Source organism: Chlorocebus sabaeus, chromosome 15 (assembly GCF_047675955.1).
Source record: "Chlorocebus sabaeus isolate Y175 chromosome 15, mChlSab1.0.hap1, whole genome shotgun sequence".
NCBI classification, from domain to species: domain Eukaryota; kingdom Metazoa; phylum Chordata; class Mammalia; order Primates; family Cercopithecidae; genus Chlorocebus; species Chlorocebus sabaeus.
In genome coordinates this window covers 19,899,496-20,043,674 of record NC_132918.1, presented here as the reverse complement: position 1 = coordinate 20,043,674, position 144,179 = coordinate 19,899,496, and the positions used below count along the sequence as shown (strand labels likewise).

General features: G+C 40.3%; 5 protein-coding genes and 1 non-coding gene across 13 annotated transcripts; 3 read left to right on the top strand and 3 right to left on the bottom strand.

The window, feature by feature from the left end:
* Window positions 1–35,909: 35,909 nt before the first annotated feature.
* Window positions 35,910–40,026, bottom strand: ACTRT3 (actin related protein T3). Its single transcript, XM_007972152.3, has 2 exons — window positions 38,029–40,026; window positions 35,910–36,937 (listed from the first exon to the last, which is right to left on the bottom strand). The coding sequence occupies exons 1-2, from the start codon at window positions 38,415–38,417 to the stop codon at window positions 36,019–36,021; spliced, it is 1,308 nt and encodes a 435-aa protein (XP_007970343.3). The 5' UTR covers window positions 38,418–40,026; the 3' UTR covers window positions 35,910–36,018.
* Window positions 39,503–39,575, top strand: TRNAV-AAC (transfer RNA valine (anticodon AAC)). Its single transcript has one exon. It is a non-coding gene; the product is annotated as a tRNA-Val (tRNA).
* Window positions 40,027–40,197: 171 nt separating the features above from the next.
* MYNN (myoneurin) lies at window positions 40,198–55,784 on the top strand. 2 transcript variants are annotated; one of them, XM_007972153.3, is made up of 8 exons: window positions 40,198–40,701; window positions 41,507–41,803; window positions 46,075–46,868; window positions 47,939–48,098; window positions 49,798–49,976; window positions 50,794–50,877; window positions 51,948–52,034; window positions 53,696–55,784. In XM_007972153.3, the coding sequence occupies exons 1-8, from the start codon at window positions 40,577–40,579 to the stop codon at window positions 53,956–53,958; spliced, it is 1,989 nt and encodes a 662-aa protein (XP_007970344.3). In that variant the 5' UTR covers window positions 40,198–40,576; the 3' UTR covers window positions 53,959–55,784. The 2 variants fall into 2 exon arrangements, with proteins under 2 accessions (XP_007970344.3, XP_007970345.3); XM_007972154.3 differs by lacking the exon at window positions 50,794–50,877.
* Window positions 55,785–60,271: 4,487 nt separating this feature from the next.
* Window positions 60,272–78,999, bottom strand: LRRC34 (leucine rich repeat containing 34). Of its 6 annotated transcripts, none has more exons than XM_007972135.3 (11): window positions 78,450–78,989; window positions 74,686–74,803; window positions 73,637–73,758; window positions 73,477–73,541; window positions 72,878–72,961; window positions 70,431–70,559; window positions 68,076–68,171; window positions 64,042–64,196; window positions 63,509–63,664; window positions 62,783–62,909; window positions 60,272–61,095 (listed from the first exon to the last, which is right to left on the bottom strand). In XM_007972135.3, exons 1-11 carry the CDS (start codon window positions 78,586–78,588, stop codon window positions 60,892–60,894), a joined length of 1,395 nt encoding a protein of 464 aa, XP_007970326.3. In that variant the 5' UTR covers window positions 78,589–78,989; the 3' UTR covers window positions 60,272–60,891. The 6 variants fall into 6 exon arrangements, with proteins under 6 accessions (XP_007970326.3, XP_007970331.3, XP_072879575.1 ...); XM_007972140.3 differs by having other exon boundaries at window positions 78,561–78,981; XM_073023474.1 differs by having other exon boundaries at window positions 78,610–78,977.
* LRRIQ4 (leucine rich repeats and IQ motif containing 4) lies at window positions 78,910–104,131 on the top strand. 2 transcript variants are annotated; one of them, XM_073023472.1, is made up of 6 exons: window positions 78,910–79,095; window positions 88,177–89,227; window positions 94,665–94,838; window positions 96,399–96,537; window positions 98,949–99,145; window positions 103,837–104,131. In XM_073023472.1, exons 2-6 carry the CDS (start codon window positions 88,208–88,210, stop codon window positions 103,987–103,989), a joined length of 1,683 nt encoding a protein of 560 aa, XP_072879573.1. In that variant the 5' UTR covers window positions 78,910–79,095; window positions 88,177–88,207; the 3' UTR covers window positions 103,990–104,131. The 2 variants fall into 2 exon arrangements, with proteins under 2 accessions (XP_072879573.1, XP_007970333.3); XM_007972142.3 differs by lacking the exon at window positions 78,910–79,095 and having other exon boundaries at window positions 88,153–89,227; window positions 103,837–104,075.
* A 1,983-nt stretch (window positions 104,132–106,114) lies between these two features.
* On the bottom strand, window positions 106,115–136,560 carry LRRC31 (leucine rich repeat containing 31). Its single transcript, XM_007972145.3, has 9 exons — window positions 136,273–136,560; window positions 127,812–127,955; window positions 126,852–127,019; window positions 122,824–122,991; window positions 122,456–122,623; window positions 120,947–121,114; window positions 118,084–118,251; window positions 114,392–114,559; window positions 106,115–106,592 (listed from the first exon to the last, which is right to left on the bottom strand). Exons 1-9 carry the CDS (start codon window positions 136,445–136,447, stop codon window positions 106,261–106,263), a joined length of 1,659 nt encoding a protein of 552 aa, XP_007970336.3. The 5' UTR covers window positions 136,448–136,560; the 3' UTR covers window positions 106,115–106,260.
* Between the last annotated feature and the right edge of the window lie 7,619 nt (window positions 136,561–144,179).

Below are 144,179 nucleotides of genomic sequence, written 5' to 3'. Positions count from 1 at the left end.
ACAGAAGTAGGCTTCAGAAGGTCAGTAATAACAAACTTCCCTGAGCTAAAGAAGGATGTTTGAATCCATCGCAAGGAAGCTAAAAACTTGAAAAAAGATTAGACAAATGGCTAACTAGAATAAAGAGTGTAGAAAAGACCTTAAATGACCTGATGGAGCTGAAAACCATGGCATGAAAACTACATGATGCACACACAAGCTTCAGTAGCCGATTCAACCAAGTGGAAGAAAGAGTATCAGTGACTGAAGATCAAAAGAATGAAATGAAGCAAGAAGACAAGTTTAGAGGGAAAAAAGGTAAAAAGGAATGAACAAAGTCTCCAAGAAATATGGGGCTATGTGAAAAGACCAAATCTACATTTGATTGGTGTACCTGAAAGTGACAGGGAGAATGGAACCAAGCTGGAAAACACTCTTCATGATATTATCCAGAACTTCCCCAACCTAGCAAGACAGGCCAACATTCAAATTCAGGAAATACAGAGAATGCCACAAAGCTACTCCTTGAGAAGAGCAACCCCAAGACATATAATTGTCAGATTCACCAAGGTTGAAATGAAGGAAAAAATGCTAAAGGCAGCCAGAGAGAAAGGTCGGGTTACCCACAAAGGGAAGCCCATCAGACTAACAGTGGATCTCTCAGCAGAAACTCTACAAGCCAGAAGAGAGTGGGGGCCAATAGTCAACATTCTTAAAGAAAAGAATTTTCAACCCAGAATTTCATATCCAACCAAACTAAGCTTCATAAGTGAAGGAGAAATAAAATCCTTTACAGACTAACAAATGCTTAGAGATTTTGTCACCACCAGGCCTGCCTTACAAGAGCTCCTGAAGGAAGCACTAAACATGGAAAGGAACAACCGGTACCAGCCACTGCAAAAACATGCCAAATTGTAAAGACCATCAATGCTAGGAAGAAACTGCATCAACTAACGGGCAAAATAACCAACTAACATCATAATGACAGGATCAAATTCACACATAATAATATTAACCTTAAATGTAAATGGGCTAAATGACCCAATTAAAAGACAGACTGGCAAATTGGATAAAGAGTCAAGACCCATCAGTGTGCTATATTCAGGAGACCCATCTCATGTGCAGAGATACACATAGGCTCAAAATAAAGGGATGGAGGAATATCTACCAAGCAAATGGAAAACAAAAAAAAGCAGGGGTTGCAATCCTAGTCTCTTATAAAACAGACTTCAAACCAACAAAGATCAAAAGAGACAAAGAAGGCCATTACATAACGGTAAAGGGACCAATTCAACAAGAAGAGCTAACTATCCTAAATATATATGCACCCTATACAGGAGTACTCAGATACATAAAGTAAGTCCTTAGAGACCTACAAAGAGACTTAGACTCCCACACAATAATAGTGGGAGACTTTAACACCCCACTGTCAATATTAGACAGATAAACGAGACAGAAGGTTAACAAGGGTATCCAGGACTTGAACTCAGCTCTGCACCAAGCAGACCTAATAGACATCTACAGAACTCTCCACCCCAAATCAACAGAATATATATTCTTCTCAGCACCGCATCGCACTTATTGCAAAATTGACCACATAGTTGGAAGTAAAGCACTCCTCAGCAAATGTAACAGAACAGAAATCACAACAAACTGTCTCTCAGACCACAGTGCATTCAAATTAGAATTTAGGATTAAGAAACTCACGGAAAACTGCACAACAACATGGAAACTGAATAACCTGCTCCCGAATGACTACTGGGTAAATAATGAAATGAAGGCAGAAATAAAGATGTTCTTTGAAACCAATGAGAACAAAGATGCAACATACCAGAATCTCTGGGACACGTTTAAAGCAGTGTGTAGAAGGAAATTTATAGCACTAAATGCCCACAAGAGAAAGCAAGAAAGATCTAAAATCGACACCCTAACATCACAATTAAAAGAACTAGAGAAGCAAGAGCAAACAAATTCAAAAGCTAGCAGAAGGCAAGAAATAACTAAGATCAAAGCAGAACTGAAGGTGACAGAGACACAAAAAAACCTTTCAAAAAATCAATGAATCCAGGAGTGGGTTTTTTGAAAAGATCAACAAAATTGATAGACCGTTAGCAAGACTAATAATGAAGAAAAGAGAGAAGAATCAAATAGACGCAATAAAAAATGATAAAGTGGATATCACCACCGATCCCACAGAAATACAAACTACCATCAGAGAACACTATAAACACCTCCATGTAAATAAACTAGAAAATCTAGAAGAAATGGATAAATTCCTGGACACATACACCCTCCCAAGACTAAACCAGGAAGAAGTTGAATCCCTGAATACTCTTATAGCAGGCCTTGAAATTGAGGCAATAATTAATAGCCTACCAACCAAAAAAAAGTCCAGGACCAGATGGATTCACAGCCAAATTCTACCAGAGGTACAAAGAGGAGCTGGTACCATTCCTTCTGAAACTATTCCAATCAACAGAAAAAGAGGGAATCCTCCATAACTCATTTTATGAGGCCAACATCATCCTGACACCAAAGCCTGGCAGAGACACAACAAAAAAAGAGAATTTTAGACCAATATCCCTGATGAACATTGATGCAAATACCCTCAATAAAACACTGACAAACTGAATCCAGCAACACATCAAAAAGCTTATCCACCACGATCAAGTGGGCTTCATCCCTGGGATGCAAGGCTGGTTCAACATACGCAAATCAATAAATGTAATCCATCACATAACAGAACCAAAGACAAAAACCACATGATTATCTCAATAGATGCAGAAAAGACCTTTGACAAAATTCAACAGCCCTTCATGCTAAAAACCCTCAATAAACTAGGTATTGATGAACGTATCTCAAAATATTAAGAGCTATTTATGACAAACCCGCAGCCAATATCATAGTGAATGGGCAAAAACTAGAAGCATTCCCTTTGAAAACTGGCACAAGACAGGGATGCCCTCTCTCACCATTCCTATTCAACATAATGTTGGAAGTTCTGACCAGGGCAATCAGGCAAGAGAAAGAAATAAAGGGTATTCAATTAGGAAAAGAAGAAGTCAAATTGTCCCTGTTTGCAGATGACATGATTGTATATTTAGAAAACCACATCATCTCAGACCAAAATCTCCTTAAGCTAATAAGCAACTTCAGCAAAGTCTCAGGATACTAAAATCAATATGCAAAAATCACAAGCATTCCTATACACCAATAACACACAAACAGGGAGCCAAATCATGAGTGAACTCCCATTCACAATTGCTATAAAGAGAATAAAATACCTAGTAATCCAACTTACAAGGGATGTGAAGGACCTCTTCAAGGAGAAATACAAAGCACTGGTCAACGAAATAAAAGGGAACACAAACTGGAAGAACATTCCATGCTCATGGATAGGAAGAATCAATATTGTGGAAATGGCCATACTGCCCAAGGTAATTTATAGATTCGATGCCATCCCCATCAAGCTACCAATGATTTTCCTCACAGAATTGGAAAAAACTACTTCAAAGTTCATATGGAACCAAAAAAGAGCCCTCATTGCCAAGACAATCCTAAACAAAAAGAATAAAGCTGGAGGCATCACACTACTTGACTTCAAACTGTACTACAAGGCTACAGTAACCAAAACAGCATGGTACTGGTACCCAAACAGAGATATAGACCAATGGAACAGAACAGAGGTCTCAGAAATAACACCACACATCTACAACCATCTGATCTTTGACAAACCTGACAAAAACAAGAAATGGGGAAAGGATTCCCTATTTAATAAATGGTAGTGGGAAAACTGGCTAGCCATAAGTAGAAAGCTAAAACTGGATCCCTTCCTTATATCTTATACAAAAATTAATTCAAGATGTATTAAAGACTTAAATATTAGACTTAAAACCATAAAAATCCTGGAAGAAAACCTAGGCAATACCATTCAGGACACAGGCATGGGCAAGGACTTCATGACTAAAACACCAAAAACAATGGCAACAAAAGCCAAAATTGACAAATGGGATCTAATTAAACTAAGGAACTTATGCACAGCAAAAGAAACTACCATCAGAGTGAATAGGCAACCTACAGAATGGTAGAAAATTTTTTGCAATCTACCCATCTGACAAAGGGCTAATATCCAGAATCTACAAAGAACTTAAACAAATTTACAAGAAAAAATCAATCCCATCAAAAAGTGGGCAAAGGATATGAACAGACACTTCTCAAAAGAAGACATTTATGCAGCCAACAGACACTTGAAAAAATGCTCATCATCACTGGTCATCAGAGAAATGCAAATCAAAACCAAAATGAGATACCATCTCCCACCAGTTAGAATGGTGATCATTAAAAACTCAGGAAACAACATGTGCTGGAGAGGCTGTGGAGAAATAGGAACACGTTTACACTGTTGGTGGGAGTGTAAACTAGTTCAACCATTGTGGAAGACAGTGTGACAATTCCTCAAGGATCTAGAACTAGAAATACCATTTGACCCAGCAATCCCATTACTGGGTATATACCCAAAGGATTATAAATCATGCTACTATAAAGACACATGCACACATATGTTTATTGCAGCACTATTCACAATAGCAAGGGCTTGGAACCAACCCAAATGTCCACCATTAATAGACTGGATTAAGAAAATGTGGCACATATACACCATGGAATACTATGCAGCCCATAAAAAAGGATGAGTTCATGCCCTTTGTAGGGACATGGATGACGTTGGAAACCATCATTCTGAGCAAACTATCTCAAGGATAGAAAACCAAACACCACATGTTCTCATTCATAGGTGTGAATTGAACAATGAGAATACTTGGACACATGGTAGGGAATATCACATACCAGAGCCTGTCATGGGTTTGGGGGGGTGGGGGAGGGATAGCATTAGGAGATATACCTAATGTAAATGACAAGTTAATGGGTACAGCACACCAATATGGCACATGTGTACATATGTAACAAATCTGCATGGCATGCACAAGTACCCTAGAACTTAGAGTATAATTAAAATAAATAACTAAATAAAAGTATTAGAACTGATAAATAAATTCAGTAAAGTTGCAGGGTAGAAATCAACATACAAAACCTATATGCCAATAGTTAACAATGTGAAATGGATATTTTTTAAAGTAATCCCATTTACAATAGCCACACATAAAATTAAATATCTAGGAATTAACCAAAGACGTGAACAATCTCTACAATTACAACTACAAAACACTGATGAAAGAAATTGAAGAGGACACCAAAAAATGGAAAATCTTCCATATTCATGGATTGGAAGAATCAGTATTGTTAAAATGTCCATGTTACCCAAAACAACCTACAGATTCAATGCAATTCCTAGCAAAATACCAATGACATTCTTCACAGAAATAGAAAAACAATCCAAAAATTTATATGCAATCACAAAAGATCCACAATAGTCAAAGCTACCCTAAGTAAAAAGAACAAAACTGGAGGAATCATATTGCCTGACTTCAAATTATACTACAAAGCTATAATAACCAAAACAGCATGGTTCTGGCATAAAAACAGACACATAGGCCAATGGAACAGAATAGAGAACCCAAAAATGAAGCCATACATCTACAGTAAACCCATTTTCAGCAAAGGTGCCAAGAACATACACCGACAAAAAGACAATCTCTTTAATAAGTGGTGCTGGAAATACTGGATATCCATACACAGAAGAATGCAATAGACTCCTATCTCTTGCCATATACAAAAATCAAATCAAAATGGATTAAAGATTTAAATCTTAAATCTCAAACTGCAAACTATGAAACTATTACAAGGAAATATCGGAGAAAATCTCCAGGACAATGGTCTGAGCAAAAATCTCTTGAGCAATGCCCCACAAGCACAAGCAACCAAAGCAAAAATGGACAAATAGGATCAATTCAAGGTAAAAAGCACAGAAAAGAAAACAATCAACAAAATGAAGAGACAACCCACAGAATGGGAGAAAATATTTGCAAACTACCCATTTGATAAGAGATTAATAAAAAATATCTAATAATCTGATCTAAAAAATGGGCAAAAGATTGGAATAGACATTTCTCAAAAGAAGACATACAAATGGCAAACAGGCATATGAATAGGTGCTCAACATCATTGATCCTCAGAGAAATGCAAATCAAAACTACAATGAGATACCATCTCGCTCCAGTTAAAATGGCTTTTCTCCAAAAGACAAGCAATAACAAATGCTGGGGAGGATGTGCAGGAAAGGACATGCTTGTACACTGTTGGTAAGAATATAAATTAGTACAATCCCTATGGAGAACAGTTTGGACATTCCTCAAAAAACTAAAAAGTGAGCTATCATATGGTCCAGGAATCCCACTGCTAGATACATACCCAAAAGAAGGGAAATCAGTATATAGAAGAGATATCTGCACTGCCATGTTTATTGCAGCGCTGTTTACAGCAGCTAAGATTTGAAAGCAACCTAAGTGTCTATGGGCAGATCAATGGATAAAGAAGATGTGGTACATATATACAAAGGAGTACTATTTAGCCATAAAAAAGAATGAGATCCAGTTATTTGTAACAACATGGATGGAACCGGAGATCATTATGCTAAGTGAAATAAGCCAGGCACAGAAAGACAAATGTCACATGTTCTCACTTATTTGTGGTATCTAAAAATCAAAACAATTGAACTCATGGACATAAGGAGAAGGATAGTTACCAGACACTGAGAATGGTAGTGGGAAGGTAGCAGGGACAGGGGGAGGTAGGGATGGTTAACGGGTACAATAAAAGAAAGAATGAATAAGACCTACTATTTTGATTCTACTGAGAGAGTGAAAAGAGAATAATTAAGAAAAAAAAAGGCCTACTATTTAATAGCACAACAGAGTGACTATAGTCAATAATAACTTAATTGTATACTTTAAAATAAAAAGTGTAGTTAGATTTTTGTAACTCAAAGGATAAATGCTTGAGCGGATGGATACCCCATTCTCCATGACTTGCTTATTTCACATTGCATCTCTGTATCAGGACATCTCATGTAACCCATAAATATATACACCTACTATGCACCCACAAAAATTTTTAAAAGTTGGAAAAAATAAAAAATAGGGAAATAGGTTTTATATTTTATATACATGCTTAATACATATTTATAAAGGAACTGTGATTACTTTTTTTTTTTTTTTTTTTTTTTTGAGCCAGGATCTGGCTCTGTCACCCTAGTTGGGGTGCAATGGTGTGATCTCAACTCACTGCAACCTTTGCCTCCTGGCCCAAGCCATCCTCCCACCTCAGCTAGGACTACAGGTGTGCACCACCGCCCAGCTAATTTTTTTAAAAATATTTTTTATAGAGACAGGGCTTTGCCATGTTGCCCAGGCTGGTCTTGAACTCCTCAGCTCAAGCCATCCACCCACCTCAGCCTCCAAAAGTGCTGGGATTATAAGTGCAAGCCACCATGCCCAGCCCCTGAGGTTACTTTTTAGACAATATTGAATTATCTCAATACCTTATCATTGGCTTAACCTTGTCACACAACCAGTATATCCCACAACTGACTGATCCTTGTTCGCAATTCAAGAAATTATGTGTATTTAAGCAATGCTGTATTTACTGACTAAAAAAAAAAAAGTAGTACATGAAATCAAGGGATTTCTGCCATTGTAGAAATGCAATGAACTGTTCTACAGAGAAAAGTTGGTGGCTGCCACTTTACTCTAGTGGTGAAGGGCACAGGACTTAGGAGTAAACTCATGCAGACTAAATCCACTATAAATGTGACCTTGGGTGAGCTACTTCATAGGGGACTATTTCCTATCACACAATAGATTCCTCATGGTGTTGTTTAAATAACACATATAAATGCTTTAGCACAGACATTTGTTTTAACTCAATGAAAGAGGGCAACTTTCATTTTGAACCTTCTGTTCTTTAAATGTTTCTCTTTACATTCATGTAGATGTACATGCTTGCAGAGGAAAAAGAATAAGAACACAAAATAGGTAGAAAAATGGAAAAATCAGTGACCTATGTGGAATAATTTGTGGCAGTTGAAAAGGCTTTCCTAGTAAGATGTATCTCACCAAAGGGGCCCACGAGCAGTCTAGAAGCTCTAATTAAAAATTCAGTTTATTCCTCAGGCAACCCCCTGTGAACATGCATATATTTTAGAAGGAGATTAACCCATTAACTAGTAATATTTAGCATGGCACATTAAACAAATGCTAGTTTAACAGCTAGTGGCGGAATTCATCTTAGAGAACAGTCTCTGTTTTGTGACAAACAGAATCCTTATGTGCCAGGACTGATGTGGAAAGAAAGAGTCCTTGAGGCACAGCTAGAATAAGACAGGAATAACACAAAGAGGGCAAACTGTTCTGCATAAGAAAAGAACAAGGGCCAAGGTGGGGTGGATCACCTGAGGTCAGGAGTTCAAGACCAGCCTGGCCAACATGGTGAAACCCCATCTCTACTAAAAATACAAAAATTAGCCAGGTGTGGTGGCGGGCGCCTGACTTCCCAGCTACTTGGGAGGCTGAGGCAGGAGAATAGCTTGAACCCTGGAGGCGGAGATTGCAGTGAGCCAAGATCACACCACTGCACTCCAGCCTGGGCGACAGAGTGAGACTCCCTCTCAAAAAAGAAAAGAATAAGGATTTCAGGGCTGGGAGCAGGAGCCAGTCAGGGAAGACGAGCAGACTTGGAAGCAGAAGAAAGGAGACTCTAGGCTCTCCTCCCAGGCCAGAGAAGACTGCAACTCCCCAGTAGGAGGGATGGCCGACAACTTTTGAGGACAAAAATATCTCAAATTTTATTTTAAGTGGGGTCAGGAAGCTGCACAAATATAATAAATAAAAGTATTATAAAATAAATAAAATTATTAAATTATTATTAAATAATTTTATTTATTATATTAGTGCAGCTTTATGACCCCAAACCTAGGGTAAGACTCTACACATAGCCCTGAATTGTCTGGACTTTGGGCAGTGAAGGGATTTGGATAATGTCCAGGAAGAAGGCACATGCAGAAATGCGCAGAAGATACAGAGTGGGCTAACTGCACAGCGGAGGAGACTTCCAGAAACAAAGGTAGAATCCAATGGTCTAAGTCCAGAGCACAAGCTCTCCCAAGAGTTCTGGGGTAAGGGTGAAATGTGCAGGGAGGGGAAGGGAGGCCTCCTTTCCCACCACATTTAGCATAAAGGGCTGAGTCCGTCTAATTAAATCGCAAAGGATGAAGTGACCCAGCTGCCTGTTGGTTCCACTAGCTCTCTTTCTTCCTAGCTCTCTAACAGCTACGGAAAAGCTGAAAGAAGGACACAGAGGGTCTAGCACTCAGGACTGACAAAAGGGGTTAGAGGAGAAAGCTGGGAGGGATGACACATAAGGGACATCAAATGGAGACACCTTAACAGAAGATAGTTATTATGAATAGAGACCGGGCATGGTGGCTCACACCTGTAATCCCAGCACTTTGGCGGATGGATCACTTCAGGTCAGGAATTCTAACCAGCCTGACCAACATGGCAAAACCCCATCTCTATTAAAAATACAAAAATTAGTCCAGCATGTCGGCACCTCTCCTGAAGCAGGAGAATCGCTTGAACCCAGGAGGTAGAGATTGCAGTGAGCTGAGATTGTGCCATTGCAACTTTAGCCTGGGCAACAAACTGAATCTCTCTCTCTCTCTCTCTCTCTCTCTCTCTCTCTCTCTATATATATATATATATATATATATACTCTCTCTATATATATATACACACACACACACACATATATATATAATAGAGGGGGCACCTGTGGCTTGAACAAGCCCTGAAGAGATTACAAATTAGCATTTTGAATATTATTCACCTAAATTTAAATTTGGGTATATGTTATGTGGGTAAGTGATCAAATACCAGATTGCTTGTGATAAATTACTTAGAGATATTCAATCTGTAACATGACAAATACAATGAAAAAATACCAGGAAATTTTTTAATGAAAATAGTACTTTTCCCTCCCAGCAGTCTGTTTAAAAGAGTTAAATTAAGACATGAAATGATCATATTAGCCTTAATTCTTCTTATTTATTAATTGAACACCTTGGAAACATGCAGATAAATGTCCCACCTTGGAGAATTTAAGATAAGAGTGAATAGAAACGAAGAGAAATTACCAAGATTTACCAGTTCACACTCACAACCATCATGCTCTGTTTATTCAAAGGTGCCTACAGATGCCTGATATCAAATTAAACCTTTAATGTATTCTGATGTCAAGGGAGCTTACAATCATAAGGCCTGTTCTTAGGTTCACACTTGGGTCTTTGTACATAGTAGAGGCCATAAAACCAGGTAAACAGCAAAAGGCTGTTGTGAAACAAGATAAATGAGAGTTCCATGTGTTATCAAGAAATTCAAGCTGTTTCCTGTGATGAAAAATACATAGATATACATATTCACTATATTCTTAAGAATAGTAGTTCCACAATGCATTCATTGACAGGCATATTAATATGATAAAAGAAATGATGAAATTTGGTTCTTTGCCTGAAGAAAGACTTGTTGTAAATAGGAAAGCTGGCCAGGTGTCCAGTGATCCTAAAAATAGGTAAGCTTCCACTGGGAAAACCATCACCACACACGAAATAATGAGAGAAACACAAGCTCACTTTATGGAAAACATCCACCAAGAAATAGCCAAAATAATTCCCTTCATTTGAGCATAAACCCATCAAAATTTCATGGAATGTGGTTACATTATTTCTGCAGTACCTGAATTCAGTAAACCTTACATGCTGTAGCATTCTTAAATAATGAGAGAGTCAGATAAACTGTCATGGGATTTGTTCTCTAATAGAAATTCAAGTATCAATGTAAATCTTGGGAATCCTGAGGAATTTTCTACTGAAATAAACAGCCACCAACACAGACTGACCTGGAAATAGCTTATAGCTCATTCCTCCTTGACTCCTCAAAACTTTTTTTTTTTTTTTTTTTTGAGAAGAGTCTCACTCTGTTACCCAGGCTGGAGTGCAGTGGCACAATCTTGGCTCCCTGCAACCTCCACCTCATGGGTTCCAGCAATTCTCCTGCTTCAGCCTCCCGAGGAGCTGGGATTACAGGCATGCACCACGACACCTGGCTAATTTTTGTATTTTTAGCAGAGATGGGATTTCGCCATGTTGGCCAGGCTGGTCTTGAATTCCTGACCTCAGGTGATCCATCCACCTCGGCCTCCCAAAGTGCTGGGATTACAGGCGTGAGCCACCGCATCCGGCCAAAACATTTATTTTTAAAAATCTAACTACTTCAGTGTGCAAGAAGGAGTGTTATGAAAGAAAAAAAAATCTAACTACTTAAAGTGAATCACTTTTATCCTTTAAAAAACAGAAATTTGTCGGGGTGTAGTGGCTCTCACCTATAATCCCAGCACTTTGGGAGGCCGAGGCAGGTGGATCATCTGAGGCCAGGAGTTTGAGACCAGCCTGGCCAGCATGGTGAAACTCCGTCTCCACTAAAAATACAAAACATAGCCGGGTGCAATGGCACATACCTGTAATCCCAGCTACTCGGGAGGCTGAGACAGGAGAATTATTTAAACCCAGGAGACAAAAGTGGCAGTGAGCCGAGATCGCGCCACTGCACTCCAGCCTGGGCAACAAAGTGAGACTCTGTGTAAAAATAAAAAGTAATAATAAAAAATAAAGGAATTCAAAAGGATTATAGTCAGATTCTGAGAGACTGGTACTCAGCTATAGGAACAAGGAAACAGCCATTTTTTAATGAAAAGTAGCCCAATATTAATGTGTGTCATAAAAACTTTTGAAGTCTTAATCAGCATGATGTCGTGGAAACTAAACCTATTTGATACCAGCAGATGTGACCCACTTTTTCTTTTTCATTGCATTTTATTTCCGGCTTGATGTTCAGGAATGCAGCGGTAGACTCTTGTCCTACCTCCTAGCAGTTTTGTCTGCAAAGAACTGTCTTCCCATCCACAGTCCTACAAAGAGCAAAATGTCAATGGGATGATTTTGACAAATAAATGACTTGTTTTGAAATACAAAACCAAGGCCGGGCGCGGTGGCTCAAGCCTGTAATCCCAGCACTTTGGGAGGCCGAGACGGGCGGATCACAAGGTCAAGAGATCGAGACCATCCTGGCTAACCCGGTGAAACCCCGTCTCTACTAAAAAATACAAAAAACTAGCCGGGCGAGGTGGCAGGCGCCTGTAGTCCCAGCTACTCGGGAGGTTGAGGCAGGAGAATGGCGTAAACCTGGGAGGCAGAGCTTGCAGTGAGCTGAGATTCGGCCACTGCACTCCAGCCCGGGCGACAGAGCAAGACTCCCTCTCAAAAAAAAAAAAAAAAAAAAGAAATACAAAACCAAAAGTTATAGCCAATAAACAATCAACTTAGTAACAAATGTTACATATTAAAGGTATATGCCAATGAAGGATAACACTCCTTATGGAAAAATAAAAGCTACAGAGTGATAGGTGATGTGCCAATGTTCTCTCATCATACTGCACAATATTATAGTAATTAGGCTTTCAAAGGAATAGATGATGTTAGATGTGGAGGATAAGACTATATATTATGCCTTTTTTTAAAAGTTCATTTATTGTTGTATCACAAAAGTAAAGCTGTTTAACCTGTAGAGCAGCTATTTTGCTTAGGCCTTCACCTGTAATTTTTGAAATTTTTGAAACTGTGGTGCCATTACTTACCAACACGAGAAATGCACTTTATAAAGTGTAACTGCTCGGGTTGAGGGGATCAACAAGAGGATCAGATCCAAGAGAAACCTCTCCCAAAGCCTAGTCTTCACCCTTCCCCCACTACTCCTTTGAGAAGGAAAGAGTAAATGTGAGCCTTGGGTACAAAATCGGCATTTTTAAATTTATTTCTTACTTTATTTCTTGATATAAAACATGTGAAAAGCTTACACATTTCTAGGCAAAAAGCACACTTCAGGATTTTTTAAAAATATAAGCCAAAAAATCTCTATGGGTATATAACAAGATCTGAGCATCAACTTTAACAGAACAAACTAAAACCTGCTAGCTTAACCTCTCTTGCTCCTGCCACAGACCATCCACCCACAGGTTCTCTTTGTTCACCACATTCAGCAGCCTTCTCTGGAGCTGCTCGCCTGTCTACCCTGGAGCGAAAGAAGGCATAGTTTTCACAGTACAAAAGTACTCACGTACTTTTGTACTCCTTCAACCAACATTTAAAAAGTAATATTGTGCAAACATGCAAACTGTTTCTGTCTTCAGTTTATAATTTTAAATAGGCTGATTTCACTTTACGGAGTAGGAGGAAAAAAAATCTAAGTCTGCAGCTCTTCATGTGAAGGCACTTTGTGCTACAGGTGAACAGATATTGCCATCTACTGTCGAGAAAAAAGAAAATAGTTCAGCCAAAAGTTTTTAGGCTTCTTGAGGTTTTGACAGATCATAAATTTAAAATGGAAAAAAATGACTTTATGACACTAGTCCGTTTCTTTTTACTTATTCAGCTATTTAGCATTCATAAAGTAATTTGAGAACTAAAGAGAAGAAAAAGCATAATAAACCAGAAAACTTTCTTCCCTAAAATCAGAAAAATTGCTATGAGTAATTATTCTTAGTTTTGATTAAAGTTGAAAGCAAATCATGTTTTAGTGGGTTCCATTTGGCCCACAATATTAGCTACCGCAATCGAGAAGAAATGTAAGTAATGTCTCTTTTTAATTATCTTAACTCCATTTCAAAATTTACCTTACAAATAGGTTAATTTGTTTTATCATAAAAATCACTGGAAACACTCATGGCAAAGTCAGTTTTTAACTTTACGTTTAGCTATTAATACTCTTTTGAAAAATAGAGTAGCTACCACTTAGCCTTCTTTAGGCCTCTAATAGTACATACCTAAGCTCAAATTTACAGAAATCCCCTTTAGGGCAAAAAGCTACTATAAAAGCAATGCATCTGAGTCAGAGAACCCAGCCATGTTCAAACTCTCCCACTAGGAAAGGGAGACAGAGCTCTGAGCCTCAGATCAATCAATGTGAGGAACGACCTGTCTTTATTCTGGTGGCTGGTGTTGAGCTAGAGGAAATGATTTGGTGACCGAAATTCAGTTGTTTTTGCACATAAAAAAGTATTTTCTCCTCTAAAAAATATTTGTTTAACTCTGTCGACAGCCAAGCACCACACCACGTCCTGTAACAGCTATCTCGTAGTCGAGAGACGCCAATGTAAAGCGTAATGTGTGGATTGTGTGGAACAAGCCCCCAACATGAATGTCTGTGAAGAAAAGGGAAAAAGACTTTTAATCTTTGCAGTGTGTTAGGCCAAGTATGAAAGCTAACTACACACTATGCACTCTGGAGGACGTGTCTGTGTGTGTATCTGTGTGTGTATCAAGGAGTTGATGTTTTTAAAATTGGTAACTGATTTTGCTATATTAACAGTTCTGGTTCCAACCACTATGACTTATTCTGCTGGCTTCGTTAAGATATTGCCGTCATAACTAAGGCTGGTATAGCATTTGCTGTTCATAAAGTGCTCTCATGCATGTCACAATTTGCTCATTTAACAAATCTGTACTAAATACCAACCCTGTGCGAGGTTCTTGCAAGCTTCAGGAATACAAAGCTAAAAGACAAGGTATTCCATCTTTCAAAAAGCTTCACAGTCTGGGGAGGTGAGAGGGGAGCAAACCTCACAGCTGGATTTTAAAACCAGTGTTAGATGTCCTGTGATAGAAGAATGAAGGGGCGTTATGTAAAATGAAACACAGTATCTCTGTTTCTGCTTGGAGGGACACAGTCAGGATCTAGAAAAGCATAAGTAATCGAAAACTAAATAGCACATGATCTAGCAGAGAAGGGACATTTCCTGAAAACCACAGATCATTGTTGGATGCCACAGGCTCACTAGGTATCAGCAGGTGAGTCTGGTGAGGAAGTGTCAGGCAGAGATGTCCTGGGCATATAGGCCTAGTGTCACATAGGGAAGGTAAAAAAAAAAAAAAAAAAAAAAAAAAAGAAGATTATAAAAGGAAAGCTTACCAGCAGAGAAGCAGCAGAGTGTCCTCAATCCCCTGAACTCTCATTATCCCACAGTTTCGGCCCTGTGTAGATGGGCCACATGTTCATGGCTAACATTGCAGTAGAAAGGGACCCTGCCCTACAATCCTATAGGGAACAGGGAGCATCTATGCACTTGGATGTCCCGTGGTCAGAGACGTGGCTTGATAGAAAGGGAGGGTCTCTGCAGCCCAGAAACTGGCATCCACCTGTTCTGATGGGCTAACTCTAACTTGCTGAGTCAACTTTCTACTCATCTACCGAAAATGGGAAGATGAGCCTCCAGTTCTATTGCTTCTAAGAGGAATGCAGAACAGGAACTGAATGAAGTTTCTTGTCTGCTGCAGCAAGGAGGTGATTCGAAACCGCAGGTGTCAAGGAACAAGCAACTGTTCTTGGGCAGAGAAGTAATAGGATCTGACTTATATTTTAAAGAGGTCACCAGCATTGGTGAAATGCTGGGTGAAAGATAGGAGGTCAGCAAGGAGCTATTGCAGAAGGTCAGACTAGGGGGCTTGACCCAGAGCAGAGAAGGTGGGGAGACACAGTCAGACTGGAGAGATGCTACACAGGGATGGAATGGACAGGAGTTCGAGACTACTTAGATGATGGGGATAGGGGTAAAAGAAGGAAAGAACAGGGTCTTATATTACCTGGTGTCGGACTGAGTGACAAGGTGGATTGGGGAAGACAGAGTAAGGAGGGAGAAAGAAGTCAATAAGGCTACTTTTTTCAACTTTTTTTTTGAAATAACTATAGATTCATAGGAAGTTGCAAACATAGTACAGAGAAGTTTCACGTACCTTCACCTCATCTCCCCTAAAAGGGACATCTTACATAATTATAGCACAATATCAAAAGAAGAGAATTGACACTGGTACAACATGTGTGTGTAGTTGTCATTTGATCACACCAGTTGATTTCTGTAACCACCAATTCAATTATTTCATTGCCTGGAAGATCTCCCTCGTGCTACTTCTTCACAGTTACAGCCCCCTTCCCTCCGCCACCCCTATACCCTGGCAGCCACTAATCTATTCTCCATCTCTACAATGTTGTTATCTTGAAGATGTCACGTAAACTGAATCATTCAGTGTGTGACCCTGTGTGATTGGTTTGTTTCACCTAGCATAATGCTGGAAGTGCACCCAAGCTGTTGCATGTATCAATAGTTTGTTTTTTATTGCTGAGAGCTCTTCCATGGTATGGATGTACCACAGTTTGTTTAATTAGTCACCTATTGAAGGACTTTTTTTTTTTCCAGTTTGGGGCTATCAAAAATAAAGCTGCTGTGAACAATTGTGTAAAGGTTTTTGTATAAACATAAGTTTTCATTTATCTGGGATAGATGTCTAGGAGTATGATTGGTGGGATATATTGTAAATGTATGTTTAGTTTTTCCATAAATTTAATAAGGCTAATCTTTCAAGTTAAGTATTATTTTGTCCCCATTTTGAAAGAAATGGGAATTACGGTGATTAGCAGTCCAGACTTTGGTGACAAGTAGACTTAGGGTTGAATCTGGCATTGCCATAATCAACTGTGGAATTCGGCAAATTAATTAACCCTGATATAGTTCTATATCATTTTGTCCCACATGTAGATCTTTATAACCTTTCAATGACTTCAGAATAGCACCAGAATAATTTCCTGCTTTATTGTACACAGAACCAGTAGGATTCCTAGATACGAAATGCACAATTATGCCAGTTATCAAATAAGGAGAAAGGGAAGCTGGGCTGAATAGAACTGAGAATGCAGGAGAAAATGGAACAGTTTTTACTTAGGCTAAGATGAGCAGGGGATGTATTGGAGACTGTGATGGGATAAGAGAATAGGAAGTGGCTAAGGTTTGTAACCGGGCAAGTGAGGGTGGATCTAGAATAAGCCAGGATCAAGGCTCATACAGAAAAAGAAATATGATGTGATGTGTGATTTGATAAAAGACTCCAGTTCAGCAAGGTTCTGGTTACTGGTAGTTTCTAAGCTACAGGTGTTGTGAGGGATTCAGAGATGAAAGTAAAGGGAAGGAAGAAACATGTATGATCAAGTCAGCAAACATTATGACTCATCCTCTGTAGGTGGTTTAAGGCGAAGTTAAAAAATAAAGGTGTATCACGTTGAGGCGGGGTTGACAATGGGATAGGACCATTTACAAGAAGCCAGCTCCAGGTGGGACTCCAGACAAACAGGAAAGATCAAGTAGAAGCAGCAATTTAGACAATATATGGCCGAGTTCAAGAAAGTCAACAGAAGCAACAAAGGGCAGAAATATGCCTAAGTTCAGGTAACCAGAGTCAGCTATTGGGAGGTCAGCAGAATTATGGAGCAAGTGGGGTGCATGAATCTGATTTTAGAAAACAGACTTTTTGCTTATCTATTTTTTGCTGTCTGCTACTCCTGTGAAGCCCTGGGCCTTTGAGTATCAGTTCTAGCCAGGAAGAGCTCAAAGACCTGCTATCGTAGCCTATCTTTGATGAGAATAAAAGATTGAGATTACCTTACATAAGATTAGTAGAGGCTAATGTATTGGTTAGGATGCTTTTGACTGCAATAACCGTTAGACACAACTGAAAGACCCGCACATGATAAAGAAATATGTAATGTGGCGAGCGAGGCGGCTCACACCTGTAATCCCTTTGGGAGGCTGAGGCTGAAGGATCGTTTGAGCCCAGGAGTTCAAGACCAGCCTAGGCAACATAGCGAGAACCCATCTCTACTAATAAAAAACGAAAATAGCCCCGTGTGGTGGCATGCACCTGTAGTCCCAGCTACTGGGGAGACAGAGGCGGGAAGATCTTATGACCCCAGGAGTTTGATGCTGCAAGTGAGTCATAATTGCATCACTTTACTCCAGCCTGGGCAAGAGTGAGATCCTGTCTCAAACAAACAAGAAGAAATTTATAGGCTGGGTGCAATGGCTCATGCCTGTAATCCTAGCACTCTGGGAGACTAAGGCGAGCAGATTGCCTGAGCTCAGGAGTTTGAGACCAGCCTGGGCAACATGGCGAAACCTCATCTCTACTAAAAATACAAAAAATTAACCAGGTGTGGTGCATGCCTGTAGTCCAGCTACTCGGGAGGCTGAGACAGGAGAATCGCCTGAACCCAGGAGGCACAGGTTGCAGTGAGCCGAGATCACAGCACTGCACTCCAGCCTGGGCAACAGAATGAGACTCTGTCTCCAAAAAAAAAAAAAAAAAAAAAAAAAAATTATAATATGACATAAAAATGTCTAAGGACAGGGAATTCCAGAGCAAGTCAAACTAGCAGCAGAACAATAGCAGCAGAGCAAGTCAAGGACACCATCCATTCCATCTCCCTCTGTCATCCTCATACTTACCCCTGATTGCCACAGTATATTCTCAGGATAAATCTAAGATATTTCTTTTGGGGGTTTAGAATCAGAAAATTTAAAAATTAATCCTGGTTAGTTAAGTATTTTGGTTAGTTGAATTCTAACTGACTGAAATTCTTCTTTAGGTCTTTGTTGTTGTTGTTGTTTTTCTTTTTTGTTGTTGTTGTTGTTGAGACAGAGTCTTGCTCTGTTGCCCAGGCTGAAGTGCAGTGCTGCAATCTCCGTTGCAGCCTGCCTCCTGGGTTCACGCAATTCTCATGCCTCAGCCTCCTGAGTAGCTGGGATTATAGGCATGTGCCACCATGCCTAGCTAATTTTTGTATTTTTAGTAGAGACAAGGTTTCACCATGGTGGCCAGGTTGGTCTCGAACTCCTGACCTCAGGTGATCCAACTGCCTCAGCCTCCAAAAGTGCTGAAATCACAGGCATGAGCCACCGTGCCCAGCCTAGATCATTCTTTGTATTTCATATCTTGTCCAAGATTTCATTCTAACATTAGGATCAGATCACTTTCATGGTTATAGATGAATTTCCTTTATTCCCATTCTCAGAACATGAAGGGATGACTCTAAATATTTCTTTTGAGGAAGTGGTACACCTTAAATTTGCATAGCAGTACACTTTCACATGGTTTGCCTAATCTAATCTTTACAAATATTTGTGACTTAGAGAGAGCAGATATTAATAGCCTCATTTTAGAGACGAGGAAATAAAGGCTGAAGTTTAAGTGAATTGCCCAAGGTCACTGAGAAACTACATGGCAAAACTGAGATTTAAGCCCAGATATTCTATCTTTCAATTCAGTGAACTTTCTACTTGTGGGAACAATAAATCAGATGTCTCTGGGCCAGTGCAAATTTCGCATATCAAGTCACAGTCTCCCCATTACTGCACTCATATTTGTGGAAACAAGAGTTGTTTGTTGTTGTTGTTTTGTTTTTTGTTTGTTTGTTTTTTGTTTTTTTGAGACAGAGTCTCTCACTGTCACCCAGGCTGGGGTACAATGGTATGATCTTGGCTAACTGCAACCTCCGCCTCCTGGGTTCAAGTGATTCTCCTGCCTCAGCCTCCCTACTAGCTGGGATTACAGGCACCTGCCACCAAGCCCAGCTAATCTTTGTATTTTTTTTTTTAATTTATTTATTATTATTAAACTTCAAGTTGTAGGGTACATGTGCACAACGTGCAGGTTTGCTACATATGTATACTTGTGCCATGTTGGTGTGCTGCACCCATCAACTCGTCATTTACATCAGGTATAACTCCCAATGCAATCCCTCCCCCCTACCCCCTCCCCATGATAGGCCCCGGTGTGTGATGTTCCCCTTCCCGAGTCCAAGTGATCTCATTGTTCAGTTCCCACCTACGAGTGAGAACATGCGGTGTTTGGTTTTCTGTTCTTGTGATAGTTTGCTAAGAATGATGGTTTCCAGCTGCATCCATGTCCCTACAAAGGACACAAACTCATCCTTTTTTATGGCTGCATAGTATTCCATGGTGTATATGTGCCACATTTTCTTAATCCAATCTGTCACTGATGGACATTTCTCAAAAGAAGACATTCATACAGCCAACAGACACATGAAAAAATGCTCATCATCACTGGCCATCAGAGAAATGCAAATCAAAACCACAATGAGATACCATCTCACACCAGTTAGAATGGCGATCATTCAAAAGTCAGGAAACAACAGGTGCTGGAGAGGATGTGGAGAAATAGGAACACTTTTACACTGTTGGTGGGATTGTAAACTAGTTCAACCATTATGGAAAACAGTATGGCGATTCCTCAAGGATCTAGAACTAGATGTACCATATGACCCAGCCATCCCATTACTGGGTATATACCCAAAGGATTATAAATTATGCTGCTATAAGGACACATGCACACGTATGTTTATTGCAGCACTATTCACAATAATCTTTGTATTTTTAGTAGACATGGGGTTTCACCATGTTGGCCAGGCTGGTCTCGAACTCCTGACCTCAAATGATACACCTGCCTTGGCCTCCCAAAATGCTGGGATTACAGGCGTGAGCCATGGTGCCCGGCCAAGAGTTGGTTTTTAAATTAGAAAGCACAACCATTATAATTAAAACTGTGGGTGGGCTTCCAAAGGAGGAATCAGGTCAGATACTCAAGCTAATACTCTAATTTCAGTGCAATGGAAGAATGGCTGTGTCTTATCCCTTCCCACTCTACAACTAAACAGTGAAAAAGAGAGAAGTTTAATAAATAAAATGGAGCAGGAAGCTTGCAAGGACAGAGGTAGCATTGCTTAAGGGAGTGTGTCGCAGATCTTGCTTACCCTCAATTTATCCTATATAAAATTCAGTAATAGTAGCTATAATACAGTGTTTTGTACTAATAAAATAAGACAATCACTTTAAAACAATCAATAAAGGTAGTTTGAGTATTAGAAGAATAAACTCTTGCATATGACCTGGGCTCTAACTTCAAAGAAAAAAGAAGCCATAAGATAGGAACCCCCTTAACTCCCTACCATGAAATCTTTAAACTGACCTGTATCTGATGGCCCATTTCCTTCCCTTTTGCTCTTTTCTTTTCTGTGGAAAATCCCTCTTCTGCTGTACTGCCTTCCTAGAAACCTTTCTCCAGTTCCAGTCATCAACCTTTTTTGTTCTTCAGACCCCTTCCTATCAGCACATAAACATGGTTATTCAAAGCACCCTCCCTCAACTCATTACCCTGTCAGCTAACTCCCCTATTTCTCTCCTCTCCTTCATAAACTAAAGAACTATCTCTATCTTCCATCTCTCCATCAATTCCTACAACTCAATTCTCAATCTACTGCATTCTGGCTTTCTGCTTCCCCAGTCCACCATTACTAATAGACATGATGACTATATAATGTATTGTCCAAACTGGAATTTTTGAAAATACTATTTAAGTCTTCCTCCCCTACCCATCGTTCTATGGCATAAAACCCTGTTCATTTCCTTCATACTCTGGAATTATAAATTTACTAGTTTACTTATCACTTTCTGTCTTCTAGTTTACTGCCAAACTTCGGGGATACTGAAGTTTAGTTGCCCTGGTGCCTGGCATTCCCAGCACCTGGCATAATTTTGACACGTAGCAGGAGCTCAGTAATTCTTTATTGGATGAATGGATACATGAATAAGCAGATGAAAAAATAAACAATTACCTTGCAGAACACTTTCATAAAATAGTGGCATAAATACTATAAAATTGAAAATACTATAGCTGGATCTTTGTACCCTATTTAAAAAATCAGCAATGGAATCTCTGAGACAAAGGCTGGACAACCAAAAAAGATCAGAGTTAACACCAGGAAGAAGGTAAGAATGAGTGGGAAAAAGTCGAGAGAACTGGTGAATTCAAACCATTTCCTCTATTCTTCTCGTTTGATACTTGCTATCTGTGTAACCCTGTTTTAATTCCATATCTTGCACCAGAGAAAATTGCACTAATGAACAAGTAAAACAATCTTTCTTTCTTTTTTTTTTTTTGTTTTTTTTTTTTTGTTTGTTTTTCAGATGGAGTTGCCCAGGCTGGAGTGCAATGGCACGCTCTCGGCTCACTGCAACCTCCTCCTGGATTCAAGCGATTCTCCTACCTCAGCCTCCTGAGTAGCTGAGATTACAAGCATGTGCCACCATGCCCAGCTAATTTTTTTGTGTGTATGTGTATTTTTGTGTATTTTTATTAGAGATGGGGTTTCACCATGTTGGTCAGGCTGGTCTTGAACTCCTGACCTCAGGTGATCCACCTGCCTCGGCCTCCCAAAGTACTGGGAATACAGGCGTGAGCCACTGAGCCCAGTTCAATCTTTCTGGTTAAGGAATACCATTCTTTCTGATAGAGAGGGGAGACCTTTGAATGTGGAAGTCAAACACTCAGAAGGATTATCAACAGCAGTGCTATTTTTGCTATAGTCAGGTTGTTGCAATGAATACCAAAGAAAGATTTATTCCATAACAGGAATGACACTTTGGACAGCTATCAAATAACATTTACTTAATTATCTTTTTAACAGTCACTTTTTAAAGATTAACTTTAAGACAAATATTTAACTAGATAAATGTTCTCCTTTCAGTTATACATCAATCACATGACTCTGTCTGTAATAAGCAACCAAATATGGTGAGAGCTACTGCTGAGAAAAGAAAAAGTGGGAGCGGGAGATGGAGAAAGGTGAGAGAACTGGGAGTTTTTATTATTGTATATCTCATTACTGAAAAGCTACACATTGGACACATACACAAAAAAGAAAAAGTCTTTCACCTCTAAGAATAAATATTCCAAGCATGTTCTGTGGTCCCAACTTCCTTTTTTTTTTTTTTTTTTTTTTGAGACAGAGTCTCTCTCTGTTGCCCAGGCCAGAGTGCAGTGGCACAATCTTGCCTCACTGCAACCTCCACCTCCTGAGTTCAAGCGATTCTCCTGCCTCAGCCTCCCAAGTAACTGGGACTACATGCATGTGCCACCATGACTAGCTAATTTTTTTGTATTTTTAGGAGAAACATGGTTTCACCAAGTTGGCCAGGCTGGTCTTGAACTCCCGACCTCAAGTAATCTACCCACCTTGGCCTCCCAAAGTGCTGGGATTACAGGCGTGATCCACTGCACCCGGCCCCCAACTTCCTAGTTTTGGGGCCTACATCCCGAATACCATAGAGCTGTAAACAAGATTTGTTCTGCCCCCAGAATTACAGCCCTTGTGCCTTTCCTATTTAATATTACAAATAATCACAAACCATGTCCATGGTATTTGGTAGTTGCAAAAGGTCTCAAATAGGAGAAAATGTACTTGCAAATATAGCATCTGAAAGCTGCATGTCCTATCTTTACAATGCCATCTGTCACTGAATCCAGGGAGGAGGGGTGCAAACTGGGAGAAGAGCTGGTCCCACAAGTCTCTGAGGCATGCCTCCTGTGTTGTAGAGAACATTTCCTTCTAGGACAGAAGCCACCCTAACCTCTCTTCTAGGACAGTGCCACAATACAATTGTTTGGTGAGATAGCAATCAGATAGCAGTCATGCCAATTTTCCTACATCAGTTAAGGTACTTCTGAGTGAAGCAACAAAACCCCTGATTCTAACTGGCTAAAACAATCAAGGCGATTCATCAGCTCATGTATTTGAAAAGTCCAAAGGCAGAGCTCCGCCTCTCTTTCTCTGTGTTTCCCTGGGCTTTGCCCTTCTTTGTGAGTTGACCCTGTCCTCAAACTGGCCTCCCTCTTAGTTGCAAGTGACTGATGGGAGCAACACTGGATACTTACGTCTTCATTCCCATTAAAGGGTAGGAAACTCTTACTTCACTCAGCCATTAAACTGAAGTTCAGCACTTTGTTCTGATGAAGCCATCCCAGAACCAATCATAATGGCAAGAGAGAGGGGATTAGAACCATCCTTGGATACAGGCAAGAGTCAATCCGTCCCACCTATGATGCATGGCTGCAACTGTATGCAGGAGGAGGGTGTGACGCAGGAGAGGCACCATCATCTATGTATCCAGCCTCTGCATTGATACCCTTGACCCCCATGACTTAATACTACACACACACACACACACACACACACACACACACACACCCCTCTGAGAAACAGACTGTGTTTTTAGCCATTATCTCTCTCCCTGCCATCTTTACCTCCTGCTTTGTCAAAACTTTTGGCAGGGAAAGCAAGGCAGGAAAGAATATGAGAAAAGATAAGACAGAGAAGATATAATGTGTCCTTCATTTTAGTAGTAGAAGGACTCTGGGAAAGATTGAAAGATTCAATCTGCATAGCTACTCAAGGTTTGCAGCTGTGGCCAGATCTAGTCCTGTTGACAACCAGATATACACAGTGATCAAGATAAATTCTGTTTTGGGAAATTCTAGAAGAGAAAGTAAAATAGGTAGATTACCCAGAGGTACTATACAAGTCTGGACAATTCTCCTTCAAACCAAATACTGCCCTTTGGGTTAGTCATGTACTCTTAGTAATTAAGTAAAGGAACAATCTAAAAACATAAAAAATTCTGGGCATAATTATTCACAATAGCAGTAAAAACATTGAAAACAAGTTAAATATTCATCAGTAGGTGAAGTGTTACATAGATTATGATATATCCATTAAATGGAACATTAGGAACAATATTAAATAATGGTTCTGAAGGCTCTGTAATAACATGGAATAATATTTACAATGTATTACTAAATTAAAAAGCAGAATTTGACATATAAGTGTAACATATACATACAAAAAGAGACTGGAAAGAAATGTAATAAATAATGACTTGAATTTTACTGAAATGTGATTGTTTTCTATTTCTCACCTTTTTGTGATATTGTCACATTAATTTTGCAACTGAAAAACATTAGAAAGCACTATTAATTATAGGTATCTACTTAGCATTTGCCTCTGTGCTGGTGAAATCATAGTTACAATTAGCTGGTCTGTTCTCTGCCACAACAGCACTCCATCATGCATTCAACAAACAATTTTTGAGCACCTTTTATGTACTAGGCACCTGGGATCTATCAGTGAGCTCAGTGAATTGGGTTCTGCCCCTATCCTTATAGCCCAGTGAAGAACACAGATAAGCAAACAATTTATTGCAAATTAGGAAAACATGTTATAAAGGTAATCAACAGAAGATCATAAGAGGAGGGGTAACCTGCTTCAAAAGGGGGTCAGAGAGGATTCTGAGGAGGTGGTATCTAAGTTGAGACGTGAGGAGGAGAGAAGGGGCCAGGAACTATGAGTGCAATTTAAGCAGAGAACCCAGGATGAGAAAGAGTTTGGTACAAAGGAGGCTGGTGTGGCTGAAGCACAGTGCAAGAAGAGAAGAGAGTGTATTAGTTTGTTTTTACACTGCCGGTAAAGACATACCCGAGACTGGGAAGAAAAAGGGATTTTATTGAACTTACAGTTCCACGTGGCTGTGGATGCCTCAATCATGGTGGGAGGCAAAAGGCACTTCTTACATGGTGGCAGTAAGAGAAAATGAGAGAAGAAGCAAAAGTGGAAACCCCTGATAAACCCATCAGATCTCATGAGACTTATTCACTATCACGAGAATAGCATGGGAAAGACTGGCCCACATGATTCAATTACCTCCCCCTGGATCTCTTCCACAACACATGGGAATTCTGGGTGATACAGTTCAAGTTGAGATTTGGGTGGGGACACGGCCAAACCCTATCAGAGGGGTAAGCAGGGGGCCAGATTATACAAAGCCTGGATAAGAATTTTGGATTTTATTCCAAGTGCAACATGAAGTCACTAAAGGGTTGTGTACAGAAAAAACATGGCTTAGTTAACCTTTTAATAAGATCACTCTAGTTTCATTGTGAAGAATTAATTGGTAATGGATGGGAGGCAAGATAAGTAGAAAGACCTGTCGGGTCTTTGTAGAAGATGGTGAACTGGGCTGGGCGGTGGCTCACACCTGTAATCCCAGCAATTTGGGAGGCCAAGGCAGGCGGATCACCTGAGGTCAGGAATTCAAGACCAGCCTGGCCAACATGGTGAAACCCCGTCTCTACTAAAAATACAAAAATTGCCGGATGTTGTAGCACGTGCCTATAATCTTAGCTCCTTGGGAGGCTGAGGCAGGAGAATCACTTGAACTCGCGAGGCAGAGGTTGCAGTGAGCCGAGATCACACTACTACACTCCAGCCTGGGCAACAGAGCAAGACACTGTCTCAAAAAAAAAAAAAAAAAAAAAAAAAAAAGATGGTAAACTGGATTAAGGTAGTGGCAATGAAGCCAAAGTGGGAGGATCACTTGAGGCCAAGAGTTCAAGACCAGCCTGGGCAATAGAGCAAGATCCTGACTCTCAAAAATTATTTTAAAAATTAGGCTGGTGGTACACACTGTAGTCCCTCTGTTTCTCACCTTTTTAAAATGATATTGTCACATTAATTTTGTAATCAAAAAAAGTAGCATTATTAATTACAGATTACTTAGCATTTGCCTCTGTACTAACTCCGAGCTCAAGTGACCCTCCCACCTCAGCCTCAGGGCTGCAGTGAGCTATGTCACACCACTGCACTCCAGCCTGGGCTGAACAGAGCAAGACCCAATCTCAAAAAAAAAAAAAAAAAAAGACCAGAGGATACAGAAAGGTGCCGGGAGAATGAGACATCAGCAATGGTGCCCAGAAGACTGCTTTGAGCTATAGGGTGTAGCAGCGGCATTTACAGAAATGGGGAAAGGGAGGAAAAAATAGATTTGGGGGTAAAATGAAGAATTTAGTAAATTTAAATAACCTGAGACAGCACCATATAATTTGCTTATAGACTCCTCTCTCTCCAGTAAGACCTTTAAGGGTGAGGAATATATTTCACCTTTGAAGTCTCAACATTCATGAACAATACAACATGTTGCAGACTACGTATTTAGTGTTTGTTAAATGAACATCACAATTTTGCAAGTAGTTCATTCATTCCAGTATAATAAGATTCTAGTTATTGTGAAAGGCCATTTAAACAGTTTTCCTTACCAAGGAAAAGTTGATAGATGATTAATTTTTCTTTAACTTAAAAAGAGAATGAATGTCATTAAAAAAAATTTTTTTTGTTTGTTTAGTTTTCTGTAAAGTAAAATAGCAGTTAAAAGCTTAAACATGCATGTTTACATTCTTGGGCCTGCTACTAACCTTCTTCAAGTGATTTTACCTCCCAACGTTTCAGTTTCTCCATTTGCAAAAGGGAGATAATAGTGGTTGCCTTATCTCACAAGGATGTCATGAAAATAAGTCAGATAAATTGCTTTGCCCTTCTTGGAGAGGGGCTCTAGAAAGTAAGCATTATTGGATATGATGATGAATACCCACAACTTCAAAGATATTTTTAAATTGCCCCCCACCCCCTGCCCCCAAGTCTTTGAACATGTTAAGCCTGTGAATAGCACAGGGTTAGGTGTTTATACATTTCTGGCAAGCTTTCACCTCTTGTTAAAGCAGTAAATGGTCTTTGAACAAATGTATTTCTCATTCTTTGATAACTATGCTTCCTTGTTTGTACACTTGAAAGATGATTATAATCTGGCATATGAGGTCAAGTTGAACTCCTTGGTGCCATTACAGTTCAAATGTAGCTTTAATTTTTTCTTCCAACGTTGAAAATAAGTCACCCAGTTCACTTTAGCAAACTGCTCACATTTTTTAAAAAGATTGTGGGGAATATAACTGTTTTTGCTACTCATATGTATAATGTTTTTCATTTTAGTTATAATATCCTCATTGATCATACAAAACATTCAGTATTTGTATTTCTTCATTTTTGCATTTTTCTGTTTTCCTTAAATTGTTTTTAATAACTATAATCATGCCTTTTAACACTTATCTAGACAGCCATAGTACACACATAAATATCACCAAAGTGAAAACCTAGGGCCCCAAGACAAAAAAAAAAAAGATAGTCAAACATCATCTAGAGAAAGATTCTAGCTGCAGGTGTGCATCAAGTTCATAACTGGTGTTATTTTAAAAATTTACAAACCATTAGCACTTCCACTCTTCTCCATATATCTCTTAACTATATACCCAAGTCAAAACCACTTCCTGCTGAAGTCACTACAACATACCCATCAGAGCACTGTAAAATCATTACTTGCAAAGAGTAAGACAGGCTTCTCCTCTCGTTAATAGTACCAGTTGCTGTCATACACATTACTCATATATTCTCCCCACAACCACCCTTTAAGGGAAGTATTAGTACATCTGGTTGACACATGTGGAATGTAAAGTTGGGTGACTTATGCTAGATTCCCTTAGCTAGGTTAGAACAGGGTAAAAGTATAGGACCACAATAATACCCTTATTTCCATGTCTTCCTGTTTCCTTTGTATATCAAGGAAGAAATGAGAATTTGAGGCAACACAAATGAAGACCATATATACTTTGATACCTACCTAGGAGGGGAGATATAAACCAGAGTAAAGGACAAATATGGGAAAAATTGCCTCATTTCCACTGAGTGATGGTGGAACCCTCTTCACATCCCATAAAGACTGACAGAATGGACATGAAAGACAGGCCCACCCCTCAGGCAGAACCACTGGAAGAAATACCCGAACCCCTATACGTGAAGGAGTAGCATTACTACTTTCAGAATGTTATTAAAATTTAATTTTGAAACTTCTCTTTAGTGATATTCCCAGAAACCTATAAAAGATACCAACAGTGTAAACTCCTCTCAAATACATTTATTTTGAGTAGGCCTTAAACTGGTAGGATGGTCCAAACCCTCACCCTTCTAGGGAAAGCATTCAGGAATGCTCAAATTTGCCTAGGCCAAAGGTCACAAATTAATAGCCTATAATGCACCAGATTTTATCTCAAAAGGTTTTTTGACTGGGCCATTGCAATGACTTCAGCTATCAACAACCTAAGCTAGGAGGTCCCCAGGCCATCCTTACATCTGACAAGCTGACTACAAATTGAGGAGTTCCCACTACCCCTTCAAGTTTCATAATTCAGTAGAATGACTTACAGAATTCAGGAAAGCGTTATTTTGGTTTTATTACAGTTTTATTATAGCAAAAGGATGTTTATTACAGTTATTATTATGGTTTTATTATAGCAAAAGGATTCAAATCAAAACCAGCCAAAGGGAGAGACACATAGAGTGAGGTCTGGGAGGGTCCCAAAAAGAAGGCTCCATGGTCCCTCTCCTCATGTTCTCAGGGACACACTTTCCTCCTAGCACACTGAGTACTGCCAACCACAGACATTCATCCAAGCTTCAGTGTGTCCAGAGTTTTTACTGAGGCTTCATTACAGGCATGATTGGATGAATCACTAGTCACATGGCTCAGACATGTGGCTCCAAGTCTCTCAAGAGGTTGGGCTAGTCTCACGGGGCCCAAAGCCCCAACACTCTAATCACATGACTGACCAACCCCCAATCATGAATCATCTCGTTAGTGTAAACTCTTGGGTCTAGTCCAATGGGTCTACCATGAAAAGACATTCCCACCATTCTTGGTGAATTCTAAGGGTTTAGAGGCTACTTCCCAGGGTTCAGGAACAAAGGCCAGCCATATTATTTACTATGCACTTATATAATACTTAAATTTGATTTCAATTTAGTTACCAACATTCTATAATCAGTGGTGCTGACATAAAAATCTGATTTTTGTTTTCTCTTGGCAATATTGACAATTTTAGGCTCAATTTCTGTAAGACTGCTGCCTCCTTAAAAAGGGATGCTCATTCTCCCCACCATCTCTATAGTCTCTATTTTCTTATTCCTGGTGTGATTCACTCCTTTGTTTCCTTTCTGTCCACAGCAGACATTTAAATTTGCAAATCCTGGCTTAATTATTGGGTATTTTTGCTGTTTTTACTTCCATCACACATTATTACCTTAAAAGAATGAACATGGAAGGAATGACAGTTACCTTTTGTCACTTCATTCTCATCTTAGTTTAAAACCACTCCTTCTTTACACTTTGTATGAGGGTGGGTGCATGTGTACACACGCTTGTGCCTGTGTTATCTATTTGTCTCTTAAGTCTTGAGCCAGGCTAACATGGAATTTTTGACTGCAGAATCAGGACAAGCTGAATTAAAACTCAATGTCATCCTCAGAATCAAAACCCATAACCAACCCCGGACCTTACAAAGGAAGCCCCTCATTCTGAAGGACAAAAGAAAAAGCACGTTTCTCAGTATTTTTAGAGCTAACGCTTCCTTCATAAGCATAAAATTCTCACATCCTTCTTTATGTGAAATGCAACCTAAGTAACTGAAAATAAAAAGAACAAGTATCGTCATTTGCAAACTTCATATACCCTTTCTCTCACTATACCCCTTTGAGAATCACTGGTTTAAATCATATAAAAGGCATGAAACAAGCCCTAAGTACCTCGGGAGCCATGTGGACACCTATAGTCTCTCTCAGATACAGGTGTCACATAGACCTTGAAGTATAGTCAACCCTCAATATTCGTAGATTCTGTATTTGTGGATTCACCTAGTCACCAAAATTGTTTATAATCTCAAAAGCAATACCTGCAGTGCTTTCACAGTCATTCATGGGCATGTGCAGAGCCCTGAAGTTTGATTTCCCCAACACACAGGTTCCCAGTTCTGCCTCTGTAGTCCGAAAAGGACACTATAAACAAGTGTCCTATTTCTGGTCTATTTAATGGCAAGTTTTTCACATTTTTGTGCTTTTAGTTGGTCATTGTGCTGTTTAAAATGACCCCCAATCATAGTGCTTAAGTGCTGTCTAGCGTTCCTAAGCACAAAAAAGCTGTGATATGTCTTACAGAAAAAAAATACTTGTGTTAGCTAGGCTTCATTCAGGCCTAAGTGATAGTGTTGTTGAATATGAGTTCAATGCTAATGAATTAACAACATATTTTAGGATGTCTTTAACAGAAACACACACAAGATTATGTACTGATTGTTTGACAAAAATGTTGTGACCAAATGTTCCCAGAAACCTAACCCTGTAACTCCTCTGGGAGCAATGGTTCAGTATTCACTAATTCAGTGTTCACAGAGGCTTCACAGAATGTAACTACTGCAAATAACTAGAATCAACTGTACTTGTAAAAAAGTGAAACACACACAGCACAAAATCACATCGAAGAGTGTTGAGGCGGGAGTGGATGTGGAGTGGAAACCAAGGTTACAACCATTAAGGTGGTTATTTTATTTTAAACCAGAAAGTGATGATGGAGTTAATGCTAGCCATCTGTCCCAGGTTAACCAACAAAGCGTTAGGGTGCAATACAGTGAACAGAACACTGGACTAGAAGTTGGGAAGCATGGCTTCTAGTCACAACTCTGCAAAAAAATTAACTTACACAAGTAAATAACTTAGGCAAGTAAATAAAACCCCTCTCAGCAGCAGTTTCTTCATCTACTAGGGTCACTCAAATCTATGGCAGTAAGAAGTCACTTTTGCCATAATTATGATGTACAGAAAATTTTCACATAAATTATCTCACTGGATGACCTGTATGGTCATCCAGGATGACTGACCATCTTTACTCCAGAATTACAAAACTTAATCATTTTACCAAAAAGAAAAAATATATTGAATGTTTATAATACTAAGAAGAATTGTCCTTTGGACTGTTTGTAATAGACATGTCACAGGGAGGACTTCAAATATGAGCTAGAAAACAACTATGCACTTATTTTTAAATTGAATGTATTAAATCACTATTTTCTTTTTAAAAATTAAAGAAAAATATTCCCAGTCTGTTGCCATTCTTGCTTCAAGGCCCTGCACCACGACAAATGTTGTAAATGTGGAGAAGCAAAAGTACCACTAGATGGAGTAAGAACAAAAGACATGCGTTTCTCTGTAGTTCAAGGAATCCCTGCCGTCTTGAAAAAGGTATCTTAGTCCTGGCACGGTGGCTCACGCCTGTAATCCCAACACTTTGGGAGGCTGAAGCAGGCGGATCACCTGAGGCCAGGAGTTCGAGACCAGCCTGCCCAACTCCAGACTGCCCAACTTTACTAAAACTACAAAAAAATTAGCCGGGTATGGGGGTGTGTGTCTGTAATCCCGGCTACTCAGGAGGCTGAGAGAAAATCGCTAGGAGCCCAGCAGGTGGAGGTTGCAGTGAGCCAAGATGGGGCCACTGCGACACTCTGGGTGTCAGAGTGGGACTCCGTCTCAAAAAAAAAAAAACAAATTGAAGAAAAAGGGATCTTAGATCACCTTGAGTAAAGTGAGGCTTACTGAAGCTGAGCTACTTCCTCAAGACTCCAGACAAGTTCTTGGCAAAATCGTAACTAGAATTTCATTCCTTACTTTCCACAAAACTATGCTGATTGGAAAATATTTTTCCTTAGTTAGAGAACAGCAACAGTGGACTCTAGAGGTTCTTATACATTTCTTAATTCTAATAGCGCTAAGAAATGTATCTGCTAGACAATTCCAGGGGACCTACTTTAGGTAATAGGTTAAAAAGCTGTAAATATACACATTCATAAGTTTACTGACATGGTCTTAACTACGGACCCTTTCAATCAACAGGATTCAGGCTATCGCCCTAAAGGTGGGCCTTTAAATACACATCCCTGTCTGCTATCTCTCTTGGCAACTACCCCCAGAAGACAGGTCCTAAGGAATTGAAGGTACGGATTTGGGACGGAATTACCTTGTCGTGATGAGTGGGCAGAATGGCCTGTTTGTTTCTTTCAACCTAGAGGGCCATCGGCTTATTTTCTTAAAGGAAATCAAGAGCCACCGGGGGGGGGGGGGGGGAATACATTTTTCTGTAAATTTGTTTTCCGTCTTTCATTATGCCTAGTATTGTTATTGAAACGCTAAGCTTGTGGGGGTTATTTATATCCTACTGCTCAAGGTCACCGCCAAGGTCTAATTTTTCAAAGAAGAAATTTGTAACCTTCGGCATAAACCGATGACCATTAAAGGAACACAACTTGAATTTTCGTTTAGATCTTCTAATTAAATATTCATTAAATACTTAATGATCTCTCAAAAAAAAAAAAAAAATCACTGCTCTCCCACACCCGATTGAGGGCACTGGTCGAGATCTACTTTGGGAGAAGCAAAAACCTCAATAAAACCTGCAGAGCAGGAACTAAGTTGTAATACAACCATAAAAAGCAACAAAAAGCCGAAGACCGGAGAACCCACGCAGGAACGGCCCCAGGCAACCCCGGCTCACTGCCCATTCATTTTGGCCAACTTTGGAGATGCCTTCACGTCTCCTGACAATTTGCAGCACACTGGCCCAGTCAGTCCGATTTGGGGATTCACAAGCCCCCACTGCCGGCGAGGGGTGACGGATGGGCACGATCGGCGTCCCCCCACCAGCAGGAAAGCGAACTGCATGTGTGAGCCGAGTCCTGGGTGCACGTCCCACAGCTCAGGGAAGCGCGCCGCGCGCAGGGACTCCGCTCCGTTCCTCTTCCTGCGGCCTGAAAGGCCTGTACCTCGCCCTCACCCCCGAGAGACCCGCGGCTGACAGAGCCCAACTCTTCGCGGCGACAATGGGCGCCTCCGGAGAAGCCCCGGGCCGACCGCGGCCTCCAAGCGGGGTTCGGGGGCTGGGCAGGCGACCCGCCGCAGGTCCCCGGGAGGGGCGAACGGGCCAGCAGCTGACATTTTTTGTTTGCTCCAGAATGAACGGTGGAAGGCGGTAGGCCGAGGCTTTTCCGCCCGCTGAAAGTCAGCGAGAAAAACAGCGCGCGGGGAGCAAAAGCGCGGCGCCTACGCCCTTCTCAGTTAGGGTTAGACAAAAAATGGCCGCCACCTCTCCCAGGCCCACCCTCCGCAACCCAGAGCGCTGCCGGGCGAGTCCGCTTATAAAGGGAGCGGCCGCCGACCGCGCGGATTGGCCAAGCTTATTCTCGCGGCTCTCGTGATAGTCACTCTGGCAGCGGGCGGGGAACGGGAAATTAAAGTTCCATTTCCGGCCATGAGGAAAGACGCTGACCTCCCGCACTTCCGAAAAAGGCTTTGCGTCTTTACTTCCGACCTTCTTTAAAGGTGAAACTAACTTGAGGTATCAGAGGGCCTTTTTTCTATGCTCTGCGGACCAGACGCGGTTCACCTCGACTACCTTAAAAATGGAATTCACAGGAAGATTTTAGGGCCCAGGACACAGAATACTGATTCCTAGTTTTGATCATTACATTTTTTGGAGAACTTTGTGAAAATAGATTCCCAGGCAGCACTGACTAAAGCAGAATCTTGTTTCGGCTCAGTGGGATGCGTCGGAGTTCCTACCCTGCCCCCTTCTCCTTAGAATGCCTTCTCCAGCCCCTCCTTGAGCAGAGGATGGCTTTAATCAAGTGTAACTACTACATTATTAATCTTAAGGACTGGCACTCCCTTTTATTAGGAAAGGAAGGCGTTTCAATCACTGACTTTGCTTTAAAGTAGTGCTGTGTCTTGATGAGGTAAAAAGAGGGGAGTAATCCACCATAAACTGTAACGATTTTTTTTTTTTTTTTTTTTTTTTTTTTTTTTTTTGAGACGGTATCTTGCTCTTTCGCCCAGGCTGGAGTGCAGTGGCGTGATGTTGGCTCACTGCAACCTCCGCCTCCCGGGTTCAAGCGATTCTCGTGCCTCAGCCTCCTGAGTAGCTGGGATTACAGGCACCTGCCACCACATCTGGCTAGTGTTTGTGTTTTTAGTAGAGACAGGGTTTCACCATGTTGCCCAGGCTGGTCTCGAACTGCAGGGCTCAAGCGATCCACCCACTTTGGCCTCCCAAAGTGCTGGGATTACAGGTGTGAGCCACCGACCCCGGCCGTGAATTTTTAGAATGGCCAGTATAGTGCAGTTTTATATATAAATGACAGGATGATCTTAAAAGTTTTACTCGTGTTCAGTTGGATAAACTCCGTGGAGTTGTCGCTGTCTGTCCTCGATCTGAAAGAAAAGTAAAATGTCTCTCTTTCCATCTTTCTCCCTCCAATCCCCTTTTTCCTTCATAGCATCTGCCAGGTTGTAAAGTTTTTTAAGGACAGAATCTGACTCCTGGTTTTCGCACTATTGCACTTAGCACAGTACCTTACATAGAGTAGATGCTAAATGCTTTGAGTTATATGTCAACAACACCACCATTCTCTTAGCATCCCACATTATCTCAAACCCTTCTTTCCCCTTCATATCTAAGTAGGCACTACATTTTGTCAGTTTTCATAATTTCTTTTTTTAAATTCCTATTGCTTATAATCTTGAGTACAAGACTTGGCACTTTATATCTGGACTAGTAACTTTCTAACTGATCACCAAATCTCCAGGGCCTTCCCTGTTCAATTTATTCTCCAAACCATCACCACATTCATCATAACATAGTTTCCTTATGGCTCCTGCTTTTAAATCTTTAATTCCTCTCCTTTGCATATTGGATATTTAGCACTTAAAGCCTTTCAGTCCCTGGCCTTCACTTAACCTTGCTAGTCATAGCGCTTGCTCTTCTCTATATGAGCTCTTCACTTGAACAAAATCAGTCTAAGCTAGGCGTGGTGGTGCACACCTGTGGATTCAAGTACTTGGGAGACTGAGGGCAGAACCCAGGAGTTGGAGGCTGCAGTGAGCCATGATTGCACTACTGCACTCCAGGCTGGGAGACAGGGCAAGACTCTGCCTCTAAAACTAAATGAATAAATACATCCATAAATAAAAATTTTAAAAACAAACAAAATCAGTCTATTAAACATGCCTTGAATATGCTTTGTTCATTCTCATCTTTAGCAACTTGTTCCTTTTAGTATGCTTGCCTGGATATCTGCCCTCCATCCCAATGCCACCCCTTCCATGATGGTGTACCTGTGCTAGGGAGTCTCTTTCCTAACCACAGCAACCTTCTTTCCCTAAACTTCAATAAGCTTAAATCTTATCACTCATTTGGCACATAGCATATTGTACTACAAATGCTCTCTTCCAAGGGAAATATAAGTTCACCAACATCAACTTATAGAAAAAACACTATGGGAAACATTATTTTAACTTGGTTCTACTCAATAGACATCTGTTCTTGAGCTTCATCATTATTATCCCCAAGCCCATTATAGAAATAAGACAGAAATATTGGCATCCCAATCGTTGAAGTATTTTCTCTTCTCCCAGAAACACATAATATCCAAAGTTTCTGTCACATATACTCAAAACATTTTCTTCTAACCATTTTATCTGTATTTCAGAAGCATCTTTGGTGTACTATGTTGGGTCCAACTTCTTTAAATTCTGCAGCAGTGATCCACATGTCCTGGAAGGCAGACAAGGATGCAAGAATAGAACCTCCCATCCACACTGATATTTTCCTTTCTGGGGGAGCTATAACTTGCACAGCGGTGTTGGCAGGAGCCATCTTTGCTATATCCTTAACTAGCCGCTTGTCTAAACCAGGGAAAGAGGTTGATCCCCCGGCAAGGATAATATTGGAAAAGAAGGAATTCCTCAGGCCTGTATCACATTTCATTATGCTACTAAGGCATATCTTATCAATGCCAGGGGCCTCAAGGTTCATACGACTCGGAGAGAAGAGGGCCTCTGGACAAGAAAAGAGCTGGTCATGGAGCCGGACGACCTGCCCATCAGGTAGTTGGTAAACTTTCTCTAGACAATCAGGTTTCTTGGCCATTTCCTCTTCGTAGTTCATTGCCACATAACAAAACGTCTCCTTGATGTCTTCAACAATCTTTCTGTCTGAAGCACTAAGCAACATGATACCATGGTTCTTCATTAGCACCATGAGGTAGTTGGTGAGGTCAAGGCCCGCCAGATCCAATTGCTGCACACCATGAGGCAGACAGTAACCCTCAAAGATGGGCACACTCTGGGTAACCCCAGCACCTGAATCCAGCACAAGACCAGTAGTGAAGCCAGCAGCAAAGAGAGCCAGCACAGCCTGGATGGACATATAGAAGGCAGGAACACCCAGATGCTCAAAAAACACTTCCACGATCTGTTGCCGGTTGGCCAGTGGGTTCAGGGCTGGCTCAGTAATCAAGACTGGGCCATCACACGGCTTCAGCTTTAGGTTATAGTCATAGATATGCTTCCACATGATCTCCATGTCCTCCCATGAAGTAATGAGACCACGCTCCACTGGGTAACTGTAAGGAGAGCACTAAGATCAATGACAGCTTTTTATTTTTCTAGTTCTATTGTCTTCGACCCTCAGTTAATTCCCCGTGTTTATTACCAATATCCCTTTATGGGCAATAACTGCCACAGCCTCTCACAGAAGGTAAGTGTCAGCAAAAATTAGCACAGCTACTTACCTCTGCAATTTTTGTTGCTTTCTATTTTCTCTCTCCTTTGGAAGTTTGTGACTTTTAAAAAATTGTGAAATGTCCACATTATAGTATAGTTTAAATGTCAATTGAAGAGAATAACCCAAGTGACAAAAGGAACCATGAGTTAATATTCTTTTTTGTTTGTTTGTTTGTTTGTTTGTTTTGGAGATGGAGTCTCACTGTCACCCAGGCTGGAGTGCAGTGGCGCCATCTCAGCTCACTGTAAGCTCCGCCTCCCGGGTTCACGCCATTCTCCTGCCTCAGCCTCCCGAGTAGCTGGGACTACAGGCACCCACCACCTCACCCGGCTAGTTTTTTGTATTTTTTTAGTAGAGACAGGGTTTCACCGGGTTAGCCAGGATGGTCCCGATCTCCTGACCTCGTGATCCGCCCATCTCGGCCTCCCAAAGTGCTGGGATTACAGGCTTGAGCCACCGCGCCCGGCCGAGTTAATATTCTTAAATGAATTCGTTCGATAACTTTATACGTTTGAATGTATTTGATAGCCACAGAGAGCAAAATGTTCAATTTTTTAGATGTGTGGTACCCATGGAGATTTGTGGCCCGCGCGTTTGTAGTAACTCCAGCTGGCTGGGGTTTTCCTGCTCCCTGCTTCCTTATCCTTTCTGTTCCCATTGCGCACCTCCTTTGGGGTTCTTCCCTGCCCCACCCCAACACCCCCAGTCCCCCCGCCCCCAGCCAACCCAACCCCAGCCCCACCCACCGCAACCTCCCCAGCCCCGCCCCCAACCCCAGCCCCGCCCCCCACAACCTCCCCAGTCCCACCCAACACAACCTCCCCAGTCCCACCCCCCCCAGCCTCCCCAGCCCCACCCCACACAACCTCCCCAGCCCCACTCCCCTACAACCTCCCCAGCCCCACCAGTCTTGCTGGGAGAAGGAGGTACCTGATGGACAGCGAGCTCCTCCAGTCCTGAGCTTGGTCACCCACGCAGAGTTCTAACCCGCCCGGCGCCGCGCGGCTCTGGCCCTTGGCGCGGCCGATGATATTCGGGTAGATAAACTGGGGCTCCCTGCTCCCAGCCAGGCCCGCCTTGATCACTCCCGAGCCGTTGTCGATCACCACCGGAAGCTGGCAGTGGTTCATGCCGCCGCTGCCGCCGCCGCCTCCTGTCTCTGGGCCGCTCTGGCTGCGGACTCTGCCGGGGCCGACTGCCTGAAACGCCGCGTCACAGAGGCCCCGGCACGGCCCCCTGAGGCCCGAGTCCTGCGGCGCAGGCGGGGGTTCGGGAGGCCCCCAGGCGCAAGGACTCGCTGGACGCACTGTGCTCCTCATGTCACCGCCGGCTATTGCTTCTCGCAGGAACTGGGCCACCCCAACCCCTGGAATCCCGGAATCCTAGTATCAGGAAAACCCGACTTTCCCATCAAAAGATTCAACTCTAACACTTAACAAGTGCATTTCTCAAATACCCAGAAGAGCTATAAAAGCAGTTTTATTTTCCAAAGCCACTGAATTCTGCTTAACTGGTGGCGGTTCCGGGGAGTTCTAGAATTCGCCCTTGAAACTGGGGAAAAATGAGACTTAAAAGGGGAAAGTTGTCGCAGGAAGGGAGGCAGTGTCTGCTTCTGAAACGTTAAACTTCTAAAATAAGGAGAAAAATGCTGGAATTTAAATGAGTTTTAAGTACGTTTGTTATTTTTTCTGTACACTGGGCAATGCTTTGTTCTGTTTCTTCCTGTGATTTCCAAGCAAAATATACGCAATTAAAACAAAATAGTAGTTCCTCGAATTATATTAATTCGAATTATATCCTTCTGGTGTAATCTGCAAGCCTCATTCCCTACTCTTGATTTTTAGACTGAAGGACGTGCCCGCCTTTTTGGAGGAAAAGTGAAGTTTCTCAGGTCATAAGAAATTCAAGTTTGGAAAAATTTAAAAGTACATTGCATGTCAATAAACGCATCTTGGTGTCTGATTCTGCATACCCTGTAGAGAATTTTAAAACAAGCAGTCAATTTAGAACCTCTGCTTGGTCTTCATAAGCAAAAGGAGGAAATTCAAAAGTAATTTTACACGTCCTTCCACCAGCAGCTGAAAGGATGGCTTTTTCGCGGCTGAATAACGAAAGTTCCCTGCTTCGCCCCGGAGTCTGAGTAGCTCAACCTGCGGGAAGGATGTATAATAAAACCTTCTTTCCCAGGAGACCAAAAAAAAAAAAAAAAGTGCACAAAGGAAGGGCAACTCGGGAGTGCCTGGTTTCTACCGCGGTACCCAGGCGCTTTGGAAGAAAGTGCATGCAGATTCAAACTTTTGAAATGGTTTCGCTCCATCAATTGGGCATAGATCATTTTTCACTTGGAATTGCGAATTGACAAATATATATATCAAGGACTCCACGACAGAAACTATACAGTGGGGTTTCCGTAGTGTAGTGGTTATCACGTTCGCCTAACACGCGAAAGGTCCCCGGTTCGAAACCGGGCGGAAACAGCCCGAAAGACATTCTTTTCCTTGCTTGGAAGAAAGCGTGAGATCACTTTTTTTCTTTGAGGTTAGCGTGAGATTAATATATATCGGTCTTTCAAAAGACATGATCTTGATAGCAATTTGAGAGTTTGAACTGTAAGTTTTTATGTTACTTTATTCGTTCACCAAATGTTTTTATGGAAGCCTTGCCACGTGGAACACGTGCCCCGGGTTTTAAAAAGTGAATTTGACTCACCAGCTAATACATAAAGAATACTGTACAGCCTAGAAGGAAAGATCAAAGTGTAAAAGTGGTTAGTCCTGTCGCCTCCTGAGCGTTTTTGTGTTATGTCACTTGGTTTTTCGTCTGAAGCGTATGTAAATAATCGTATTAAAAATCTTCTACTCCAGACGCAGGAAAACCTTTTCCGGTATAAAGCCCACCTTCCTCTAATGTTGCGCATGCCCACTGTGCCCAGCTGCTCCGCTTTCGTGCATCCCAGACTTCTGTCACCAGGTAAGGGCATCTTGGAAGCTGAGCCACAGTTGGCTGGGGCACAAAAAAACCAGGGGGTGCCAAGAGTTTTCAGGTTCGTAAGCGGGAAAGGGATGCCGAGTCTCAGCTAAAAAATCCCCCATGGCAGAGATCCGAGTACACATGCAGCAGTTTCCACCGGTGGGGGCCCCGAGAAAGGGGAGGATGATGGGAGAAGACAAGCAACTACAAGCCCCCGTATCCAGTGCGCAGCTGGCTTCAGGAGAGAGGCCCGCGGCGCAGTGCTGCCGGGCCTCGGCGCAGAGCCCCGGCAGAGCGCCAGACGCTGACTGCCGACACCAGAATGCTCGCGATGAGGAAGACAGGCGGAGCGCTGCGAGCTTAGCGAGCCCTCAGCTCTCGTATCCATGACGCCTGCTGCTTCGAGGGACCCCTGGCATGCTGGGGAGTGGGTCTCTGTGGGCCATCCTGTCCCGCCCTGGCCGGCGCTGGATCCCCACGGCCCCAGAGCCTCCCGCACGGCCACGGGATGACAGAGCCGGACATGACGCCACCGTGGAAGGAAGGGAGGGGCGGAGCGTGGCGCGGTGACGTCCTCCCAAGATGGCGGAGACAGAGTGAAGAAACTGTGTTCCCCCACTTGGGTTGCTATCGGTGAGTTCCTACTTCACCCCCGGCCCGCCATTCCCGGTCTCTCCAGAACCTGGGCCATCGGAGGGCAGGCTCCTTGGAGTTCCCGCACGGGTCCGGGCGCAGGTGGAAGGCTTGGGTTAGGCAGCCCCGGGGTGGCCTGGGCCACAACCTCTGCTGTGGCATTTCGCGGGAGTGGGAGCTGGGCAGAGGGCAGGGCGGCAGAAGCCGAGGAGGGACTGGCTTTGGTTGTCACTCTCGGATGCCGCCTGGCGTAGAGAGAGTCGGAAGGGAGAAGGTGTGGCCTCCTCGGCGCGAGTGATAGAACCTTTGACAACAAGCCGTGGCCCGGCGCATTCCCGGCTCTATGGGCAGCCACCTCGCGTTTTGGAGAAACTGCACTGGGGAAACTAACAGGTTTTGGTGACTTGAGAGCAGTTTTTTAAAACTCGTACTGTTCTGCCCCTATCAGTCCCAAGAGATCATGTCTTAGTGGCTTAAAAAAAATTTTTGTAACATAAGTATGTCCACTGAGCTTGAAAATCTGAGGGTTCAACTGATGTGAAAGCGTCAAGTTTTGCGGTGCTTTTTTCAGGTGGTAGAAGTGTTGCCATTCACCGTCACTTATGTGATACGTCCGAAGGATTGTGTTAGTTGGTCAAGGGAACCAAAGATAGAAAAGCACCCATCCCTTCATTCTTAACCATATATGTTTGATAAGGATTTTCAAGGGGGCTAAAATTGTTAAAGTTATGGCCTCTGTCCCTTCCCTACTGAACGTTGATGAAAACTTATGGTTACTGATTTACTATTTCTTTTTGTCTTTTAGATCAAGGGTAGAATTCCATTCTGATATCAAAATGCAGTATTCGCACCACTGTGAGCACCTTTTAGAGAGACTGAACAAACAGCGGGAAGCAGGTTTTCTTTGTGACTGCACCATAGTGATTGGGGAATTCCAGTTTAAAGCTCATAGGAATGTGCTGGCCTCCTTTAGTGAGTATTTTGGTGCGATCTACAGAAGCACTTCTGAGAATAATGTCTTTCTTGATCAGAGTCAGGTGAAGGCTGATGGATTTCAGAAACTGTTGGAGTTTATATACACAGGAACTTTAAATCTTGACAGGTAAAGTACACATTTTATTTCCAGTTATAAAAACTAGTCAGAGTCTTCACAGCAAAAGTAGCTTTGTGTTTTTTCCCTTCATTCTCTGAACTCAAATTCTTCAACTATTTTGTGCATACAATGTTTGTTTTTATAAAGAAATCAGTATCACTGATTTAGGATGAGCAGGCAATATTTCATAAGCACAGAAACCACAGATAATAAACAGTAAGATTTCTGACACGTTCATCTACTGAAACAGAGCCTGTGATTTCGCTTACGTAAACTTGAACATTAAACACAATGAATTTATTTTATTTTATTTTTGAGACGGACTCACTGTCACCCAAGCTGGAGTGCAGTGGCGCAATCTCTGCTCACTGCAACCTCTGCCTCCCGGGTTCAAGCGATTCTCCCACCTCAGCCTCCCTAGTAGCTGGGACTACAGGCGTGCACTACCACACCTGGCTAATTTTTGTATTTTTTTTTTGGTAGAGACAGGGTTTTACCATGTTGGCCAGGCTGCAAACACAAAAAGAGAATTCTAAGTGACTTCCAGTTTCCCATTGCTTTTTGGTCCTTGTATTCCTCTGGTCTCTCTCCCTCATTCTGACTCCTGTTATCTCTATTAACCTACCAGTACTAATACTGAAGTAAGGTCAAAAGAAAGATGCTAGAATGCTTCTCTAAGATGCTTACTATTGTCACTGCATTAACAAAAAGTGGGTTCTGAGGAATCTGATATTGCAGGCACTGTGTGTCTCCCCTATATAATGAACCATATAATTAGATTAATATCAATACATTTATTGATTGTAGGGGAAAAGGTGGAGGGAATAAAAGCAAAGGGAAACTGATTAAATTACCCCTGTCTTATTTCTGCCTCTCCTATGAAAGTGGGAACATGAGTAGACTGTTCATAATCTTCTGACATAGGAAGATTATAGGCCTTGGAATTAGATCTTTCCTGTCAGATGCTATGTCTCCTTGAGCATGATGCAAACTCTCTGGGCCTCAGTTTCCCCATCTGTCAAAATGAGATGGTAAGAACTACCTTGAGACTAAATAAGGTTTTACTTGATCCTTATTCACTTCCCTGTGAACATTAATTTCTTTATTTTTCTTCTTTACCCTCTCCTACCCCTTTAATGCCACGTTTCTTGGAGAAAAATTAGAAAAAAGAAAAATGAAACACCTGAAATTCTGCTACCTACTGATAACCCTTGTTAACCTTTTGATATATATTAATTCATTCTTTTCCAGATCTCGGTAGAGATGTGCATGTATACAGTAAGCAAAATCTTTCCCTCCCTTTTATATTGCAGCTTATCATGGAAAGATACTTATTTAAAAATCTAGAATCAGGGTGCTCATTAATCCTTTTGACAAGGAAACATTCTTGTGCAAGAAGTATCCAGTGTGGGGAGGGGAGGGAGAGAAAAGTAAACTTTCATGCTATTTTGGAATTATTTTTAAATTTTGGCATAATGAAATCTTCAAGTGAGTTCTTGATAAGTTGATTAAGGGAAAAGAGCGTGTGAATTTTGACCGGCCTTCAATTTAATGGTTTCCCTTTCTCAATTAACTATGAAAAAAAAAAAAAAAACTTCATTTGAATACACAGTAGAGCACTTTTCTTTGAGACTCCATGCAAAGAACCAATGTGAAGAACAGCCAGGTGTTTTGTTCAGTCTCTTTTGGTACGTATCTTTCCTGGGGACTGGGGAGCTAATTCCTCGAGTTCAGCTAGAAATGCAAGAGAGGATTTATACCAAAATAGAAAGGCTTACAACTTAGTGATTAAGAAAACAGGTAGAATAACAGAATTAGTTGGCTCAGGGGCCACATTACCTTGGTCAAATCTTGATTCTAACATTCTGTGCTCTTGGACAAGTTACTTTATTTCTTTGGACTTCTGATTTTTCACTTGTATGTAAAATGAGGATTATAATAGATTTCATAGGCATGTCCTGAGGATAATCTTATAAAGCATTTTGGCATATACCTGGCAATATGTAATTAAATGACCTTCAATGACTGTTCACAAGATGTTATCTAATACTTGTAAACAAAAGCAAATCTGTTAGAAGTAAATGTTGATTGGTGCTCTTAACTGTGACTGAGATTATAGCCGTCTATGAAATAGTTTGTATGAATTACCATTTCAATGTTGAACTTTTTTTTTTTTTTGAGACAGGGTCTCTGTCGCCCAGGCTGGAGTGCAATGGCACGATCTTGGTTCACTGCAACCTCCACCTCCCAGGTTCAAGGGATTCCCCTGCCTCAGCTTCCCGAGTAGCTGGAATTACAGGCACCCACCATCATGCCCGGCTAATTTTTGTATTTTTGTAGAGATGGGGTTTTACCATGTTGGCCAGGCTGGTCTTCAACCCCTGACCTCAGGTGATTCGCCCACCTTGGCTTGCCAAAGTGCTGGGATTACAGGTGTAAGTGACTGCACCCGGCCTTGAACAATTAATATATGTCTTCCTGCTAACTTATATTGGTCTTAAAGGCTACCTGACCTTGTTATCTGTTTGGCAGTTCATTTTATGGAGCAGTAAACACAATTAGAGACCAAAAGATCTTTTTTAGTGGCCCAGCCCAAAAGACAATTTTTAAAAAGCTGTTGTGATGCTAAATTAAATAAGGGGAAACATACAGGTGGCACTTGAGGCAAAGCAAGTTTAATTAGAAGATGATGAGAACATGGGTAGAGATTTGTAGATACTGTAGGATACTTTTAGAGATCTTAGAGGTTCATGACAGTAGTTATTTTTTATTTCAAATTTTAGTCCTTTAAAAAAAATAGTGTCACCAGCACTATATTTACATTGTCAGTTATGATTAAAACCCTTTTCTGCCTTATACTTACAACAAAGAGAGAAAGAGATCATCTTCCTAAAGATAAACCGTATTTAGGGGAAAAATCAAGTAGGAAGATTATTTGAGAGTAAGGGGTGGGTGTGTGTTTCCATCCTCAGATACTTATAACAGTCATATTTTTAGTGTTAATACCAACTCAGCTCTAATTTTACAGCTAAGAAAGTTGAACCCCCCAAAGATGCTGACTTACCCTAATTATGTCAGCTAGTAATGCCAGAGCCAGTGCTAGATTAATCAAACAACCTTTCACCACATCGTGAACTTCTGAAGGGTAGAGACTATTTATTTATTAATATCTTAGTACCACACATAGTAGATGCTTAGTAAACATTTGACTAGAATATTGAACACGGTTGCTTAAGTCTTTCTTTGTAATTCTCATATCACAAACACTCCAGCTAATTTGGGTTGAGTATCACCAAAAAAGGTTGAGAGGGTTGCTAGAGAGAGTTTAACATTCTAAAACCTTGTTCCTCTAAGTGGGTTCCTCTTAGCAACATTGGCATCACCAGGGAGTGTATTAAGAAATGCAGGCAGGGCTGGTGGCTCACACTTTGGGAGCCCAAATTAATCCTAGCATTTTGGGAGCCCAAGGTGGGAGGATCACTTGAGGCCAGGAGTTGGAGACCAGCCTGGGCAGCATAGTGAGACCCTGCCTCTACAAAAAAAAAAAAAAAAAATGGCCAGGCGTGGTAGCACATGCTTGTGGTCCCACTTACTTGGGAAGCTGCAGGAGAATCACTTGAGCCAAGGAGTTCAAGGCTGCAGTAAGTTATCATTATACCAGTTAGTGTTACTCCCACTTGGGTAATAGAGGAATGCCCCATCTCAAAACAGAAAAAAGAAATGCAGAATCTCAGGCCCCATCACAGACTTACTGAATTTGAATCTATATTTAACAAGATTCCTGGGTGATTAGCACGCACAGCAGTTTGGCAAACATAATTAAAGTCCCTCACAGGGGAGCAGGAGAAAATAGTAGGAAACAAGTGTCATTAGACTTTACCTCTTTTTGCCTCTTGCCAATCCAGAAAAGTTGGTTGCTATCTGAAGAGGTCTCAGGATGAATGGAGGAGGTAGTGAGTTGCCATCAGCTATTTTTGTGTTCTAGGGTTTTTTGGTTTTGTTTTTTAAAGCCAGAACATTTAACATTTAATTTTTCTGCAGTGGTTCACTGACAGCTGTGAATAGCCATTATCTTTCATCTCTTGAAGTTCTGTAAAATTGGAGATTTTCACCTAAACATTATTCTGAATGAATTTATAAATATATTTTTCTCTTAGTGATGTCTTTTTCAGCATTCTGCTTCATTAGGTCTTTAAAATACATTGAAGTATATATGCAGCTCTGTTTCAAAAAGTTTTTCTTTGATCAGAATATTGTCATGTAGCCTTGTTTCCTTACAGTTGGAATGTTAAAGAAATTCATCAGGCTGCTGACTATCTCAAAGTGGAAGAGGTGGTCACTAAATGCAAAATAAAGATGGAAGATTTTGCTTTTATTGCTAATCCTTCTTCTACAGAGATATGTAGTATTACTGGAAACGTTGAATTGAATCAACAGACTTGTCTTCTTACTCTGCGAGATTATAATAATCGAGAGAAATCAGAAGTATCTACAGATTCAGTTCAGGCAAATCCTAAACAAGGGGCGTTAGCAAAAAAGTCATCTCAAACAAAAAAGAAGAAGAAGCCTTTCAACTCCCCGAAAACAGGGCAGAATAAAACAGTGCAATATCCCAGTGACATCTTAGAGAATGCATCTGTTGAATTATTCCTAGATGCAAATAAACTGTCCACACCTGTAGTAGAACAAGTTGCACAAATAAATGATAATTCAGAACTTGAGTTGACATCAGTTGTGGAAAATACTTTTCCAGCACAAGATATTGTGCAGACTGTTACAGTGAAACGGAAACGTGGAAAATCACAGCCAAACTGTGCTCTGAAAGAACACTCTATGTCTAATATAGCCAGTGTCAAGAGTCCTTATGAGGCAGAGAACTCTGGGGAAGAGCTGGATCAGAGGTATTCCAAGGCCAAGCCAATGTGTAACACATGTGGGAAAGTATTTTCAGAAGCCAGCAGTTTGAGAAGGCACATGAGAATACATAAAGGAGTTAAACCTTACGTCTGCCACTTATGTGGAAAGGCATTTACCCAATGTAACCAGCTGAAAACGCATGTAAGAACTCATACAGGTGAGACGGGTGTATGGGGAGATATAATTATTTTTATACTGTGACTAAAATAGTGTATTTTTATAGAGAGTACTTAGCACACACTACTTGTGATCAGAAGTTGGGATATTTTTCTATTCATCAAAGTATTTAACAGTGTTAAACTGTTGAAAATTTGTTTGTAATTGTAACCAAGTATTTAATGGCTGTTTAAGCCCTATTGCATCAACTCCTTATACCATTTTCCCTCCAAATAAGCATGTTGATTTAGCTTACCAAGTATTTAACAGAGACAAAGACATTAAAACTGATAAAGAGAAAATGTAATTACAATTCAGGCCACTTTTCAGATATTGCCAGCACTTATTACATACTTTCTAGACTTTGTTGACTTCTGAACATGTTCATTGGAATTACACATACAGTGTTCCCTCAGCTTCTACAGTTACCTTTATTTTGCATGTCCTCTGATTGTAAAGTATGAACACACATTGGTACATTTAGATTCGTACTTTTTAATTTATTTATTTATTTATTTATTTATTTATTTATTTTTTGAGACAGTCTCACTCTGTTGCCCAGACTGGAGCTCAGTGGTGAGATCTCGGCTCTGTGGTGAGATCTCGGCTCACTGCAAGCTCCGCCTCCTGAGTTCACACCATTCTCCTGCCCCAGCCTCCCGAGTAGCTGGGACTACAGGTGCCTGCCACCACGCTCAGCTAATTTTTTGATATTTTTAGTAGAGACTGGGTTTCACCATGTTAGCCAGGATGGTCTCGATCTCCTGACCTCATGATCTGCCTGCCTCAGCCTCCCAAAGTGCTGGGATTACAGGCGTGAGCCACCGAGCCTGGCCCTAGATTCGTACTTTTTAAAATGCTGTATGTACTTCTCTCATTTTGAATTCAGAAACACTAATGTCTTCTAATTCTACTGGTGTTTTCAATGGTCTGGAACATATTGTATTTGTTTTCAATTCCAGCAGTTAACATTTTCTTAATAACAAAGCTAGTACCGTTGATGAAATCTTATATGACTTATGCAACCAAAACACTATTTTCTTCTAAATATAAATTTTATTGTTCCTTTAGGTGAGAAGCCATACAAATGTGAATTGTGTGATAAAGGATTTGCTCAGAAATGTCAGCTAGTCTTCCATAGTCGCATGCATCATGGTGAAGAAAAACCCTATAAATGTGATGTATGCAACTTACAGTTTGCAACTTCTAGCAATCTCAAGATTCATGCAAGGTAAAAAACCAAATGAGTTGTTTGATCTTTTAGTCTCTTAATCATCATAGTCTTATGAATAGACTATTATATTAGAATTCAGGACAGTAGAATTTTAATTGTGGCTCCACCAAACGGTATTAACACATTCAAGGAACCACAAGGAAGCCATAGTAGTTGATAGGAAATAAGCGGGGTCGGGGGACTACTAGGAAATAAGGTCAGACTGATCCAGAAATAAGATCAGAATGGTCCAGAATGCAACTTAAGAGGATCATTCTGGCTGGTATAGGATTATAAGAGTGGAATCAGGGTAAACAGGAATCTATAGATAAAAGCCAAGCAAGGGTGATGGTGGTTCAGGCCAGGGTGGCAGCAGTGAAAGAAATAAGTAGTAGTAGATTCTGGATATATTTTAAAGTTAGAAATAACAGAATTTGCAGACAGATTGATTGTATGTGAAGTCTGGAAGAGAGTCAAAGATGATTCTGAGGTTTTGGGCCTGAACCCCCATAAAGATGGAGTTGCCATTAACTAAGATAGAGAAGGTTTGTGGGTAGAACAGTTTAAGTGGAAGTGCAGGAATTTACGATTACAGTTATGAGCATGTTAAATTTGAGATGACTTACACTTCTGAACAGAGATGTACAATAGATAATTGGTTATCTAAGTCTGCAGTTCAGGGGTCTGATTTAAGGTGAAGATACCAGTTTGGCAGTCATTAGCATATGACAGTATTTAAAGCTATAACCCTGGCTAAGGTCACCAAGAAGGTGAATGTGGATAGAAGAAATCAAAAGATGGTCCTGAGGCACTCTAACTTTATGGGTTCTGAGAGATGGGTGAGAAACAGCAGACTTAACTAGGAAGGAGCAGCCAGTAGAGGAGGAAAACCAGGAAAGTGGGCTGCCCTGGAATCCTAAGTGAAGGAAGTTATTCCGGTTGGGAGTGGTCAGTTGTAAAATTCTGTGATAGGAAGATGAAGACTGGATTTAGCGAAGTGGGAAGTCAGCAGTGCTCTTGACAAAAGCATCATTAGTAGAGGCTAGTAGAGAAGAAATGGAAGTAGAATACTTGGAGTCTCAAGGTTTTGGTAAAGGGGATCAGAGAAAGGAGGAGCAAGTAAAGTCAAGGGTGTTTGTTTTTTGTTTGTTTTTGTTTTTGTTTTTTAATATGGGAGATATCAGTATATTTGTATACCATAATCCAATGGAGTGAGAAACATGGATGATGTGGGATTGGGGAAATTGCAGAAGTGATATCATTAAGTAGGATCTCAAGTATACATCTTGGAATTGATGGATTCAGATGAACTGTCACCCTCACGTTATATGAATTTTTCTCAGTGAAATAGGAAGTAGGGGGTGTCACCTGAGAATAACAATGGGTGAGGAGATGCTGATGGTTTGAGGAGAGAGTTTTCACAAGTCAAAGAGTGACTAGACTCGTGGAAATAATTGCCTGCAGTATTAGGGGCCCACTGACAACCATCTGAAGATCATGGAAAAACTTTTTGAATTGATCTCAGAACTAATGTTTTGATAATAAATATTTGTTTTTGGCAGTGTTTACACTGAAACAACTACTGATTTTAAATACATAGTCTTGGCCTGTTAAGATGAAATGAAATAAAATGTGTAAAAAGTTTCATGAATTCTTGCTATATAGACTGATCTCCAAATTGTTTTACTTACTTAACTTTATATTTATTTACTAATAGGAAGCATAGTGGAGAGAAGCCATATGTCTGTGATAGGTGTGGACAGAGATTTGCTCAAGCCAGCACACTGACCTATCATGTCCGTAGGCATACTGGAGAAAAGCCTTATGTATGTGATACCTGTGGGAAGGCATTTGCTGTCTCTAGTTCTCTTATCACTCATTCTCGAAAACATACAGGTGAGTTTGACAGGGAGAGACTGCTTAAAATAAAGTTATAAATAAAAGAAAAAGGGGACTTGGGCCTTTAGCGAAGTAGATTGGAAACTTTGTAGTTAGATATCTGTTTGTACTTCTATGAGCTGTTTATGATTTTCACATACTGGTTAAATATAAAAGCTGACTTATTTTCTAGAATAATACAAGGTGGGTGAAATAAATTATATAACTTACACATTAAAATCAATGAGATAATTTTGATATTATATAAACTTGCATTGAGATGCGTTTTGTGACTTTAAAAATACCTTTTCAGCTTCCTGAAGGGTCATCTCCTATAGTTAGGGTTGGGGAGTGGGTTTGGGTTGAACATGGATTTTTTTAACTTCTTAGGACCTTTCCTACGCAGATATTCTGAGATTTTCAAATTAAGTAATTCAGACACAAAAGAGCAGTTTGGAAACAAACTGCTTTTTTAGGGTACATTTTTAAAAGACTTCCCTACATGCTTTTATTCTCCTTTATTAATATAGTAGATAGCAAGAATATGTGGGTTTATGAATTGACATGTTCTTAATCATATAAAAATCAAATTCCATGCCCAAATCATCTCTACTAGAAGGGACATTTTTAGGAATAAAGTTTTAATATATGAAAACTTATGAACAGTATATAATAATTACTAATATTCATTTACTTGGATCACTGAAAATACCTCTAAAGTACAATATAGAGAGGTTTTAATTTAAATATTTCAGAAAAGCTTTAGATTATTTGTAATTGATAAATATTATATTGGTATAGTACACCACTTCGCTATCTTTTATTTTCCATCTAGGTGAAAAACCATACATATGTGGTATTTGTGGGAAAAGTTTTATTTCCTCAGGAGAGCTCAACAAACACTTTCGGTCCCATACAGGTCTGTGTTTAGGGAGAACGTATTATTTTTTGTTCTCTCTTAATTTCTTTTTATGTAAACCTTGACTTTTAAGCCATTATGGACTATATGGTATTTAGTCATACTATACCTATAGCAATATCTTAATGTATAAATATCAACTTATTTGCTTATTTTGTTTTTTGTTTTTTTTTTTTTTTTTTTAGTTGTTTGGAGTATAAATTAAATTTGTTAAAGAATTGTGTTGGTTTTCCAAGAAATATGCCAGATAATCAATAGTTTTTAAATGATTTGGATTAAATTGCACAGATATACCAAGAAATGAAAAGGAATAGGTAATACCAAGATAACATCAGATTTTCTTACTAAACAGTGTTTAGTATGCAAGTTTTAGGAACAAATTTTAATTTTGACATGTTTATCGTAAAAAGTAGTTTGTAAATTGTATAAAGAAAATATTGAATGTAAAAAATTGTAAAAGAAAGGAAAATTCCACTTTGAAAGAATACTGTTTTAACATTCTCTTTTTAAAAATTCCTCCTCATAATTCCTACCTAGAATAATGTGAGTACTTAATAGAGATTTAGTAACTTTTTGGTGACTTTATATTCGCACACGCTTTAGTTTACACCATAAAGCAGTGAACAGTTCTTATTTCCAAAGAAGTGTAATATTGTAGCATGTTGGCAGTATTTTTAAGGATTTTCTAATTTGTCAGGTACCTGAGAGCAGAAACTGTGATTATTACACTTATTTTCCCCCAGTTTTATCTCTTAGCCAGTGTCTGGAATATAATTGACACTCACTAAATGTTTCATAGAAATACAAGAGTAGGTTTAGTTTGCAAGTACATTTCTGTTCATGAAAATGCTCAATTTTTCTTGAGATACAGATTTTTTGTATAAAGGAGTGACTAGGTTGTATAGAATCTTTCATTTCACTATACTATAACCAGGTGATTAAAGTGACAATTTGAAACCAAATTTAAACACTATAATAATTTTTGCCTTGTGTTCATAAACATTGATATTTTTGTCTTAGCTAGCAGCTTTTAAAATATTGAAATTTAAACTTTTTAATTTGTTTTTCAGGAGAGAGACCATTTATCTGTGAATTATGTGGAAATTCTTACACAGATATTAAAAATTTAAAGAAGCACAAAACAAAAGTCCATTCTGGTAAATGCTTGTTTTTTTGTTTTGTTTTTTTTAATTTGGTGCTTATATGAGTTCTATTCCTTAAAATGTTGAGATGAGATGTACATTTAAGCAGTTTAAATTAAATGTCTATTTCAAAAACTAGGTATATACATATGAGGAAAGTAGCTTTTTTACAGTAACATTCATTTTGGATTTCTTTTCATATTGAGCCTCTTATTAAAAAACTTAAAACATTTCCTCCTTTTAAAACCTGACTTAATAACAGTCCCAAGCGTGAAGGAACATATAAGCAAACTATGTGTCACTGTATCCCATACTGGAGTCTGGATAACTCAGGGTTTACTACGGTTATTATGAAAAAAAAAAGGGGGGGCGGTGTAATGAACACTAGTCCAGAAATGTTTAAGAGGAAATAGGGAAACAGGTAACCCTACATTGCTATAATATATAAAAATGGAAAGCGAGACAACAAGTCTTGGGTCTGTTGGTTAAAATGAATTCTTGAAAAAGCTTCCCTGTGCTTACTATTTTATTCTGTCATTATTAGAAATGACACTAGGCCCTTGTGTGTAAATACTTAAACATCATAAGTATTAAGTTAGAAACATTTGAAAACTACAGTAAGTCATTAATTTAACCACTTGTTAGATTTCTGCAAAGTGTACGTTCAGGGAATATGAAGTTAAACAAGGCATAGTTCTGGTACTCAAAGCACTTACAACCTGGTGTGCGAGAACAGAAACCTAAATAAATAATTACAAGGGAAAATTTAGGGCATAATCGACACAAAAGTACTAAAGAAGATACTGTTTTTCTGAGGTAAGTACTAGAAAAAAACTTAATTTTAGGGAATTTGAAGGATGGAGAAGAGTTCAAAGATGGAGATGGGACGAGAGAATTCCTTCCAGGCAGAGAACATTGTAAAGAGTCAATGGGACAAGAAGGAAACGTTGACTAGTTGAAGTGAAGAGTAGTTTGGGAAGAATACAGATAATTACAATTTTACAAAAGCAGTTTTGTCTACCTAACAAGGATAGTGAAACCGAAATCATGTCAACACTTCAGTGTAACGGAAGCATGTTAAAGCCATTGGAAAATTTGAAGGCAAAAGTACCTCTTTAGTCAGTGTGCTAATTGTTCCCTTGAGTAAAGCAGAATTTCTCACCTCTGAAAATATATGAAAGTGTCATACATACTATTCTGAACTCACAGAATAATATGAACAACTTATTAAAAACATTCAGTGAATGAATAGAGTATTTCTTATCACTATTTAATACTTTGAGGGAGTTAAAGAAGTATGACTTGACATTTATTCTCAAAGAATTTACAGTCTGGTTGAGGATTCAAGGCATACCTGAGTAGAATGTTAAATGGTAATAAGAGAGAGAGATGCCACAAGACAGTATATGAAAATTGACAAATGTATGATTAAGCAGATAAAACAGCTCACCCTGTTTCATTCTTAATCAAGTCCATTTTTTTTTAATGGAGTTAGTGCTTGAACTTAACCTTGAGGCCCAGATTAAATTTACATAGATAGTGAGGAGGGCATATCTACAAAAGAGAAACCACTTGAGTAAAAGTATTGAGGTTGCAATGTAATTTCTGGGAATGGTAAGTACATTAGTCTATCTTATTTTTAAAGATAATGTAGATTTTTTTTCCTTCCATTGTAGGTGCAGATAAAACTCTAGACTCCAGTGTAGAGGATCATACTTTGAGTGAACAAGATTCCATACAAAAAAGTCCTTTATCAGAAACTATGGATGTGAAGCCTTCTGATATGACTTTACCATTAGCTCTTCCACTTGGGACTGAGGACCATCACATGCTTCTGCCTGTCACGGATACTCAGTCTCCTACATCAGATACATTGTTGAGGTCAACTGTGAATGGGTATTCAGAACCACAATTAATTTTTTTACAACAATTATACTGACTTTGTGAGGAATATGGAATTGCTAAGATGTCATTGGTAGCAAACATCTCTGGTAAGGTGCATATATTCATACTAAATTCCCATTCATTTGAGTTGTGACCATTATTTTTCATTCACTGAAGTAAAAGCACCTGATGCTGCATCACAACTGCAATGTTTGTTTTTATTTTTGGCTTTTATGTCTATACTCCACACAGCTTTTTAAGGAATGAATTATGTAGCACTATTTTGGGTGGATGAGTTTTATTTTCTTTTAAAGCTGCCTTAATTCCATTTTTATTTTGCATTTTAGAATTGCCCTTCATTTACTAAATCAGCCAGTTAATGTGATTCAGTTTTGACCTGTGGGACTTTAAAATTTTCCTGCCCTCAGAATTTAAGCAAAATCCATGATAGTATCAGCCCAAGAGTGTGTTACTATTTGTCAGCCCCACGGATCAATACGTAAACTATGGAGAAAAAGTAAAATTTCATTATTTCCGCTCGCGAAAATTTAGGTGCTGAATAAGAATTGTGCTATTTCTCTATTAATATATTCTGTTAGAAATAACTTTTCTAATGAAACAACAAATGTTTCTCAAAATCTAGAAAAGTGTGTATAAATTTTTGTTCATTTAGAACTCAGTATTCTGGAGAAAACCAATGGTCAGTACTTTTGGTTTGAGTTATCTGAGATTCTATTTTCAAAATGAATTTTAAGTAGATATTTGGTGTTTTTATCTTGTCAAAGACAGTTTCAGAATTTGATTCAGTTTATGTTTTATTCAGTTTCTAAAATATTGGAGATGAGGAAAATGTACTTGAGTTTTGAAATATTTTGGTAAGCCTCTATTATGCCTGTTATGCACTTTTAAAATAAATATTAAATTCCAGAAAGAATTTTCTAGATATAAACTTAATGCATACTAGAAATCACTCGGCTTCTAAATTTGGTACATTATATTGCATAAAGAGTTAAGAAATTAACCTCAATTATAAGTAAACATTTTGAGTTAGCAGAAAGCCAATTTTAAATATTTTATATTTGAGTTTTCTATAAGTTTGGGGTTTGTTAATTTTATAAATTAAACGACAACTTTTGGTTGTGGTTATAGTTTCACAATGGTACTTCTCCTTCCAATCGAATGTAGAAAATTCGTTATTATCCTGATATTTGCACCACTCATCCCCATGCCACTTTTCCCACATATTTATTTATTTCACTGCTTGATCTTTGGATATGAAATTATCAGTTCCATGAAGTCAATTTTTATAATGCCAATCAAACAGCATGGTGACATTCTTTCTTACTCTTTTTTTCCCCCCCACAAGGCTATTTTTCAGTGTGAGATGACATCATTTCTTATTTCTGCCATGATGTGACTTTTGTTTTCTGCTTTTAAACTACACCTGTAGTACAGTTAATATGGTTTTTATTGGTGTTGATTTCTTTAATTCATTAATTTTCTCTATTTGGGACCCAAGTCATAGGAACCAATTAGAAGACATAATAAAAATACTTAATGCTTGTAATCTGTAGAGATCTTCACCATTTCACAGCACACACATTATTCTCATAATAAATTGCCACTGGTGGGACACGGGACTGACTTATTTGAATAGAGTTTGAAATACCACCTTTGTACGATACAAACTTAATATTTGATTATTTTATCTAAGAAATTTATGCATGTGTATTTAGTTAAAATAGTGGGTTTAAATAAAATTCATAAAGCGTTAGAATGTTCACCTAATCTCTTCTGGGTTAAATGTGATAGGACTGTATTGGAATGTGAACAAATTAAAGAAAATTAAAAGACTCAGCCTCTTTAGGAAGTTTGCTAAAATGGAGAAGTTATGTTTAATTTATTTATATCTTCATTAATCCAAGCATCTAATGAACAAAAAACTGCTACAGTGATGTCATAATTCTATAAGGGCAATAGTTGCCAAATTTCCTCTGGTATAATTAGCATTTTGCTTTTGCATAGATTAGCCTTCAAATTTATTATTTTTAGTATTATTTGATATGATTGAAGTGGCTAAGATTGATTGAGCTTTTCTTGATCACATTTTCTGCTTCTTAGCTAAAGTAATTTTATTTAAATTGACATGGCTTGAATTGTCATCATTTTCTGCTCTTCCAGAATGATGTGCAGAGAAAACTTGAAGACAGTATCTCTTCTTTGGCATTCTTCTCTTAATGCTATGCTATTATTTATCATAATATGCATATATTTAGTTGTATCTGGTGTCATTCTGACACTCATAACTACCATTTTAAGTCCAACTTTATATTTGTTACAATGCAGAGTTTTGGGAAAGGTCTATTAGTAATTATTTAAGTATTACATATTTTTATGAAAGTCTTTAGAAGGTGAATATCTTACTGAAAAACTGTTTTCTAAATGAATTTAATTTTGTTTTGTATTTGTATCAGATCATGCCTACTGTATGTTAGATTTTAGATTGTTTTAAAAGAAACCCTAGATCATATAAAAATTTTTTTGCTGTTTTTAAATGGCATTTGTTTTATGTTTAATTTCACAGGATGATTTTGATAGATAAATTTTAGAAGACCTTTTTTGAAAGGTAATGGTTCTATAAGTTCCATTCCAACAGTAGTTTATTTCTGTGTTTCAGTCCTACAGAAATTGTGCGAGTGAGTAGTTGAAATAATGTACATGTACCAGTTTTTTTAAGTATTCTAAATAGTTCTAACATTTAATGCATATCAGAAACATGTTTAAGAAATACCAATACCCAGGCCCACCCCACCTATTGAATCAGACAGTTCCCGGGGCATATATATGCTGGAGAAGCCCCATAGGTGATTTTAATGTATACCAAACATGTAGAGTCTCACTCTGTTGCCCAGGCTGGAGTGCAGTGGCGTGATCTCAGCTAACTGTAGCCTCCACCTCCTGCGTTCAAGCAATTCTGCCTCAGCCTCCTGAGTAGCTGGTACTACAGGCACGTGCCACCACACCTGGCTAATTTTTGTTAGAGATAGGGTTTCACTCTGTTGGCCAGGCTGGTCTCGAACTTCTGACCTCAGGTGATCTGCCCACCTCGGCCTCCCAAAGTGCTGGGATTATAGGCGTGAGCCACTGCGCCCAACCATGAACTACTATCTTAAACATTTCTTGATGTTCTACCTTTGGGAAGCAGTTTAAAATGATGCTCTTGAATATAATTTTCAATATTTTACCTAGATAGGAGTACCTAGAACTTTTTTTAATATATACTTTAAGTTCTAGGGTACACATGCACAACGTGCAGGTTTGTTACATATGTATACATGTGCCATATTGCTGTGCTGCACCCATTAACTCATCATTTACATTAGGTATTCCTCCTAATGCTATCCCTCCCTCTTCCCCCCGAATTCCTAGAACTTTAAATACCATCAAGTAAAATTCTTTAAATTCTACATTTTTACTTATTATTTATGGGCAATGTTGATACATAGTTATTACAGCATTAATTTTTTGAGATAATAATATAGTCTGCTCTTCTGTCCTTTGCAACTCGTGCTTCCGTTCATTCAAGAGGTTTGCTGTACAGAGACTCCTTGACTTATGGGTTTATCATAAGTCAAGGAGTATACTGAATATGTATTAGTTTCACACATTGTAAAGTCAAGAAATCATAAGTCGGGGACCATCTGTATTTGTTTAAGGAATTAGATAATTACCATGTAAATACAGTATTTAATTTCAGGAAAAATTTACTAAAATAAACACTATGGATGTGAACATCCACATATTTGGATAACAGTATCTGGCCAGTGTTTCAAATGCTGGGAAAAAATTCAAATCAGAATGCGTAAAGCTGCAAAGATGATAAACTACTCTTAAGTTTACAGTCAAATGGAGATGCCAAGCATAAATATAACTTGCAATAAGACAAGCCAGGATGTTGAGTATTATAGTAGGGGAAGGCAAGAAAGGAAATGCTGAGCAGTCATCAGGAGTAGAATGGACAGAGAAACGGCCATTGCTTACCTGGATAGGCAAACAAGGAGATGGCTGATGGAAGAATTTGCACATAGCTGATGAAGAGTGAACTAGGCAGAATGGAGAGAAAGTGTTAAGTGGAGAGGAGATAGAAGTCAGAGGCATCTCCAGTACTACACCTACACCATCTTGAAATAGTCCTCTACCCATAGTCTGTGCTGAAGGAGTGAGATTAGATAGCCAGGTTTGTAACCCATGTTCTCACATGCCAACCACAGTTGCGTGCTGGAGGGCGGGGATTAGACAGCCACTTAGGTAACACATGATTCCATACTTGTGACCACAGCAACAAAACACTTCACCAGGGAAAAACAATTCATAGGCCAGACTGAGCTGTTAAGATTCTTTCTGACAAGTTTGAGCTATGAAATTCTGAGACAATCAGGTAATGATATACCTATAAATGAAAAGATCATTTCAGAACTGGCCTCGAAGTTAGTGAAGCAAGCTAAAGTCTAAAGGAAATGATGAGGAAGCAGAGAAACTTGATCTATAGAGCAAAACTAGGGAATGAAACAGGTTTGCTGAGCCAAGAGACTGCCCTAAAGAGATCAGAAGAGTGGCCTTACTTTCTGGCTTTGCAATCCTACTGAGGTGATGCAGCCATGATTCATTTTCTGCCCCTGGATGCCATTGATTGTGGCTGTTGTATCCTTATGTTAAATCCCCTTTTTCTTAAACAGGCTGAGTCACTCTCCTTTCCTTGTAATCAGGCAGCCCCAAATTGGACACCTAAGCTTTGATCCTTGGTGATTGAGAAGATAGTGATACCACTGACATCAAGATAAGTCAAGGAGCATGTTTAGAGAAGGGAAGCAATTTTGATGTACCGAATTTGATTGGTGGTGAGATATGCATGAAATTTCTGGTAGTGGTTGGAAATGGGGCCTGAACCAGGACAAGTTAAAGCTAGAGATACAGATCTTGCAGCTAATAAGTTATAGAAATGATTAAGGCAGCCCTGGGAGATGGTATTGGAGAAAAAAAGATGAGGACAGAATTTGGGGGAAAATTCATTTAAAGGATGAGCATAGACGGAAAAGAAGATGGAAAGTGATAATAGAAAGGAAGAAAACCAAGGTGGCACACATTTTTCAGAGGCAAAAGTGGCTTTGTAACAGTCACATGGTACAGAGAAGTAGGATGTAAATCTGAGACAACATTGGGTTGGATAATTGGAGCATGATGATCCTTTAGAAGGCAGGTACAGTATAACACTGGGAGCAGAAACCAGATGGATATGGTTGTAGTAGATATTAAGAAGACATAATAAATAAGTAATACTATAGAAAAGTTTGAAAAGGAGAGCATTTAAGACAAATCATCATTATTTTCCCAAATATGTGAAAAGCACATACTGCTTTATTTTTTGCTTTCAAATTTGAAACATTGTAAAATGATGAGTATAATCTGATCTGCAACAGTGTAAGATGGAGCAGTCTTTGAGCTGGGTCTTAAAGGATGATTGCTAAGAGAAAAATGAAACAATACATACAATATGGTTGTAGATTTGCTCTTTATAATTTAGATGTGCAGAGGAAATGAGAGTTTTCCTATGGAACTTATATGTCCTTCCTCTTGAGCCCATACCCAGTGGTAAGTCTGGAAGAAATTAACTTTTAGTTTTAGCCAGTTTAAAACCTAGTCTGATATAAAGGGGTTAGAATTTATAGTATCTTAAGGGATTTACAGGTAATGCTTAATCTTTTGAAGAAATGCTGTTTTATTTCTGCCGTTTGTCTCGCTAAAATGGTGTCCAGACGTATCTTACAAGACAGTGGCCATCAGGATAGACAGAGTCTTTCTTGAGCCCTTCCATTCTCTGGGCATTATACTGACCTCTGTTGCGGCAGGCAGCAGCTTATAAAATAAGACACCGAGTCTTTCCTAGTCTAGTCAGAGCCCAGTTGTCCTTTGCTGAACTGATTTCATCTCAGTTCTCTTGGATTTGGAAAACTCTCTGGGGCCCTGTCAACTGCAGCTCTGCCTCAGGCAGCAGTCTAGGTCACATTACAGGTTTACCACCTGCACCCCACTGTGAGCTCAAGGTAAGCCTACTTGCTTCCCCTTCAGCCATCTTCTGAATCTCCCTTTGGGGGAATATGGGAACTTGTGGGTCCCTTCTGTAGCACACAGGAAGAGACGGTAGCCTGGGAAATCAAACTCTTTCCAGAATCTAGTAGACTCCCTAGTACCCAGCATGTGAGGAATACTATAAAGCAATGAAAAGTGAACAGACTACTGCTACATTAAACAACATAAATGAATCATACTAATATAATGTTGAACAAAAGAAGTCAGACACAAAAAGAGTGTATACTGTATGCTTCCATTTATATAAAGGTCAAGAACAGGCAAAACTACTCTTTGGTATTAGAAATCAGGATAGTGGTTATCTATGAGAGGAGGGTGGGAGAAGCTAGCAGCACTGACTTGGGAAAGGGGTATGTATATGTTTATATATTTGCCTGTATTTATGAAATTGTTATTAATACCTGTCTGTAACACGTAAATAGGATAGGTAGAATACTTTTTCAGCTTCTGAACTTTGAAACCCGTTGAAAGTCACTGGTAATTTGCTACCACAAACCTTTTTATTAATACTACTTAATAACTTTCAGTTAGATACCTATAATGACCTTTACTTGCATGCTATTTCACTACTTGGTTATATTTTCATTATAAAAAGAAATTTAGTCTAGTTCCTTGGCCTCTTTCTCCAGGGTTAAAACTTTAGTTTATATTGTAAAATTTCTTTTAAAAAATTAACCCTACTCAGTTTTTCACAATAGACAGTTATACAAAGTTATTATCTTTTACACATTTGAAAAAAGTAACCTGTTTTAATTTATAAAAGAAAACAAATAGGCTATAGAATATTAACCTCTGTGAAATAATAAGACAAATGTATGAAAATTATTTTAGAGCTACTTTTTCATGGCTGCTGTCCTACTGGAACAAGAGCAAAACCTGCATTAGATGAGTGGTCATAAGATTCTCCAGAAGTTGATGTCCAATAATAATGCTTTTTAAGACCATTGGAGACTTCTGCAAGATATACGCGTCCATCTACCACAAATGGCTCCACATCTGTATTGTCTGGTTTTAGACGACCCATTTGAATTAAGTCTGAATATGCCTAGGATTTTTAAGAAAAGAAAAACTGTATCATTAAGAAAAAATTATTCAATTTACAGTGCTTAAAGAAATTTAAATATTCAAATTAGCTGTGCTAATTTATAGTTTAAAATAAAATATTCTGAATAACATTGCAGAATTTTAATATTTTCCAGGTATTATAGGTAGATTTTTATTCATTTAATTACACAGAATGAAATTATAATGTTGCAAAACTTATTTCTAACTTTTAATGTATTAGACATGTTTTGTCATTTTGTGACTCCTAGAGTTAATTTTCTGTACTACCAATTTTGTGGACCAAAGCTCTTACGGTCAAAATTTTCAAGTCCCACAGATGTTCATCAATTGGAATAGGTAGGGGGGCTGGGTAGGAGGGCTGTTGTATACATTCTCAAAAATCTGCTGATAGCTAGTTAGTTACCCATTCTTGAGAAAAATTAAGGGAATCCCAGATTTGGACATCCAATTATATGGAGTTCATGACCCCCCTGAATCTAATCTACAGATTTAGGCTAAGAGAGACAATTCCATAGAATTGGATGCTGACCTATTATTTCTTAATTGTAGAATTTATATATATATATATATATATATATATATATATTTTTTTTTTTTTTTTTTTTTTTTTTTTTTTTGAGACAGAGTCTCAGTCTGTTGCCAAGCTGGAGTACAGTGGCACGATCTCGGCTCACTGCAACCTCTGTCTCCTGGGTTCAGGCGATTCTCCTGCCTCAGCCTCCCGAGTAACTGGGACTACAGGCCCACGCACCACCACAGCCAGCTAATTTTTGTACTTTTAGTAGAGATAGGGTTTCACCATGTTGGCCAGGATGGTCTCAATCTCTTGGCCTGGTGATCCCCCCTCCTTGGCCTCTCAAAGTGCTGGGATTACAGGCATGAGCCACGATCCTTAGTATCTATATAACAGAGTCATACAAACATGTTGAACTGGTTTGTCAGTAGGTTGGCATTATGGAGAAAGATGGAAATTTAAACATTAAAAGATTTAAAAGTCAAGTTGGTTTTTGCTTTAGCTTGTCATTCATCATTAGTTCCAGTTCCAAACTCAACTTATTCAGCTTCTGGTGTGTAGAACCTAAAGGATTACGGATGTTTTTCTAAAATTAAGGGTTGGTTTTTTGGGGAGGGTGGTTTAGACAATACTGTATGTTTTATTACTCTTTTTAGTGGTGGAATTTTGGTTAGTCCTTTTGCAAATTTTGAGAATTTTAACATCTACTTTTTCCCCTCATTCTTTCCAAATGGAAACTGTTACCATTATTTCTGCTTTGAAATTAGTATCAAAGGCTATCTGTATTTATGCGAACAACATGCCAAATATTTTGAAAGCTTGTACTCTATCTCTCCCATTCCATATTTTGGTATAATTATTAGGGAGCAGATCAGAAATTTTGCTACATCTGATCAATAATTATGATTTTTTTTAACCTTAGAGGAATTCGAACTGTGTTATTCAGTGATGTGTAATACTAATACATAGTTTTAATGTCTTTTGTTATTTCAACCACCAAACTCTCTAGTAGCTAATTTTAGGACTTATGTTAATTATCAAAACTGCAGTGTCTCACTGTGTAACTATTTCTGAGGCACCTGTAAATAATATCTGATGTTACAGAGATGATCCCAGAAAAAGCCTTCAGTGAAGGAAAAAACTTAAAACTTACTACACACGTAGCCTCATCAAATTTGTTTCCCCAAATGTAGATATGAGAGAATGTGAGATTTGTTTTCATTGATTGTGAAAGTGCAACAAGTCCTTCTCCCTCTATGTTGTTGCTGACTACTGACAACCTGAAACCAATAGTTCCACAAGGAAAGAATACAAAAATTAGCAACATTTATTACAAACATTTTCTTGTGTAGTCTTAGCATTATTCCTCAGTATGTTGTAATGTAGTGGTAGAAATACTGACCATTTAATTCCTAAAATCCAAGAAACTTAGTTTTCTAATTAGATCCTTAAGTACTTAGAAGAACTAACTACATTTTGAAAGTCTTCTGTTTTATATTTTTCAGTAAATGTTTGGGTGGATAGCAGATATATTTTTCTGGATAAATGCATCCAAGTATTTTATTCTTTAGTTAATTTTTATTTTTAAAAGTCTTGATCATATTGAATGCTTCTGATTTTTCTATTAGAATTCAGGATAAATAATATAAGCAATACAAATTTTCTCATTAATTTGAAGGAATCATTAGTAGAACCAGTCTAATTGTAAGACAGTACATTTGAAAAATAGAAATTTAAATGTTTACTGTAACTTAATACAATGTCAGTTTAGAAGCTGAGTTTTCATATTTCATCATCATCTTAAGAGTTAAGGGGTTTGAGATTAGTATTTAAAAATTTGCTTTTTTGTGATTTTGATTAAATATAAAACCATACTAACGCTTTAAGACTCCTGTTGTGTGAAGTAAGAGTTTCACTGAGATAGTTTGCACCTGCATTTTCGATTCTGTTAAAGGAAAGATCTATTACTTCCAGGGTAGTGTTGCTTTTCAGTACATCAGCCAAATACACCATTCCATCATGAGTTATTTTGTTGCTGGGAAAAGAAAAATAGTTATATTTGAAAATATGAAATAGTGTTTTCATTCATAGTGATAAGATGCTTGAAAATTTAAACAGTACTTTGTGTTTTAGTAAAGGTTTATTTTAATCACTTGATTTCCAAGAAAGTTAATGAAAATTCACCATAAAATATTGCTTTCATTCTTGTTTACACAACTAAATTGCTCATTTATGTTACTAAAAGACAGCAGTATTAAATATTAAAGCTTAGGACAAAGGGTTGACAATTGGTTGCAGTTTCTAATCATTGGAAATAATGTCTAACAAAGTATCCCAATTACCATGAATATTTATATATAGATTATTCCCATGATTTAACTTTGAATTATTAATGTGTAAATTATCACTTACCAGCTGACATCAAGGTAGCGCAGGCTACTGTTCAGATACAGTGCATCACATAACTGTTGTATACCACTGTTTTTTATATCATGCTTACACATGTGTAGTACAACAAGACAGTGATTTTCTTTCAACATACGGCCTATATGGACTGTGGACTCTTCCTAAAAGTGGATAAAATCTTATTTCTAAAATATAATTTTGAAGTAGTGCATGTTTATCAGACATATGCTGTTATTTAAATTAGCTTTTAAAAAAGATTATATTGGCTAAAACTGTTAGTCTACAATTTGCATTTGTTTAGTCTATCTTAAAAAAATTATCTTTGCCACAAATGATATTTTTTACCTTCTCAGAAGGTAAAATACAGTCGCTATATTTTACAAGTGCCTGCTACCTAAGTGATGTAAAAGATGCTGGTTAATTTGGTTTTTTAAAGGAACAATAATCAGTCATTTCGAAAGGAAAAAAAAAATGGTCCCATCATGTATTGAGCATGTAATCCATCTTTCAAATCTCTAAACCTTTCTTGTACCTTCCTTATGTTCCTGAACTTTGCTCTTGATCTCTACTCTTGACGGTTTTCAGACAAAATACGAAGACATTTCCCAATCTTTATTTTACATTAAGAATACACTCATTAACCCTGTGATATATCTGATCCTTCCCTTTTATATTCATCTCAAATTCCTAAGAGGTTTTATTCTTATATTCTGATCATCAGAAGACCTTTTTTTAAGTTCCACAATCTTGCTGCTTCTAGGCAAAAGATACATAGCATCAGTGAAGATTTGAATACCAGGCATTTTAAGTTTTTAACAAAATCAAAGCATATTTTCAAATGAATAGCCCAAAGTATTTTGTGACAAGAAGTACTCTTGCATGATTGCTGTATAACATAATAAGTTTTTTAGTCACTGGAAATGCTGATGATGAACATAGATAACTATATGTGTTCTTGTTATATATAAAGGTACTTTGAAAAAAACTTTAAATGAAACCATATAGCAATAGCAGAAAGTACATAAGCTTTATAAAAATCAAATCTGTCAGATACTAGCTTTACCTTTTACTGGCTATATAACTTTGGGAAAATATTTTTATCCAGCTGAGTCTCAATTTCCATTTTAGTAAAGTAGCTGAAATTATGCTTCCCTCACAGAAATAAGTTAACTGAAAAAAGGTACCTAGCACAAAATAAGTGTTCCATAGGCAGACTACAAAGCATTTATTATTGTTCAATATTCTGTAATTCTGTATTTGCTGAAATTGCTTTGACACTGAAAAGATATACCCTAAGGAATGTTATGTGGACTAGTATCTTCAAAAATGCAAGCCAGCCTGCTAAAGGGATGCTGTGTAGTCTAGGAACGTAAAAAAATGCAAACCAATCACACTTAGGGGGTTCCACTATTGCTCTACCTAGTGCCAGGCACAGAACACAAACTCATTATGTTTTTGTGTTTGGGCCTTGATTGCAGTTCTAGGCTACAAAGCTTGAAAGCAGGAGTATCCTAATTAAGGGAGGAACTATTGTCAGAAATAGTAAAGGGTTTTAGCCCCATTCACCGAGTTTGTGACTTGATTTGTCTAGCATGACACCTGGCATCAGTATTTTTCAAGCTCCCTGGATAATGCCAATGAGTGTTAAAGGTGAAGTCCAACATGTTAACAGCTTTTTGTTATCCCATTCCTCCATGGTAATAAAACAGTAAAACCCATAAATGGAATTAATTTGCAGGTTTGTATTTGGGAACAGCAATTTCAGAGCAGAATCGTAGCCTTGGGGATAGAGAAGATAGTGGCTGTCCTGGAGAAGAACAAAACAGGCTAGCACCTAGCTGGCTGCCAGAAACACCAGGCTGAGAGCAACAAGGGGGCCTGGGCTTTTAATAATAAGCATCCTCAGGTGGATTTAGGAATGACACCACTCAACATATTTTAAAAAGGGATCATGCTTATAATGTGATCTCCTATATATAAACATATTTCTGCACAGATACAATCCAGAAATTTTTTATTTAGCCTTCAAATCTCCTGTCATATCCTCAATCTGAGAACCTCCCTATCACACTCACCTCCCCTGCTTTGATTTCGATTACCCTCCTTATGTCCCCATGGCACCCCAAGCATATCACTCTCCAGACTTGTCAAGCTCCTTCCACCTAGATGGAAAACTCACTGAAGACAAGTGCTGTGTAATTTATTTGACTTTAATACCTCTAGCACCTCGCTAGCATTGTGTCTGGTTTAAGGTTGCATTCGAATATTCATGGTGTGAATGAATCATGAGTGAAGCAATTCACTGCATGCCTACTTTGAGCTGTATTTTGCTAGTCTTTTAAATATTTTAAAAATAGGAATCTATTTGAAGATTCTGAGGGTCTTGTTGAATAGATTGGATTTACGTACATGAAACAAGGTGATGTAAAACTGCAAAAATTCTGGTACTGGAAAGTGCAAAGATAACTCAAAGGGAGATATCTATGTAGGCAAAGAATGTAAAATACACTTCTGAATATGAGAATACTACTTTAAAAATATCGTTAATTCTCAGTTATTCATGCTGAGGGGGAACAATGAAATAGATAATTTTAAATTATCTAAAGTGCTTTGATCATTTAAAAAGTCCAGAGTTTGGCTGGGCATGGTAGCTGATGCCTGTAATCCCAGCACTTTGGGAGGCCAAGGCAGGTAGATAGCTTAAGCTCAGGAGTTCAAGACCAGCCTGGACACCATGACAAAACCCTGTCTCTACCAAAAATACAAAAAAATTAGCTGGGCATGGTGGTGCATACCTGTGATCCCAGCTACTCAGGAGGCTGAGGTGGGAGGATCATTTGAGGCCAGAAGGTGGAGGCTGCCATGAGCCGAGATCATGCCACCACACTCCAGCCTGGGTGACAGAGTGAGACCTCATCTCAAAAAAAAAAAAAGTTCAAAATTCAAACATTGACATTGATTGATTGGTTGAGATGAAGATGAAGTCTCGCTCCGTTGCCCAGGCTGGAGTGCAGTGGTGAGATCTCGGCTCACTGCAACCTCTGCTTCCTGGGTTCAAGCGATTCTCCAGCCTCAGCCTCCCAAGTAGCTGGGGTTACAGGCGCCTGCCACCATGCCTGGCTAATTTTTGTATTTTTAGTAGAGACTGGGTTTTGCCATGTTAGCCAGGCTGGTCTCAAACCGCCTGCCTTGGCCTCCCAAAGTGCTGGGATTACAGGTGTGAGCCACCGTGCCTGGCCAAACATTACATTTTAAACATGGAACTTTATAAAGTGCTTTGACCATTTACTTTTCCTAATAGTTAGATATATGTTTTTGTTTATACCAATAATAATGTGAGTTCTTATTCTCTAGCTGTTTACAAGTGATAGGAGAAGAAAGCCATCCAGAAGGAGCAAGAAGTCATGAAAGTAGGAACCATGTTTTTACTCATCTTTCTGTCTCCAGCAAGCAGCTTATCTATAGATAGGATCAAGTCCAAACTTTCCAGACTGCTTTTTCACACACATTTTGCTTTTAAAACTCATGATTTCAAAGGTGTAATGGTTCAGCCACATCAATGTAACAAACAGTTCACACTGGGCTCTTATAATGTGGCCTTTAAAATCTTCACTATTAGGAGAATGGTGTGAACCCAGGAGGCAGAGCTTGCAGTGAGACGAGATCGTGCCAGCCTAGGCAACAGAGTGGGACTCCGTCTCAAAAAAAAAAAAAAAAAACAAAACACTTCATTATTTATGCTTTCGTCTTGACCACTTTGACCCTCGCAGGTTTACTCACTAAGAACTTGAGTTTCAAGAGAAAAGATGACATGTTTGCTGCTTAAGTAAGCAATATCTAAAAGCATATTTAGTTATAAACGTCTTACCAAGAATTGATATAATTTTCCTTTAAATAAACATTTTTATAAAGAGTAGTTTACAAGATATAGTACACACATGTCTAAAAATAGTGTATTCATGTACCTTGACATAAACTTGTAGTAGTACCTTAGTTTCATTCATGTTGTTATATTAACTACCATCACTTTGAATACATACCTGTTCACCATACAGTATAGGTCGGTTTAGGTTTATTGCCTTAATTGCTTGGTTTCGAGTTAGTACGGTAGCAAATGCTATCACACTTTGCATTCCCTAAAAACAGGTAAATTCATTAAGGAAACTGACAAAGTATATAATAATCTCGCTACATAAATATTTCAAGATCAGCTATCTGCATTCTGATAAAATTATTTTTAAAATTTAAGCATTCCTTGCACTTTGAATTGTAAGTTGATCAAAAACTGTATTCTTTTCTCTTGGCCCTAAAATCTAACTAAAACATGGCATGGGGAGTTTCTTAATGTTTTAGTGTCCATTTCCTGGGTGTTTCCCTCTAGGTTTTTATTCCTCACCCCTCAAGCTTCTATGTGGATCCCAGCTAGAGCTCATACTACTTACGCAACACATATCATTGTGCAAGCACTCTTATATTCATACTAGTACTTTAAGTGTGTGTGGTGGGAAAAGGTTACCAATCACATTTTTCACAGATCCCATAGGCTTCTCTTGCTCTATCTGACTGAAAGGGCCTAGTCCTCCCCCATATCTGTGATGGACACCACCATGTACACCCAGCTGGTATGCCGGAAACCATGGGCTTCCTCTCACTCTGCCATTCCTCTTAACCTTCCCATCCAGTTGATCACTAAGTCTTACAGATTCTGCTGCCTCCAAAAGATGTCTCAAATTAGTCTGTTCCTGTCCATCTCTGTGGCCACCACCCCAGCCCAAGTCCTCCTCACTTCTCACCTGGACTTCTAAGTGGTCAGATGGCTTCTTCTTGCCACCCTTTAATTCTCCACAGAGAAACCAGTAATCTAAAACTGCCAGATCATTACCCCTAAAAAATTATTTAAAAATATAAAAGAGCATTATAAGAGCCCAGTGTGAACTGTTTGTTACATTGATGTGGCTAAACCATTACACCTTTGAAATCATGAGTAATAAAGGCAAAATTGTATCTCTGGAAAAGTAAGAATCAAAGTAAGAAAGGAAGTTGGGGCCAGGCACGGTGGCTCACACCTGTAATCCCAGCACTTTGGGAGGCTGAGGCGGGTGGATCACCTGAGGTCAAGAGTTCGAGACCAGCCTAGCCAACATCATGAAACCCCATCTCTACTAAAAATACAAAAAAATTAGCCAGGTGTGGTGGTAGGCACCTGTAATCCCAGCTACTCAGGAGGCTGAGGCAGGAGAATCGCTTGAACCTGGTAGATGGAGGTTGCAGTGAGCCGAGATCATGTCATTGCACTCCAGCCTGGGCGACAAGAGTGAGACTCTGTCTCCAAAAATAAAATTAAAAATCCTTCAGAATCTATTAAACCAGAGAGCCCCCTGGCCCATCTTATTTTCATGTCACATTGATTAACCTGAGGCTATACAACAGGTTCCCAAGAGTAGGCCTGAAGATTTGAAAACATGTCAGAGAAAGTGAAGCCTGGAATTTGAAGACATGCAAAAAAACACATTTCTCATTATCAGGCCAGGTGAAGGTTGAAAGCAACTTTTATAGTTTTTAATAATTTTTAGAGACAGGGTCTTACCATGTTGCCCATGCTGGAGTACAGTGGATGTTCACAGGCACGATTGTAGTGCACTGTAACCTCAAACTCCTGGGCTCAAGAGATTCTCCCACCTCAGCCTCCTGAATAGCTGGGACTACAGGTACATGTCATGTCACCCAGCTTCAGAGCAGCTTTTAGCATCATTTTAAGTTTTTGTGCTACAATATAAGTAACTACTAAAAAGTATTTTATTTTTGTTTTGAGGCAGTCTCACTCTGTCGCCCGGGGGCTGGAGTGCAGTGACATGATCTCAGCTCACTGCAGCCTCCACCTTCTGGTTCAAGCGATTCTTCTGCCTCAGCCTCCTGAGTAACTGGGATTACAGGCTCCCGCCACCAAGCCCTGACTAATTTTTGTATTTTTAGTAGAGACGAGGTTTCACCATGTTGGCCAGGCTGGTCTTGTACTCCTGACCTCAGGTGATCCACCTGCCTCAGCCTCCCAAAGTGCTGGGATTTTAGGTGTGAGCCACTGCACCCAGCCTAACATGTATTTTCAAAAGTAAAAAAATTATATGAATAAAGTAATATTTGTTTAATTAAAGTGAACATGATCTTTTTCTAAAAATTCCATACAGTTTAAGATGAGCTATGTAGATGGAAGTTTAGGAATATTTTTATTAAGTATTTTTCTGTTATTTACTATAGTCTGATTTTATTAATCTGCACTATTATGTCTAGGGGAAAAATACCTTTTCTCTGATATTAGACATAAGAAGCAAAATTAGTCATTGATAAGACTCTCATTTAGCTTATCTGGATGATTTTCTCATAACCATTTTACTCACCAGGTCACAGTCACCCAGATCTAATTTCTCTAACGATGAATTAATTTGCAGCATTGCAGCAAAAAACATTCCACCTTTATTTTCAATTTTGTTTCCAGTCATTCTTAGGTATTTCAGAGTCTGATTCTTCTGAAAAGGAAAAAAAAATTTTATTTAAAAATTTTTAATCCACAGAATTCTATACATTACATGAATTAGGAGACTATTACTATTTGCAGCCTCCAATTTTCATGGAGACAGACCAGGGTATATTCCTTTTTTTTTTTTTTTTTTTTGAGTCTCGCTCTGTCGCCCAAGCTGGAGTGTAGTGGTGCGATCTCAGCTCACTGCAAACTCCGCCTCCCGGGTTCACGCCCTTCTCCTGTCTCAGCCTCCCGAGTAGTTAGGACTACAGGCGCCCGCCACCACGCCTGGCTAATTTTTTAAAAAATATTTTTAGTAGAGACAGGGTTTCACCATATTAGCCAGGATGGTCTCGATCTCCTGACCTCATGATCCACCCACCTCGGCCTCCCAAAGTGCTGGGATTACAGGCATGAGCCACCGCGCCCAGCCAGAACAGGATATATTCCTTAAAGGTAACATTCAATCTACCATAATAGATAAAAATCTAGTTTAACAGTTGAGTAGAAATAATGCCCAAGAAACAGATGCCCAAGCAATAACCAGTAAATAAACCATATATTAATAAACTTTCCTTTCACTGGAAAAATCTGTAAATTTATCTTAAGAAAATTATAGCACTTCACTTTTTTAAATTGAGGTGAAGTTCACATAGCATAAAACTGACCATTTTTAAGTACACAATTCAGTAGCATTTAGTACATTCACAGTATTGTGCAGTCATCACCTGTAGCTAATTCCAAAACATTTTCATCATCCCCGAAGCCAGTCCTATTCCATTAACCAGTCACTCCCCATTCCTCCTATATCACTTTTAAAGTAATATAATGTGATAAATATTTCACAAAATTACAGACATTTCATCATTCTAATGAGTAAACATTAGGACATATGTAGGGAAAAGAAAGATCAGACTGCTACTGTGTCTATATAGAAAGAAGTAGACATAAGAGACTCCATTTTGTTCTGTATTTGAGATGCTGTTAATCTGTGACCCTACCCCCAACCCTGTCCTTGCAAGAGACATGTGCTGTGGTGACTCAAGGTTTAATGGATTTGGGGCTGTGCAGGATGTGCTTTGTTAAACAAGTGCCTGAAGGCAGTATGCTGGTTAAAAGTCATCACCATTCTCTTAATCTCAAGTACCCAGGGACACGTACACTGACAAAGGTCGCAGGGACCTCTGCCTAGGAAAGCTAGGTATTGTCCAAGGTTTTACCCCATGTGATAGTCTGAAATACGGCCTCGTGGGAAGAGAAAGACCTGATCGTCCCCCATCCTGACACCCGTGAAGGGTCTGTGCTGAGGAGGACTAGTGTAAGAGGAAAGAAGCTGCTTGGCAGTTGAGATAGAGAAAAGAATCTGTCTCCTGCCCATCCCTGGGCAATGGAACATGTCTGTGTAAAACCCGATTGTATGTTCTGTTTACTGAGAAAGGAGAAAACCGCCTTAGGGTGAAAGTTGGGACTTGCTAGCACAATGCTGCTCTTTATGCACTAAAAAGGTTTATGAAGATATTTGCATATGCCTATCAAGGCACAGCACTTTTCCTTAAACTTATTCATGTCACAGAGATCTTTATTCATACAGAAATAAACCCCTGTAATGATGGTTACTGATTTTTGGACAAAGCTGTGAAGACAATTCAATGGGAGAAAGAAGTCTTTTAACAAATGGTGTTAGGACACGTGGATATACACATGCAAAAGAATAAAGTTGGACTCCTACCTCATACCATATTCAAAAATTAAAATGGATCAAAGAATTAAAGAGCTAAAACTATAAAACTCTTTAAAAAACATAAATCTTTGTGACTGGGTTTTCAAGATGAACCTTGAAAACATTAAGCCAGTCACAAAGGCCACATATTGTATGATTCTGTTTATATGGAATATATGAAATGTCCACAGTAGGCAAATATATAGAGAGATGAAGTAGGTTAGTGACTGCCAGGGGCTGGAGAGTAGGGGGTGGAAAAGATGGAGAGGGATTGCTTATGAGTTTAGGGCTTTTCTTTTTAGGGTGATAAGTATGTTTTAAAAATAGTGATAGTAGTGATATTTGCAAAGCTCTGAATATATTAATACTTAAAACACCACTGAAGACTTTCAAAGGGTAGATTTTATGTATGAGAATTAAATCTTAGTAAAACTATGACTTCAAAAGTGTTCATGCAATGTCTACACTTAAATAAAGTATAATAAAAATATGTATTCCTACAATATTAAAATAAATTCACTTCAACATCGGACGCTGTTGGTTCCAAGCTATCAGAAGTTAGAATTTCCAAATAAAATGTTAGTTTGAAATACATAAATGCTTACATGTAGCACTTTAGCAATCAATTCTCCACCTTCAGGCCCAATATCATTAAACATGAGGTTTAAGTAAATGAGATTGAGTTGTTTCTATGAGAGAAAATAAGCTATTACACATTATTATTATTATTGGAAATTGATCAGTTTTACATACATACACACAGTATATATATATACACACACACATAAATACACACAGTATATACTTTATTTGAATAAGTGTTTTCCTCCAAAGAAAATCTTTATAACCAAGAAAAACTATCCTAGCAAAAACAACTACCATTAAGGAAAAAAAAAATCATTCTTACGTAAACAAAATATAATTACAATATAAATGAAAGAAAAACTTTCGTTTTGATCAATCTGAAAGATGGATGTGGTGTATATATTTAATCCTGGTGTACAAGTTTGCAAAAGAACTCAGGAGCTCTAGCTACTGGCTCCATTGAGACCAAATTCACAGTGAGTTTCCAGTATATTTCAAGTGTTCTAGCACAGAGTCGGGACCCTTGACATCGGGTAAAACTAGTATTTTATGTGTGTGTCATTAGACTAATTGGTTTCACTGTAAATGGAACTAAAGACATTTTGTAGTAAAATAATACCTGAACCAGTTTCGCAGCATAGTATGCACCAACATCACTTAGAAGGTTATATCCAACATCCAAACCTGAAGCACAGATGAATGGAGCTGATATTCCTTATAAAGAATACTTAAATCAGATCAATGAAAAGCAGGAGGTATTGATTCTTATGGAAACATACCATTAATATACAGACAATTCTTTAAAATTCTGGAAAGAATCCAAAAATCTTCACCTGTAACTCTTTCTACTGGCACTAAGCGATTGTTACCAGCAATGTTTAATGTGATTCCTGCTGCTAGCCTGTTAAAATACAAAAAAAAAAAAAAAAAAAAAAAAAGATTTTGAAATAGAAACCCAGTAAAGAATTAAAGTATGTTTCCTTCATGTATAAATAGTCATATCACAGATAACAGTTACTGGAAGCAAGCATATAGTAAGTAGACTTATATAGTATGTTTATAACAGGTAACTTAAAACTACTGAACATTCTGCAGACTGCAAAGTGCTTTAAAAGATTCCATATAATTTCTCTCTCACACACACTCACACTCACACTCCCACAAACAGTATCCCCACTTTATAGATAACAACACTGAAAACTTCAGTGATTTTCTTAGACTCACCCAGCTCAGGTCAAGCGCGGTGGTCACGCCTGTTAATCTCAGCACTTTGGGAGGCCAAGGCGGGCGGATCACGTGAGGTCAGGAGTTCAAGACCAGCCTGGCCAACATGGTGAAACCCTGTCTCTACTAAAAATACAAAAATTAGCCGGGCATGGTGGCGGGCGCCTATAATCCCAGCTACTCAGGAGGCTGAGAGAGGAGAACTGCTTGAACCCAGGAGGCAGAGTTTGCAGTGAGCCAAGATCATGCCACTGCACTCTAACCTGGTGGACAGAGGGACACACTCGTCTCAGGAAAAAAAAAAAAAAAAAAGATTCACCCCGCCCACACACACACAAAAAAGATTCACCCCGCCCACAGAAGTTAAAGATCACTCTGGAGCCCAAGCTTGGGTACTCCCGGTCTAGTGCTCTTTCCTGAATGCTATACCACCTCTAAGACCTACTAACAGGGTTGTTCATCTGCTTACTTACCTGAATCAAACGGTATATCCATTTTACCAAGCATTTTCAAATGGCTGTAAAATCACTCAATATGTTAGGATTTTCACACACATGAATATAAGCAAACACTATTAATGTAATCAAGTATTTGTCTTTCTTACCCCTTTTTAATTTCTTCATCCACTTCTTGGAGCATACGCAATATAAAAGGATTAATTTTCTGGGATTTTTCCATACACAGATTAGAATAATGTTCCTGGAGACCAGATTCTGGAGATTCTGAAAAATATATGCATCCTCCATCACATATAAATTATTCTAGAAACTTTTTGAATACCATAAAAACTATACTCCTTTCAAAGATATGAGTTGTACGTGTGTATAGTGGGGGTAGGGAAGAAAAGGAAACAGAAATAAGGTTAGAAAAAGAGAAGAGAAAAATAATGGGATAGATAATTAAAATGCTGTTTGGAGAACTAGGGCCACTGAACCACCCACTGAGGCTTGGCAGACACTGGCTTAAGTGAGCACCCTACATTGGAAGTGACATTAAGGGAGAACTAAGCTCCATTATGTGCCAGGCCTGGTAGCTGAGGAAAATGACTTCCAACGACATTATATATTTTGTCCTAAACCATGCAGCTAATAAGGGCAGAGTGCAGAATCAAACTGATTCCAAAACCTCTTTCCACTGTGCACTATTGGGTTGCAGTGACTCAGCATTTCTTTCTTTCTTTCTTTCTTTCTTTCTCTTTCTTTCTTTCTTTCTTTCTTTTTTTCAGTATCTCAGCATCCATCAGAGGAAAAGGTTTCTTAAAATAGCTTCATATAAAAACAATTTTATCTAATAACCTAACTCAAAAGGGATCTGAAAAATCACCTACTCCCACAAGCTTCTTGGATACCCTCTACATCATCCCAAGTTTGAATGTAACTGTCAGTTCTTCATACCAAATCGAGGCCTGACTCACAGAAGCTCTTCTCCTACCCAGCCTTCCATCTCCTCTTTCTAAAGGTGACTTTTCCCTAAGTTCTTAAGAAGATAGAAACAAAGCAGGAATTGAGATCTCCTTTCTGTTATACATGCAGCTTTCCTTAATGACCTTACTTTTTCAGTAATACCTCAAAAGCATCTTCTGCAAGGCCTACGTCTTCTGGGGTGGAAGTTATGCTGTTACTTTTCTTAGAAGCACAGGCCACTGTTTTTGTTTCTATACTTCTACCTTTTGTGGATGTCTTTTAAAAATTTGTGCACAGAGATCTCATTGCTCAACCAGCTTAGCTTTTTAGGAGCTGGCTTCTCTTCTAAGTCTCTATATCACAGAAATGTTGTTTACTGAGTGTCCTTTGCACTCTGAAGAATAATGAGTTTGCTAAATGGATCTGCAGAACAAGATTTAACATGAGGAACATTATATTTCAGATGAAAGCAAACAAAATTTTCTTATAGTTTTTAATAACCTTTTTAAAAATAAATTTAATATACTTATTCCAGACAATTTGGAAATTTATTTATTTATTTATTTTTTTTTTGAGACCAGTTCTCAATCTGCCGCCCAGGCTGGAGAGCAGGAGCGCAATCTCAGCTCACTGCAACCTCTGCCTCCCGGGTTCACGCAATTCTCCTGCCTCAGCCTCCCAAGTAGCTGGGACTACAGGCACACACCACCACACCCGGCTATAAAGACGCAGTTTCACCATGTTGGCCAGGCTGGTCTCAAACTCCTGCCCTCAAGTGATCAGCCCGCCTCAGCCTCCCAAAGTGCTGGGATTACAGGTGAGCCACCGCACCCGACCGGAAATTTCTAGTATTAAAAGAAAATACATGTTACTCTGCAATCCCACTGCCAAAGAACAACCACAATTGAGGTCTAGGCATACATACTTCTTATAGTTTTTCTTTCATATGCATATTAAGTATTTTTTAAACAAAATTGGAATCTTTGGATATAATTTTATATGTTGTTTTTTTCAGTTAACGTTATATTGTAAGCAGTTTTCCCATGTCACTAGATAATCTCTGACAATTTTAAATAGCATAATTTCTGTCATGTGGATAGATGTACATATTGAAAAAGCTTCACCTATTTTGGAAAATTTTCATGTATTTAAATGATATTGTAGCACAATATTTCCCAAATTGTATTTTGTGGAATATTCATGTTCTACAGGATGATCAAAGGTGTTCCAAACAGAATAGGTTTTATCATCAAGTAAGTTTGAGAAGTGCTAAAATAAACAAAACTATACAGAGACACAACACTTCTCAGAGTATTTAAAACATGTGCACACTCTTCAAACTGTTAAGCTTGAGAATAGGGAAGATAAGAATGCTGCATTTCTGGCCGGGTGCGGTGGCTCATGCGTGTAATCTCAGCACTTTGGGAGGCCGAGGCAGGTGGATCACTTGAGGCCAGGAGTTCGAGACCAGCCTGGCCAACATGGTGAAACCCTATCTCTACCAAAAAATACAAAAATTAGCCGGCGTGGTGGCGCGTGCCTGTAGTCCCAGCTACTTGGGAGGTTGAGGCGACAGAATCGCTTGAACGCGGGCGGTGGAGGTTGCAAGATTGCAGTAAGCGGAGATCGCGCCACTGCACTCCAGCCTGGGCGACAGAGGAGACTCCATCTCAAACACACACACACACACACACACCCCTCACTTGGAATGCAATCTAGAAAATGCTGCTTTAGCATCCTCCCCAGGAAACAAAGCAAGTAGATCCCAAATAGAAGATGGAGCTGGGCTCCCAGTAGGCTTCTTTCTTCCCTACTCTCTTCCTTGGCATTAAGAGAAAGATTGCCCTGAGAATCTCCGAGATTCAGCGCTGCCCACACCACAAGGCACAGAAATGTGTCAGACTACAATTCATTTTCGCGAAGGCATGAAGGAATCTTAGCCTACGAGCTAAATACAGCTAAACAAAATTATGGAAATATTATTATTAAACAAGCTAGCCACAGATTTACAGTATTTAAAAGTTTCTGCTACCCTTCCTTTGACTTAAAATTCACCTATGTATTTTGTATGCCAGGATTTTATGGCACCAATGAATTTATTTCCTATACTGTATAGTAAAGTAAAAACTAGGAAATAACCCAGCTACGCAGAAAAATGTAAAGAACCTAACCCAAATTTCATTTTTTCATCCACGACTCTGGCAGCACGTTTTACAATTTCCAGAGAAAGGACTTATTTAGGAGGCAGATCCCTCCAAAACATGCTTTTCTATACTTAGCCAAGCACTGGGAAATCCAAGAGATGAGCATGAGTCAGAACGTGGGTGCCCCACCCAGAATCCGCAGTGTGCACATTTGAACAAATTGTTATCCCAGCTTTAATTTCCTCTCATGCTAAAGGCAGAGCCTAACACTGCCCATCTCCTGGATTCAGTGAGTACTATTAAGCCAGCCTCCGAACAGTTCCGTATCCACAAACATACTTTAAAACAAGCATATAAAACGGAAATGGCGTGTAAGGGGTGGCCCTTCAGGGTATGCTTAACTCGCTAAAGATCATTCATGGGCGCAGAAATATTTAAAATGGAGACAGTACAGAGGTGCAAAGTCAGAAACGGTATCAAGACCCTCATGCCCACCTGTGACCTGCTCTCTGGGACTTTCACAAAAAGGGGTCTGAGAAGAGCCCCCCAGCCACACCCTCCCGGAGGGAGACCCTGGAGATCCCGAGAGCACGGCGACAGACACCATCTGCACAACCTATCGCACAAACGGCGGGGACTCCTCTCCTGCCCTCGTTTCGGGGCGCCCCAAACCTCTGGTCACAGATGGGGTTCCCAGGGGCACTCTCCCTCCGCGCCGCCTTGGGCTGGCGGGCTGCTAGAAGGACTCCGGCCGTGGCACCCGGCGCCCCTAGCGCGTTTCGTCCGGGCCAGGCCGCGCAGACGGACTCCCTACTTCTTACCGCGCTGGCCCACCAGGGCCGCGCCCGGAGTACGGGCCTGAGTGGGGGCCCAAGCCGGGGACCTGGCCGGCGCACGGACGGCCTCCCGGGGGCTCCCCATGCTCCTCTCACCCACTGGCCGCGGCGGCTGCGCTGCCATGGCGACCGCGCGCGCGCTTACAGTCCGCCTGCAGCTGTGAGGTGGATACACAAGCCCCAGCGCCAGCCTGCGCCGAGTCCCGCCAGCTGTGCCTGCCCGGGCCCCGAGGCCTAACTGCTAAGGCAGTGACCGCTAACTCTGTGGAGGTCCTCTGTCACTCTGCCCTGGTTAAAGGCAGCCTGAGGGAGGGCGTCCTGGCTCCTTTGCAGGGAGGAGTTCCCGAGGTTTGAGGGGCTCCGCTGCTGAGCTAGGGCTGGGGCTACAAAGAAGATTATGACAAAGCCCCCTCCTGCAAAGTGTTCACCGGCCTGCCCAGCCAGCGAACAAGCAGAGAGTAGCATCAGCACATGATAAAGCCGTAGGGCTTTGGGAGCAAAAAGGGTTTTGTGCTCCCAAAGGGCGGGGCTACCTCCCCAAAGGGAGGGCTTCTTGAAGGAGGTGGTATCTGGATGGTCGGAAGGAGGCTGCCAGAGGGCAGAATGCTTGGTGCGTTCTGGGCATGCGCAGGTACTTGACTATACTCAGATCAGTACAGACAACCGGCAGGCGGGCGGGGCCAGATCTACATGTGTTACTAAAAGGCCAGGGGTTGCGTCTAGATCCTGCTGCTCCTGGCACAGAATGCCAATCACTGAAACAATGAGAATTCCCAGGGAAGAAGGCAATTGCCAGGGAAGAACAAGATTTAACATGAGGAACATTATATTTCAGATGAAAGCAAACAAAATTTTCCTATAGTTTTTAATAACCTTTTAAAAAATAAATTTAATATACTTATTCCAGACAATTTGGAAATTTCTTTTTTTTTTGAGACCGGTTCTCAATCTGCCGCCCAGGCTGGAGAGCAGGAGCGCAATCTCGGCTCACTGCAACCTCTGCCTCCGGGGTTCAAGCGATTCTCTGGTGCTGCAGCAGAGGAGATGGGAAATCAGTCTCAAATCTGTCTCCCCAACCAACTAGAATCAGGGGTTTATATAGCGAGAAAGAAATGTGACTACTTGCAGGAAATCAGGAATTAGGGAGGGGTAAGGAAGAGGAGTTAGTCAACAGGAATCAGGTGGTCGCTTAGGGAATCATGATAGGTGAGGGATTTGGTGTCTCATTGTCCAGATGTGATGATCTGGTAAGTTTCATTTCCTTGATACTGAAACGGTAATAGTTTCCTTATCACCCTTGCAGGGCATGTGATGGTGAGGCAGAAAAATAGGGTCTGGAGGTAGGGAACATAAGGCCGATTCACACTTCGGCTATAACAGGAAATATCCTCTCCATAGGGTGTACACCATAAACGACTTTGTAACCTTACTTCATCCTCTTCATTTACACAGGGCGTACTCCAAGTAACCAATGGAATCCTCTAAGGGGTATTTAAACTCCCAAAAAATTTGTAACGGGGCCTTTGAGCCCCTGTGCTCGGCCCACTCCCACGCTGTGGAGTGTACTTTCATTTTCAATAAATCCCTTCATTCCTTCCTTGCTTTGTTTATGCGTTTTGCCCAATTTTTTGTTCAAGACGCCAAGAACCTGGACACCTTCTACCGGTAACAATGGGGGTGTGACTTCTTCTTTGGTTCTCTGCTGAAACCCTTAGGGGGAGCATGCAGACGGGCAGGTTGTGGGGCGCGTGAGCTCGAAACCCAGGGCAGTGTCTAGAAGCGAAGGCTTACAGCTTCTGAAGCGAAGCTCCGGTAGGCGTGTGTTACAGGGTGCTCTTTTAGTTTTGCTGTCTATAGGTGGATTGTGTTAATCAGCTCAGTTAGACCCTCTGTCTTATCGCAAGGACAGAGGGCTTTCTGCATCCTGGAGTTTTTGCCTTGTTGTACCGGTAAAATCGGATCCCACAATGGGCTTGGATAATGAATGCAAGGTTTATTGAATGGTGGAAGTGGCTCTCAGAGTTGGATGGGGAGCCAGAAAGGGAATGGAGTGGAAAGGTGGTTTTCCCCTGGAGTCTGGCCGCTCAGCAGCCGGACTCTTCGCTGACTATGCTGGCCAAATTCCCCTCAGTCTAGGCATTGTTCTACCTGTGGATGGTCTGGCAGTGTCCGCTGGTGCCTGTCGGTGTGCTCTTCTGCTCCTCTGTTCCTCTCAATGTCCAGCCACCTGTGTGCTCCTCCACTGGTGTGTTCCTCTCAACATCCAGCGGCTTGTGTCTGTGCCTACTAGGGTCTCTGGGTGTTTGTTTGTTTTTTGAGACAGTCTCCCTCTGTGGTCCAGGCTGGAGTGCAGTGGCATGATCTTGGCTCACTGCAACCTCTGCCTCCCAGCTTCAAGTGATTCTCCCACCTCAGCCTCCAGAATAGCTGGGATTACAGACACCCACCACTACGCCCAGCTAATTTTGCACTTTTAGTAGAGACAGAGTTTTACCATGTTGGCCAGGCTAGTCTCGGACTCCTGACCTCAAGTAATCCACCTGCCTCTGCCTCCCAAAGTGCTGGGATTACAGGCGTGAGGCACCGCGCCTGACCTTTTAATCCATTTTGGTTTGATTTTTGTATGTGGCAAGAGATAGGAGTCTAGTTTCATTCTTTTGCATATGGATATCCAGTTTCCCCAGAATCATTATTGAAGAAACTATCTTTTCCCCAACGTATGTTACTGATACTTTTGTCAAAAACGAGTTCACCGTAGATGTATGGATTTATATCTGGGTTCTCTATTCTGTTCCATTGGTCTATGTGTCTATTTTTATGCCAGTACCATGCTATTTTGGTTACTTTAGCTCTGCAATACAATTTTAATTTAGGTAATGTAACTCCTCCAGTTTTGTTCTTCTTGCTCAGGTTAGCTTTGACTATGCTGGGTCTTTTGTGGTTTCATATAAATTTTAGGATGTTTTTTCTATTTCTGTGAAGAAGGTCTTTGGTATTTTGATAGGAATTGTATATAAAATCTGTAAATTTCTTTGGATAAAATGGACATTTTAACAATAATTATTATTCTAATCCAAGAACATAAAATATCTTTCCTTTTGTGTGTGTGTGTGTGTCCTCTTTAATTTCTTCCATCAATGTTTTATAGTTTTCACTGTAGAGATCTTTTACTTATTTGGTTGAGTTTATTCCTAGGTATTTTATTTTATTTTTAGCTACTGTAAATGAGATTATTTTCTTTTTATGATTGTTTGCTGTTGGCATATAGAAATGCTACTGATTTTTGTATGTTGATTTTGTATCCTACAACTTTACTGAATTTGTTTATCCATTCTAATAATTTTTTTGGTGGAGTCTTTAGGATTTTCCAAATATAAGATTATATCATCTGCAAACAAGGATAATTTGAGTTCTTCTTTTCCAGTTTGGATGCTCTTTATATCTTTTGCCTGTCTACTAACTCTAGCTAAGACTTCCAGTGCTATATTTAATAATGGTAGTTAAAGTGAGCATCCTTGTGTTGTTCCAAATTCTAGAGAAAAGATTTTCAGTATTTCCCGTTCAGTATGATACTACCTATGGGCCTGTCATATATGGTTTTTATTGTGTTGAGGTATCTTCCATCTACTCCCAGTTTGTTGAAGGGTTTTATCATGAAGGGATGTTGAATTTTATCACATGCTTTTTCAGCATCAATTAAAATGATCACATGGTTTTTGTCCTTCATTCTGTTGATAGGATGTATCACATTGATTGATTTGTGTATCTTGAGCCATCCTTGCATTCCTGAGATGAATGCCACTTGGTCATGATGAATGATTTTTTTAATGTCTTGTTGAATTCAGTTTCCTGGCATTTTGTCGAGGATTTTTGCATCAGGGTTCATCAGGGACATTGCCCTATAGTTTTCTTTTCCTTTTCTTTTTTTTCTTTCTTTTTTTTTTTTTTTTTTTTTTTTTTGAGTGTCTTTATCTGGTTTTGGTGTCAGGGTAATACTGGCCTCATAGAATGAATTTGAAAGTAGTGTTTCCTCTTCTATTTTTCAGAATAGCTTGAGTAGGATTGGTATTAGTTCTTTAAATGTTTGATAAAATTCAGCATTGAAGCCATTGGATCCCCAGCTTTTCTTTGCTAGGGCAACTTTTTATTATGACTTTGATCTTTTTACTTGTTATTGGTCTATTGAGGTTTCAGATTTCTTCATGGTTCAATCTTGGCAAATGGTGTATATCTAGGAATTTATCCATTTCTTCTAGGTTTCCCAGTGTGTTAAAATATAGTTGATCCTCAGAATTTCTGCTGTATCAGTTGTAATGTCTCCTTTTTCATCTCTGATTTTATTTATTGGGTCTTCTCTCTTTTTTTCTTAATCTGGCTAGAAGTTTATTGATTTTGTTCATCTTTTCAGAAAACTCAACTTTTCATATCATTTTATTTATTTTTTGGATTGTTCTTTATTTTAATTTTATTTATTTCTGCTCTGATTTTTATTATTTCTTTTCTTCTGCTTTTTCTTTTATTTTTATTATTTCTTTCCTTCTTCTTTTTTTTTTTTTTTTTGGACAGCGTTTTGCTCTGTTGCCCAGGCTGGAGTACAGTGGCATGATCTCAGCTCACTGCAACCTCTGCCTCCTGGGTGCAAGCAATTCTCGTGCCTCAGCCTCCTGAGTAGCTGGGATTACAGGCACACACCACCACGCCTGGCTAATTTTTGTATTTTTAGTAGAGACAGAGTTTCACCATGTTGGCCAAGCTGGTCTTGAACTCCTGACCTCAGGTAATCCACTTGCCTCAGCCTCCCAAAGTGCTGGGATTACAGGTGTGAGCTATCACTCCAGCCTTCTACTAACTTTGAATTTGGTTTGCTCTTACTTTTCTAGTTCTTTAAGATGCATCATTACATTGTTTATTTGAAGTTTTCCTGCTTTTTTGATGTAGGCACTTAATTCTATAAACATTCCTCTTAGTACTGCTTTCACTGTATCCCACAGCTTTTGTTATGTTGTGTTTCCATTTTAATTTGTTTCAAGAATTTTTTAAATTTTTTAAATTTTTTTCATCGACCTACTGGTCATTCAGGAGCATGTTGTTTAATTTCCATGTATTTGTATGATTCCCAAATTTCTTCTTGTTATTGCTTTCTAGTTTTATTCCACCATGCTCAGAGAAGATATTTAATATGATTTTGATATTTTTGAAATTTTTAAGACTTGTTTTGTGACCTAAAATGTGGTCTATCCTTGAGAAGGTCCATGTGCTGAGGAAAAGAATATGTATTCTGCAGCTGTTGGGTGAAATGTTCTGTAAATATCTAGGTCCATTTGGTCGATAGTGCAGATTAATTTCAGTGCTTCTTTGTTGATTTTCTGTCTTGATCAGTGCAATGCTGACAGTGTCCAATGCTGAAATCAACAGCCGTTATTATACTGGAGTCTATCTCTTTCTTTATCTCTAGTAATATTTGCTTTACATAACTAGGTGATCCAGTGTTGGGTGTATATATATTTACAATCATTATATCCTCTTGATGAATGAACCCCTTTATCATTATATAATGACCTTTTTTGTCTTTTTTTTATAGCTTTTGTCTTGAAATCTATTTTGTCTAATATATGTGTAGCTACTCCTGCTCTTTTTGTTCTCCATTCACATAGAATATCTTTTCCCATTCCTTTATTTTCAGCATATGTGTGTCTTTATAGGTGAAATGTATTTCTTGCAGACCACACATCAATCACTGGGTCTTGTTTTTTAAAATACATTTAGCACCGCAAGAGCCATTCCTCAGAGCCCAGCACAGCATCAAGATTTGCCCAGGAATTGCAGTCCTTGTGACCTGAACTGCCTTTCAAGTTTATTTAGAACCCCCAGAGCACTTTATCCCACAGTATTAGGGCTAGCCAGAACTCAGGTTCCACCCACTGGCATGGACAATTCGCCTCTGGCTAGGGCTGGTCTAAATGCTCCCTCCATGAGCACCACCTGAATTCCACCCGGTATTGCTTTCCACTGTGACAGGCAGCACTGAAGTCCATTACAAAGCCCCACAGTCATTTTCCTCTCCCTCCCCAAAGCACACATATTGTCTCTCTGTGCCACATGGCTGCTGCTGGGGGATGGAGGAGGGATGGTTCTGACAATCCAGGACTGTCTTTCCTACCCTCTTCAGTGCCTCTTTCCTTGCTATGATGTTAAAACCAGGGACTGTGATTGCAAACTTGATTTTTGGTTCTTATGAAGGTGCTTTCTTTTGTGAATAGTTGTTCAATTTGGTGTTCCTGTTGGAGGGGATGATTGCTAGAGGGTTCTATTCAGCCATCTTGCTCTGCCTCCAGGAATTTTTTTTTTTTTTTTTTTTAACAAAATGTATTTGTACAGAATTCTCTCAGCTATAACTCCCTGTTGAAGAATTTTCTTTCTGATATAGGGAAGGCATGTTTTGCATGGGAGGTTTTAGCTCCTGTTTTCAAGGAGGGAAAGGGAAGATTAGAATACACTTCTTGCATCTGCCATTTTTCAAGTGTCTTTAGCTTAAAGTAATCCTCATACCAAAGTGGCATATTTTGGAGTGGCACATTCTGCCACTCTTTATTACCATTATATGAATTTCCAGTCTGAAGTCAGTTAAGGTTACTTTTAGTTTGTTTGTGGTTCACCAGTTTTTAGAAGGAATAGATCTGCTGAGTGAGGTTTTAAGCAAACTCTTGAAATTCTTTTAACTATAAATGGGTTTTTATGCTAACAGAGAGAGTCACGGACCATATTGACCTCAGGAACCTAGTCTTACTTATCCAGTTTGTGCATAGACGGACTTGGAAACAAAAGCATGAACACTCACTGTAAATTTGAGAGGGCTGATTAGTTTCTTAAACGATTTTCTCAGGTGTTGGAGTTACACAAAGAAAGCTAATTGTTAAACTATCCAAATCTTGGCTCCTTCAAATGAAGATGCAACAATTATTTAATTTAGAAACCACCCCACCATAATATTGGATTGTAATAATAAGTAAATTAGATCACATTTGGGTAGCAATCCCTAGGGGAAAAATGGCCAATAAAGACCAAATCTTCCCCATTCTCATTTACTGTGGCAGAATTACTGGCAAAGCTATTGCAAATCAGGGCTTTTCAATCTCCTTTTATTAAACCCACAAATGAAGGTGAAATATGGGTGTATATATAGCTTTCAGGGGGCCGTCAAATTGATGGGATATATGATTAAGGTGAGATAACATACACACACAATTAGATATTCTAAGCAGGTCTTATTATGGAGAAAGATGAATGTTAAGAGAAATAAGTTATTTCATGTGTCTGGAAGCCCAGACACCCTCATATTAATTCTAATCCACATAAATTTCTCCCAGGTGACTTTGTTGTAATGCTGCACAGTAAAATCAAGTCTAAAATCTCACACCCAAGAATAATGATTTTAATAAATGCCAGGTTTCCTGTAAACAAGTGATGTTAAAACTCTAGGTGAGGTTGTGTCCAATTCTCTGCTCTTACTCACACTTCCTACGATGTTCTGAGAAGAGCCCTTTCAGTTATACAATTTCTTTATCTGTGAAACAGGGCTAACAGTGATGCCTCCTGCATAGGATTGTTGTAAAGATTGATTAGGTTACTTTAAGTAAAGCCTGGAGTACATAATCATTGTTCTAGGTGTTCCCTATTTTTATTTGTATTATTGCCTCAGTCTATATACTGTGGAGAATTTTCAGAAATTTGCAAGTAGGAAACTGGAGATTTTACCTTACAGGACTAAATAGTATTAGATAAATTTAATCTGCCTGATGACTAAATGACAAAAATGTTGAAGACAGCTAGTTTTAAACAAAATCAGTGTTAAATATTTCCTTTTATTTAAATAACACTGTCTTGGAGCTGGTTTTGAGTCCAGGCATAAAGCAACAAGCTCCTGAAGCACATAGTGTTGTGTTTTGAGGAACAGTAGTATTATGTATGGAACTAGAAATGTGTCCCCTTCATCTAGGGACCAGGCCTCTGCGATGGATGAGAGGCACAGATACTCCAGAAGGACTGCCTTCATCCTAAAAAGAAGTTCAAAGACGCTACCGCCAACCTTGCCACTATCATGTCATGTTGTTCTCTGCCTTTCCCCCATAGACTCTGTGTGTGTGTGTGTGTACTAAAGACTTACCCTTCTGAAATACAATATTCACATCTTGCATTTATAAGATTTATAAGCCTAGTAGTGTAAGTCTGCTGATTTTGTTTTCACTAAAGATTATCTTTAGTTCCTTTGCATTTTCACATAAATTTTAGAATCAGCTTGTTAACTTCTACCAAAAAGAAAAAAAAAAAAGTTTGCTAAAATTTTGACTGACATTACGTAAAAACTGTAGATCCAATTGGGGGAATACTGACATCTTAACATTATTGAGTATTCTAATCCATGGACATGATTTGTCTCTCCATTTATTAGACTTTAATTTGTTTCTGGGTTGGGCTTTAGTTCATTTCAATTAACTGCGGTTTCAAATGTCTCGCTTAGACAGAGTTAAGCTCCTTCCAGCCAGGCTTCGGTACTTAAGGCCATGAAACTACAGGACCTCTGTTCTTTAGTCCGGCCTGCAATTTTCCCTGTGGCCACTTAGCCAGCCAAAGATTAATGGGAAGAACTAGTTAGTGGGGAGAACTGACTTTGCATTTGGGGCTACTCCAGATTCTAATCCACTATGCCAGCCTACACATGACTGTTAAAAGTTTGGCAGGTTTATTCTTCTCCCGGAAGTTCCTTTGCCTGTGCCTATTAAAGAGTTGTTTCTCTGCCTGACAGTCCTCAAACTTGCAAATGCCATCAGGCATGAGAGGGTCTACTCACAGGTCTCTCTAGTTATTTAGGAAAGGCTGGGGCATCTCTAGATTATAGTGTTTTTTGGGGTTTTTGTTTGTTTGGTTTTGGTTTTTTTGTTTTTGTTTTTTGGTTTTTGGTTTTTTTGTTTTTTTTTTTTGCTTTCTTTGTATCTTTGGCTCTCTGGTGGCTTTAAGGAAAAATACTACATCTTAAAATATGAGGTTTTTTCCCTAGTGTTTTCTCAGTGTTATGGTAAGAGCAAGAATCTTTTACAACCTTCTACATCCTACTGGAAACATTCAGAATAGGCTTTTTTTTTTTTTTTTTTTTTTTTTCTTTTTAAAGTGAAATTAGGCTGGGCACGGCAGCTCGTGCCTGTAATCCCAGCATTTTGGGAGGCCAAGGCGAGTGGACCTGAGGTCGGGAATTTGAGACCAGCCTGGCCAACATGGTGAAACCCTGTCTCTACTAAAATTGCAAAAAAAATTAGCTGGGCATGGTGGTGGGTGCCTGTAATCCCAGCTACTCCGGAGGCTGAAGCAGGGGAATCACTTGAACCCGGGAGGCAGAGGTTGTAGTAAGCCGAAATCACACCACTGCACTCCAGCCTGGGCAACAAGAGTGGAACTCCGTTTCAAAAATTAATAAATAAATAAAACTGAAGTTAATCTCTTTTTTTTTTTTTTTTTCTCATGTGAGTCTACGTGTTAGGGGAGGGAGTCTTCACTTTAATTCTTCTAACATGAAATGCAAAAACCTAAATTTTATGTTCTGTCATAATTTCAAGCAGTAAGTTTAATCAACTAGGTTTTAATTTTATTTTTTTAAGGATAGCAAGTCTGGCGGCAGGTAAATTCTGATTTTTTTTTCATCCTTTTCACAATATTTCAGATTTTGAATATTTGAGCTTTTCTTCAAAATAATGTCAAAAGACATAAAATCAGTAGAACATTCACCTAAAATTCATCAGAGAAATGATCCACAGCACGTCAATGATAGAACATTTTTCATTGATGCCTCTAATCAGAGCTTGACTGCCATTCCGTTGGAAATCTTCACATTCACAGAATTAGAAGAAGTACATTTGGAGAACAACCAGATTGAAGAAATTCCCCAGGAGATTCAGCGTTTGAAGAACATCAGGGTCCTCTACCTGGATAAGAACAACCTGAGGAGCCTGTGCCCGGCGCTGGGGCTGCTGAGCAGCCTGGAGAGACTGGACCTGAGCTACAACCCCATCTTCTCCTCCTCCCTTCTCGTCGTCAGCTTCCTCCACGCCCTGCGCGAGCTCCGGCTCTACCAGACCGACCTGAAGGAAATTCCCGTCGTCATCTGTAAAAACCTCCACCATCTCGAGCTGCTGGGACTGACCGGAAACCACCTGAAATGTCTGCCCAAGGAAATAGTGAACCAAACCAAGCTGAGGGAGATCTACCTGAAGCGAAACCAATTTGAAGCTTTCCCCCAGGAGCTCTGTGTTCTCTATAATCTGGAGATCATTGACCTGGACGAGAACAAAATCGGTGCCATCCCAGAAGAGATCGGGCACCTGACGGGGCTGCAGAAGTTCTATGTAGCTTCTAACAACCTTCCCGTTCTGCCCGCGTCCCTGTGCCACTGTAGCCAATTGTCGGTGCTCGATTTATCCCATAACCTCCTCCACTCCATCCCGAAGAGCCTCACCGAGCTCAGGAAGATGACGGAAATAGGGCTGAGTGGGAACCGCCTGGAGAAGGTGCCATACCTCATTTGCAGGTGGACCTCGCTGCACCTGCTCTACCTGGGAAACACAGGCCTGCACAGGCTGCGGGGCTCCTTCAGGCGCCTGGTCAACTTGCGCTGCCTGGACCTAAGCCAGAACCATCTAGACCACTGCCCGCTGCAGATCTGTGCGCTGAAGAACCTTGAAGTCCTGGGACTGGATGACAATAAAATAGGACAGGTACGGATTCCCTTTCTGGCTGTGACTATGCTCTCATCCAGGGTCCTTCCTGCCCTAAGTTGGTTCTGTGTCTAAACAGCAAATTTAAACTTACTTTATGGGCGAAAATCCAAGATTACTAAATATTCAACAAGGTGATAGTTTGTATTACTTTCTTTTTCCCTAATAGCAGCAGTAATCATAATAGTAGCTAATGTTTATTTAGAGGGTGTATGTGCCAGTCACTGAGCTAAGTGTTTACATGGATCATCTCATCTACCTCTCACAACGACTGTGTCCTCAATGATATATGAAGGAAGTGAGGGGCAGGGAGCTTAACTAACATGTCCAAGGCTACACAGCCTGTAAGTGATACAGCCGCGATTCCAGCCCACAGCTGCCAGGCTCCAGGGTCTTCATTCTTTTTTTTTTTTTTTTTTTCCCCAAGATGGAGTCTAGCTTTGTTGCCCAGGTTGGAGTGCAGTTGGGTGATCTCAGCTTACTGCAACGTCCGCCTCCCGGGTTCAAGCGGTTCTCCTGCCTCAGCCTTTCGAATAGCTGGGACTATAGGCACCTGCCACCATGCCCAGCTAATTTTTGTATTTTTAGTAGAGACAGGGTTTCACTGTGTTGTCCAGGCTGGTCTCAAACTCCTGACCTCGTGATCCCCCCGCCTCGGCCTCCCAAAGTGCTGGGATTACAAGCGTGAGCCGCCGCGCCCAGCCCAGGGTCTATATTCTTAACAAAGACTATCTCCCGACAGAGTTTCCATTAACAGCAGATGTTTCTAATACATACAGCCTTAGAAGCCTAAAGTTTCATCCATAGGAAACTGCAAAACCAGATCTGTCCCTAGAGAAACTGTCCCGTGTGTGCAGGGTGGCATATTCAAAAATGGTCACTTAGCATTGTTGATAATCATGAAATTATGGGAGACAATCTAAATGTCAGTAGCGGAGTGGGCAAATAAACTTCAATATATTCATAAAATGAAGTTATATAGTAATTTAAGTGAACTGGTACTGTACGTGCCAATATGGATAGATCTCAAAATTGTGATGTTTGTTGAAAAGAAAACCTAAGGTTCTGCATCAAATTGCAGAACATTATGATACCATTTATAAATTTTAAAATCACACAAAACTATATATAAATATATATATACATACACACATATATACACAACACATATTTTATGGATATTTTTATATATAATGAAAATATAAAATACTAACTGGAAGAAAACTAACTTCCTGAAGGTGGCTGCCTCTGGGAAGAGAGAAGGAAGTCAACAAAATAGAGAAGCAGCTGGGTGCAGTGGCTCACTCCTCTAATCCCAGCACTTTAGGGGGCCAAGGAGGGAGGATCATTAGAGGTCAGAATTTCAAGACCATACTGGGCAATGTAGGAATGTGCCTTTAAAAACCAAGAAAGCAAATGGGAAAGAGATCCTAAGGGGACTGAACTTAATTGCAGTGTTTCATTTGGTTTATTAAAAGATTTGGGCAGTTGGGCATGCATGGGTTTATGTTTCTTTATTATTTTATAATATTCTATTTATTTTAATTTTATTTATTTATTTTTAAGATGGAGTCTCACTCACTCTGTTACCCAGGCTGGAGTGCAGTGATGCTATCTCGGCTCTCTGCAACCTCTGCTTCCCAGGTTCAAGGGATTCTCCTGCCTCAGCCTCCCAAGTAGCTGGGACTACAGGTGTGCGCCACCATACCCGACGAACTTTTGTATTTCTAATAGAGACTGGATTTCACCATGTTGGCCAGGCTGGTCTCAAACTCCTGGCTTCAAGTGATCTGCCCGTTTTGGCCTTACAAAGTGCTGGGATTATAGGCGTGAGCCACCATGCCTATCCTATAATGTTTGATTTAAAAAGAAAAAAAAACAGCTGTTAAGAGCGAAAGACAACTGTAGAGGGAGTAAAAAGGGGAATTTGGAAATCAACAACTATAATCAGATAATAGGTCTGCTTTACCTGGCTGTGGACACCAGTCTCATGTGTTCCCCATACATTACAAAAGTCCTGGTCCTTACAGGTTTATTATTAAAAATCTTTTTTTTTTTTTTTTTTTTTTTTTTTTTTGAGATGAACTGTCGCTCTGTTGCCCAGACTGGAATGCAGTGGTGCCATCTCGGCTCACTGCAACCTCCACCTCCCAGGTTCAAGTGATTCTCCTTCCTCAGCCTCCTGAGTAGCTGGGACTACAGGCGCCTGCTACCACACCCAGCTAATTTTTGTATTTTTAGTAGAGGCAGGATTTCACCATATTGACCAGGCTGGTCTCAAACTCCTGACCTCGTGATCCGCCCACTTCAGCCTCCTAAAGTGCTGGGATTACAGGCGTGAGCCACTGTGCCCGGCTGCTAAAAAATCTTTTATTCGATTTTTTATTTCTAGAACTTTTTTCCCCGAATTGCGATGGGGTTTTAAAGCTGCCTTTCAGAAAGTAACATTTTGATGGTAACTTGTAGATGTAGGACGAGATTCTAGGACTTAATCTCTACTGATGTAGCAACTCACCTTGGAGGATTTTTGAGGTTCCGTGAGAGCCCATTCCTGAACTATTCCACTGCTGATGTAAGAAATTCCTTTTAGTGGACAAAGTCTGTCATTCTGCAGTTGGAGTGAAAGACTTAAAATATAAAGTACATGTGGGAAGGATGACACATTATACTGAGCCATGAATAATACCAAATCCTGTTCTGAGAGAAATTTTAAGAAATCAAAGGAGCGAATCACACACAGACTGCTTGTTAAAAATAAGCTTCATCCAATACCAAGTTTTACCACAAGTCAAACTGCACTGAAATGTAGACAGGTTAAATATTACTGTATTGAACATGACAATCTCTATGTACCATTGCTTTTTCCTCTTCAGTTATTCTGATGGGCTTTGTGTGTGTGTGTGCATTTGTCCTCCCTTCTCAATTTCCTCTCATGCTAATACCACCTTCCAATGCATTTCTCTCCTTAATGAAACATGGCCTTTAAGCCAGCTCATTATCTCTCCCTCCCCAAAGACTCAAGCCTGACCAGTAGCTTCTACTTGCCTGTGTGCATGCAAAAATATCTGATTTTCAATGTGCACCTAGATGGATTTTATTTGTAGAGTATACTTCTATTAAAGGAGAAAACCAGGCCAGGTGTGGTGGCTTACGCCTGTAATCAGAACACTTTGGGAGGATTAGGCGAGTGGATCAACTGAAGTCAGGAGTTTGGCCAACATGGCAAAACTCATCTCTACTAAAAATTCGAAAATTAGCCGGGCATGGTGGAGGGCACCTGTAATCCCAGCTACTCGGGAGGTTGAGGCAGGAGAATTGCTTGAACCCAGGAGGCAGAGATTGCAGTGAGCTGAGATTATACTATTGCCACTCCAGCCTGGAGTGGGCAAGAAGAGCGAAACTCCATCTAGAAGAAAAAAAACAATGTACCAGATCCCAAAATGGCTATATGTCAATTATAGTGTCATCAGTAATTGTCTTCATCTAATGCTCTACAGATTTTCTATTCTATACTTCTAGATTTCTTCTCATTATACTTTGCTATGACTGTGATGAAACTAACTACTGGATCTAAAATATTCTGAAAAAGATTTTTGAACATTCAATGTGCTTTGAAAAAGAAAAGCTAAGCCTTTATGAGTTAAGTAAACAGCAACAAGAGTGAAATTTCTAGGTTATAATGAAATGGTTAGATTGAAAAATATTTTTTCATTGTTTTGGACTGCACAGAAGGCAGGCATTTTGTATTGAAGGGCTCCAAGTGCTTGATGAAGAATTTTGAAATAGCCAAAGAGGAAAGCTTAAACATCAGTTTCTCCAGAGACTGACTTGATCTAATTAAAATATATAGGTAAATTTAAAAAACTGGAAAACTGTTACAGCATTTTTAGGAAAATGAGTCCTTACTCTACACAAAAAAGAGAAAAATGCATTATGGAAGATTCCAAGTATGTGAAACTTTTACAGATAGGTTGTCCTACAGTGAACTTTCTTTTTTCTCCAACTGTAAGTGGCTCATTCACCAATGACCTGTCTGTTCCAGCTATCGATAGAGAGGTGGGGTGGGAGCAGCTCAGCTGTGCTCTAGCCAGAATGAAAGTCGGGTGACTGACTAGGGAATGGCTGGGAAGAATGTCCATGAGCTCAAGCAGGGAACTGTGGGGAAGGATTTCCCAGTTAGGAAGTAAGCCAGATAAAGGAACATATGAGTTAAGGAGCTGTTGAGCTACATAGCTGGGATTTTTTTTTCTACAATAAAATAAGGCATCTCTGCAACCCAGTCAACAGAGTGATTGTCACATATTTTAAGAATGAAATTTTTTCCCATGTGGTTCCCATGGTCCAGAAAGAAACTGATAGGCAGACAAAATGGTGAAGCTGATTTTGGCTGTACTAAAGTGGGAAATCTGATGGTTAGAAGTAGCCATAGAAGACAATGAGCTTTTCTTCACAAGAGGTGGTGTTTAGATACAATCAGATGGCTCGCTATAGAATGTATGCAACCACTGTATTAGAAGGTTGAAATAGAGAACCTTCTTAAGGCCTTCCAGCCCTGAAAATGTGGCACTCTGTGAAATGCCAACCCAGTTCCCACATAGGGTACACAAGCCTGGGTATTCACTGAAAAGCGGAACATGACACGATAGGATCATAATGGAGTTCACTGAACACTGATTAAATGGTGTGAATATATGTTTGCCTTCAACTGAGATTTCAACTGAAGTTTCAAAATTATTAAAGCCTTTTAGGATGAAGAGTCATATCACTAAACGTATTAGTTCCAGTAACTGAATTTATTATGAATATTATTATTGTATTATTACACATGACTTTAGTATTTTTCTTTCAATAGTGTCAAGCAGTTGCCACACTACAGTCCATAAATGGCAAGAACGTAGGTTAAAAATTGCTCCAAATTTTTTTTTTGAGACAGCCTCTCACTCTGGCGCCCAGGCTGGAGTGCAGTGGCACAATCTCGGCTCGCTATAACCTCTGCCTCCTGCGTTCCAGAGATTCTCCTGCCTCAGCCTCCCAAGTAGCTGGGATTATAGGCACCCACTACCACGCCCGGCTAATTTTTGTAGTTTTTAGTAGAGACAGGGTTTCGCCATGTTGGCCAGGCTGGTCTTGAACTCCTGACCTCAGGTGATCCACCCGTCTTGGCCTCCCAAACTGCTGGGATTAAAGGCATAAGCCACCGCACCTGGCCACAAAAAATTGCTCCAGTTTAAAGTGGTCCATAAAAGTGAAATCAGAGACTTTAGATCCAAAGTATAAATACTGTAATGCAGATACATGCACAAAATTTTCATCAGTAGGAGAGGCTAAGTTACTCCACTTGTTTAGCAGTCTGCCTCAAAACCAAAAGCCCAATTTATCTCTGCTGACTGTTAAAAATAATCTTGACCTGAAACTTATCTTTTTGGAATACTTCTAGTTACCTTCAGAATTGGGCTCACTTTCAAAACTGAAGATACTTGGACTAACAGGAAATGAGTTCCTTTCCTTTCCGGAGGAAGTCCTTTCTTTAGCATCTTTAGAGAAATTATACATTGGGCAAGACCAGGGATTCAAACTTACCTATGTGCCAGAACACATTAGGAAACTGCAGGTAAGCCTCCCCAAATGAGCAGGCTAAGAAGCACCTGCCACTGCCTCTTAAATTGACTGAAACTGAGAAAATATGAGGTCTCCACAGGCTGGATGTAGCATCATCCATACTAGATTTCCAGCTTCAAACAAGCAATCATTTTTACATTTTGAGGTTTCCACTGTCCGTGAACAACCCTTCATCATTTCATTGTGATTGCTGCTGGATATGTCCTACCATACTTCTTTCCACTGTGTGATCTGGTGTGTTTCAGTTACAGAAATTGGGTCTACTTCTTTCCATTTAACTCCCACTTTTTATAAGTAGCCCCCCGAAAACTGGACTATTTTGAAGTTAAAGAGTATCATACAAGTGACATGCTAGGAGCCTGCATTTTGGTGCCCAGGATTTCCTGTAAGGGGAAGTGTGACCTCTCTCCCTGCTTGGAAAAGGGAAATCATGTTGCACCAGCTTCCTGGATCTACAGGGCTTTGAGGAATACTTGCAAAGCAATAGGATAACTTCATTCAAAGTAGCCATACTAGAGTGTCTTCATGTATTCATCCTTTAAAGAACTATTTTTTTTTATGTTCCTGTTGTTGCATGTTTTTTTTTTTAGACAGAGTTTCACTCTTGTTGCCCAGGCTGGAGTGCAATGGCACAATCTCGGCTCACTGCAACCTCCACCTCCCGGGTTCAAGCGATTCTCCTGCCTCAGCCTCCCAAATAGCTGGGATTACAGGCGCCCACCACCACACCTGGCTAATTTTGTGTTTTTAGTAAAGACAGGGTTTTGCCATGTTGGCCAGGCTGGTCTCGAACTCCTGAACTCAGGTGATCCACCCTTCTCAGCCTCCCAAAGTGCTGGGATTACAGGTGTGAGCCACTGTGTCTGACCTGCTGCACTCTTAATGATGATAAAGTAGGCGTGGGCCGCCACATAACCCCCAGTCATGCAATGCCATGTACAGCATAGGTAGTTCTCACTATGACACAGGGAGTCTATTCCTAATTCTCCATTCCTTTGCCCTGTGTTCATAGAACACCTTTCATCATCTTTTCCTTTGTACCTGTCATGCCGCAATCTTAGGGTGAAGTACGAACGTTAGATTTTTGCCCAGTGAAGTTGAAAATAGTTATTTTGAATACATTCAAACCCATTCCCTGTGCGTTTTGGCTACTTTCACATGAGGCAATATTGGGTTGATAGTTGAAGCAATTATCATTCTGTAGCAACTGCCACAGATAATTAGCTATTAAAAAAGAGTTAATGATAAATGTAGTTAATTATTCAAATTATTTTTCCATAAAGTTCTGGTGAAACAAATAAGCACTAGATGTCTGTAGTCTCTTTTCCCTGCATAAATGGAAACCAAGTCTAATGGATTTACTCAAAAATAATTTTATGTCTTGATGATGGTCCTTTAGACATGCTTTTTCCCTTTAACCCAACGCATAATTTCCCCATTGAAAGTAAAAAAAAAAAAAAGAAAGAAAAAGGCATGGGCACCCACAGGTGATTCTGGTTACTATAATTAATTAATCAAGGTATATTATTATGGTATACTCATGTTATTTCAGAGTCTTAAAGAGCTATATATAGAGAACAATCATCTGGAGTACCTGCCCGTATCCTTGGGGTCAATGCCTAACCTAGAAGTTCTTGATTGCCGGCACAATTTGCTTAAGCAACTTCCAGATGCCATTTGCCAAGCACAAGGTGAGGAAACTTAGTAGATTCATAGCCTAGTAGAGTTTGTGGCCAGTACTTCCCATGGGAATGGCTTCCTTGCCTTGCTAAAGACCGATCTGAGTGTTGGGAGAACTGAGTCTATCCCATTACTTTCTTGCAGGGCTCACTCAGTGACATGGGGGAGGTCAGGTGTCCTGATTAGTATAGCTAAGTGTCTTGCAAAGGCAGTTAAGTCATTTATTAGAATGGAAAAGTAAATAACAACTGCTAAGAAAATTAGCATTCACTCATACATTCATTACACTACCAACAAGAATTTACTGTACACTTACTGTATGCCAGAATTTGGAATTGGGATCCTGCAGTAAATTTCATCTAGGTCACTGAGTCACTTGAATAAAAGAAAAAGTATTGGCCCACAGTGGTGAAATTAGCAAGGGACTTTCTTGGACCTACATGATTGACCTGGAAAACGATATATGATTCCTGTTTAAACAGCCAAACATTTTCTACTAGACTAAGCCATTCTTTGTCTGTACATTCATCCATCCACTTAACATGCTTTTGCTGAGTACCCACTGGGACCAGATTTTAAATCTTTCTTTTTTTTTTTTTTTTTTTTTCTGAATCCCTAGGCTTATGCACATGTTTTCAAACTACGGCGATTTTTTTCTTTCTTTTTATTTTTTTAGACAGTCTCGCTCTGTTGCCTAGGCTGGAGTGCAGTGGCAAGATCTCAGCTCACTGCAAACTCCGTCTCCCGGGTTCACACCATTCTTCTGCCTCAGTCTCCTGAGTAGCTGGGACTACAGGCACCCGCCACCTCGCCCGGCTAGTTTTTTTTTGGGGGGGGGGGTTGTTTGTTTGTTTGTTTGTTTTGTATTTTTAGTAGAGACAGGGTTTCACCGTGTTAACCAGGATGGTCTCGATCTCCTGACCTCATGATCTGCCCACCTCAGCCTCCCAAAGTGTTGGAATTACAGGCCAAAGTGTTGGAATTACAGGCGTGAGTCATCGCACCCGGCCTAAACTACGGCTATTCTTTAATGAAAAAAGAATGAAGACATATTAGAGTGGAAGCTGATGCCTACTCATAAGACATTCAAAAATTGGGGGCAAGGCCGGGCGCAGTGCTCATGCCTGTAATCCCAGCACTTTGGGAGGCCAAGGTGGGCGGATCACCTGAGGTTAGGAGTTCAAGACCAGCCTGGCCAACATGGCAAAACCCCATCTCTACTAAAAATACAAAATTAGCTGAGTGTGATGGCACGTGCCTGTAATTCCAGCTACTTGGGAGGTTGAGGTAGGAGAATTGCTTGAATCCGGGAGGCAGAGGTTGTAGTGAACCGAAATCACACCACTGCACTCCAGCCTGGCGACAGGGCGAGATTCCGTCTCAGGAAAAAAAAAAAAAAAAAACTGGAGGCAAGGGGTTGTATGCAGTACTCCTTAGTAATGCTCCTGACCATAAACTTTTATACTGTCCCTGGTCCCTGGAGGAGTGAAATATTCTCAAAATTTTCAGTGTTTTCTATTTTTCTGTCTCTAATATTTATGGACACTGGCTTCAACAACTTTGAATTGTTATAAAGAAGTTGTAGGCTGGGTGCGGTGGCTCATGCCTCTAATTCCAGCACTTTGGGAGGCCGAGGCAGGTGGATCATGAGGTCAGAAGTTCGAGACCAGCCTAGCCAATACAGTGAAACCCCGTCTCTACTAAAAATACAAAAATTAGCCGGGCGTGGTGTTGGGTATCTGTAATCCCAGATACTCAGGAGGCTGAGGCAGGAGAATCACTTGAACCCAGGAGGCGGAGGTTGCAGTTAGCTGAGATTGCACCACTGCACTCCAGCCTGGGTGACAGAGCTAGACTCCATCTCAAAAAAAAAAAAAAAAAAAAAAAATAGCCAAGTGTGGTGGCGTGTGCCTGGAATCCCAGCTACTCAGGAGGCTGAGGCACTAGAGTCGTTTCAACCTGGGAGGCAGAGGTTGTAGTAAGCCCAGGTCATGCCACTGTACTCCAGCCTGGGCAACAAAGTGAGAGACTCTGTCTCAAAACAAAACAAAACAAAACAAAACAAAACAAAACAAAACAAAACAAAAACTCAATAGCCCGCTGAGCTTAGGAGCAGCAGGGTCTGAGAGTGATTTTTCCCAGTGAGCTGTCAGTTTCAGCTAAAAACTGTTGCTCTAAACAAACAAAACATTTGGAATATCTGGAGACTGAATTTTGTTCTCTTCATTATGGGAAGGAGCAAACATAGAGCTAGAACTTTTATTAGATGGTAGAAAAAGTTTTGTTGGATCTTGTGCATCCTTGCTCTCATTCTTTTTGCAAATGCAGAATTGGATCCCTCATCTATGTGGGCAGGATTAGGTGACAAGTTAATATTGTTTGTTCTAAGATGGATCCACCATTTAAAAAAAAATCTTTTCAGCTTTGAAAGAATTACTGCTGGAGGACAACTTGCTCACCCATCTTCCGGAGAATTTGGATTCCCTAGTGAATCTTAAGGTTCTGACACTGATGGACAATCCCATGGAAGAACCCCCAAAAGAAGTGTGTGCTGAAGGCAATGAGGCCATATGGAAATACCTCAAGGAAAACAGAAATAGGAAGATAATGGCAACAAAGGTAAAATCAGCCCAGATTCTTGATAACAGTTGCTTTAGAGGGAGTCTAATGGTAAACACATTACAGATTATCCTATGGAGCAACTCCTTACACCCTTGTCCTGCTTCTGAAAAGAGAAGTTACTTAGTAACTTTTATGTCCCCAGGGCTAAGGGTAAGAAGATTTTTTAATGTCAGCCCTAGCATTTTTGTCTTTTATGTCCCTTATTTCTTTGTTCAATAAGAAGCCAACAAATAGGCAAAGGAAGCCAAAACTTCAAAATTTCAAACAATCTTAAATTCTTGGACTATTTCATTGGAATGAAAAAGCTTGTATTCACAAAAGCAGTAAAATAAATTTTAAAAATCAGAAATGAAAGCATTTATAGATGAGAGGCTGAGTCCAGGGTTCTGAGCTGCCATTAATTAGGATCAAAGGGCTGAGATCCTTGTAATTCTGCTGTAGCCCTTTGAGCCCATGGAGATGTAGGACAGTTCTGGAATGTGTCCACTTCAGCCAGTGTTCTTTGTTCTCCAACTGGCCCAAGTCCCCATCACCTCACAGCCGGATGACTACATAAGCCCTTTGACTAGTGTCCCTGCTTCCATGCCAGCTCCCCTACAATATACCTTCTGCTCAGCAGTAGCACTGATGCTGTTAAAACATGGGCTAGAGCTCACCACTCCACTGAAATTGGCAACCCTCCATTTCACTCAGAGTACGAGTCAAGTCTTCAGTCCGTAAAATCCTCTCTCAATAGCCCTCAACCCTATCAGACCTAATGTCCTCCCTTTTATGATAAATCTTTTGTGATACCTCTTTTACCATTCCAAAATAAATTCAGAGATAATAAAAACCTACAAAAGCACATAATTTTAATCAAAATAATCCCTGAGTAGCAATTTAAAGGAGAAAGAAAAGTAATTTGTATACAAATACATATTTCAGGCTGGGCGCGGTGGCTCACGCCCATAATCCCAGCACTTTGGGAGGCTGAGGTGGGTGGATCACTTGAGGTCAGGCGTTCAAGATCAGCCTGACCAACATGGTGAAACCCTGTCTCTACTAAAAATACAAAAATTAGCTGGGCATGGTGGTGTGTGCCTGTAATCCCAGCTACTCTGGAGGCTGAGGCAGGAGAATCGCTTGAACCCAGGAGGCAGGGGTTACAGTGATCCTAGATTGTGCCACTGCACTCCAGCCTGGGCGACAGCTATCTCAAAAACTAAAATAAAAAATTATTTCAATGTGTATATGCTCAGGATGGATTACACTTGAAAGAATGAAAATTGTGGTTTTTAATTGAATACTTCCTGAAAGCATTTTGAAAAACCATGCACCTTCTTGCACATTCTTAAAATGATATTTAATATTGCTGGCTACAAGTTTAAATCATTGCAAAGGATGTAATTTCCAGTGAATTTTAAATGTTGACATTTTAAAATAGAGCTGTTAGAACAATATTTTAACTGTATCCAGTGGAAACTGAATATCATTATGATTTGTCAACACCAATTTACAAATACTTAAACAAGTTATTATTTTATAGGCAGAATTTTTATATCTTTTCTTCTTAAACATGTACTTCCATTCTACTTTCCCCTCAAAATTGATCCTAAGGTTATATATATACACATATGTCTTTCATAGATTGCTCTTTTGTACTTCTAGGCAACAAAAATATTTATATAAATTAAATTTTAAAAATTTAAAAATGTATATACATTATAACTATTAGTAGTATAAAATCACCTAAAACAACATAAAATTTCTTACAAATTTTAAAAATTATTAGACATATAGAATTTTTTAGAACAGTGTACCAAAATGAGAGCGTTTTTTAGTGTAGTTTATATATTCATGCATAAATATTGATGATTATTAGAATAACACAGGGTTTATTACAGATTCTACTCCTGTTTTTCATTTTACAGATGAAAGCCTTGAGAAAACTTGTTCATGTAGATGAGTTAATGAGAACGGAAGAAGTTTTTTTGCCTGTAATGTTTTATTTTAAAAAAACAATGCTTCATACATCTCTGAACTTCTTCCAGATTTGTATCCCCCAAATTGACAGCAGGTCTTAACTGACATGTTAACTAGGTTTCCCTTATTTTTCTTGAAGGTAGAATTAGAAACCACCTGTCTTGCAAAAGGATTGGTTAACCAGTCCTTAGAGTCATTCATTTTCTCATCAACACTTGTACTTTGAATTGTCTTTTGTGTGTGTGTGTGTGTGTGTGTGTGTCCTAATGATTTTTGGAATCCAGGGCAATGCACCATAGTAAGATTCAGGTGGGTTCAAGGCATGCCCTTCCTCTGTGGAGAACCAAAGGGGAAACTGGGATGCGGGATCTGCAGTTATGTTCTTGAGATGATTTTAGGAAGGGATGCATATGGAAGCTGAAGCTCAGGAAATGGACTGTCTTCAACCTATCCATGCCTGCACACCATTGGAAAGGCTTTGTAGACCAGGGTACAGACCACACAATTGAAGACTGCTTAATCTTAAGACAATAAAAAGTCCCATAAATTTCCAAACTGCCTCTAGAGAGTAGTGCTGTTCCCTGGATCCTGATCAGTCTGCTGTTTTTTGTTTTTTTTTGTTTTTTTTTTGTTTTTTTTTTGAGACGGAGTCTCGCTCTGTCGCCCAGGCTGGAGTGCAGTGGCCGGATCTCAGCTCACTGCAAGCTCCGCCTCCCAGGTTCACGCCATTCTCCTGCCTCAGCCTCCCGAGTAGCTGGGACTACAGGCGCCCGCCACCTCGCCCGGCTAGTTTTTTTTGTATTTTTAGTAGAGACGGCGTTTCACCATGTTAGCCAGGATGGTCTCGATCTCCTGACCTCGTGATCCGCCCGTCTCGGCCTCCCAAAGTGCTGGGATTACAGGCTTGAGCCACCGCGCCCGGCCCAGTCTGCTGTTTTCACTCCCCATCTCATCTTTCCTACTCTCACTGGGCTTCAGTCACAAGCAGATACCTGGTGTTCTTCCAAGGACCAAGCGTGCTCCTGGCTCAGGACCTTAACACTGGCTCTTCCTGTGCCCAGAGATGCTTCCCTCAGATACGGGCAAGATTCTGGTCCTCACTTCATTCCATCTCTGCTTAAACGTCCTCTTATCAGAGAGCCCTTCCTTGATCCACCTTATATAAAACAGCATACCCCCAGCCACCTCTTTCATTTGTTCATTCATTTAACAAACATTTACTGAGCTTCTACTATGTACCAGACACTGTTCTAAGCACTGAGATACATCAGTGAACAAAACAAACATTTATGTCCTCACAGCACTTAAAATCTAGTAGGAGGGAAATAAAAGCATGAAATATAAAACAGAAAATTAAATACTACGTTAGAGAGTGCTACTGTGGGAAAAAAAAAACAAGGTCACCCTAAGGGGAACTGAAATTGCCAGTAGTGTTTGGAGGTGGGGAAGTGGTTAATGTAAATAAGATTGTCAGAGTAGGCCTCATTGAAAAGATGACAGTCTTAGCTTAGGCTGCCACAACAAAATACCACAGAACAGGCGGCTTAAACAACGGAACTGTATTTTCTCACAGTTCTGGAAGCTGGAAGTCTAAGGTCAGAGTATCAGCATGATTGGAGTCTGGTGAAGGTCCTCTTCCTGGCCTATAGAACCTGACTTCTCCCTGTGTCTTCATATGGCGGAAAGAGAGAGAGACAGAGAGAGAGAGAGAGAGAGAAAGAGAGAGAGAGAGGGAGAGAGAGAGACGGAGACAGAGAGAGATTGCACTAGAGAGTGCTAACTCTCTGATGTCTCTCCCTATAATGCCACTAATCTCATCATGAGGTCCCCACCGTTATGACTTCATCTAAATCTAATCATCTCCCCAAAGCCCCTTTTCCAATTTCCATCACACTGGGGATTAGGGCTTCAACATATGAATTTGGGGCAACACAGTTCAGTCCATAGCAATGACAATTGAGCAAACCCTTGAAGCAGCAGAGAGGTGAGCCATCTGAATACTGAGAAGAGTTCCAGGCAAAGGAAGCAGCGAATGTACAGGCCCTGAGTCACAACTGTGTGTCTGAGCAGGGAGGAGGCCTATACGGCTGGAGCAGAGTGAGCCAGGGAAAGGGGAGTTAAGAGGTTAGAGGGGTCAGGATTGGGGAGGCAGATCAGAGAGGGCCTTGTAAGCCATATAAGGACTTTGGCTTCTATTCAGAGAGAAATGGGGAGCCACTGGACAAGTCTGCTACTAGAGGAGGGGTGTTGCTGGCTGGGTAGGAGGGAATAGGATCCAGGGAACAAGTGAGGGCTGGCTTTAGGCAGGAGCACAGACAGCCCAGTAAGGAGCAGGAAGGCAGGGCATAGGCACTCAGATCCCCTCACCATGCACGGTTGCTCTCCATAGCACTCATCACCATCTGTCAAATTAAACATTCATGTGTTTATTTTTTACTGTCTCTTCCCTCACTGGAATGTGAGCTCCATAAAGTTGAGACAGTTATTTCTCTACTGTTGCCCAAAAGTCTAGAACAGGCCCTGGCACATAAAAGCAATAAATGCATTTTTTAAAAAATTTGTCTGAATGCCTGGCCAATTGAGAAAGATAGAAAATAAAATTTAGAGTTCTGATCACATCCCATTCTCCACATCTTCAAGACCACGTATCAGAATAAAGAGATTTAACAATCTCCAGTTCATTGTGATACCAGCCGATGCTGAATATGGGTTTATTTTGTTTTCAGATTCAGGCGTGGTGGCGTGGAACAATGGTACGGAAAGGATTTGGGAAATTCGGTGAACTACTAAAACCACGAAAGAAAGGAAAGACTTCTCCAAAAGATAAGAAAGGAAAGAAGGATGTAAAAGGAAAACCAGGAAAGGGAAAAAAGAAATAATCCTATAAATTGATAAATTGGGGTACCAGACCTAGATGGATTAAGAAGGCAAAATATCTAGGAATTAGATGCCTACTACATTAAAATTATTCATAAAATTATGTTTATGTGTAAAAATAAATGATTCTTACTTTTACTGAAATATTTATAGATAAAATGATGTAACACCTTGGAATTTCTTCTAAATAATATGGGAGGGGGAGGGGAAAGTGGGTAGGAGTACAAGTGAAACAAGATTGGCCATACACTGATAACTGTAGAATAAGGTGATGAGTACACAGGAGTTCGTTATACTATTTGCCTACTTTTATTTATTTTTAATTATTTTTTAAGACAGGATCTCACTCTGTTGCCCAGGCTGGTGTACAGTGGTGCAATCTTGGGTCACTGCAACCTCCATTTCCCAGGTTCCAGCAATTCTCATGCCTCAGCCTCCTGAGTAGCTAGGACTACAAGCACATGCCACCCTGCCTGGCTTTTATATTTCTTTGGTAGAGATGGGGTTTCATCATGTTGGCCAGGCTGGTCTCAAACTCCTGACATCGAGTGATCTACCCGCCTTGGCCTCCCAAAATGTTGGGATTACAGGCATAAGCCACTGCACCTAGCCAGTCTACTTTTAAAACTTTTATTCTGAAATAATTATAGATTCACAGGAAGTTCCAAAGAAATATTTAGGTAGGTCCATGCACTGCTCAGCCTCCCTCAGTGCTGATCTCTTTCATAACTATAGCACAATAACAAAACCAGAAGATTGACATTGCACTCGTTTGTGTGTGTGTGTGTGTAATCCTATGCAATTTTGTCACATATAGTTTTGTGTAGGCACCATCACAATCAAGACACAGAATTGTTCCATTGCCACAAGTTTCCCTTGTGCTATTCCTCTGTAGCCATACCTCCTGCCTACTCCTCTCCCAGTGCCTAACCTGTTCTCCAGATCCATAATTGTGTCATTTTAGGAATGTCACATAAATGGAAACACACAGTATGTAACTGGGATTGGCTTTTTTATTCAGCATAATCCACTTGAAGTCTACCCAGCTGGGGCCTGGATCAGTGGTTTGTTCCTTCCTGTTGCTGAAGGAGTATTCCATAGTCCCACAGTTTGTTTAACCTTTCACTCATGGTTTCCAGTTTTTTTGCTATTGTGAACAAAGCTGCTATGAACATTCATGCATAGGTTTTTGCATATGCATAGATACTCACGGAATTCGTGGGAATGCTTATGGTATTCATGGTATTCTTTCATACGATGTAACCCAAAATATCCCCTTTACAGCATTCAAAACCTCCTCATCCTGAAAATGTTTTAATTTGGAATAGTGTTGATTTTAAATTTGCATATCTTTCAGGCAGTGATTGCAATACTAATTATTAGTGTAGTAAGAAGAAAGCAAAACATAATTTGACTAGAGCATGTCAGAATACAAATGTGTAGACAAACCTCTCTGCCACTCTAGCAAAAGAAAATCAAAGATTTCAAAACTAGTTTAGAGCAACACGAAAACTGTCATTAATGAACTAAATTAGTTTTATGAGCCAATTCCATTTCAAAGAAATGCCTGGAGGCAATATGTTAACAATTTTTTTAAACAATAAAAAGAAGTTTTAATGTATTTTAACAAGACGTGTTTTTCACGATGAGTTTTAAATTTTCAAACACTTTTTACTAAGATTTATATGTCAGTGACTATCATTATTGTTCATGGTTTGTGTCTGAGATAAAAGGCACCAGAACATAAAATAATAAACCATAGAAGGGTACACTTTCTGATAAAAACCTACATAGACCACATTAAGATACATACAGTGATAGTAATGATACATGAAACTCTTAGACAGCTAGTGCCTTTCACATTAGAATCACACACACACACTCACGCACACCCTTATATTTAGAACATTTAACTTGTAGGAAAAGAAGAGGCACAACATTTCTGGGCAAGAGAAAAGCAGTTGCAGTACCAGAATCTAAACGCTTTTGGCAAGGCTTCTAAACAGTAAATGAACTAATTATATATCCAAAACAAATCCATTGAAAAATGCCGTCTTTGTTTCATGAGACAGAGAATAACGGCATGCTTATATTAGATATTATATACATATATTTACAAAGCTCTTGTAATATTATTAAATGATTATTAAATGGCCATTAAATGTCCCATTAAATGGCCCAGAGGTTGATATTCAGTTCATGACACTGGAATCCGTTCATGTTCTTTTCCTTTGGAGAATGGTTTGTAGCTTATTAGGATGTGGGAAGTCAGCTTACTGAAACCCACCATGGTCAAAGTGAATGCTCCTTTTTTTATCTTGGTCAAAGCATTCTAGTTCTTCCTCCTGTGAAGCTGGGAGTATCCATCTTTTCATTCCTATCTCTGTGATCTGGGGAAGTTTGATCACAGCACATAACAAGTGTCTAAACCATTGTCCACAATCTCGAAAATTTGATGGTCGAAGGCTAATATCCAGCTCGATTAACTCTTTGAGGAACCGCACGTTTTGGCAGAACATGGTCCACCCTGCATCACAGATGCTGTCATTGTAGCTCAGGTCCAGCTTTCGCAGTTTGGCCAGATGACCCGTCTGTATGACCGATGCTGGAAAACAAAATCACTCTAAATGCTAACATACAAGAATACTGTCTGCCAGGGCTATTCCCATTTTCCATAACACTATTTCCAGGACTAGTAATAACAAGATTAGTAATTAGTAATGATTTGTTATTAGCAGCTTTATTCAGGACATCTGAAATTAGTAACAGATTTCCTCTCTATACATCCCATCTACAGCTTTTTAAATTTCTTTTTCCAAATCTCAATCCAATAATTTTTTTGTCAAGTTCCTGCTCTCTGCTCCACTGGAGTCCCAGCTCTTCCTAGTCTTTCTCTAATTAAATGTAAAGAGTGATGGCTCATTGACTTTAACTAAGGACCATTTGTAAATAATCGTCTTGCTGCTTATACTGTTTAATTGTTCATTGTTCATTCATTCAGTCATTATTCATCCAGCAATTATTTAAATGAGCACTTTCCATATGCAGAACATACCTGGATAATTTCCAATTCACCTTAGAGACCCCAATACACATGACAGTTTTCCCTATATGGGTGCTACCTACAATGGCACTTAAAAATGATGACTAATGTACAATCTGAGCTATTTGATCAGAAAATAAATAAGTTATTGATGAAATAAAGATTTCTGTAAGAGAAGGCAGGAGAGATAACCAAGGCAAATGGAATATGCTTCCCTTTTCAACCAAACCCAGGAATGGATTGCAGACATCAGGTGAGTTGTGTAGAATCTTGGAGATGAAAGGGATCTTGGAAGTCTCCTTATCCAACCTCCTAATAAGTAATCAGAGAGAAATCCTTTTCACAGCCTCTCTACTGATGATCACCACAATTCTGCCTGAACCGTTCTTTCAAGTTTGCCTTAGCATTATGGAGCAGCTCCTAGCAGGAGGAAGCCCTCCCACAGGGCCCCAGTCTATCTTCTGGTGTCTTTCACCCCATGCCCCCATCAGTCAGCTGAAACATTCAGCTCCTTCTTCCTCATGTCAGCCCTGCAGTGTTAGATAACAGCCAGGTCTCCCTCAAACTTTATCCCTCTAGGACTGAACATGCCCTGGTCTTTCAGTCTTTCGTCACACACATGGCTTTCTGATCAAGGAGGATGTTCCAACTCCATCACTTTCACTTGCCGACGGTTTCATTCCACAGTGAATTTGAGAGCTCAGCCACCCGTGCACACAGCAGCTGCACTCTGTCTCTAGGTGTCCATGTCAGTGTGTGTCTCTTCCTGTCTCGCAACATTACTCACAATATTCTCAAGACCTAACTAAGTGTTAAAGACAATGTGCATGCTTTTTCTCTTGCATCCTATTTTATTATTTTAGATTTACTACATTTTTAAAAATCTAGGTAGTGGAAACATAGGCCATAGATATACTCTTTATAGTTTACTATGTGAAAAAATAAATGCCATTAATTATTTTTAAAATGTGCATAAGCTAGTGATTAACAAATTTTTAATGTTTCTATTAGAAAAAATATAAAAGTGGCAATTGCTAAAACCACATATAGTAATACTTGTTTTTTGTTGCTGCTGTTGTTTTCGTTTTTTGAGATAGAGTCTGCTCTTTGTCCAGGCTGGAATGCAATGGCACAATCTCAGCTCACTGCAACCTCCACCTCCAGGTTCAAGCGATCCTCCTGCCTCAGCCTTCCAAGTAGCTGGGATTACAGGCACCTGCCACTATGCCCAGCTAATTTTTTTACCTTTATTAGAGACAGAGTTTCGCCATGTTGGCCAAGCTGGTCTCAAACTCCTGACCTCAGGTGATACACCCACCTCATCCTCCCAAAATGCTGGGATTACGGGTGTGAGCCACCACGCCTGACCTGTGATACTTGTTATTGACTAAAAATTCAAAGAAGGAAAATATACCCTGATGAAATGTAAAAGTATAAATTTGACCTGAGAAAAAACTGTCAGTAAAGATTAAAAAAAAATATACGATGGCTGAAGATATGGCAAATAAAATTTGATGCAGACAAAAATAAAAAAGACCTAATTGAGGCCTGGTGTGGTGGCTCATGCCTATAATCCCAGCACTTTGGGAGGCCAAAACAGGCGGATCACAAGGTCAGGAGATCAAGACCATCCTGGCTAACACGGTGAAACCCTGTCTCTACTAAAAATACACACACAAAAAAAAATTAGCCGGGCATAGTGGTGGGCACCTGTAGTCCCAGCTACTTGGGAGGCTAAGGCAGGAGAATGGCTTGAACCCGGGAGGCGGAGCTTGCAGTGAGCCAAGACTGCGCCACTGCACTCCGGCCTGGGTGACAGAGCGAGACTCCGTCTCAAAAAAAAAAAAAAAACCTAATTGAAGAAGCAAATTTTAATCATAAACATTAAATAAAATAACTTAAATATATTTAATGGTGTCTAATTCAGAAAAATAAATAAATGAAAATCAAAAGCTTATTTTTTAGAAGACTCACAACATCAGTAAACCCTTGTGATAGTCAGAATTCTAAATAGCCACCTTAAGGTTTCCATTGTGTCCCCAGGACTGAATGTGATAGATTTTGCTCCCAGGATTAGCTTAGGCTATATGGCACACCCGACTTTAAGAATGGGAGATTTTCCATATGGAGTTAACCCAATCAGAGGAGCCCTTTGAAAGCAGAGAGAATTTCCTCCTACTGGTGGCAGAAGAGGAAGGAAGACACAGAAGTCAGAGAGATTTAAAGTGTCAGAGGCACGGACAATCCACTCCAGGCTTGCAAATGAGGGGCCATGTATCAAGGAATGTGGCTGGCCTCTAGTAGCTGAGAGCAGCCTCCAGTTGAGAGTTAGCAAGAAAAGAGGACCCGCAGTCCTACAGCTGCAAGGTCCTAGACTCTGACAACAAAAATGAGCTTGAAAGTGGATTTATTCCTAGAGCCTTCAGATGAGAACTCAGCCTGGCTGACACCTTGATTTTAGTGTTGTAATACACTACACAGAGAACCAACACAAGCTGTGCCAGACTTCTTACCTACAGAACTGTGAGCCGGCTGAGGGATGGGAAATTACTTCCCGCATTATTCATTTGGGTGATGGTTACATCAGCACCTCATACTTCACCACTACAATATACCCATGGAAGAAAACTGCACTGGTGCCCCTTACATTTATATAAGCTTTTAAAAAGAACTGTGAACAAATACATGGGTGTTGTTTTAATCCACAAATTAACATGTTACACAGCAACAGAAAACGAATACCTTTGGTCACACTAGCCAAGAACAAAGAGATAGAAACACAGCTTACCAATATCAGGAATGAGACAGGATGCCCATATCACTATGGGCAGTAAAAGGATAATAAGGAAACAACTTTAATTCCATAAATTCAACAACCTAGATGAAATGGGCCAACTCCTTAAAAGACACTATCAAAACTTAAAGAAGAAATAGACAACTGGAATAGTCCTAGCTCTATTTTTTTTCTATCTCTATTTTTAAAATTGAATTGGTAATTAAAAATATCCCACAAAGAAAATTCCAAGTTTAGATGGCTTCAGTGGTGAATTCTGTGAAACAGCTGAGGAAGAAATAATACCAATTTTACCCAATCTTTCTGGAAAATAAAAGAGGAAGGAACACTTTCCAACTCATTGTATGAGGCTACCTATACCCTCATAACAAAGCCAAAGACATTTTAAGAAAACCAGTAGGCTGTTATCCCTTGTGAACACAGGCACAAATATCCTCAAAAGAATATTAGCAGATAACATCCAATGCTATGTAAACAAGATAATACATAATGATCATGACCAGGATGATTTAACATTTAAAAATCACTTAATATTATTAATTATTATTATTAGTTATTATTAATATTATTATTCATGATATTAATGAACTATAAAGTTTTTTAAATGCTCATCTCAATAGATGCAGAAAAATAATCTGACAAAATTCATTATAAGAAATGAATTAGCAAATTAGGATTAGCAAATTAGGATTCCTTAGCCTGATAAAGGGTAGCTACAAAAAAACCTATAGCTAACGTCATACTTAATAGTGAAAAATGGAATGCTTTCCCCCTCAGCTTAGGGGACAGCATCTGTGATGCAGGGTGGACTATGTTCTGCCAAAACGTGCGGTTCCTCAAAGAGTTAATCGAGCTGGATATTAGCCTTCAACCATCAAATTTTCGAGATTGTGGACAATGGTTTAGACACTGGAAGCAAGGCAAGAATGTCTGCTCTCATCTCATTCAACATCTATTGGAAATCCTAGCCAGCTAAATAACCAAGCAAAAGAAATAAAAGATATGCAGTGGAGATAAAGACATAAAACTGTCTCTAGGCCGGGTGCAGTGGTTTCATGTCTGTAATCCCAGCACTTTGGGAGGCCGAGGCGGGCAGATCACGAGGTCAGGAGATCGAGACCATCCTGGCCAACATGGTGAAACTCCGTCTCTACTAAAAATACAAAAACTAGCTGGAGGTGGTGGCGAGTGTCTGTAGTTCCAGTTACTCAGGAAGCTGAGGCAGGAGAATCGCTTGAACCCAAGAGTCAGAAGTTGTGGTGAGCCGAGATGGCGCCACTGTACTTCAGCCTGGAGACAGAATGAGACTTCATCTCAAAAAAAAAAAAAAAAAGCTGTCTGTAATCATAGATGATATGATTGTCTATATAGAAAATACTACAGAATCTACCAAAAATATCCTACAGCTAACAAATGAGTTTAGCAAGGTTGCAGTAAAATGTCATACAAAAATCAATTGTATATCCATACACTAGCAATAACATTGGGAATCTAAAATTAAACAGTATCTTTTATAAGAGCACAAAAATTAAATACTCAGATACAAGTTTAACAAAATATAAAAACTATAAAACACCAGTGAAAGAAATCAAAGAGTACTTAAATACAGAGATAGACTGTGTTCATGGATTGGAATACTCAATATTGTTAAGATGGCATTTCTCCCTGAATTGATCTATAAATTCAATATAATCCCAATCAAATTTCCCGATGGATTTTTACAATAGATATTGACAATCTGATGCTAGCTCTATATGGAAATGCCAAGTAACTAGAATAACCAAAACAATTTTCAAAAAGAACAAAGAATACTTATACTACTTCAAGACTTACTATGAAGTTTCAGCAATCAAAACAGCGTGGTATTGGTAAAATAAGAGACACAGAGATCAATGGAACAGAATTGAGAGATCAGAAGTAGGCCATCACAAATATGGTCAATTGATTTTTGACAAAAATATTAAGGCAAATCAATAGAGAATGGATAGTCTTTTCAACTAATGGCACTCCAATAATTGGACAGTGACATGCAGACACATTAATCTCTACCCATACCTCATACCTTGTATAAAAATGAACTCAAAATAGATAATAGGTCAAAATACAAAAGGCAAATACAAAGCTTCAAGAAAAAATATGGAAAAAAATTTTGAGAACTTAGATTTGCAAAACACTCTAAGACGCAATACAAAAAGTTCATCAAATTAACAAATTGATAGATCTTTATTAAAACTGAATGCTTTGCTCTGCAAAAAAAAAAAAACAAAACACTATTAAGAGAATGAAAAAGCCAGTGGGACAGACCCAGAGAAAATAATAGCAAATTATATTTCTGATAAAGGACTTACTTATATTCAGAAAAATCTAAAAAACTCTCCAAACTCATCAACAACAAAACAAACAATCCAATTTTTAAAATTAGGCAAGAGATTTAGAACAGACATTTCACCAAAGGAGCTAAGAAATGAAAATACACACATAAAAAGATGTTTGACATCACTGGTCATTAGGGAAATGCAAATTAAAATCACAATGTTTTGTCCCATCTTCTAATTACAATCATTTTTGCTATAACACTTGTTTTGAAAACACAAGTTTATTTCAATGAGACTGAAATGTCAGGAAACAATTTGAGCATAATGCAAATTTCTTGTTTGCATTATGCACGATTTGTCCACAGGAAACACTAGGTGAACATGTAAGACTGTCCCCAGCTGAATTGAGCTGCATATAGAAATAAACAGCCTGGGCACGGTGGCTCACACCTGTAATCCCAGCACCTTGGGAGGCCGAGGCAGGTGGATCACCTGAGGTCAGGAGTTCGAGACCAGCCTGGCTAACATGGTGAAACCCCGTCTCTACCAAAAACACAAAAATTAGCCAGGCGTGGTGGTAGGCGCCTGTAATCCCAGCTACTCGGGAGCCTGAGGCAGGAGAATCTCTTGAATCTGGCAGGTGGAGGTTGCAGTGAGCCAAGATCATGCCACTGCACTCCAGCTTGGGTGACAGAGTGAAACTCTGTATAAAAAAGAAAGAAAGAAAGAAAGAAAGAAAATGTAGACATGCACACACCTCATGAAGACAACAACCCTCATCTATCCACACACCCTCTTTCCACCAACTGAAGTGTGGACAGGCCACTTCCACAGACAAACTTCAGGTCTTTCTCAGGGGAAAGTCTAATATTTGCTCATTTCTTAACTATTTAATATGTAAAACTGTATTGCTATTTTTCATAGCTTCTGTTTTTTAAAATATGCCACTGATGAAGTGTTTGAGTGCGGTGCTTCCAACCATAAGTCCTGTGGTTATTACTGAATAATTCTTGCATAACACATGATTTTTAGGCCCATGTGCCATGTCATAGCAAAACTGACTAGTATATACACTGAAAACACACATACAACTACTTGGAGTGACTGTTCTGACCCTTCATTTGGAGGCGTGCTCATTGCTTTGGAATTCTGGCAGTTGATGGCTGAATAGTGATTAGAGTGTGAGGACAAGGCTAGATGGGAGACAGAGGGAGTACTCTCTGGTTCATTGTTTTATAATGGGAAAGTGGAAACATAGAATGAGTTGTTTTTTTCATTGTTTTTTGAGAAGGAGTTTCACTCCTGTTGCCCAGACTGGAGTGCAACGGTGCAATCTTGGCTCACCGCAACCTCCGCCTCCCAGGTTCAAGCGATTCTCTTGCCTCAGCCTCCCGAGTAGCTGGGATTACAGGCATGCACCACCATGCCCTGCTAATTTTGTAATTTTAGTAGAGACGGGGTTTCTCCATGTTGGTCCGGCTGGTCTTGAACTCCTGACCTCAAGTGATCTGCCAGCCTTGGCCTCCCAAAGTCTTGGGATTACAGGCGTAAGCCACCACGCCTGGCCACATAGAATGATTTTAGGGAATATTTGGGTAGCCTCAATCCCACAGTGCAAAAGTTATTCCTTATTCAATTATCTTTCCATCTTTCTAGACTGACATGGAAAAAGGGTCAGATTGTTACTACAGTATGCCTTTAACCCCTTTCATCTTTTTCTAATAGAGAGGAGTCTCTAATCAAAGCCATCAGCAGTTTAATATCTATGAGAAGTGATACCCGCATTTCAGTTACAGTGATAATCAGCTTCTTGTTTAAATAAAAGCATTTAAATTGAAGAGTCAATTTAAAGTTAAGTATTTTAACTTGAATACTAAGGAAAGGAAGTATTAGTTAAGTTAAAGGAAAAGTTAAGTATTAGTGCTGGAACCATGGGGATGAGTGAGATGTAGATGTCTGAAGTGGGAAAACTCACGGACCAGGGAGGTGTGGAACAGCTGTTTGCCTTTCAGGAACCGCACACCTATCTAAATCCATATCCTTTTAGGAAACACCCCCCATTCTCATGTGGTTTTAGAATTGCCTTTGTTCATTTTAATTAGAACTCTCGGGAGATATTGGGGAGAAGGTAATCTGCACAGAGGGCTTCACCCCAAGTCTAGTGCCTCCATAACCTCCCCACCCGGTGCTTTGCAGGAGCCGCACCCTCTGCTCTGTGTGCCAAGACCGCTTGGGAACAAGTAGATACACACCCAGGAGAACCACGTCCTGTGTCACCAGGGAACAGCTGCTCAGCCTCAGCACTCGAAGAGACATGGAAAGCTTTAGTGTTTCCAGAAGCAGCTTCAAGTTGCCACCAACACACTTGTTCCAAGAAAGGTTGAATACTTCCAGAGCAGAGAGGTGAACAGAGGTTTCAGCTAAAAGTGATAACGATAAGAACAGCAGTAATTTAGGTTTTCTTACAGATCATAAGCTTTGGATTTGAGGAAACTGGTCTAGGACAACACATTAATATAACTGGGGTTGAGAAAGTTGTAGAGGCCGTTTTCTTCTGCCTTAAATTTATGGCCTCAATTTATGTTGTCTGTTTTTGTTGTTGTTGTTGTTGTTGTTTGTTTCGTTTTGAGACGGAGTCTTGCTCTGTCACCAGGCTGGAGTGCAGTGGCACAATCTTGGCTCACTGCAACCTCTGCCTCCTGGGTTCAAGTGATTCCCCTGCCTCAGCCTCTCAAGCAGCTGGGACTACATGTGTGCACCACCATACTCAGCTAATTATTTTTGTATTTTAACAGAGACAGGGTTTCGCCATGTTGGCCAGGATGGTCTGGATCTCCTGACTCGGGATCCACCAGCCTTGGCCTCCCGAAGTGCTGGGATTGCAGGCATGAGCCACCACACCCAGCCTGTTGTCTGTTTTTATTTGGGGAAATATTGGAAACTTTAGCAAAGCAAAACTTGATAAATTGGAATTCACTGTCCAACTGAGGTTTCTTTCCTTCATTTCACATGTAGGAAGGAGAAAGAGGCAACGTGCTTGGACGGCTAGTCAAGATTTCAGAATGTGTCCTGGTTGGTTGGTACATATTCCACTGCACAGTCACTGCTGAGATTGAGATAGGGTCAAGTCTCCCTAAGAGTCTGAAATACCAAAACCTATTTGTGTTTACTTCACTGCAATAAATGCAGGCAAGGAAGGCAACTAATGTATTTTGGAAAGAGCTTTCAAGAAAAGTAAAAGATTTTCTGCTTAATTCTCAATTGCCCCCAAAGTTAAAATTAACCAGAATATCTTATTCCCAAGTTAATTGTACTTTAAACTATTCTGCCTTCCTTCTAGAGAACAATGTATTCGAGGGGAAAATATACATTCTTTTATAATATCTAGTAAGAAAATCCCTTATTCATGGTACAGAGATCTACATTAAGGAGAAATGGAACTTTTTCTTCTAAAAGTAATGTAGGGAAATATATATTTGCTTCATTTGCTTAATTCAAATTGAATAGTAGATTTATGTCAGATGATGTAATTTAGTGTAATACCTAGTTGATCATGATTCATTGATTGTGCAGCTAGAATTAGAAACAGCTGTGCCTTCTAATGGCTATAGTTCCTTTAAAAAAAACCATATTTTTCCAGACTGGGCAACATGGTAAAACTCCATCTCTACCAAAAATACAAAAATTAGCCAGGTGTGGTGTCACGTTCCTGTAGACTCGGCTACTGGGGAGGTTGAGATGGCATGATCGCTTAAGCCCAGGAGATCAAGGCTACAGTGAGCCATGATAGTGCCACTGCACTCCAGCCTGGTCAGCAAAGCAAGACCCTCCCAAAGTACTGGGATTAGAGGTGTGAGCCACTGCACCTGGCCCAAGTTCACAGTTCTTTACTGGAGGTCAGTCATCTAGGTACCCTCCACCTAGCATATACCAAAATTCCATGCTTACAAAAGAAAAGCTCATGTTCAGCATAAACCATGTTGTTTGTGCAAACAGGTTAGGCATAGTAAACCACCCTTATCAGTTAGGAAATGGTACGAACACCCCCAGATTCCAAGTTCTGGGATATCAGCTAAGGGTTGGTCTTTCTGGTTGACAGTAGGCCTTTCCAGGGATAGCAGCATCAGGCCTGCTATGTTAACTCTTTTTTGCCCCCATACACGTGGCTGGAGTTGTTGGATTTGTGTGCTTCCTGGATAATGCTAAAAACAGAGTCCTTCTCTCTAACCCTCTCACCGGTGTTTTTTCTTTATCAGTTGGCACTTCCTTGAAAACGAATTGTACTGTCAACCAGACAAGGGCTATTATTAATGAAATAAATGCATTAAATTCATAAAAATGAGTAGCTATTTATTATTATACATTAATAAAAATAAATGCATGTTATTTACCCCAAATTTGAAGAACACTATATTTAGAGCATTCTTGCCCTCCTTTTCAGCCTGAGTATTTTGTTCAGCTTGAGTATTTTGCTCAGCCCGAGTATTTTGCTTAGCCCGAGTATTTTGCTCAGCTCCCATAGACTTGGTCCTCACCATGCCCTCCTCCCAGCACTCCCTCAGCATCATTCATCTCATCGTCCACATCTCTGGATGGGGAAAAGTCCCAGGATATGTAGCTTTCAGCCCTGCTGTTCTAGGGCCCATGGACCCACCAGACAGTCTACAGATATGCTTGAAGGGGTGCCTGTGAGCTTCCTCAAACTGATTACAGTTATTCTGTGGGGAAGAGTATGGTACATTTTCTGTCTCCAAAACATCTGGAATTAGACTGCCTTAAATCAAATCCTGGCTCTGGCTCTTATGACCTAGGGTTACCTCATGTACTTAACATCTCTGTGCTTCAGTTTAATTGTCTGCAAAATATAAAATGGAACAACGGCACATGCCTTATACAGTTGTTAAGAGTTAAATTGGTGAATGCATGTAAAGTTCTTGGAAAGGGGCCTGGCACATAGGATATGCTCTATAAATGTCAGTTGTTAAGTTCTGCCCATTTGGTGACAAGTGCAATGTCAGCAAGTAAGGGGAGGTATTGTGAAACAAAGACGCTTAGTAGCACTTCTCCAAATCGATCACCCAGGGAACCAGTAATTTGTGCACACAGTGCCGCAGAACACCATCTCCCTTTACTTGCTGACACTGCACTTGTCATCAAATGGAAACTTTGTCACCAACTTTCAGATTCAGTAGGTTCCTGATGTAGGCTGGGGCACATCTGTGACCTTAAGGCATACACAGATTCCTAAGGGAGCATATAAATCCTGTGGGGAGTGATTGCTTGTCAGTTAGCTAGGCTCACACTCTAGTAAATGGCTTACTTTCCTATCAGATCCACAGCAATCCCAACTCATACTGACACCTCCGCAAAATTACAAGTTACCATGGATGTGGTGGTCCCAGGTTGGTTGTACACACATTAAATTTTAAATGCTAAATCTGCACATACCATGGCCAGGCACGGTGGCTCACACCTATAACCCCAGCACTTTGGAAGGCCCAGGAGGGTGGATCACTTGAAGTCAGGAGTTTGAGACCAGGCTGGACAACATGGTGAAACCCTGTCTCTACTAAAAATACAAAAATTAGTCGGGTATGGTGACGTGCACCTGTCTGTGATCCCAGCTACTCGCGAGGCTGAGGCAGGAGAATCGCTTAAACCCGGGAAGCGGAGGCTGTAGTGAGCCAAGATCACGCCACTGCACTCTGGCCTGGGTGACACTCTGTCTCAAAACACAAACAACAACAACAACAAACCCTGCACATACTAGAATCATTTTTTTTTGGACTTTCAGAAGGTCACTTTTAAGAAGGCATATGTCCTGAAAAGAAGACAAATTAGTACTTCACAAATTTGGCTGAACCTTGGAATGAAATGCAGAGAAAAAGAGGTCTCCCTCTCACATTATTGCATGGCTCCTGCAAGGATCTGGGAAATCTCTTACCGAGAGCTGTAAAAGTCTCAGTCTCCAAAGCACAGTTGTTAATAACTAATGACTTCAATGCTGGTAAAAATCGGAGCCTGCTGAGTAAGTTTTCAGAAGAATTGCCCATCTTTTTGTTGGCTGATAAATCCAGTTCTTGAAGATTTGAGAGTAAAGGAATGACCTGGGCTGTTAAAAATATCAGCAGTGACATGTTTTAGGCACCACCTCACAGCGTCTTCCGGGTGTTTGGTTCCCACACTCTATTTAATCTGTCAGTCAATACAGCTCTCCCCAACCCGACCCTCCCTCCCTTACACACCGCAAACCAGCCATCTTCCCAGCATGCTGTTTGGGCTTTCTTGCTTCCAAGCTCCTTTCCAGGCTAGAAGAGCAAAGGCTGTGGAGACAGAGAGCTAGATCTTGGATCTGCTACTAAAGAACTGTGTGATTTTGGACAAGTTAATTAACCTCTCTGAACCTTAGCATTCTCAACTCTAGAGCTCTTAGTCTTCTCTATTTCGGTGGTCATTGGGAAGGTAAAGTGACTTGGTAAAGATAAAGTACTTGGTATAATGCCTGGCACATACTAACTGCTCAATTAATGTTTGAAATTATAATTCTTTTCTCAGAATGTAAGTACCAGTAAGGCAATGAAAACAGCAATCAGAACAGACACCTGTTGGTAACCACACTGGGTCCTGAGGGGCCCAGCTAGGAATTACCCCCGTTCACTATCTTTTGGCTGCTTTTCTGGCCTTTGCCCCAACTCTTATCAAGGCAGAAAATGCAGTATGCTGGATCTCTACAAGGCTGGCTCACCTCCTCGAAGCCTTCCAGGGTCACCCACACCAAAGTAACCCCTTGGTCACTATCACATCACCATATTTTATTTTCACAGCACCCAGCATTATGTGATATTTTCTTGTTGATATATTTGTTTTCTGTCTTCCCTCACTGAAGGCAAGCTCTGTGTTATAGGAACTATCTCACTCCCAGAATGAGGATCAGTACCTGAAACATCAGAGGTATAAATGTTTGTGGGAGGAGGGAGAGAGGTCGGGGAAAGAAAGGGGAAAGGCAGGGAAGGCAGGCAGACACTCGTAAAGTCAACAGGTGTAACTACTTCTCCTTCTTCCAACCCCCTCAGCACTTTATATTTCGCCATGCAGTTTGAATATGTGTTGGTTTACTCCTGCCCCTGCCATACCGAAGTTCCCTGATAGCTGGGATTTTCTGCAGCCCCTGGCACGGTGTCCCACACCATTAGAGGATTCATCAGTAGTTACTGCTTAAAGGATCTATAATTCCATTTCTTTGGAGCGATTTACAATGATCAGATAAAAGAATGTTCAATTATTTAACGGCATAAAGTATAAAGCAGGATGTATTTTCATTTCCATCTTTTCAAAATTAAGCAGAAGGAGAACAATGCAATTCATTACACTTATCAAATCATTATTAGTTTTCCAGGGCCATTCACCCATGTCAGTGGCTGTGAACCTAGGTAAGGAAAGCCTAGTCCTCCATTATACCAGTGGGAACAATTGAGGTCCTCCAGCACTGAGTAACAAAATGAGATGTGGTATTCATGTTATTTAGTTGTACCAAGGGAATTGGGCGGGCTGATAACTCATGAAGGTCTTCCTAGGTATGACGCTCAGGCTATGATAAGTAAAGGGAATGGTAAGAACCCATAATGCTCCATGCAAAGCTCAAAAAGGGATTATTTTGTCATTTTTAAATCTTCATGAAAGCCTTGAACTCTTCTCATTTTCCCAAATATTGAGAGAAGAGTCTGAGAGATAATTTAGCAGGTTTAAAAAGATAGATGTGTGAGACCTAGAAACCTATCTTACGGTCTTCCTCCCCAAATTGTACTATAAACAACCAAAAACTTACTTGCATTCTCATTGTGCACTCATTCTTCATTCATTCACATATTCAACATGCATTTACTTGGTGCCAATCATGTGCAGGTGCCTGTGCTTGAGCAGTGGGGAGATGCTAAATGAGACACCTCTAGCCTGGACTTGCCCATGACCTGGAAAGAGAGAGCATGGGCAAAGGGCCCAAAGCCAGAGTATGCCTGGCGTGTCTGAGAATCAGCAAGGGCTGTGGCCAGGGTGGAGTCAGCGAGGAGGAGGGGGAGCGAATGAAGTCAGAGCGATAGAGGACAGGGAGACCATTTGGGCTCTTGCAATAATCTAAGCATAAGATAATCGTTGCTTGGACCAGGGTAGTGGAGGTCTAGATGGTGAGCCATGGTCAGATTCTGGATGTACACTGAAGGCTTACTGTGGCCACAGACGGGATAAAACCCTTAATCTCAAGGCTATGCTTGCTCTGTTTGTTATGGGAAATTGCATTTATATATTACATGTCGTAATTACAGAACTATGTTTGCAGTAGGAAAATAAGTGTAGTTGCCTAAAGCGGTAACGTATAGCCATCACGCGCCACCCCGCTGACTCTTTTTCTGTAACTTCATTTGTATCTGAGTGGCTTGACTTCACTTGTTATTCAGAAATCCTCAATACCTTTTGTGTTGGCATTTGGTTACAGGTATGTAACCTGTTTGTAATCAGCTTTGTGACACTAAGAGATTTATTTCTAAACAGCAACATAAATTCAAAATGTTCCCTAAGCGCCAAATCTATTATTTACAGGCATGTATAGGTGGAACTGAGATTCACTAACATTTACTGGGTGTTTAATACATGCCAAGTACTGTGTTGAGACATTCACAGAATTTTTAGGAATTAATCTTTCCAATAACTTCATAAAAAGTAAATTTATAAGTGTACATATTAAAATTTCCAAGTTTCCAAAGATAGGCCAAGATTCCAAAAAGTCTTTCCTTTGCTCTGTAATATGTACTCACTCAGTGACATCACGTCATCTGCTGTTAGTGAACACTGGTGAAGATCTAGGACTTGCAGATGCTTTAGCATGACCAACTGAGCCGACGAGTCTTCAAAACCTCCACCTAGATCCTTATTGCAGGAAAGATCTAATTTCCTCAGCTCAGCCAAATACCTAAAAGCGGCATCTACAAAGAAAGTCAGAATCCCATTCTGATAGCTGGACACAGTGGTGTACCTATAGTCTCAACTGCTTGGGAGACCAAGGTGGGAGGATTGCTTGAACCCCGGAGTTCGAGTTCAGCCTGGGCAGAATAGTGAGATCCATCTCTTAAAAAAAGAAAAACCGGACCAGGCATGGTGACTCCCATCTATAATCCCAGGACTTTGGGAGGCCAAGTGGGGTGGATCACGGGGTCAGGAGTTCAAGTCCAGCCTGACCAAGATGGTGAAACCCCATCTCTACTACCATTCTGACATATTGCAAGGTGGTAAGAAGGTGTGGAACAGGGGTGGGGCCATGGTGCAGTAAGGGAGGCTGAGGGAGCACACTGTGTTCACAAAAGACAAAAGAAGGAATAAGTGTAAACTTCCTACCATCTGGCCCTCTGTGGACCCGACCATGATTTCACACACACATTCCCTAAGATCTGCATAGATTGCCGAGGGTTTTGACATGAATCCTGCAACTACACTTGAGCATCCTCTCCTATTACACTTGAACATTGGAGTTTACATACATTTTTAGACTTATTCAAGCTGCCAGTGAATATTACAGGTTCTGTAAGTTTAATGTCATTTCCTATTCTCCGTAAATATGGATACTATGTACAGGGGAATAAGTTTTAACTCCAGACGCCATCGAAGCCATTCTTTTTATCAATACGAATTCCTTCCTACTATGGAGCATAAAATAATGCTGACACTTTCAGAACAGAAAACCTAGTAGTGCTGGCAGCAAAGAAACTTTATTTTTCCCAGTGTTTATCTCAACCTAAAATATACTGGCCTTTTCAGAGTCAGTCATATTAAAGGCTCATTTTTATAATCATGAAAGTGTATGTTCTCTGTCAAATATTTAGAAAATAAATAAAATATAAAAAAGATTTTTTTTGAGATAGAGTCTCTTCTGTCATCCCTATCAGCTCACTGCAACCTCGCTTCCTGAGTTAAAGCGATTTCTGCTGCCTCAGTCTCCCAAGTAGCTGGGATTACAGGCACAAGTGTCACCATGCCCAACTAATTTTTGTATTTTTAGTAGGGATGGGGTTTCATCATGTTGGCCAGGCTGGTTTCAAACTCCTGATCTCAAGTGATCCGCCTGCTTGGGCCTCCCAAAGTGCTGGGATTATAGGTGTGAACCACTGCGCCCAGCCTAAAGGAGATTTCAATTACCCATAATCTTATTCCCCAGTGCAACCACTATTTATATTTTGCTATATTTCCTAGTAACTTTTCAATATATATATTTATATGTATATCATATATATTTATACTTGTAATCTTAAATCCAGCCATTGTTAACTCACCCAATATTTTGACACTCTTTTGTGATAATCCACATGAATGTAACTTCAGTACTTTCAGATTTGACGTGCTTTTTAATCCCTGAGCAATACTGTTCAGACTGCCACCAATGTCTCTGTTAATGGAAAGATCAAGTACTTCAAGACTTTGCAGCATAGGTAGCAGTTGACCTAGAAAAGAAATCCAAGTAAGAAGGGTATGTAGGAGGGGAGTGGAGTTTTATGTCACCTGGGGATATAGTGACGTAAAACTCCACTCCCCTCCTACATACCCTTCTTTAAATTCAGGATAAGACAAAACACAGCAAACGTAGATTCCCAAGCTATCCAATGAGCATCTTCAATTTTTTTTCTCTTCAAATTCCACTTACCCAGAAATGTCCCATCTTCCGACGTGAGGGTGCAATCCACAAGCTTAAGCATTTGTATCTTGCTCCCTTTTTGGAACTTCTGAAGGATCAGAGGCAAATTTCCTCCCACTTTACTGTTCCAAGACAAATTTAGCTCTTCAAGTTCAGGAATCATCTCAAGTGCTTCTCCTGTTAGCAAATGGCCCGAAAATTCTGTTAGTCACTAGTCAGTAAAGCAGGGAATTCATTTCAGAATCAGCACAACTATGATTAATGGAGTGTGGAAACTGGGCCAGGTACTGTCCTGTTTGGCACAGAGGAACAGAGAGAAGGAAAGAACCCAGTTCCTTCATAGCAGGGCGTGCTTCTCTAGATTTACACGTACAGTCATTCTAGTCCCTCCAAAATTCTGAAGTCATGCGTATGAGCTAAACAATTGTTGTAGAAAAATCCACCTATTGGTAGGGTGGTTTTAGGAAGCTGCTTTTGTGGTGGTTCATCTGCTTTCCCTTAGCCCCCCTCTCTGGCATCAGCATTTCTGAGAAGTTTGACCAGGGATAGAAGGGAGGCAAAGCAGATAACTGGCCACCACAGAGGTAAAGCTCTCTCCAACGTCAAGAATAGCACATGCCTGTATATATAGTAAAGCTCTCTCCAAAGTCAAGAATATCACATGCCTATATATATACACACACACATATACACACACACACACACACACACACACACACACATATATATATATATATATATATGGAATATCACATGCAACCTGAACTGACCACTACAGAGAGAAACTAATAATAGAGCATCAGGCACTAGCATCTTATAACAGCCATGCTGCCTTAAGGGGTAAAGAAGGGTGTAGTGAAACAGGGATGAAAACTAACATTTCTGAAACCATTACACACAGGAAAGCTCCCAGGGCTGCAGAGTGGAGGCTGGGAGAGAATAAGAGAAGTGACCAGACAGATCAGCCCTTAGGAATGATTTTCACCACCTTGGGGGTAGACACATACATGGAAAATGTACTTTCTCAATGTGCAAATAATTAAGCATTCTGGCAAGTCCCCTGTATCTAGAAGCCTCTTTACTACCCTCCCCTGGGTTTGAACTTCTACCATTGTTTGTTCATTCCATGGATTAAGGTTTTAGAAGTCCAGGAACCCCATGCTAAAATGCATATTCTCCAGCAGTTATAGCATCTTAAGCCAGCAATGAACAGGTATCATTTTGTGTGCACTTGCCAGTCAATTGGGGGTGGCTTTCTATAGTTCTGAGGTGTTCCCCAGGATCAGGGAGAAAGAACTCATGATTGATTAGTTATGTCTGCAGTGGTCATGGTACTGGAGTGCCATGCATTTGCCACCTGGTACTAAACTATTATAATGGGTGTAACAATTTTGAAATGCCTTCTGATTTATGTTCTCTTATCAAGAAACATTTATTTTCCCTATACCCCATCTACATTAAGACTGAGTGAAGAAGACAGAGTATGGATGATAGATAGGTAAGCCCCTCCTGATGGGAGAGGATGCAGAAGTCCTTCCAGAGAAGAAATAACTCTGGGAGAGGGAAAAGGGCACAAACATCAGAACAACAACAGTACAGATTCCCTCCTCAACCAGGTAAGTTTGGAACAGGTCCCAGGCAGAAATTTCATTTTCTTGTTTTCTAAGGATGGAGGATCAGGAAAAAGATCAGGTTAATCATAGAAAATAAGAAAGTTGTCTTTTCATATGTGAGTAATTGTATGTTAAAATTGTGAGTCTGCTACACAATAACCAGCTGCTTAATGTGGGGCTAAACTGATCATGTAAACCCAAAGAAAGGTGGTCTTAGATGACAGAATGGAGAAAGAAGGACTATCAGTTATTGAGCACCTATTATGCACCAGGCATGCAGTAGGTACTTTAAAGAAATTGTTTAATCCTTGCAACAATTTTTTGAGAGGGAAGTTATCCCTATTTCAGATATAAGAAAACTGAGGCTCAGAAAAGTTAAATTATTTGTCCATGTTCACAAAGCTAGTTAAAAGTGGCAGTAGGGGCCGGGTGTGGTGGTTCATGCCTGTAATCCTAGCACTTTGGGAGGCCAAGGCGGGCAGATCACTTGAAGTCAGGAGTTCAAAACCAGCCTGGCCAGAATGGTGAAACCCTGTCTCTACTAAAAATACAAAAAAGTTAGCTGGGCATGGTGGTGCACACCTGTAATTCCAGCTACTTTGGAGGCTGAGGTAGGAGAATCACTTGAACCAGGGAGGCGGAGGTTTCAGTGAGCCAATATTGTACCACTGCACTCCAGCCTGGGCGACAAGAATGAAACGCCATCTCAAAAAAAAGGGCGGGGGGGGCTGGGGGATAGACACTAAGATTTGAAGTAGGATCTACTAAAAATACAAAAAATACAAAATAATTACAAAAATTAGCCAGTCATAGTGGTGCATGCCTAAAATACAAAAAAATACAAAAAATTAGCCGGGCATGGTGGTGCACTCTTGTCATCCCAGCTCTTGGGAGACTGAGGTAGGAGAATCACTTGAACCAGGGAGGCAGAGGTTTCAGTGAGCCAAGATTGCACCACTACACTCCAGCCTGGGTGACAAGAATGAAAAGCCGTCTCAAAACAAAAAGGCCAGGGGGGCGGGGTCAGCACTAGGATTTGAAGTAGGATCTGGCCAACCTGAGATGTGTAATGTCTCTCCTCAGCTACAGGAGGCATGGGCCAGGGGATGTCAGCTGCCCCCATTTCCAGGGAGGGACTGACAAGCGGAGATAATTGGCATAAAATGTGTTGTTTTTACAGAAATCTTTAAATAGATGTAAAGGATTAAAATAAGTCATGAAAACAAGAAACTTTACAACAAAAGAAGATTAAAAACTATCAAAGACATGTAATAAACCAGCAAGCATTTTGGTACAGCAGTTGGATAAGTAGAATGACATTGTACAGATTTAATTCTATGCTCCGTATATAAACTAACTTAATGGAGGTTCTAGTTCTAGTTAAACTATTAACTTAAAAATCTTGTTTTGTTTAATTTTTCAAAATGTGGGTGGGAAAATAGAAGAGAGAAATATTCTTTTGGAATTGTCAAAGAACTTAATTCTTGCCTACTCTAACTCCTCTATTTTACACATGAAGTAACGGAGACCCAGTGTGAGCATGTTTTACAGTAACCTCCATTTAAACTACATGAGGCCGGACACGGTGGCTCACGCCTATCATCTCAGCACTTCGGGAGGCTGAGGCGGGTGGATTCCCTGAGGTCAGGAGTTCAAGATCAGCCTGGCCTACACGGTGAAACCCCATCTCTACTAAAAATACAAAAATTAACCGGATATGGTGGTGCACACCTGTAATCCCAGCTACTTGGAAGGCTGAGGCAGGAGAACTGCTTGAATCCGGGAGGCAGAGGTTGCAGTGAGCCGAGATTGCACCACTGCACTCCAGCCTGGGCAACAGAGTGAGCCTCCATCTCAAAAAAATAAAAATAAAAATAAACAAATAAATAAACTACATGAAAGCAGGGACCTGGTCAGCCTTGTTCTTTTCTCTATCCACAGAGCTTAGCACAGACCTAGACATGGTTTACATGACTTTTTAGCAGTTATACAAGTGCCCAATACAGCATAGTGCCCTTGACCATGATCCCCAATGGAGCAGGCAACAGAGATAGTTTGCCCTTGAGGAGTGAACCCATCTTCTTCTTCTTTTTTTTTTTTTTTTTTTTGGAGATGGAGTCTTGCTCTGTCATCTAGGCTGGTGTGCAGTGGCATGATCTCGGCTCACTGCAACTTCTGCCTCCCGGGTTCAAGCAATCCTCCTGCCTCAGCTTCCCGAGTAGCTGGGATTACAGGCACCCACCACCACACCTGGCTAATTTTTTGTATTTTAGTAGAGACGGGGTTTCACCATGTTGCCCAGGCTGGTCTCGAACTCCTGAGCTCAGGCAATCCGTCGACCTCAGCCTCCCAAAGTGTTAGGATTACAGGCGTGAGCCACGACGCCCGGCCGAATCAATTTTTTAAGAAATGCATTCATCATACCCAGTGCTTGAACGTCGTCAGTGGTGAGTCTGCAGCTACCCAGCCTCAAGATTTTTAACTTGCTGACCAGATGCATTTGCTGAGTGATAGAATGGAGGGTTCCACCTACAAAATCATTCCAGGAGATATCCAGTTCTTCCAAGTCCGGGAGAAAAGGCAGCAAGGCAACTAGAAGTGAACAGAAGAAAATACAGATATGTGTATGTGCCTTGGGATTTGTAGTAAATAAAATGCAATGCCTACACACACAGGACATAGTTTTACATGGTAAGAGAATAGACAGGGGCGTGTTGACTTTTGGCAAAGAGCCCTCAGGTCTACAATTGGAGAAATTGTGATGTTTACATTTTCTATTTCTTAGGATGTTTTTTATTTCTGCCAAAGAACTGCAGTCTGAAAATGCAGGGGTGTGTCTGTAAGATTTCATACAGCCTCTTTTCCTAAACTCAGCTGAAGTCTTCAAAACCTAAGGAAGGATCAATTAACTTGCTTTGCTTTTTTTTTTTTTTTTTTTGTGAGGAGTCTCAATCTGTTGTCAGGCTGGAGTGCAGTGGCACAATCCTGCCTCACTGCAACCTCTGCCTCCCAGGTTCAAGCAGTTCTCTGCCTCAGCCTCCCGAGTAGCTGGGATTATAGGCAACCGCCACCACGCCTGGCTAATTTTGGTATTTTTAGTAGAGACGGGGTTTCATCATCTTGGCCAGGCTGGTCTTGAACTCCTAACCCTGTGATTCACCCACCTCGGCCTCCCAAAGTGCTGGGATTACAGGAGTGAGCCACCATGCCTGGCCTTTATCTTTAAAAAAAATAAATAAATAAAAATAGCGGTGCTATTTCTGCAATTGTCTGGGACCACTGAGCAGACTTGGGGCTACTAGGTGGGTAGCTGAGTATGTTTTATCTGCTCATCTCAATGGAAAGGCCCTATCTTCCTCTTTGCAAAGTCCACTGCATACAGACCCATTTCTTTCATGTCTGCTGTTGTTAATCCACAGTTATTAAAATCTAGACACTTGTTGACAGCCTTTTTGCCCAGCTTCTGCAGGAACTGCTCGTATTTCTCCATACTGGATCTCAATTCCATTTCTGAACTGAGAGGCTTAGCTGTGTGATAAGCATAAAAAAGAATTTGCTGTTAAAGATGGATGTATTAAAGATGCATAGTGAACACAATCAGATAAATGAAAAGACTGCATAACTCTGAATTGCTCTTTTATAAAAACCTCAACTCAGAGGCAGAACCATTTACTAGGGACAAAGCTCAACTAACCACTGTTCCTGCCGCCAGGCGCTCAGACACTGCTTCAGGAGCCTGAGGAACTCAGTGGCTTTTCTATCATGACCTGACCTGGGCTTCTCAGCATGAAGACGGAGCTGCGTTCCTGGGTGAGAAGTAAACCTGTCAGCCCAGCTTTTGAGATGCTTGCTTACTTGAAGGGCACACATATCTTTGGTGAGTGCAACTACTAGGGAGGAAGCAGAGATACTTGTCTCCTCAAACCAAGCAGGTGAAGAAGGGAAAGCATTGAAATCACCATCAAGGAGCTTCAAATGGCTACACGGGGTGAGTGGAATTCTTGCCGGTCATTCCTAGACCATTCAATTGGGAAACACATATCCAGAGAAACTAGGCCTGGGAGAGCTTTTGCTTTTTCTCAACTCCTGCCAGAAAGTGCATTTGGAAAGCCTCATTTGTCCTTCTTGTTACTAGGGACTACTGTGGCACCCTCACCAGCTTCCTCTGTAATAACACTATAATAACATGATAGTGGCTGGGCACGGTGCCTCATGCCTGTAATCCTAGCACTTTGGGAGGCTGAGGCGGGCGGATCACGAGGTCAGGAGATTGACACCATCCTGGCCAACATGGTGAAACGCTGTCTCTACTAAAATACAAAAAATTAGCCAGGCATGGTGGTGCACGCCTGTAGTCCCAGCTACTCAGGAGGCTGAGGCAGGGGAATCTCTTGAACCCAGCAGGCAGAGATTGCAGTAAGCTGAGATTACGCCACTGTACTCCAGCCTGGTGACACAGTGAGACTGCGTCTCAAAAAAAAAAAAAAAAAAGAAAGAAAGAAAGAAAGAAAAAAGATAGCACTATAATAATAAAAGCTATCATTTTATTGAGCACCTGTTATGTACTCGTTCTTCGCCTACTTGCAGGTGCCAGCTTTTCTTTTTTTTGTTGGGGGGTGGGATGGAGTCTCACTCTGTCGCCCAGGTTAGAGTGCAGTGGCACAGTCTCAGTTCACTGCAACCTCCACCTCCCAGGTTCAAGCAATTCTCCTGCCTCAGCCTCCCGAGTAGCTGAACTACAAGCCCTGCCACCATGCCCGGCTAATTTTTGTATTTTTAGTAGAGACGGGGGTTCGCCATTTTGGCCAGGCTGGTCTTGAACTCCTGACCTCAGGTGATCCACCCACCCGGCCTCCCAAAGTGCTGGGATTACACGTGTGAGTCACCATGGCCTGCCAGGTGCCAGCATTTAAGACATACATAAAATACATCATACTTTTGTAAGGAAAAGTCAATAGACGTGTACTGACAGTGATTTTAAAGTGGTTTTATAAGTGAAATATACAATTTTAAACATATAGATTATGTATATTGAAATCCAATAGGAAATAATAAGTTCTGGAATGTGCAGTAATATTAACCCTGACAAAAAGGTGTAAGACCACATAGCTAAGAAGAAATACATTGGTACCAGTGAAAAGTAAAAGATAGTAGGATTGCGGTGGTAATAAATTTAGACCAAATGATTAGCAGGATAATAAAAACTACACCTCTAATCCACAGCAGTCTTGTGGCTTCCTGTTTGGTCTAAGAAAACCACATGTAGGATACACATCCTTGTTGGGATGATTGGTGTTACCACATTTCACCAGTAGGAGGCAGCAGCACCCACCATGTAACCTTTCACTCTCACCTTCCATTTTTATGGCACATTGGATACAAAGTATTTAATTTTGGGTAGAGTTGCCAGATTTAGGAAAAACAACAACGGCATGCCCAGTTAAATTTAAATTCCAAATCAACAAGGAATCATTTTATAATATGTCTCAACTATTGCATGTATTTTCTCTGGCAACCCTAATTTTGGGTGGGGCAGGGCAGAGTTGTGGATAGGAGACAGGAAGGGACAGCCTCTTAGGTGCCAGAAAGTACAGTACATTTTGTCTAAAGGAGTCACAACCCATTTCATAGATTTGGAAACTCAGAGAAATGATTAACTAGGAAGAAGCAGAGCCTGAATTTGAACCCGGAGTAGTTTGTTCCAAAGCCTATGGTGTGTGTGTATTTTATTTTTGTATTTAAAATTTTTTTTCTGCGTTGCATTTTATTGCTGTTTCTCTTTTGTTTTTAAGCTTTTTATCTCAACCTACAATCATGCCCAAGTTCCAGCCCCACCAAACCCACTCTTCTGTTTTCTCCTCAAGACACTGCTCTGTCAAGCATTTCCTTTACTGTCAAATGTTTGGAAAGAGTGGTTTGCACTTGCCAGCCCAACTCCTTCCCCACATTTGCAAGCTAACCCTCAACCTTCTGGTTGCTACACTCCTCTATCCAAATCAATTGTTTCTCAAAGGTCACCGGTAATAACCTAGAAACTGACAGACACAGAAATCTCTTCTCAGTTCACATCCCACTGGGTGCTCTGTCATGTTTGATGTGACTGACAAGTAAGCAGTCGGAAGACCTGGTCCAAATCACAGGTCTGTTCGGGGAACAAGTCACTTAATCTTTCTGAGCCTTGGTTTACTCATCTATGAAATGCCTGGTTCATTTCTCAAGAGCATAGTGATTTAAACTTACTGGAACCTCCCAGGGACATGGTAATCTGCAGGGCCTTTTACCTGAGAGGTACTTGGTAAATATTTGTTGAAAGAGCAAACAATTGAATGAATGAATATTGGTTTTACAGTTGCTCAATTACCAAAATAAATCATCATGATAAATCTTTATCAAAACACTTAAATATAAAAGTGAGTACTAACTTATGAGATCCCTGGACATCTCCTCACAGATCATGATTTCAATTTTTAAAAAATCTGTGAAACCAGCCAGGCACTGTGGCTCATGCCCATAATCCCAGAACTTTGGAAAGCTGAGACGGGTGGATCACCTGAGGTCAGGAGTTCGAAACCAGCCTGGCCAACATGGTAAAACATCTCTATTAAAAACACAAAAATTTGCCAGGCATACTGGCATGCACCTGTAATCCCAGCTACTTGGGAGGCTGAGGCAGGAGAATCGCTTAAACCCGGAGGCAGAGGTTGCAGTAAGCCGAGATCGTCCCACTGTACTCCAGCCTGGGCAACAGAGCAAGACTCCATCTCAAAAAAAAAAACAAAAAACCTATGAAACCAAATTAGCCAAGCGTAGTGGCAGGAGCCTGTAGTCCCAGCTAGTAGGGAGGCTAAGGCACAAGAATCTCTTGAACCCGGGAGGCGGAGGTTGCAGTGAGCTGAGATTGCGCCACTGTACTCCAGCCTGGGTGATAGAGTAAGGCTCTGTCTCAAAAAAAAAAAGAAAAAGAAAAAAATATATGAAATCTTCTCTTCACAGGATACCTTATGTCACAGTTCACTGTGTAGAACAGGTGAGTCAGGGCTGCTGCAGCCAGGCTGGAGTGGGGTGGGAGGCACCCATGGGGGGCGCATTAGTAACCACACAGGAGGGGCTCTGTGGAGATTGAGGCCTTTTCCTAGCTGTGTTAGCTCCAAACGAAGCTCTTGGTCCTTAGTGCTCTCACTAAGTTCCTTTCCGACTGAAATCTGTCAAGGTTTGTCAGCCAAAACACTCGACATTCATAAGACGTTATTACACATTGCTAACATGGGTGGTACTGTACCAGGAACCAAGATAACAAGTTCCTGTTTTCAAAGAGCTGCCTGTTTCATGAGAGAGACAGCAAGAAAGCCACCGTTACCATAGAGATGAGAAGCAGAGGCACACAGGGGTATGTGGTTGCACACTTCACTGACAATAAGTACCCCAAGTCTGGGGATTCCAGGTCGAGGAGGTGGGTCTCGGGAAGTTTCCAAGAGAAACTGGTACCTGGATTGCACCTTAAAGGAAGAATGGGAGTCATCCAGGTGGGTGGACATGAGAGAGGGATATGTCAGGGAGGGGTGCAGGGGAGGATGGTGACACGAGAGAGCATCTTTCTAGCCACAAAGAACCACTTGCTGGGGAAGAGAAGAATGTGGCCAGTCCAGGGAATTATAAGTAAATCAGAGTGCCACACGCAGAGGATGAGGGCGGCGCTGTGGTGGGAGGTGGGAGAAGGCAAAGGTCATGAAGAGATATCCAATATCCAACTGATCACCAATACCTTGAAGGCCATGCTTGGGAATATAGATGAGAGAAACTCAGTGAAGGATTTTAAGCAGGCGAGAGACACCACCCTATCTGTGGTTTAGAAAGAGCATTGTGGCAGTGTGGAGGACAGATTGGCAAGAGAGCAAGACTAGAAGCAGGAAAACCAGTTAGGAAGCTATTGCTGTGGTCCAGGCAAGAGACAATGAGAGCTGGGCAGCAGCAATGGGCAGGAAGAACCAGGTGGGAGAGCTATTTGGGGACAGAATTAACATGACTCCAGGAGCCATTGAATTTTGGGAGAAATAGAAATGAAGAACCAAGCAGCTTGGGTGGTCAGTGTTGCATAGCAGCGATGACCCCGGCTTGGTTTTGCACTGTTAATTTAATCACGATTACATTTATTCATTAACCTCATTCCTGATGCTCTAAATCACACTCTAGAACAAAAATGAACAATTTTCTGATAGAGATGGTCTTCTTTTAAAGACAGACTTTAATTTCCTATATATAAAAACATACTTAAAATACATTTAATCTACTTGCTGCTAAAACTGTATTATTTTTGGCATTTGATGGCAAACAATCTGATGGAAGGGAGGGTAGGTATAAATGATATAAAATTGGCTAGGCACGGTGGCTCCTGGCCAGGCCTATAATCCCAGTACTTTGGGAGGCTGAGGCAGGCAGACCACCTGAGATCAGGAGTTTGAGATCAGCCTGGCCCACAAGGTGAAATCCCATCTCTACTAAAAATACAAAAATATTAGCTGGGCATGGTGGCGCACGCCTGTAGTTCCAGCTACTTGGGAGGCTGAGGCAGGAGAATCACTTGAACCCGGGAGGCAGAGGTTGCAGTGAGCCGAGACCACACTGCTGCACTCCAGCCTGGGTGATGGTGCGAAACTCTGTCTCAAGAAAGAAAAGAAAAGAAAAGAAAAGAAAAGAAAAGAAAAGAAAAGAAAAGAAAAGAAAAGAAAAGAAAAGAAAAGAAAAGAAAAGAAAAGAAAGGAAGAAAGGAAAGGAAGGAAAGGGAAAGGAAAGAGAGGAAAGAGAAAGGAAAGAGAAAGGAAAGAAAGGAAAGAAAAGAAAGAAAAGAAAGAAAAGAAAGAAAAGAAAGAAAGAAAGAAAGAAAGAAAGAAAGAAAGAAAGAAAGAAAGAAAGAAAGAAAGAAAGGAAATCGGCCAAGGGTTTTTTTTGTTGGTTTTTTTGTTTTTTTTTTTTGGAGGGTCTTGCTCTGTCACCCAGCCTGGAGTCCAGTGGTGCAATCATGGCTCACCACAGCTTCAACCTCTAAGATTCAAGCAATCATCTCACCTCAGCCTCCAGAGTAGCTAGGACCACAGGCACACACCACCATGCCCAGCTAATTTTTAACTATTTTCTAGAGATGGAGTGTTTTTTGCTGTTGTTGTTGTTGTTGTTGTTGTTGTTGTTGTTGTTGTTTGAGACGGAGTCTCACTGTGTCACCCAGACTGGAGTGCAGTGGTGCAGTGGCATGATCTCAGCTCACTGCAACCTCCGCCTCCCAGGTTCAAGGGATTCTCCTGCCTCAGCCTCCTGAGTAGCTGGGATTACAGGTGCCTGCCACCATACCTGGCTACTCTTTTATATTTTTAGTAGAGACTGGGTTTTACCATATTAGCCAGGATGGTCTCGATCTCCTGACCTCATGATCTGCCTGCCTCGGCCTCCCAAAGTGTTGGGATTACAGGCATGAGCCACTGCACCCGGCTGAGACGGAGTCTTGCTATATTGCCCAGGCTGGTCTTAAACTACTGGCCTTAAGCAATCCTCCCGCCTCAGCCTGTCAAAGTGTTGGGATTACAGGCATGAGCCACAATAACTGACTGATAATTACTAAAGGTAGGTGACCATGGGGATTCTTTATTTTATTTTTGCATATGCTTAAAATGTTTTTAAAATGCTTTTAATCTAATAGATAATATATTGATGACATTGCACATAACACGTAACTTTAGAGAGAGATTTGACAATATTTATTTTCATAACTGTTGAATTTGCAATCCCTGTTCTGGAAATTTATAGTTTAAAAATAGCTGAAATATGGTGAAACAGGGAATGGGAAAGAAGGAAAGCCAAAGATACTCATTGAAGGACAAACAAGGAACTCACTGAGTAATTAAGACATATGAATGTGGCCGGGCGCGGTGGCTCATGCTTGTAATCCCGGCGCTTTGGGAGGCCGAGGTGGGCGGATCACGAAGTCAGGAGATCGAGACCATCCTGGCTAACACGGTGAAACCCCATCTCTACTAAAACTACAAAAAAAACTAGCTGGTTGTGGCGGCAGGCGCCTGTAGTCCCAGCTACTGGGGAGGCTGAGGCAGGAGAATGGCGTGAACCCGGGAGGCGGAGCTTGCAGTGGGCCGAGATCATGCCACAGCGCTCCAGCCTGGGTGACAGAGCAAGATTCTGCCTCAAAAAAAAAAAAAAAAAAAAAAAAAAAAGACATACGAATGTAATGGAATATTATGCAACCATGAAAATTATGCATGTGAGCATCATGTAGCAAAGTGGGAATTGAGCAATATAATAATATGTTCCAGAAGTAGGATCACAGCTCCATATAAACTCAGGAGGTATCTGTAAACTATTACAGCTGTGGAAAAGATGCCAATCTGGCCCCAGCGACCTCACTGACTTGTCTTCCACTACCCCTTCCTCTCCATGTCTCCCATCCTGCTTCAGCACCCCTGACTTCCTGACTCTCTCTCAAACACTCTAGGCTCACTGCTAGCTGGGGCCTTTGCATGTATAGTCCCTTTGCCTGGAAAGCTATTTCCACAAATACCTAAGTGGCTGGCTTTAGTCATTCATTCAACACAGCTGATTTTATTCAGATTGCTGTTCAAATGCCTCCAAATCGAAGACTTCTTTCCTCCACCCCATCTAAATAGCACCCCATCCCATCATTCTTTGTCTCCTTAGCCTGCATTATTTTTCTTCATATCATTTATCACCACCTGAAGTTATATCTGCATTTGGTCCTTTTCATGGCTGTATTTCTAACACTTAGCGCAGGGATTACCTGCTGACTGATAGAACATAAATGCATGACATGAAGAAAAAAGACTGAGAAGAGTCTTAAAGAAATGATCATTTGTGTTATAATGAGAGGAAGTTCGGTATTTTCCCTAAACCTTTCTGTAGTGTTATGTTGCTTTTAACAATTTAAAAGTAAAATTATGAATCATTTAAAGCATTTAAGTAACATAATAAATGATGGGCACAGAGACTCATAGTTTGAGTCTTTAGTCTCAAAAGTCTTAAAGTCTTTAGTTTAACACATAAGATCACTTTAGAAGAAAACTCTAAAAAATAAAGAAATACAGAGGCTGGGAAGGGTGTGTGTGTTGTTGGTGGGGGAGGTGTGGGTGGTTAATGGGTATAGAAAAAATAGAATATATAAGATCTACTGTTTGATAGCACAACAGGGTGACTATATTTATCCTTTGTGTTACAAGCAACCTGTTACGCTCTTTTAGTTATTTTTAAATGTGCAATTAAATTACCGTACATTTAAAAATAACTAAAAGAGGCCTGGCATGGTGGCTTACACCTGTAATCCCAGCACTTTGGGAGGCCAAGGCAGGAGGGTCACCAGAGGTCAGGAATTCGAGACCAGCCCGGCCAAGGCAGTGAAACCCCATCTCTACTAAAATACAAAAATTAACTGGGCATGGTGGTGTGCACCTGTAATCCCAGCTACTTGGGAGGCTGAGGCAGGAGAATCGCTTGAACCTGGGAGGCAGACGTTACTATGAGCTGAGATCATACCATTGCACTCCAGCCTGGGTGACAAGAGCAAAACTCTGTCTCCAAATAAATATATAAATAAAACTAAAAGTATAATGGGATTGTTTGTAACACAAAGGATAAATGCTTGAGGGGATGGATACCCCATTCTCCACAGTGTGATTATGAGGCATTACATGCGTGTATTGAAACATCTCATATACTCCATAAATATATACACCTATGATGTACCCACAAAATTTAAAAATAAAAATGTTTTAAATGTGGAAGTAAAAACAAAACAAATACAACAGCAAAACACCAGCAGCCAGCAGCTTACCAGTCTCTGAGGGGGCTGTCTTCTGTATCCAGTTGCTGGGTTGGGAATCAGTTATTTTAAGGTCATTGTTCTCTTTTCTGCTTTCAGCTTTGGAGCCCCTGAGAAATTTGTTGACAGATGAAGTCTGGGGCTTAGTTTCTCCTTCTGAGGAAGTTTTCTTCCTTGTTTGACTCATGGTGAAGTTGACTGGGGTATTTCCCAATAAGACATCTTCCTGTTGTTTTCTGTTTTCCAGGATTTCTAAGAAGAAAATAAGATTCTGTCAAGCCTGTGTTCAATCAAAATATCCTCCCCTACGTGAGTGCCCCCCACCCCCAGCCCCGCCACCTTTCTTTTTCTGTTTTTTTATTGCTGTTAATGTTTAACATAACAGTAAGAATGATGTAACCCAGGATCCGGGAACCAATACAAACCCAAAGCAATTTGAGTTTTTAACTTTGCCCTATTTCATTGTGTGAGATATAAGTCATCAAGCATGACTTTGGCAAGCACATCTCATGTGTCAACACATCTTAAATTACAGCTGTCAGTTAGAGTTATCTGAAGACTTAGCATGCCTTTAAAAGGGACTGGCCATTTGCAAAGCTGTCCTCAGAGGAGTTTGCCTTCAGGAACCTCCGCCTTCCGGTGACCCCCACCTCTTTCCTTTGCACGCAGGCTCCTTTTTCTCTTTGCATTTTCATATTTTCTCTACCCCCAACCCTGCACCACCACCCCACTGAAACATGTTGGCAGTAAAGAATTCATTCATTCCATAAATAGTTTTAAAGAATCTACTGTAGGCCAGTTAATGTTCTAAATGCAAAAGTTTCAATGATGAACAAGAGACAGTTCTTGTCTTTGATGGCATCTTAACCTGGTGGAAAGATAGATCTGTATGCCATTGACTGAGTGGGACAAGAGCTAAGAGACGGGAGGTGGTCAGGGAACCCACAGGTAAACTAAGCATGCCTTGGAGAACTGACTTGGAACAGTGAGTGACATTGCCTGGGTTTTGAAGGACTGGGAGTTAGCTTTTTAAGAGAGGGAAGAGCATCCCAGGCAGAAGACAGAGCAAGCTAAAAAGCTCCCAGGCAGGAAGGGCTGGAAGAGCCTAGCATTGGAGGTGGGGATGTCGGTTGGGGGGTGTGGAGGTTAGGGGTGAGATCTGGTATGATCTGAAGCTAAAAAGGATTCGTAAAAGTCAATCTGTTATCTCTCCCGAAATTTGCTTATATTTTATGGGAGGGCTAAGGACTTAAACTAAAGGGATACACAGAAGTGTTTTGTTTTGTTTTGACACAGAGATGGATTTTCACCACGTTAGCCAGGCTGGTCTTGAATTTCTGGCCTCAGGTGATCCGTCCACCTCAACCTCCCAAAGTGCTGGGCTTAAAGGTATGAACCATCATGCCCAGCAGAGGTATTCTTGAAATTACAGTTTTCATGGTTTCCTCTCTAATAAAATAGCTCTTCCTGCAACATTATGTTCCAGAATAGTCCAAGAAACATTTTACCCAGGGAATCCTAAAAATGGACCTTGCAGAGCCCGCCTCCACTCCTGAGGGATGGAATGTTCCATGCACTTGGAGCACTGCTTTGGAAATCATAACTGGACATTCCATTTTTCTTTTAAAATTTTCCTTTCATATTAGAGCAGGGCCCAGCCCTGGTTTACCCAGCAACAGACAGCAATGGAACTAGACAATTATCCCATGCACAGCAGCACAGCTGACTAGAGTCTCAGGAGGTTAGGTGGAAAAGAAGAAGGAAAGGGGTGCTAACTCATAAATCTAAACATGACCTGCAGCCCTGGCTGCCCCACCCTGATTCCACCATCACCCCAGGCCTTTCTCAGTTTGCTGCTCTTCTGGCCCCTACCCAAGACTTACCTCCATGGTCATTTTCAGACAATTTCACCATTTAGAGATTTAGACAAGGCTATTCTCTGGGGAGCTAGCTCAGTAATGGTTTCACTTTTTTATCCTCCCCCCAAATGCGCTGACTCCAACTCCCCAAGTCCTAAGAAAACAGTGCTGGAGGGCGCACCAGGATGTGGTAATTTACCCAGGTGAAACCCCACCCAGCTTCTGAGGCCCAGTCAGTTCTCTGTGAAGGTCAGTACACTAAGGAACAGGGGAGCCAGGAAGCCACGAAACACAGGAACCAAGGAACAGAAGAGGATGCAAAGGAGAGGAGAGGAACAAGAGAGTAGAAAGTAACCAGGAGGCTAACAAGGCAACAAGAAAGAACCATGCCAGAGGAAGGAAGACTTCTGAATGAAAAGGGGAAAGCATTTGCACATTTCTTCATATATAGTAGTTAAGTACCAGGTTACCATGCTCATATTTAAAACAATAACAATTTTTTCTTTGAAATATGTCTGGGACATTCCTCTTCATATAAAAACTTAAGTAAGCCCTCAGGCTTCCCATACCAAGTCAATCTTTAAAATCTTAGCTTCAATAAACCTTCCGCTTCCTCCTTATCCCTGCTCTGGACTTTATAAAGGTAATCCCTGGAAAAGGAATTTGGGAAAACTTGCAGATCACAGCACAACCACCACAATACAGCAGCTAAAAACTGGGGGCTTGTCCCCTCTGCCAGGGTCAAAAGCATTCACTTAAGAGCCCTTAGGAAAAAGAAATGACTGAAATTTCAATTCAACTCATCAATATTAATTGAGCAGATACTTTCCATATTTACTATATTCTTAATAGTTAAGGTTGTTTGCCATGAAGCCCCAAGAGTAACACATATTGGACACGTCATTTCTCTTGCATGTAAGCTGTTTTTATTTATTACTTTTGACAAAGTAAGGAATACCTTTCCTTTCTTTTCAATCCTTAGGTTTGGGTTTTATATAATTTAAAATTTTTGAGAAATGCTTTTAAAGGTCTTTTTTAATTTTTTTTTTTTTTTTTTTTTTTTTTTTTTTTAAGACAGAGTCTCGCTGTCGCCCAGGCTGAAGTTCAATGCCGCAATCTCGGCTCACTGCAACCTCTGCCTCCTGGGTTCAAATGATTCTCCTGCCTCATCCTCCCAAATAGCTGGGATTACAGGCATCGGCCACTACACCCGGCTAATTTTTGCATGTTGGGTAGAGATGGGATTTCACCATGTTGGCCAGGCTGGTCTCAAACTCCTGACCTCAGGTGGTCCGCCCACCTCAGCCTCCCAAAGTGCTGAAATTACAGGTGTGAGTCACCGCACCCAGCCAGTCTTTCATTTTTTGACGTAATGTTTCAGAGTGAATGATATTTTCAATGTTGCTTGTCAAAGGGAGATGCATTTTTCTTTCTCCACAGACTTACTTCATTAAAAAGGAAAGGAAATTCTGTTGCCCGTTACAACATGAATTAACCTTGAGGACATACATTATGCCAAGTGAAATAAGCCAGTCACAATGAGATAAATACTGTATGATACCTCTTCTATGTGGTATCTAAAGTAGTCAAATTCATGGAAACAGTAACAGTTGTGGTTGCCAGGGGCTGGGGGAAGGGGAAGTAGGGAGTCGTCTGATGGGTATAGAGTTCCAGTTTTGCAAGATGAAAAAGTTTGTCTTTGTGAATCTGTTGTATGACAAAGTGGATATATTTAACACTACTGAACTGTATACTTAAAAATGGTTAAGATGATTAATTTTGTGTTCTGTAGTTTTTACCACAATTAAAACATTTTTAAGTGTATTTTTAAAAAGTGATTCAGGCTGGGCGCCGTGTCTCATGCCTGTAATTCCAGCACTTTGGGAGGCCGAGGAGGGCAGATATCCTGAGCTCAGAAGTTCAAGACCACCCTGGGCAACATGATGAAATCCATCTCTACTAAAACACAAAAAATTAGCTAGGCATGGCGGTGTGCACCTGTAGTCCCAGCTACTCATGAGACTGAGGCACGAGAATTGCTTGAGCCCGGGAGGCAGAGGTTGCAGTGAGCCGAAATGGCACCACTGCACTCCAGCTTGGGCTACAGAGTGAGACTCCATCTCAAAAAAAAAAAAAAAAAAGGAAAAAAAAGTGATTTAGAGGCCTAGAACTCTAAATGTAAAGTTTTAAGAACACATTAATCAATTTCTACTTTTATTTTCCTTCTTATGTATCCACAAATGTGACATGATTTTAGAAAATCCATGCCTAACTACTAAATATATTTTTAATAAGCATAAAATAAAAATCCTAGGTAATCAGAAAAAAAAAAAAAAAGCGTCAGTCACTCAGTTTTCCGGTGGCATGCAGTATCTTGAGTTCTACATCTGATCAGCTTAGTTCAGCCTCATTCATAACTCTTGTCTTCAAAAGGCATTATTGTAGATATCTTTATAGTACTTTAGTTAACTCTACTATTTTTAGTTAATTTAAGCAGAAAGGGAATTTATTAAAAGGATGATGTGGAAGTTCTACTAAAACAATGGCAGAGGTAAATATGTGTTTACCTCCACTTCTCTTGAAACCCCATTTAATCAACAGGAGATTTTTTTAAAAAAAATCATAAATCTGCAAGGATAAGGAGAACTGGATAGATGTCACACAACTTTGAAAACTAGAGAGCAAGAGGATGAGTTTAAATGACTTTAAAGGTAAGTGCCTGCATGGATTGGGAGAACAAATTTTTTAAACGTCAGAATCCCAAAAGTCTCAGTAATTGACAGCACAAGGTAACTCTGAGGGAAAGAGAGGGGTGAGTAGGGCTGCACACAGGATGATTTGTGAAATATTTGTAAGAGGTTAAATTGTTAAATGCTATTTCTCACTTCGGGCAGCCAGGGGCCTACCCCTTCCCCATCTGGAAAAGAATGTCTATTTTCACAACACATAGAAACATAGAAGATCTAGACTCAGACACTGGTCATATTTTAGGACCTTATCTGAAAGGAGCTTAAGTAAAGTCTGTAACTGAGCCATGAAACCCTTCCCTATTCCCTCTTCTGTTCCTCCAAGAACACCCTGGCAACCAAGTGTAACTACCCACTTCGCCACATAACAGAGGTAGAGTGGATGACAACTATCTGAAGAAACTGGCCAGTCTAAGAGAAAAGACCTAGATAATGAATGTTGAAAGTCCTTCAGCTAAATGAATCTGTCCCTGCCCAAGCACATTACAAAGAAATCCACTGATTGACAGGCCCTACTTATATACAGACATTCCAGTATAATGCATAATCTACATATGCATGGAGCACCCAGGATCTCAGGATATTTGAGGAAAAATTCTGACATAAAAACGAGGTGCAGAAACAGTAAGAAGAACAAAACTCAGAAAATAAAGACAATGTGGGGAGAAGAGGGGACTTTTACAAATCACTATTATACTTAGAGTGTTATGAGATGACGTATGGTTCACAAGTTAAGAGAACATTCAGAGAACAGAAGAACTTCTAGATAGCAGTTTCTGGGCAAAATGAAAATGTTGATGGTGAAGTGGGTTTTTGTTGTTGTTGTATTTATTTATTTATTTGTTTGTTTATTTATTGAGATGGAGTCTAGCTCTGTTGCCTAGGCCGGAGTACAGTGGCACGATCCTGGCTCACTGCAACCTCTGCCACCTGGGTTCAAGCGATTCTCCTGCCTTAGCCTCACAAGTAGCTGGGATTACAGGCATCCGCCACCACACATGGCTAATTTTTGTGTTTTTAGTAGAGACGGGGTTTCACCATGTTGGCCAGGTTGGTCTTGAACTCCTGACCTCAAGTGATCCACCCACTTTGGCCTCCCAAAGTGCTGGGATTACAGGCATGAGCCACCGCACCCGGTTGTTGGTGCGGTTTGGAATCTACCCAATCCTCCAACAATAACCCCTCTGAGGCCCATAAAAGCCCCGGGCTCAGCCAGAGTTGAGTAGATGAGGGAACAACCAGCTACAAAGAGGAACCACCTTCTCTGCTGAGAACTTCAGAGATCTGCAGAGACCACCAAATGACCTGCCTGCAGAGAGGAACTACTCTCTCCAGGGCCCTCTCTCTTCTGAGTGCTGAACACTGAGGGGGTGACCTGCCTGCCTACAGAGGGGAGCTACCCACTGTGGGTCTCCTCTGAGCTGTTCTAACACTAAATAAAGCTCCTCTTTATCTTCTTCACCCTTCATTTGTCTGTGTACCTCATTCTTCCTGAACTCAGGCAAAGGTGCTACCAGCCACAGAACTCAGGCAAAGGTGCTACCAGCCACAGAGTTTCCAGGAAGAAAATAGACACTCCAAAGATCCAGTAATAATATTATTCAGGCATAAAAAAGTAATGAAGTATTGATACATGACTAAATATGAATAAACCTTGAAAATATGCTAAGCGAAAGAAGCCAGACACGAAAGGCCACATATGTTATTCCATTTATATTAAATAGCCGGAATAAAACAAAGTAGATTAATAGTTGTACATTGGGGTGAGGAGATAGTGATACAATAACTAAAGGATATGGGGTTTCATTTCCACATTTCTACAGAAATGCGGAATTGTCCTAAAATTGATTGCAGTGATGGCTGCACAACTCTGAATATATTTAAAGTCATTGAATTGTACACATTGAATGAGTGAGCTTACACATTTTTGGTATATTTTGTGGTTAAGCTGTGAACAACTTTTACACAGCCATAATAATATAAGCACTATATGTTAAAACTCAGGAATAACCACATTGGAATGCTGAGGGAGGGGGAAATTTGCAAACATGTAGCAGAAATAAATCCTCATTTGCCCTACAAAGAAGACAACAGGTAATACCTAAACCTGAAATAACAGGATAAGCATGTTATTTGGAAATGCAGAGGTACACGGCAGACGAAAGGTAAAAGAGATGCGTTTCCTGAACAAAACTCTTACTTACTATGTTTACAGTTTTCTGAATCTGACAGAAACAATTTAAATTAATTTTTTTTCTTATTAAGTCTTTTGGGAAAGGGAGATGAGAAATCACAAGGTCAACTCAAAGAACTAAAAGCTGTTCTCGCTTTTTACAACCTTCTGGAGAAAAATGAAAACATGGAAAATATATACTGGCTATGTCATTTACAACTTAAGTAAAGGATAACAGGCATTTTGTGAATTAATAATTTCCTAAAAAAAAAAAATCCTAAATTCAAGCAAATTATTTCAAGTCTAGAAATTACAAATTACATTGAAGGTGCTTAAATACATTAAAAGCATTTAGGGAAGCTGAAAGTTTTCTCCTAATATGAACTAGAATAAGAAAACAGTTACCTAGCACTCCCAGAAACTTGCTTCAACTCAAGCCTTTCATAGCACATCATCTTTATGGATGTTTTGTCTTAGTTATTTCTTTTTAATCAAAGCTGGGCAAAAGGAGACACAAATAATTCTAATCTCTATTTTCTCCTTGTTACCACTGAGTGCAGACACCACATTCTGCACCATTAACCCCACTGATGCGGCATGCTGGGCTCTCTGCTAGAACCTTGGCCCCTGCTGCCTTCAAAGCCTAATATAATTGCCACAGCCAAGGCCATGTCTTCAGAATGGATTCTGCATGATTCTTGCTTCCTGGAGCCATAGCTGCAGCTTCTAAGCCTCCTCAGAGATTCTTTGAAATACCTGTGGAATTAAAAACAAAATACAGGCTGGGTGCGGTGGTTCACACCTGTAATCTCCGCACTTTGGGAGGCTGAGGCGGGTGGATCCCTTGAGGTCAGGAGTTTGAGACCAGCCTGGCCAACATGGCAAAACCTTGTCTCTACTAAAAATACAAAAATTAGCTGGGCATGGTGGTACCCACCTGTAATTCCAGCTACTCAGGAGGCTGAGGCAGGAGAATTGCTTAAACTGGGGAGGCTTGAACCCAGGAGGTGGAGGTTACAGTGAGCCAAGATCGCACCACTGCACTCCACCCTGGCAACAGAGCAAGACTTCGTCTCAAAAAAAAAAAAAAAAAAAAAGTTTTAAAATGCATTTTGAATTTAAGCTGCCTGGTTACATCAT

Coding starts and splice junctions, on each gene's coding strand:
- LRRC34 (XM_007972135.3), bottom strand. CDS start 78,588: ATGGCAGCGCAGCCGCCGCGGCCAGTGGGTGAGAGGAGCATGGGGAGC. Junction 72,962..73,476: donor ATGCTGCGAAACTGGTTCAG/GTATTATTTTAC, acceptor TTTCTCTCATAG/AAACAACTCAATCTCATTTA. Junction 68,172..70,430: donor ATCTGGGTGACTGTGACCTG/GTGAGTAAAATG, acceptor ACCTGTTTTTAG/GGAATGCAAAGTGTGATAGC.
- LRRIQ4 (XM_073023472.1), top strand. CDS start 88,208: ATGTCAAAAGACATAAAATCAGTAGAACATTCACCTAAAATTCATCAG. Junction 89,228..94,664: donor ATGACAATAAAATAGGACAG/GTACGGATTCCC, acceptor GAATACTTCTAG/TTACCTTCAGAATTGGGCTC. Junction 94,839..96,398: donor AACACATTAGGAAACTGCAG/GTAAGCCTCCCC, acceptor ATGTTATTTCAG/AGTCTTAAAGAGCTATATAT.
- LRRC31 (XM_007972145.3), bottom strand. CDS start 136,447: ATGAGTCAAACAAGGAAGAAAACTTCCTCAGAAGGAGAAACTAAGCCC. Junction 127,020..127,811: donor AGCAGACATGAAAGAAATGG/GTCTGTATGCAG, acceptor GTTCACTTCTAG/TTGCCTTGCTGCCTTTTCTC. Junction 118,252..120,946: donor AGATGACGTGATGTCACTGA/GTGAGTACATAT, acceptor TATTTTTAACAG/CCCAGGTCATTCCTTTACTC.
- ACTRT3 (XM_007972152.3), bottom strand. CDS start 38,417: ATGAGGAGCACAGTGCGTCCAGCGAGTCCTTGCGCCTGGGGGCCTCCC. Junction 36,938..38,028: donor AGGAGCTCGCTGTCCATCAG/GTACCTCCTTCT, acceptor CTCTCCTTACAG/TTACCCAGTGGAGCGTGGTC.
- MYNN (XM_007972153.3), top strand. CDS start 40,577: ATGACAGAGCCGGACATGACGCCACCGTGGAAGGAAGGGAGGGGCGGA. Junction 49,977..50,793: donor TCATTCTCGAAAACATACAG/GTGAGTTTGACA, acceptor TTTTCCATCTAG/GTGAAAAACCATACATATGT. Junction 50,878..51,947: donor ACACTTTCGGTCCCATACAG/GTCTGTGTTTAG, acceptor TTTGTTTTTCAG/GAGAGAGACCATTTATCTGT.